The 110,204-nt window shown below is 43.7% G+C and overlaps 2 protein-coding genes across 2 annotated transcripts; one reads left to right on the top strand and one right to left on the bottom strand.

The window, feature by feature from the left end:
• The first annotated feature begins 12,365 nt into the window (after nucleotides 1-12,365).
• LOC139416934 (RNA binding motif protein 15) lies at nucleotides 12,366-17,773 on the top strand. Its single transcript, XM_071166118.1, has one exon. The coding sequence runs from the start codon at nucleotides 12,513-12,515 to the stop codon at nucleotides 15,120-15,122; it is 2,610 nt and encodes an 869-aa protein (XP_071022219.1). The 5' UTR covers nucleotides 12,366-12,512; the 3' UTR covers nucleotides 15,123-17,773.
• Nucleotides 17,774-31,257: 13,484 nt separating this feature from the next.
• Nucleotides 31,258-99,995, bottom strand: LOC139417402 (solute carrier family 16 member 4). The gene is made up of 9 exons (XM_071166675.1): nucleotides 99,912-99,995; nucleotides 77,057-77,201; nucleotides 76,574-76,706; nucleotides 76,102-76,245; nucleotides 75,400-75,561; nucleotides 74,536-75,231; nucleotides 51,280-51,491; nucleotides 45,490-45,583; nucleotides 31,258-31,559 (listed from the first exon to the last, which is right to left on the bottom strand). The coding sequence occupies exons 1-9, from the start codon at nucleotides 99,932-99,934 to the stop codon at nucleotides 31,333-31,335; spliced, it is 1,836 nt and encodes a 611-aa protein (XP_071022776.1). The 5' UTR covers nucleotides 99,935-99,995; the 3' UTR covers nucleotides 31,258-31,332.
• Nucleotides 99,996-110,204: the final 10,209 nt, after the last annotated feature.

Here is a 110,204-nt window from a genome sequence, read left to right as displayed (position 1 = left end):
CATTGCTCATCTTCACAGTGGGAATCCAGTCCACATGGGTGCCTTGATTGAGGTCAGCTGGTGAACCTACTGTACCTTAACAAATGAAAAGCTCACCTGGTGCTAGAAAATCACTTCTTCAGGTCACCTATACCACCAGGGCTCTTAATGTTTTGGTTGTGTTAAATTCAGGTGTTTTCGTGTCATATAAAGATGAAATCTATTCATGGGCTGGAACAACCATTAGTCACAGTATTTTGTCCTATCCCAGTGAGACATTTCTCCTATGCTGTAATATCCACACATTTTCTCCTCTCGTGAATCATGTTCTCTACAAATTATATTTTTTTGACAATGTCCACCTCCTGGCTATATGGACCTCATATTGTACAATTTGTGTCTCTCCTTTTCTATAGTCATGGATAGAAGGGATCATATTTTTGTCAAATTTTAACATCTATTTGACTTTTTGTAGCAGATTAGGAGAATTTACAGTAAAGGCTTGGAGAATTAACGTAACAGGTTAGGAAAATTAGGTTAACGTATTGCTTCACATACCAACCTTGTTTAACATTATTTAGTATATATATGGAATGATTCCACCAATTTGTAACCGTCTACTTTCAAATATGTACTTTTATTTTGAAGGCAAACCGCAAATTCCCCTATTGTGCCTAATCCTTATTGTGGCTAGCTTCACACCACGGTCCAGGCGAGCCTCACTGGTCAGATGAAGCTATCTGGCTGCTTATAAGGTTAGCTTTGGGCGACAGGGTTGCATGTGCTTTCACCCATGGAATAAACTGTTAGGGGGTCAAAGGTTAGGGGGGTTGGATGACCTGAAATATTCTGCTTTAACAAAATGTGATGCTGTTTTCAAATGAAACACAATACCTTGCTCTTGTTAAAGCTTTTAGAATTTATTGGTTTTATTCTGAATTGATTTAGCTATTTATTTTCATGTACTGAAGTCCAGTTTCAATAGACGAACAACAAGTGGCAACCTAGCTAATACTTACAAGGTTTCCTAAATCATTGCTAAGAATAATGAAAATGACTGCAGTTTCTACTGGTTATTGTTTTCAGGCTGGTTGTATTGGTGCTAGCTAGGTACCAAGCTAAATATAGTTAGCTACCCCAGAAGTAGCGGTCTAACAAATAATGCCTTAATAATGCCTTATTACCAACGTGGTATTTTAAATACAACGTTCGTGGCCTGTGTGTGTGCTTGTTTGCAGACTTTGTTGTTGTACAACTTTGACAGTGCTGCTTATAGTAGTGGTGGCGCTGGGCTTGCACGATCAAATTCAGCACACACAACATTATATAGTAGACTTGTGTTATTTGACGTGTCAAAATTAAAAGCTTATTTAACGCTTAAAATAGTGTTGTTTGACGTGTATCTTTTTTGACATGCAAAGACCTATACGGCAAACGCCGTTCCATAGCTGAGTCACGGAGACAGCAGCACGTCCGCAAGTCGTGACAACTTTTTAACAGTTGGAGGTAGACTATTAAGATGAGTCATTATTTCCCATAAAACATGTTAATAGAACTGATATAATGGCAACAACGTACTGGAAGACGAATTTAGGCGCACTAGAGCTCTAGATAAATTCGCTCAGGGGTGGTTTAAAGTAAACTACATTCTAATGTCGACTTTTCTTCTGGAAAAGTATCAACAGTATCAAAGCGAAGGGTTTTACTCATGCTCAGTTCTAGGGTCTGGAGCGCTTGTGGAAATTTGAAATGAAATGAAATCCCTCGCATGCTTGTGTTTTATGGTAAAAAGTCCACAATGAAAATGACATTAAATGTGGAGAATGATAGTCTACATTTGCATCAGTTGGTCATCAAGTAGTAAAATGTCTATGCCATTACAGGCTAATGTAGCCTACCATTTGATACAATAAATATATTGAAATTGCGATATCACTTCAGCCATTGCAAATCAATTTGTGCCACTTGTGTAGACTACCTGGAGCTGACAAACGGATTTAATAAATAGCCTATAACTCAGTTTGTTATGCAATTATTAATGGCCATGTTTAGTTATTTCAATTGGAAGTTATTAATTGTGATCATGGTCACAGCTCTATCGTAAATGTATCGTTCTCCACATTTAATGTCAGTTTCATTGTGGACTTCTCCCTGAAATGAGAGGTTGGCCTATCAGGGCCTATAGATGCAGGTAGCCTATCTCAGCAAATCACGGCAAAGTTGAATTACAATTATGAACCCAGATTTTAGTCAGTGCCACTGTACAAAAGGCTGTGAATTATTTGTAGTTAAACAATTCAGTAATGTCAGTTCATCATATCAGAGCTGTAGCTCCGCCCACCTTACCAGCACACAGGCGCTAACACAAAGTAAAACCTTAAGTCCTCATTTACAAGCCTATGCCTATTGGAATAACAAGTCAATCTCGCAAATAGGCCATTTACAACGGTTTGTAGTCTCAACACCAGGCACATAATAATGGCACAATTGCCAGAAAATAGCCTAACATTCATTTTTTTTTAAGTCTATCCAAGTGTTTCTTCACAGAGATTGAGATCATCTGTCAATTTCATCACTCAAACTCTCCTATCGAATGTTCCTATAGTTACGCACATGCGCAAACTGGATTTATTTACAATAATACATCTGGGTGGTTTGAGCCCTGAATGCTAATTTGTTGAAAGCCATGGAATATCAGACATGTACCAGGGGAATGACAAAAACATACTTTTTACTATTCTAATTACGTTGGTAGCCAGTTTATAAAGCAATAAGTGCTATATGGATTCCACGACTAAGGCCAATGTCCTAAGAACAGCGCTTAGCCGTGGTATATTGGCCATATACCACACCTCCTCGGGCCTTATTGCTTAATCATAGCAGTTAAAACAATTTAAATCTACATCCATTGATGGAAAATGATCTGGACAGTTTAATAAAGGGGATTTATTTTTTCTCTAGAGACATATTCTTAAAACTCGCAATAATTATTATTTTGATGGAAAACCGAATTTTGCTTCTTAGCCTACTTTGTTAAAAATGTTGATATTCCTTAATTCGCTCAATAGCGTTATAGAAAAAGGGGTTTATTGGATAAATGTGGCAACTCCTCTCTTGCTGCGAAAACTTTTTGGGGGGATAGTTTTCAGGCCTTGTGGGTGGGTTTTCAGAGTTCATTGTCTAGAATTTTGAGCGAGATCTGGCAACCCTGCTGTCAGCTGCGCTTCAACAGCGCAATTGGACCTTTGTGCCCAATCTATAATGTACATCCCCTTTCTGTTTTAGCTAGCCACAGTTGAATTCGGAATTTACATACATTTAGGTTTGAGTCATTAAAACTCGTTTTTCAACCACTCCACAAATGTCTTGTTAACAAACTATAGTTTTGGCAAGTCGGTTAGGACATTTTAGGACACACTACTTTGTGCATGACACAAGTCATTTTTCCAACAATTGTTTACAGACAGATTATTTAACTTATAATTTATTGTATCACAATTCCAGTGGGTCAGAAGTTTACATACACTAAGTTGATTGTGCCTTTAAACAGCTTTGAAAATTCCAGAAATTATATCATGGCTTTAGAAGCTTCTGATAGGCACTTTGGTGCGAAAAGTGCAAATCAATCCCAGAACAACAGCAAAGGACCTTGTGAAGATGCTGGAGGAAACCGGTACAAAAGTATGTATATCTACAGTAAAATGAGTCCTATATCAACATAAACTGAAAGGCAACTCAGCAAGGAAGAAGCCACTGCTCCAAAACCTCCACAAAAAAGACAGACTAAGGTTTGCAACTGCACATGGGGACAAAGATCGTACTTTTTGGAGAAATGTCCTCTGGTCTGATGAAACAAAAATATAACTGTTTGGCCATAATGACCATTATCATGTTTGGTGGAAAAAAGGGGAGGCTATAAAATAAATTGATGATCCTAACTGATTTTTACTAGTATTAAATGTCAGGAATTGTAAAAAATGTATTTGGCTAAGGTGTATGTAAACTTCCGACTTCACCTGTGTGTATGTTTCAAAAAATATACTTATATTGTTTTACTTAGACTTGTCACGACTTCCGCCAAAATCGGTCCCTCTCCTTCTTCGGGCGGCGTTCGGCGGTCGACGTCACCGGTCTTCTAGCCATCGCCACTCCACCTTTCATTTTCCAATTGTTTTGTCTTGTTTTCCTGCACACCTGCTTCACATTCCCTCATCAGACTAAATGTTTATTACCTTTTGTTTCCCCCATGTCTGTGTGTGGAATTGTTCTTTGTGTAGGGTGTTACGCTACAGGCTGGCTTGCGCTAGGTTTTCTTTCAAACCTAGGTTTGTTTAGTTTTATCCGGTTCATGTTACCGTGGCTGCCTCGCCTGTGCCTTTGGGCCAGGGTGTATATTAAAGCTCTCCTGTTATCACCCATCTCTGCTCTCCTGCGCCTCACTTCCCGGCAACCAGTCACTCACCCGTTACAAGCCTAGATAATTGTTTGTTCACTATGTCGACTTTGGTGTCTATTTCAGACCTTAAGGCATTTTTAAGGATGAGCATAAGAGGAGACCACTAGAAGTCTGGCCATGTGGAGGAGACCACTAGAAGTCTGGCCATGTGGAGGAGACCACTAGAAGTCTGGCCATGTGGAGAAGTGCAGCTATAGTGAGGAGCAACTTACCGGTTTGGTCAGGCCCAGCATGAGGGATAAAGTTTATCCTGTGTCGGTGAGTGTAGCTATTAAGTACATTTTTAGCATCTTAGCAGTACAATGTGTTGTATACAGCTGTCAACATTCTGCAAGGAAAGAGCCGCTTAATAAATTATATAATCATTGGCGATATTAACCCTTATACAAGAATTCCAAGAGTGATAACTCTGTTCTAGAATGTTGTCATTGATGAGAATGAATGTAATAATCTATTGACATTCAGAATTTACTTAGTTTAGCCATCCAGCTTGTAGTTTCATGACCAGAGACAAATCTTCTAAAGGACAGTATTGATTTATTTTGGAGTGGTACTTGCATTCACACAATCTTTGATATCTAGGATCCTTTCCACAATATAATTGATATGTCAAGTGATTTAAAATCCTAAATGATCAATTAAAAGTTTATGGAAAAACTGCACATAAATATTATACAGCTGTAATGTCATTAATCAAATCTTATTTATATAGCGCAATTCCTACAATGAATGCATTTCAAGGTGTTTAGTTGTTGGATGGGGTGTTGTCTGTGAAATGGGCCTAAGATTACAAAGAGGAGGACTGCTGGCCAGTGCCCAAAATCCTTATGTTCCATCCCTGCATGTTAGTATCTTTCAGACGATCCCTCTATCACTGTTAGTCCTCTACGGTGACCTCCCGGCTGAGGGTTGGAACGTTTTCTCTTGAGAATTAGAATCAGTAGTACAGTTGGATAGCTCATTGCAATACTTCACCATTTCGGGCAAATTGTACCCTAGACTGTCCTGATCTATTTGATCATTCCAGATAATTTCTCCATCCCGGTAGAAACGTCCCATCCACATAGTAGGATTTTTAGATGTGCAGGTATTTTCACTGTTACTATAGTCAAATCTGTAGGTTTATGGTAGTTGAATATAGCTGTTACCATTTTAGTAATCAACTTAGCTAGCTTGTAAAAGTATTTTATTTTTTGTCTTTCAGAAGGCTAGATCGGAAACCCAGTGACAACATTCGGGTCTGTAGCTGCCATTTTGCTGACAGGAAAGAGAAAGGGCCCTGTATTTACCAGTAGGAGAGAAAGATCCAGAACTGTTGATTGGCGAAACGAGAACAAACAATGAGGCATAGACGATTGGGTGTTCAGGGATACAACTTGTCACATTGTCCGTGGTGGGTTTGAGTTATGATAAACAAGGCATTTTCTGTCCAGATAAAGATGTTGATACAGCATTTTAAAAAAGACACACCACTGACCAAATGTCTCTTTTGTTTTCCAGTCCCAACAGGAGTGGATCCTTCAGACCATCCGGGACATGGACATCCTGTTCCAGTGGGATGTGAGCGTCCAGTTGCAGAGACTACAGCACATCGAGCCTGTGGACGGACAGCTCAGTAACACGTCAAATATGAGACAATATTGTGTTAAACATTGAATTTGTAGATGCATCGACATTTTGATTGTATGTCCCCTTTCTCCCCCCTCCCCCCCCCTGTGTTTTAGATATGAGGCGTGACAAGTCAGAACATCAGGCTCACCCCATAACAAATATAAATTCCCACTGTGCCCATGATTAAATGCAATGTGAATTGTGTCGTACTACTGAATGAATCTCCATCCTTTGTGATTTAACTTATGTTAACTACATTACTTTAGTTGGCTGCTTTTGAGCAAAACTTGTATGTAATATAACCTATCCTGGAAGGTGTGTGTGTGTGCGCACTACGTGGAATATTTTTGGACCGTTGTCTTCCCTGAAAACAGGTACTGACAGGAGGAACAATATGTGTCTGTCAAAGGTCGTCACGCTGGATGGGGATGGAGGCTTTGGTGGTCCACACAACGAAGCAGCAGGAATCTCTTCCAGTGGTGTGGACCTGATCCTGGATCGGTTGCCAGTACGGATGGTCTTCACAAAGGCTGTAAGACCCTACTTCCCTACGACCCTAAGAGGACTGGCCACCCCACATAGCCTGGTTCCTCTCTAGGTTTCTTCCTAGGTTTTGGCCTTTTCTAGGGAGTTTTTCCTAGCCACCGTGCTTCTACACCTGCATTGCTTGCTGTTTGGGGTTTTAGGCTGGGTTTCTGTACAGCACTTTGAGATATCAGCTGATGTACGAAGGGCTATATAAATACATTTGATTTGATTTGATTTACTTCCTAGATATAGAAATCCTTTGACTTCACTGCCTCTTCAATGGTACAGTAAGGGCCCGTGCACCATATGGACCCTTGACCTCCAGCACTGCTGTGGAGCCCACCAGACCATCCAGTGAGGCACCTAGGATCCCAGACCTTATGACCCCAAAGCCCTGACTCCTGCACATCCATTCTTGTAGACATTTTGAATGCCTTGATGCACTCCTCTATGTTAACTGTGGCCCACTTTACAGACATCACCCCATCCAACAACTGTGATCTGAGGACTCTTTTTATTTATTTTATTTTTTAATCAGCGACGGAGTATCGCACTTAGCCCTAACCACTGTCCCATAATTGCTGGCCGTCAACTTTCCTCTCCTCATGATGTGCCAGTTGAGGTTGGTGTGCTGTCCAACTGTTGCCTGCCGTTTAACCTCCTGCTGCTCCACCGACAAGAGTCATGCCAGCCAGGATGACTGCATGCCCCAGAGAGGGCAGCGGTTGTTCTGGCTCAGGTTTAAGGAGACATGCCATTCCACTGAACCGGTTCCTTAGTCACTGAAGAACCTCCTCTGTGGGCTCTCGGGACAGTGGGTTTTAGTCTTCAGCCAGGTACAGATCCTCCACTGACTGCACCTGGTTGGGCACGGCTGGCTTCCTTCACTCGCATTCCATATCCGTACGGACAATATCGGTAAACACCAAAATAGGCTTCATGGTTACACTGATGAGCTCGATGGAGGCATTCCCATGTGGTAGAGAGAATCCCCTGGTCACCTATAGAGACCTGACAACAGGAAGTGGTCAACTATAGAGACCTGTCAACAGGAAGTGGTCACCTCTAGAGACCTGCCAACAGGAAGGAGGTTAAGAGCTACATGTGGTAGAAAGAATCCCCTGTTCACCTATAGAGACCTGACAACAGGAAGTGGTCAACTATAGAGACCTGTCAACAGGAAGTGGTCACCTCTAGAGACCTGCCTACAGGAAGGATGTTAAGTGCTACATGCCTTTCAGTGCACGACTTTAAACAACTTTAAATTAATTTGTTGTAAAAAATGTGCTACATAAATAAAGTTTCATTTGATTGATGACATTACATCTGTAGAATGTGTCCACTGTGGCGGACTACAGACAACATAGACAGTATATGAATAGAAAAGGTGTGTACAGCAGTAGAATAATGTACAAATATTTTACAATCCAGGTGTGCAAAGCTCAGACTTACCCAGAAAGACTCACAGCTGTGATTCTAACATGTATTGACTCAGGGTTGTGAATCCTTATGTAAATGAGTTATTTCTGTATTTCATTTTCAATACATTTGTAAAAAATTCTACAAAAACATGCTTTCACTTTGTCATTATGGAGTATTGTGGTAGATGGGTTACCAGTGTTCAATGACTATGTACATAGGGAAAAGCAGTCTCTAAGGTTCAGGGTAGAGTGCCATGTGGTAGCTGGCTAGTAACAGTAACTAAGGGTGTTTTCACACAGTCCTCTTTAAAATAACCGATCTCAGTCTACTTAAACGTGAACTGGGGTATAAAGAAAAGGAAGAAGGTACATAACTCCATCCTCTTTGTATTCACACTGTGGACCGAGTCCTCTTTGTATTCACACTGTGGACCGAGTCCTCTTTGTATTCACACTGTGGACCGAGTCCTCTTTGTATTCACACTGTGGACCGAGTCCTCTTTGTATTCACACTGTGGACCGAGTCCTCTTTGTATTCACACTGTGGACCGAGTCCTCTTTGTATTCACACTGTGGACCGAGTCCTCTTTGTATTCACACTGTGGACCGAGTCCTCTTTGTATTCACACTGTGGACCGAGTCCTCTTTGTATTCACACTGTGGACCGAGTCCTCTTTGTATTCACACTGTGGACCGAGTCCTCTTTGTATTCACACTGTGGACCGAGTCCTCTTTGTATTCACACTGTGGACCGAGTCCTCTTTGTATTCACACTGTGGACCGAGTCCTCTTTGTATTCACACTGTGGACCGAGTCCTCTTTGTATTCACACTGTGGACCGAGTCCTCTTTGTATTCACACTGTGGACCGAGTCCTCTTTGTATTCACACTGTGGACCGAGTCCTCTTTGTATTCACACTGTGGACTGAGTCCTCTTTGTATTCACACTGTGGACCGAGTCCTCTTTGTATTCACACTGTGGACCGAGTCCTCTTTGTATTCACACTGTGGACCGAGTCCTCTTTGTATTCACACTGTGGACCGAGTCCTCTTTGTATTCACACTGTGGACCGAGTCCTCTCTGTATTCACACTGTGGACCGAGTCCTCTTTGTATTCACACTGTGGACCGAGTCCTCTCTGTATTCACACTGTGGACCGAGTCCTCTTTGTATTCACACTGTGGACCGAGTCCTCTTTGTATTCACACTGCCTTTGCATGAGGACTCAACTCTTTTGCCAGTTCACTTCACCTATCTTGTGGACCGAGTCCTCTTTGTATTCACACTGCCTTTGCATGAGGACTCAACTCTTTTGTCAGTTCACTTCACCTATCTTGTGGACCGAGTCCTCTTTGTATTCACACTGCCTTTGCATGAGGACTCAACTCTTTTGCCAGTTCACTTCACCTATCTTGTGGACCGAGTTCTCTTTGTATTCACACTGCCTTTGCATGAGGACTCAACTCTTTTGCCAGTTCACTTCACCTATCTTGTGGACCGAGTTCTCTTTGTATTCACACTGCCTTTGCATGAGGACTCAACTCTTTTGCCAGTTCACTTCACCTATCTTGTGGACCGAGTTCTCTTTGTATTCACACTGCCTTTGCATGAGGACTCAACTCTTTTGCCAGTTCACTTCACCTATCTTGTGGACCGAGTCCTCTTTGTATTCACACTGTGGACCGAGTCCTCTTTGTATTCACACTGCCTTTGCATGAGGACTCAACTCTTTTGCCAGTTCACTTCACCTATCTTGTGGACCGAGTCCTCTTTGTATTCACACTGCCTTTGCATGAGGACTCAACTCTTTTGTCAGTTCACTTCACCTATCTTGTGGACCGAGTTCTCTTTGTATTCACACTGCCTTTGCATGAGGACTCAACTCTTTTGCCAGTTCACTTCACCTATCTTGTGGACCGAGTCCTCTTTGTATTCACATTGCTATGTTTAGAAAGGACCCAGGATATTTTTCCATCATGCACTCTGGGATTTTTACAAAGTGCAGGGCAAGCCATTCAGTCAGAATGTGTTATTGGACAGCTAGATATACCTACTTACATGTATGAAGCTAATGGATTGCATTTAGTTAAAATACGAGACATAATAATTGCAAATAGAAGATACTATTAACATGTACATCTGATTGGTAACAGAATAAATAGTAATAGAATGACTGCAGAATAAACAATGTTGTAATTGAAAATTGTACACCCAAGGTAGGCTACTGCCCATTTAAGAGCCAGAATAGAATTAGAATTGCTAGAATTAAGTAATAAAGCACGAAGGGGTGTGGTATATGGCCAATATACCACGGCTATGGGATGTTCTTAGGCAAGACGCAACACGGAGTGCCTGGACACAGCCATTAGCCGTGGTCCAAACACACTAAGATAGTCGTGAAGAGGGCACGACGAAGCCTATTCCCCCTCAGGAGACTGAAAAGATGTGTCATGGGTCCTCAGGTCCTCAAAAGGTTCTACAGCTGCACCATCAAGAGCATCCGGACTGGTTGCATCACTGCCTGATATGGCAACTGCTTGGCCTCCAACCGCAAGGCACGACAGAGGGTAGTGCGTACAGCCCAGTACATCACTTGGGCCAAGCTTCCTGCCATCCAGGACCTCTATATCAGGCAGTGTCAGAGGAAGGCCCTAAAAATGGTCAAAGACTCTAACCACCCTAGTCATAGACTGTCCTCTCTGCTAACGCACTGTTCGAGACTGTTCTCTCTGCTAACGCACGGCAAGCGAGACTGTTCTCTCTGCTACTGCACGGCAAGCGAGACTGTTCTCTCTGCTAACGCACGGCAAGAGAGACTGTTCTCTCTGCTAACGCACGGCAAGCGAGACTGTCTTCTCTGCTAACGCACGGCAAGCGAGACTGTCCTCTGCTAACGCACGGCAAGTGAGACTGTCCTCTCTGCTAACGCACTGTTCGAGACTGTTCTCTCTGCTAACGCACGGCAAGCGAGACTGTTCTCTCTGCTACTGCACGGCAAGCGAGACTGTTCTCTCTGCTAACGCACGGCAAGCGAGACTGTTCTCTCTGCTAACGCACGGCAAGCGAGACTGTCCTCTCTGCTAACGCACGGCAAGCGAGACTGTCCTCTCTGCTAACGCACGGAAAGCGGTACCGGAGCACCAAGTCGAGGTCCAAAGGGCTTCTTAACAGCTTCTACCCCCAAGTCATAAGACTCCTGAACAGCTAATCAAAGGGCTACCCAGACCCGAGGACCCCTCTTTGACGCTGCTGCTACTCTCTGTTTATAACTATGCATGGTAACTTTAACTCTACCTACATGTACATACATATTACCTCAATTACCTCAACTAACTGCTGTCCCCGCACATTGACTCTCTACCGGTAACCCCTATATATAGCCTCGCTACTGTTATTTTACTGCTGCTGTTTAATTATTTGTTACTTTTATTTTCTGTTTTCTATTTTTTATTTAACACTTATTGTATTTTATTAATTAACTTAAAGCGTTGTTGGTTAAGGGCTTGTAAGTAAGCATTTCACTGTCACCTGTTGTATTCGACGCATGTGACAAACACAATTTGATTTGATTTTTCATAATCCCCTGAGGTGCCTTATTGCTATTACCAATGTAGTTAAAGCAGTAAAAATACATGTTTTGTCATACCAGTGGTATACGTCTGATACACCACGGCTGTCAGCCAATCAGCAGTCAGGGTTCCAACCACCCAGTTTATAATAGATTTTAGATCACATGAACTTAAAACTCCACACATTTTGGAATTTCTTTGTGTACTTGACAATCGCCAACCAATATCCAAAAACAGCACACGTTTCTTTTTCGCGAACCTGGACATCATCATCACCAATGTGAGGGTTTATGGCAGGGAAAACGGTGTAGCAGTAGTCTAGTGTGTGGTGCGGGAATAATGACAAGCGATCCTGGGGTGGTTTCATTCACATTGTCCTATAAAAAGGTAACCCGGAATTTAAGCGAACCGAACACCTCTTGAGATGGTCTCAGTCGGGTTCGCTTCGGGGGCTCTTTTGAGGGGTCTGAGTTCCTTTGGAATGTTCGCACTGCACAAAAAAATAAGCGATTAGCACTGAGTTCACAGAAACTGGCTGAAAGCGACCAAGTGTGAAAACACCCAAAGGTTCAGGGCAAATAATTTGTTGTTCATTTCATATGAGCAACTAGCTATTTGAATAAAGTGAATAACAAAATATAAAACGTAAGGCTCTATGCAACATTGTATATAACCCAAAATAAATAATGCCCCAGTTTCTGTAATTTACGATTTGACTGACATACACTGTAAATTTGTAGTTGTTTCTTCCACCCACTATTTCCTCCAATCAGCTCGAAGGGGCGGGCTCTGACAGTATTCCAGACAAAATGGCGGATGTTGTTGTTTTGCCGCAGGGTCAGTGCTAATCGGAGTTCGCCTTTTCACTGATTTACTGCAAGAAAATACATACATAATATCGTTGGCGACAACCTTCATCATTGTAAGGGTTTGCGAGGTGGACTGTAATGAAAGGCAAAGAAAGGTCGCCGATTAAAAAGCGCTCTCGGGCTTTGGATGATATCCGAGACAGGGGAGGAGGCCATCCGCCCAGCAAGAAAATGGGGGCTATCTCAGTTTCCAGTGGGAGCAATAATGGAAATAGCTCGACTAAAAGTGACGCAGGATCTACAAGAAGGAGTTTGTTGGGCGAAAAGAGAGACAGGGATTTTGACGGGCATGTTTCCAGTCGATCCGGCGTGAGTAACCATAGTTATCCCGGTGCTGTTGCTAGCGCTATCGGTAAGAACCACAACTTGGGCTTGACTCTCGATTTAGCCACTGCAAGGACTAGTAATTCTCGTGGCGAGCGTGCTCTGCCTCCCCCCAACAACAACGAAAGTGAGTACAAAACTCTTAAAATCAGTGAATTGGGAACTCAGTTGAGCGATGAAGACATCGAAGACGGACTTTTCCACGAATTCAAAAAATTTGGGGACGTGAGTGTCAAAATAAGCCGCAGCAACGACGAGAGAATCGCGTTTGTCAACTTCAGAAAGCCCGAGGATGCCAGAGCAGCTAAACACGCCCGGGGTAGGTTAGTACTTTACGACCGTCCTCTGAAAATCGACGCAGTGTACATAAACAGACGGAGAAGTCGCTCTCCAGTTGAGAGAGTTGACAGAGACCCTTATGTTGGAGCCCCAGGGCACAGACACCTTCACACCCAGAGACCCCTCTCCCCATCAGGGCTTGGATACAGAGACTACAGACTACAGCAGCTGGCACTTGGGCGCCTCCCTCCTCCCCCACTTCCCCCTTTGCCCAGAGACCTAGAACGGGAGAGGGAGTTTGCCCTGTTTGAAGCCAGGTCACGCCCAGGTCCTGCTTTCATTGCAGAGAGAGCTGCTGCTTTCCGCGAGGAGGATTTTATCTCTCCCGAGGATGACCAAAGAGCTAACAGAACGCTGTTTCTGGGCAACTTGGACATTACAGTCACAGAGACGGACCTGAGGAGGGCGTTTGACAGGTTTGGGGTGATAACAGAGGTGGATATAAAGCCCACACGGGGACAGACCAGCACATACGGATTTCTGAAGTTTGAGAACCTAGACATGGCCCATCGCGCCAAACTCACCATGTCTGGGAAGATAGTGGGCCGTAACCCCATAAAGATTGGCTATGGTAAGGCCACCCCCACCACACGCCTATGGGTGGGTGGGCTCGGACCCTGGGTCCCCCTAGCAGCATTGGCCAGAGAGTTTGACCGCTTTGGTACAATAAGGACCATTGACTACAGAAAGGGGGACACCTGGGCTTATATACAGTACGAGAGCCTTGACGCTGCTCAGGCTGCGTGCACTCACATGCGTGGCTTCCCTCTGGGGGGGCCCGAGAGGAGACTCAGGGTGGACTTTGCAGACACAGAGCACCACTACCAGCAGCAGTTCCTTCAGCCTCTTCCTCTACCCCCCTTCGACATGGTGGCAGAGGCTTTCATCCACCGAGCCACAGCTGAGCCCCTGAGGGACAGAGAAAGGACTCCACCGCCGCTCCACTTCAGAGAGAGAGATCTGGGCTTCCCCGGGGCTGATTGGCCCCCTAACCCGGCTATGCGTGAACGAGTACGTCCCGGGGTCTTTGAGCTGCCAGATCACCTGCAGCGGGACCGGCGGCCGGGGGGGAGGGAGCCCTGGTCTCTGGAGCGTGAGCTGGTGGGGCGCGGCGGTGACCCGGGACGGAAACGACGCCTCATGGACGACGGTCGCCATCTTGATATCTCTCCTGACAGCACTGACCGCACGGCACGCCGGCGCAGAGGTGGCCCATCCCCAGACGGTAGCCCCGACGGAGGCCGCTTCAGTGACTCAGAGCGCCCCCCTCGCGGCGACGACAGACCCTCCCCTGGACGAGACCGCCGCCCCAGTCTGGAGCGTCCTGGCGGAGGAGACAGGAGATTGAAGAACCAGGGGAATCTCGCTGAGAGAGGGGCCTCCAGCAGTGGCCTCACATCTTCAACAGGGGAACGGAAACGTAAAGCCGGCGACAGCAGCAGCAGAGGACCCGGAGCTAAGAGGGATCGCTCCTCAGACCAGGGCGGCTCTAAAGGCAGTCAGTCATCCAAGCTGAGCCTGGCCTGGCACGGCATGCTCCTCCTGAAGAACAGCAACTTCCCCGCCAACATGCACCTCCTGGAGGGTCACCAGGGCGTGGCCAAGGACCTCCTCGTCGACGGCCCCACGGGGAGACAGGTGGGCGAACTCAAGATCACCCAGCGCCTCCGCCTCGACCAGCCCAAGCTGGACGAGGTCTCCAGACGCATCAAAGCGGCCGGCCCCGGTGGCTACGCCGTCCTCCTGGCGGTTCCCGGTCCCGGCGGCGAGGAGGTGTCGTCGACGGACCCTGCAGCTTCTACCCAGCGTCCTCTCCGCAATCTGGTGTCCTACCTGAAACAGAAGCAGGCAGCCGGAGTCATCAGCCTGCCCGTTGGAGGCAGCCGGGATAAGGACCACCAGGGTGTACTCCATGCGTTCCCTCCCTGTGAGTTCTCACAGCAGTTCATTGATGCCTCGGCTAAAGCTCTGGCCAAAACCGACGAGGACTATCTGGTGATGGTAGTGGTGCGAGGGCCATCATAACTACAATCAGAGAGGAAGCAGGACATCAGTGATATTGTACAAAAGAAAAAAAGATGTCAGTAACTACTATTGCATGCTGTGTGTTGAGTTCAGCTCCATGGGGTACTAGAGTAGGGGTATGATGGGGTACTACTAGAGTAGGGGTATGATGGGGTACTACTATAGAGTAGGGGTATGATGGGGTACCACTAGATGGGGTACTACTAGAGTAGGGGTAGGATGGGGGCGTAGGCTATGTCAATATTTGTTCCACCAAAATAAATATGAAATGCCCTCTTGAAAGTCAACAAATGTGTAGGCAAATTGTGCAACCCTGTTTTATTAAATAAGTGTGTGCTCATTTCCAGACAGTATTATAAAAGGGGGACATTCTAGAAATACAATCTAGCTTGAAATGAGGTAAAATGGCACCCTTTTTCAATTAGGAAAACTTGAGAAGGCTCCATTCCAACATTTGGTCCACTGTTAGTGTTCCATTGATCGTATTATATACGGATCCTTCAGAAAGTATTCATACACCTTGATTAATTCCACATTTTTCTTGTGTTTTCCTGAATTTAAAATGGATTTAAAAAACAAATTGTCTCTCACATCTACACACAATACTCAAAGTGAAAACATGTTTTTAGAAATTTTGCCAAATTTAATTGAAAATTAAATACAGAATGATCTCATTTACATGAGTATTCACACCCCGTAGTCAATACTGTTTCTAAGTACCTTTAGCAGCAATTACAGCTGTGATTCTTTCTGGAGTTAGTCTCTAAGAACTTTCCACTCCATTTATTATGCTTCCTTCTTTTCTCGCTGTCAGTTAGGTTAGTAACTACTACGTTGTTGATCCACCCTCTGTCATTAAAACATCATGTTAAACACTATTATTGCACACAGAGTGAGTCCATGCAACTTATTATGTGACTTGTTAAGCACATTTTTTTACTCATGGACGTATTTAGGCTTGCCATAACAAAAGGGTTGAATACTTCTTTTTTTCACGACATTTCCGATTTTCATTTTTTTATTAATTTGTAAAAAATAAAATAAAAAAACATAATTCCACTTTGCCGTTATGTGGTATTGTGTGTAGGCCAGTGACACATCTCAATGGAATCCATTTTAAATTCAGGCTGTAACATAACAAAATGTGGGGAAAGTCAAGGGGTGTGAATACTTTCTAGAAGGCTCTGTAGATTAGGCTGCTTTATGCTTCATTACAATCATTTTGTGTCATTTACAGTTAATTATATATTTTTCACCTCAAGGCCCTTTCTAAAAGTCCTGAATTATGAAGCCACATGTCACATTTTGAGAAGGATACCACCAGATCTGTTTGACGAGGATATAAATCATATTTCCATTTCTCACAAAAAAAGTATTTGGGGACAATTATGTTGGGATATGTCATTACTTGACAACATTGACTTCCTGTCTTTCTGTAATACATGAAAATGGTTCAAACCTAGGAATCGAATGTCCCTATGCACAGTAGGCTATCTGTGGTTAAGGAATGGTTCATGACACTACAAAAATGGGCCGAGACAATGGGGTTTAGTTGCTGAGTGTAAACTCAACCTAACTTGTCTGTGGTGTGAATATAGTGTATTCGATTGGTTTCCAAATGTGTTTTAATGTTTAAGCTACTCACCAGTAATACTTGGGCGTATTGAGAGGCTGAATGAGAAATATAGAGGTGATCTTTGCCCAGCTAATATACTGTAGGATGGGCCCATCAATGCAATGACGCAACAAACACACAGCCCACTAAGAGAGATGCTAAGGGTAGATTTTATTGTGTGCATTTTCTTTAGCACCACCTGACCCTTGGTAGTAACTTGTGACCTATAACCTTTGACCTATAATGTGTGGTAAAATTACACTAGAGATAAAAAAACAAACTTAAGCTTTTGTTGTTGTTGACATTTGTTGGTCCGGTTTCATTCAATTAATATACCAATGTTTGTTGCCAAGTTTGTCTGAATATGACAGTATTTTATTGGTAATCATTGCTAACAAATGATTTACGGTAATCCTAATAATCAATCAGTTAAAAGGCTATTCAACATTTGGAGAAACTGATCATTTTATTTTTATTTTTTTTGAGGAAAACTTAAATTGTAAGTTTGATAAGTTTTAGTGCTATTATTTTTTAGTATTTTTAAACCACAATGCGGCCAGCAGAAAACAGCTAGATTTGTCAGATTTAAAAGCCTACTGTTGGTAACATTTTATGGCAGTTTTTTATTTTAAAACTGAGTTGTAGTTTTAGGATGTTTTAAGAGGAGGTTGCTCTGGTTTATCTGTTTGAAAAACTGTATGAGAAAAAAAATCTGTATTTGTCTCACCGCCTCAACTGTGGACTTCCTATGGCTCAAACCTCACAGGAAACTCTGAAGAGAAGGAAACTACTTAGTATTTGTGTGTTTTCACTGAGAAAGCAGCTTTTAAGTTGTCTTCTTTTGTGTTCTGTTTTAAATGGAGTAATATGACCCTCTGGCTTTGTGCTGTGTACCTGGTTTCATTGGGAAGACGTGAAAAGGGGAAATCCTCTTCCCACACTGCGCTTACTGCCAAGCTGTTTAACACACACAGAGACAAAGTGCATTTATGCACTTATTTGTCCTCCGAATATCAATAAATGTTCATTTGTTGGAAACTTGTTTCTGCCGTGGAAATGAATTGAAGAGCGAGAACTGTTGTGACTATCTCGTCTGTTGTGTTTCCAAAAAAAGGAATTGTGTTTATCACTTTGAATTGTGGCACAAGAAAAGGGAACCAAACATCTTTTTGCCGATTGTTAGCGCCGAGGAGACTAGGAGAGACGTCTGCGTGATGATCACCTGTGTGTGTGTTTTCTCTCACACACACACACACACACACACACATAAACACACACACACACACACACTTTTCAGGAGCTGTTGATGACCCGTTGAGCTAACATGAGCTGTTGATGACCTGACAGGAGCTGTTGATGACCTGTTGAGCTAACATGAGCTGTTGATGACCTGACAGCAGCTGTTGATGACCTGTTGAGCTAACATGAGCTGTTGATGACCTGACAGGAGCTGTTCAGAAGTTGTTGCTGATTAATAGCATACCCTTTGACCCCAGTAACGTTTACCCCTCGCCTCCAGGGCTGGCCCCCTGTGTTAGTCCTACTGCTCTAGCAGGTGAATCACAGGATCCAAGGATCCAAGGAGTCCCGGCTGTGACCAAACCCCACTGTGTATGCTATGGCTCCTGTTTGTCTGCAACCTCCAGCACATGTCCTGCTCTGCAGTGTGAAACACACAGTAGGAGGCTGACACGCTAGTGCAGAATGTGGGAGAACAGGGCTGGATTTGCAGTGCCCCCCTTGCTCTCACTGTTGTCTTCAATAAGGGTTTTTCTCTGTTTGAGTTGACCACAGCCTGGGGTGTGGCTGTGTCCACAGTTCCCTACACAAGCAGAGGTCCTGTCACCGGCTGCCACGCGTGATGCACACCTCTTTTGGGTTTTCAGTTTCTTAACTCGCGTAGCAACTCTACTTTACCACTACAAGCTGTTGCGCTGCTGAGGGAGTCACCTTGACCTGTGACCTTTTCAAAGTGACCGTACAACATTACAACGGTTCTCCCAGAAGAATGATTATTTGTTCCCATCATAATTTTGATTTCTTCCGTTTATGATTTGACTCCCATGTATGCAGTGAATGGATGGAGGATCGCCCCCCTTTTCATGAATAGGAATATTGATTATTGTTGCTGCTTTTTATTGATTGAATCTTTTTCCTGAAAGAAAGGATCAGGAGTATGTTGTTCTGCTCAGGTTTCCCCTGACAACCGCAGAACAACATCATCTACGTCACGTTTCACTTGAACAAGGGGAACGTAAGCAAGAAAAGGCTAAATGAGCCGTTTGAAACTCAATTTCCCTCAACATTTTCACAGGTTGTGAAAGGATCCGTATTGTTTCATTTTGTGACAGTTCAACTAAGAGCCCCCTTCGTTTTAAAGTCCCCTTATCTAATGAAGAAATACTTCCTTATATTTATCACATATAGCTCCTCTCAGTACAAATCAGTAATAGCAGAGCTTAAATCCCGCCAGCTCCTGGTGCTGAAAAAAGAAACCGCCACTGGAGAAATGCTGCCCTCTAGAGGATCACGAAGGATCTGCATTCTGCACGCCCCCATGTTTTGCACCTGCTGACAGACAGGACCAAGGGAGCTGCTATCACTACTGTAGTGCCATAGGGAGTCACTACACTACACTGATGGCATAGAGAGACAGCTTGTTGCTGTCACTGCAGAGCCCGTTCGTGAGTTAGGAGGAGGGAGGCTGCTGCTGTCTGACCTTTAGAAGTGTGGAGGAAGCAGAGGTACGTATATTACCAATATTATGCTACAGTAAGTATGGTACCATATAAGGGGTTCTCCTTTTACCTAGCACCTACAGTCCATTCAGTCTAGCTTGGTAGTCCACTCAAAATACAACCTAACATGATTTTCTACCTCCCTTAGCTGTAACCCATTCACTAGAAAGTTTTTTTTTGTTGTTGTAAATAATGTGCTTACTCATTACAGCCATAGGTCGACAGTAGTGTCAGGAAAACACTGGGTCTATTCTCCAACTCTACATAGTCGTTAATATAAACGTTTGTGAAGTAAGTGACTAGCAACACAGCTCAGACACCCATGTATACCCCACAAGACAGTCCACCAGGCGTCTCTTCACGGTCCCCAAGTCCAGAGCAGACTGGGAAACGCAGAGTATTACACAGAGCCACGACTACATGGAACTCTATTCCACAGTCAAGTAACTCAAGCAAGCAGTAGAATCAGATTTATGAAACGAATAAAACTATACCTTATGGAACAGCGTGGACTGAAGAGATACACACACACACACTACACGTACATTGTAATGTTGTAATATTGTTGTGTTATAAATCTTGTATTGTTGATATGTAGTGGTATAGAGTAGTGGTGTAATAATGTGTTGTATGATGTACTGTTTTATTTAGATTTTTAAAATGTATTTAATTGCCTTAATCCTGTTTGGACCCGAGGAAGAGTAGCTGCTGCCTTGGCAGGGACTAATGGGGATCCATAATACATGCACATACAAATGTGCTTACAGTGTCTCCAAAAACATGTCCACCGTATCCAAGCAGCACCATGTGACCTGACCAGGCATTAATCTTCACTTTCTGGAAACACTTAGCCTGGGCATCGGGAGGGAAGGACAATGTCCCCTAGTTACCACCTTCACTACCACTGTAAACAGAGGCTGTAGTGAAAATGGCTCATTACCGTACAACCATAGTCTGGAGAAATTCAGTCTGAACCTAAGCCTACCACCTGTTAACAGTAAGTAACTGTGTTGTAGTACCACCTGCTAACAGTAAGTAACTGTGTTGTAGTACCACCTGCTAACAGTAAGTAACTGTGTTGTAGTACCACCTGCTAACAGTAAGTAACTCTGTTGTAGTACCACCTGCTAACAGTAAGTAACTCTGTTGTTGCACCACCTGCTAACAGTAAGTAACTGTGTTGTAGTACCACCTGCTAACAGTAAGTAACTGTGTTGTAGTACCACCTGCTAACAGTAACAGTTGTAGTACCACCTGCTAACAGTAACTGTGTTGTATTACCACCTGCTAGTAGTAACTGTGTTGTATTACCACCTGCTAACAGTAACTGTGTTGTAGTACCACCAGCTAGTAGTAACTGTGTTGTATTACCACCTGCTAACAGTAACTGTGTTGTAGTACCCCCTGCTAATAGTAACTGTGTTGTAGTACCACCTGCTAATAGTAACTGTGTTGTAGTACCACCTGCTAGTAGTAACTGTGTTGTAGTACCACCTGCTAACAGTAACTGTGTTGTAGTACCACCTGCTAACAGTAACTGTGTTGTAGTACCACCTGCTAATAGTAACTGTGTTGTAGTACCACCTGCTAACAGTAACTGTGTTGTATTACCACCTGCTAGTAGTAACTGTGTTGTAGGACCACCTGCTAGTAGTAACTGTGTTGTATTACCACCTGCTAACAGTAACTGTTGTAGTACCACCTGCTAACAGTAACTGTGTTGTAGTACCACCTGCTAATAGTAAGTAACTGTGTTGTATTACCACCTGCTAACAGTAACTGTGTTGTAGTACCACCTGCTAACAGTAACTGTGTTGTAGTACCACCTGCTAACAGTAAGTAACTGTGTTGTAGTACCACCTGCTAACAGTAACTGTGTTGTATTACCACCTGCTAACAGTAAGTAACTCTGTTGTAGTACCACCTGCTAACAGTAAGTAACTCTGTTGTAGTACCACCTGCTAACAGTAAGTAACTCTGTTGTAGCACCACCTGCTAACAGTAACTGTGTTGTATTACCACCTGCTAACAGTAAGTAACTGTGTTGTAGTACCACCTGCTAACAGTAAGTAACTGTGTTGTAGTACCACCTGCTGACAGTAAGTAACTGTGTTGTAGTACCATCTACTAAAAGTAACTGTGTTGTAGTACCACCTGCTGACAGTAAGTAACTGTGTTGTAGTACCACCTGCTAACAGTAAGTAACTGTGTTGTAGTACCACCTGCTAACCGTAAGTAACTGTGTTGTAGTACCACCTGCTAATAGTAAGTAACTGTGTTGTAGTACCACCTGCTAACAGTAAGTAACTCTGTTGTAGCACCACCTGCTAACAGTAACTGTGTTGTATTACCACCTGCTAACAGTAAGTAACTGTGTTGTAGTACCACCTGCTAACAGTAAGTAACTGTGTTGTAGTACCACCTGCTAACAGTAAGTAACTCTGTTGTAGTACCACCTGCTAACAGTAAGTAACTCTGTTGTAGCACCACCTGCTAACAGTAACTGTGTTGTAGTACCACCTGCTAACAGTAAGTAACTGTGTTGTAGTACCACCTGCTAACAGTAAGTAACTGTGTTGTAGTACCACCTGCTAACAGTAAGTAACTGTGTTGTAGTACCACCTGCTAACAGTAAGTAACTGTGTTGTAGTACCATCTACTAAAAGTAACTGTGTTGTAGTACCACCTGCTAACAGTAAGTAACTGTGTTGTAGTACCACCTGCTAACAGTAAGTAACTGTGTTGTAGTACCACCTGCTAACAGTAAGTAACTGTGTTGTAGTACCACCTGCTGACAGTAAGTAACTGTGTTGTAGTACCATCTACTAAAAGTAACCGTGTTGTAGCACCACCTGCTGACAGTAACTGTGTTGTAGTACCACCTGCTAACAGTAACTGTGTTGTAGTACCACCTGCTAACAGTAACTGTGTTGTAGCACCACCTGCTGACAGTAACTGTGTTGTAGTACCACCTGCTAACAGTAACTGTGTTGTAGCACCACCTGCTGACAGTAACTGTGTTGTAGTACCATCTGCTAACAGTAACTGTGTTGTAGCACCACCTGCTAACAGTAAGTAACTGTGTTGTAGCACCACCTGCTAACAGTAAGTAACTGTGTTGTAGCACCACCTGCTGACAGTAACTGTGTTGTAGTACCACCTGCTAATAGTAACTGTGTTGTAGTAACACCTGCTAACAGTAAGTAACTGTGTTGTAGTACCATCTGCTAACAGTAACTGTGTTGTAGCACCACCTGCTAACAGTAACTGTGTTGTGTTGTAGCACCACCTGCTAACAGTAAGTAACTGTGTTGTAGTACCATCTGCTAACAGTAACTGTGTTGTAGCACCACTTGCTAACAGTAAGTAACTGTGTTATAGCACCACCTGCTGACAGTAACTGTGTTGTAGTACCATCTGCTAATAGTAACTGTGTTGTAGTACCACCTGCTAACAGTAACTGTGTTGTAGTACCATCTGCTAATAGTAACTGTGTTGTAGCACCACCTGCTAACAGTAACTGTGTTGTAGTACCATCTGCTAACAGTAAGTAACTGTGTTGTAGCATCACCTGCTAACAGTAACTGTGTTGTAGTACCATCTGCTAACAGTAAGTAACTGTGTTGTATTACCACCTGCTAACAGTAAGTAACTGTGTTGTAGTACCATCTGCTAACAGTAACTGTGTTGTATTACCACCTGCTAATAGTAACTGTGTTGTATTACCACCTGCTAACAGTAACTGTGTTGTAGTACCACCTGCTAACAGTAACTGTGTTGTAGTACCACCTGCTAACAGTAAGTAACTGTGTTGTAGTACCACCTGCTAACAGTAAGTAACTGTGTTGTAGTACCATCTGCTAACAGTAACTGTGTTGTATTACCACCTGCTAATAGTAACTGTGTTGTATTACCACCTGCTAACAGTAACTGTGTTGTAGTACCACCTGCTAACAGTAACTGTGTTGTAGTACCACCTGCTAACAGTAAGTAACTGTGTTGTAGTACCACCTGCTAACAGTAAGTAACTGTGTTATAGTACCATCTGCTAACAGTAACTGTGTTGTAGTACCATCTGCTAACAGTAAGTAACTGTGTTGTAGCATCACCTGCTAACAGTAACTGTGTTGTAGTACCATCTGCTAACAGTAAGTAACTGTGTTGTATTACCACCTGCTAACAGTAAGTAACTGTGTTGTAGTACCATCTGCTAACAGTAACTGTGTTGTATTACCACCTGCTAATAGTAACTGTGTTGTATTACCACCTGCTAACAGTAACTGTGTTGTAGTACCACCTGCTAACAGTAACTGTGTTGTAGTACCACCTGCTAACAGTAAGTAACTGTGTTGTATTACCACCTGCTAACAGTAAGTAACTGTGTTGTAGTACCATCTGCTAACAGTAACTGTGTTGTATTACCACCTGCTAATAGTAACTGTGTTGTATTACCACCTGCTAACAGTAACTGTGTTGTAGTACCACCTGCTAACAGTAACTGTGTTGTAGTACCACCTGCTAACAGTAAGTAACTGTGTTGTAGTACCACCTGCTAACAGTAAGTAACTGTGTTATAGTACCATCTGCTAACAGTAACTGTGTTGTAGTACCACCTGCTAACAGTAAGTAACTGTGTTGTAGTACCACCTGCTAATAGTAACTGTGTTGTCGTACCACCTGCTAACAGTAAGTAACTGTGTTATAGTACCATCTACTAACAGTAACTGTGTTGTAGTACCACCTGCTAGTAGTAGTAACTGTTGTATTACCGCCTGCTAACAGTAACTGTGTTGTATTACCACCTGCTAACAGTAACTGTGTTGTAGTACCATCTGCTAACAATAACTGTGTTGTCGTACCATCTGCTAACAATAACTGTGTTGTAGTACTCTGTGGCTGAAAGGACATCCTATTATGTAATACTTAAGGTGCACATTATTTAGCCTGGCACAATGGAACCAATGTAATAGTCCCCAAAGTTCAAACCCCACCCATCTGACACTCCAGACAGGCTCCATCAAACTGTCCTCCAGTTGTAGCAGTATATTGTACTTGGAGATGACCACCACGGTAGTATCACTCACTAGCGTCTGACAGTGTTTCCAGTTAAGTTTTAGATCAAAACAGATGTGACAACAGATTGCCCCAAGGCTGAGATGGTAAATTCCGGATATAGATACATCGCATATCAATAAGGCAGATGGACGGTGGCTGGCAACAAAATGGCTCTTGGTGAAGACCCCAGACCATCACCTGCCGTTGTTCTCTTGTGCAAGGCCCTGCACTGTGACTGAACTTGTGCCTTGCTTACGTGTCTGTCTGGGAGGGATCTGAATGTCAGAAGATTAATTTCTGTTTCTCACAAAATGGATAACAAAATATCTATTCTGTTCTAGTGGATTTCTCTGTTCCCTATAGAGTATCGTCGCTTCTAGAGGATATACTGAACTCTGGAACATCCAAGACACTGTCAGACACCTCAGAATGTAAGTACTATCCATTCATACAATATGTTACTCTCTATATAATGGCATCTATACTATTACAAACTCAGTGCTGTTGAAATGAACAATCCACATTCTGTTCACCTCTTTACTTCTCATAACATTTTCCAAATATATTTTCCGTGTTTGTATTTTGAAGCGATTTAATTTGCTTACGAGATGATTTGTTTAATTTTGACTCATCATATCTGGTCTGATATACATTGTTTTTTTTTGTATTGTTCATTCTCTTAATAAAAAAAGTGATTTTGGTGCAATTTCTTTGTGTGTGTGTGAGAGTGATTTTCTCCAGGTGTCTGAATAGGAGCAAAAATGACCCTAACAAACCTCACCATCCATGTCACATGTCTCTTTATTGCAATAGTAAACTGTCATGAATATGATTGGTTAAGCATGTTCTCTAGTATGTAAAATGTCAAGTCATCATCTTGTCCGACAAGAAATGATTGCAATCTGAATACAACATCAAATACATTTCTAGGCGTTACCAATATACATTGACTTAAGGGTTGCTTTTTGTTCTTGTTTTCTTGAAAAACAATTGTTGGGACAAAATACATTTTTCAGGATATTGCTTAAACCATGGTTTCTTTATAATACACCCCACTGGGTTTAGACAGTAAATAATATAATAAACACATCTACTTTTAAAGCATCAAAACGTCCTTTTTACACACGATTTAACATGAACATTCAGTGGGCCCACAATCACTTCTTGGAAATCACACTGGAAGTGAACAAACAGTTAAGTCCCAAATGGCACTCCATTCCCTATATAGGAGCACTACCTTTTAACCAGAACCTATCAGGGCACTGGTTAAAAATGCATTATATAAAGAACAGGGTGGTATTTCGGACTTACAACACTGAGCTCTCTTGGCATCCATTTTAGGAGCGAACAGAGCTGCTGCATGTGCATCACGGTTGGTTAATGGGAGAATGTGTTAAAACAATACAAAGAGCTGTGCAGGCAGGACGCTGATGAGCTTTGTGAGAGTGAGCTGAGGGGGAAAGAGAGATTTGGTACTAGTTAATGATGCAGTGTTCTTTCAGTTGAAGCTTTTTAGCGCCACTAGAGGGCGGTAGAAAACAAAAGTGAAATGTTCCATCACTTAATTTTGAACCAAACTGGTCAGTGCTCCTCAAACTTTTTTGTACCAAGGACCGGGGACTGGTCAGCAGTATCTCACGAACCGGCACATGTCCACGGGTTGAAAAATACTGAACTATGTACATGCAGTATACAGTACTTAGGAACATTTAGGGAATAATGGGAAATCATTATGGTAACTGTCAAACAATTTGATCTAATATTGCGCTAGTATTAAACATGTTGAGCTAATATTACTTGTTTTGAGCTAGTATTAAACATGTTGAGCTAGTATTACTAGTATTCATCATGCTGAGATAGTGTTACTAGTATTCAACATGTTGAGCTAGTTTTAAACATGCTGAGCTAGTATTACTAGTATTAAACATGTTGAGCTAATATTACTTGTTTTGAGCTAGTATTAAACATGTTGAGCTAGTTTTAAACATGCTGAGCTAGTATTACTAGTATTAAACATGTTGAGCTAATATTACTTGTTTTGAGTTAGTATTACTAGTATTCAACATATTGAGCTAGTATTACTGGTATTCATCATGCTGAGACAGTGTTACTAGTATTCAACATGTTGAGCTAGTATTACTAGTATTCATCATGCTGAGATAGTGTTACTAGTATTCAACATGTTGAGCTAGTTTTAAACATGCTGAGCTAGTATTGCTAGTATTCAACACGTTGAGCTAGTATTACTAGTATTCAACACGTTGAGCTAGTATTACTAGTATTAAACATGTTGAGCTAGTATTCAACACGTTGAGCTAGTATTCAACATGCTGAGCTAGTATTAAACATTTTGAGCTAGTATTGCTAGTATTCAACACGTTGAGCTAGTATTCAACATGTTGAGCTAGTATTCAACATGTTGAGCTAGTATTGCTAGTATTCAACACGTTGAGCTAGTATTCATCATGTTGAGCTAGTATTAAACATGTTGAGCTAGTATTCAACATGTTGAGCTAGTATTAAACATGTTGAGCTAGTATTGCTAGTATTCATCATGTTGAGCTAGTATTAAACATGTTGAGCTAGTATTAAACATGTTGAGCTAGTATTGCTAGTATTCAACACGTTGAGCTAGTATTAAACATGTTGAGCTAGTATTCAACACGTTAAGCTAGTATTCAACACGTTAAGCTAGTATTCAACACGTTGAGCTAGTATTGCTAGTATTCAACATGTTGAGCTAGTATTGCTAGTATTCAACACGTTGAGCTAGTATTAAACATGTTGAGCTAGTATTAAACATGTTGAGCTAGTATTAAACATGTTGAGCTAGTATTCAACACGTTAAGCTAGTATTAAACAGGTTGAGATAGTATTCAACACGTTAAGCTAGTATTAAACAGGTTGAGATAGTATTCAACACGTTAAGCTAGTAGTAAACATGCTGAGCTAGTATTCAACACGTTGAGCTAGTATTGCTAGTATTCAACATGTTGAGCTAGTATTGCTAGTATTCAACACGTTGAGCTAGTATTCAACATGTTAAGCTAGTATTAAACATGCTGAGCTAGTATTCAACAGGTTGAGATAGTATTCAACATGTTGAGCTAGTAGTAAACATGCTGAGCTAGTATTCAACATGTTGAGCTAGTATTCAACATGTTAAGCTAGTATTAAACATGCTGAGCTAGTATTCAACAGGTTGAGCTAATATTGAGCTAGCTATTACTGCATTACTACGTTTGAACCTAGTGTTTCTGAGAGAGTTTGAGGTGTAGACTATGGATGTGTCTTTGGCTCACAGTATACAGAAGGGTTAGTAAACATACCGTTATTTATAATAAAGGCAAATAGTGGTGATAAACAGTGAACCAGTAGACTGACAAAACATTGAAAAAAATGACAACATAAAAAAACCAAAACACCCGATAGACTAGACTCCCATATATAATGGCATTATACATTGATTGCATTGTCATTCTGTCTGCCTGGAGTTGTGACACTGAAGTAGCTAGCCTACAACAGCATTTCATTTCCTCATTTTACCAGTTCTGCTACAGTACATTGGGGTAGTAACATCTAAAGAATATATATTATCTGGGCTATAATAAGTCAATAATAGCCTGAGTGCCAATCTGTTTGTTCTCTATTGCCAACTCCTTGTCGCTCCATTATTGTCAATACAGCACAAGCAGACTGGCACGCAGGCTAAGCAAATAAAGTGTCTGTAAAGGCACTTGGTCAGTAGTTTACACAGTAAAGCAGCACCAACCCAATGTACCCTGCCCACCGAGTACATACGAAGTAAAGCCAGGTATTTTCATCCAATTTAAGTTACCTACATGTATGTAGCTTGGTCCTTGCCAACGTCTATGGTGTGGTTGGCACGCCAAACAGGCAAGACAGCACAAACCGATCTGGGGTCAGACTAACCTAAATTAGGGTCTGTGTACAAAGTCATCTCCCCTCAGTTGTATACCGTACATACTAAAATCCCACTGGGCAAAAACTGGTTGAATCAACGTTGTTTCCACAACATTTCAATCCAGTATGTGTTATTTCATAGTTTTGATGTCTTCACTATTATTTAGTGAAGAAAATATTTATTTATATACTATTACTTGAATGAGTAGGTGTGTCCAAACTTTTGACTGGTACAGTATACCACACAGTATATACACTGAGTGGACAAACATTAGGAACACCTTCCTAATATGGAGTTGCACCTCCCCCTTTTGCCCACAGAACAGCCTCAATTCGTCGGGGCATGGACTCTACAAGGTGTCAAAAGCATTTCACAGGGATGCTGGCCCATGTTGATGCCAATGCTTCCCACCGTGTGAAGTTGGCTGGATGTCCTTTGGGTGGTGGACCATTCTCGATACCAGTGGAGGCTGCTGACGGGAGGACGGCTCATAATAATGTCTGGAACGGAGCAAATGGAACGGCATCAAAACCATGTGTTTGATACCATTCCACTGATTCCACTCCAGCCATTACCACAAACCAGTCCTCCCCAATTAAGGTGCCACCAACCTCCTGTGCTTGACACACATGGGACAGTGTTGAGCGTGAAAAACCCAGCAGCGTTGTAGTTCTTGACAAAAACCGGTGCGCCTGGCACCTACCATACCTTGTTCAAAGGCACTTCAATATTTTGTCTTGCCCATTCACCCTCTGAATGGCACACACACACAATCCATGACTCAAGGCTTAAAAATCCTTCCTTAACATGTCTCCTCCCCTTCACCTACACTGATTACAATGGATTTCACAAGTGACATCAGTAAGGGATCATAGCTTTCACCTGGATTCACCTGGTCAGTCTATGTCATGAAAAGAGCAAGTGTTGATCATGTTTTGTACTCTCAGTGTAATCTACAGAATATGGTATATAATCTATATGGTATGTAACCTATACCATAAACAAACAACAATCTCAAAATGCCTCAAAATGCTAAATGTTTCCGTGTACAGGTATAAATATAGAGGTATACCAAGACATTTGTTGAATAGGACTGCGTGCTATATTCCCTATTCAGTGCACTACTTTTGACTGGAGCCTTATGGGATCCCTATGGAAGCTGTATGGGAGCCCTATGGGAACTGTATGGGAGGTGTATGGGAGCCCTATGGGAGCCATATGGGAGCCCTATGAGAGCTGTATGGGTGCCATATGGAAGCTGTATGGGAGCCCTATGGGAGCTGTATGGGAGCCCTATGGGAGCCCTATGGAAGCTGTATGGGAGCCCTATGGAAGCTGTATGGGAGCCCTATGGGAGCCTTATGGGAGCCCTATGGGAGCTGTATGGGAGACCTATGGAAGCTGTATGGGAGGTGTATGAGAGACCTATGGAAGCTGTATGAGAGCCCTATGGGAGCTGTATGGGAGCCCTATGGAAGCTGTATGTGAGCTATATGGGAGCCCTATGGAAGCTGTATGGAAGCTGTATGGGAGCCCTATGGAAGCTGTATGGGAGGTGTATGTGAGACCTATGGGAGCTGTATGGGAGCCTTATGGGAGCCCTATGGGAGCTGTATGGGAGCCCTATGGGAGCTGTATGGGAGCTGTATGGGAGCCCTATGGAAGCTGTATGGAAGCTGTATGGGAGCCCTATGGAAGCTGTATGGGAGACCTATGGAAGCTGTATGGGGGCCGTATGGGAGCCCTATGGGAGCCCTGCTCAAAAGTAGTAAACTATATAGGGAATATGGTACCAATTGGGACGCATCCCAAGACTCCTCCATGGTGTACTTCATATTCATGGTGTACTGTATGACACACAGGGGTGTATGGTTTCTGATTCATATGGATGCGATTGTAGAGACTACAGTGACTGTTTTGTGTCAGGTTGTTGCCTTGTTCAATTCCTCCTCATACCGAAAGAAAAGTGTTCCAGCCACATTAGTCGACACTACAATGAGATTTGTGTCGCAGGCGTCAGGCGATTCCATGAGAACATGAGGGATAACATATATGGCCTAGCAGAATAAGTGTAAATTTGGTTTATTTTCAAAGTTACAAAACAGGATTATCTGTTTTCTGTCTCTCTTTATGGACTGAATGTCAACCAATCCACAACCATTTTTAGACTATTCATATAGCTGTGGTCATCATCTCCTCAGTCCGTCAGTCAGCTAGCCAGTCAGCCTGTTAGCAAACCATCCAGACAGTCAGCCATTCAGTCAGTCTGTTAGCCAGCCATCCAGCCAGTCAGCCAGTCAGTCAGTTGGGTCAGTCAGTATTCCTTGGCTTTCTCCAAAGGGGCACGGTCATTTCACCCCATCCAAAAGCTGGGTAACTTAGGTCCAACTGGCACAGTCGGCACATGGAGGTCCAACTGGCACAGTCAGTCGGAGGTCCATGCTTGTTTTATTAAGGAGAGTGAGAGAAAGGGTGGAAGCAGCCAACTCTGCCCTTCTTCCCTCTTACACAGTTCTGTGTGGCTCAGTTAATAAGAGCAATGGCTCTAGCACAGGTCGCGGGTTCGATTGCAGCTAGGATCCCAAATATTAAAAATGTCTGTACTCACTGTACTATAAGTCACTTTGGATAATCGTCAAGCGTCTAGCATTTATTAAGAGCAGGAAGCCAACCCTGCCCTCCCTCCATCTAGATAGCCTTGATTCCAGGCTTGATGAAGTAGAGTTGGGGAGTCCGATAATGTCCCAGCTAGATCAAAAGGTTCTAAGGACCATAGTGATTGTTAAGGCATGGTGATTGCCCTATGGTTATTTTTGCATACAATATTCTCAGAACATTCCAAGGAACCAAATGTGAAAGCTGTGGTGAAACCACCATCTAGACAACGCCGTTGTTGTTCTTCAGGACAGGGAGCTCTGGTTCGGGGCAGAAGCAACCGTTGGTTTTCCAGCTGGTGTCTGCGTTCCGGGCCTCGCGTCTCTTCCTCCTGCTCTGCCACCTCCTCGCCACGGGCTCCAGGAAGAGAGACAAAGAGGACAGCAGGTAACACCCCCCCGCCAGGTAGAAGGAGCAGTCGTAGGTCTGGGTGTAGTCATACAGGAAACCTAGAGGATGGAAGACAAAGGGAAGCCAAAAAAGGGAGACAGTCAAGTCATTCAATGCTAAGAGAGAGAAACGGACATCTCCCCCCCTGAAAACACAAATGACAGAAGACACCACCACAAAAAGAAACCATTAATAACGTCATTCAAACTGAAAGAAACTGACATCCCCGTTCACCACACATTATGACAGGAGACACCACTGCAAAGGGAGGAGACCGTTATCAAATCAAATCAAATCAAATTTTATTTGTCACATACACATGGTTAGCAGATGTTAATGCGAGTGTAGCGAAATGCTTGTGCTTCTAGTTCCGACAATGCAGTAATAACAAGTAATCTAACTAACAATTCCAAAACTACTGTCTTGTACACAGTGTAAGGGGATAAAGAATATGTACATAAGGATATATGAATGAGTGATGGTACAGAGCAGCATAGGCAAGATACAGTAGATGGTATCGGGTACAGTATGTACAAATGAGATGAGTATGTAAACAAAGTGGCATAGTATAGTATAAAGTGGCTAGTGATACATGTATTACATAAGGATACCGTCGATGATATAGAGTACAGTATATACGTATGCGTATGAGATGAATAATGTAGGGTAAGTAACATTTATATAAGGTAGCATTGTTTAAAGTGGCTAGTGATATATTTACATCATTTCCCATCAATTCCCATTATTAAAGTGGCTGGAGTTGAGTCAGTGTCAGTGTGTTGGCAGCAGCCACTCAGTGTTAGTGGTGGCTGTTTAACAGTCTGATGGCCTTGAGATAGAAGCTGTTTTTCAGTCTCTCGGTCCCAGCTTTGATGCACCTGTACTGACCTCGCCTTCTGGATGATAGCGGGGTGAACAGGCAGTGGCTCGGGTGGTTGATGTCCTTGATGATCTTTATGGCCTTCCTGTGACATCGGGTGGTGTAGGTGTCCTGGAGGGCAGGTAGTTTGCCCCCGGTGATGCGTTGTGCAGACCTCACTACCCTCTGGAGAGCCTTACGGTTGAGGGCGGTGCAGTTGCCATACCAGGCGGTGATACAGCCCGCCAGGATGCTCTCGATTGTGCATCTGTAGAAGTTTGTGAGTGCTTTTGGTGACAAGCCGAATTTCTTCAGCCTCCTGAGGTTGAAGAGGCGCTGCTGCGCCTTCTTCACGATGCTGTCTGTGTGAGTGGACCAATTCAGTTTGTCTGTGATGTGTATGCCGAGGAACTTAAAACTTGCTACCCTCTCCACTACTGTTCCATCGATGTGGATAGGGGGGTGTTCCCTCTGCTGTTTCCTGAAGTCCACAATCATCTCCTTAGTTTTGTTGACGTTGAGTGTGAGGTTGTTTTCCTGACACCACACTCCGAGGGCCCTCACCTCCTCCCTGTAGGCCGTCTCATCGTTGTTGGTAATCAAGCCTACCACTGTTGTGTCGTCCGCAAACTTGATGATTGAGTTGGAGGCGTGCGTGGCCACGCAGTCGTGGGTGAACAGGGAGTACAGGAGAGGGCTCAGAACGCAACCTTGTGGGGCCCCAGTGTTGAGGATCAGCGGGGAGGAGATGTTGTTGCCTACCCTCACCACCTGGGGGCGGCCCGTCAGGAAGTCCAGTACCCAGTTGCACAGGGCGGGGTCGAGACCCAGGGTCTCGAGCTTGATGACGAGCTTGGAGGGTACTATGGTGTTGAATGCCGAGCTGTAGTCGATGAACAGCATTCTCACATAGGTATTCCTCTTGTCCAGATGGGTTAGGGCAGTGTGCAGTGTGGTTGAGATTGCATCGTCTGTGGACCTATTTGGGCGGTAAGCAAATTGGAGTGGGTCTAGGGTGTCAGGTAGGGTGGAGGTGATATGGTCCTTGACTAGTCTCTCAAAGCACTTCATGATGACGGATGTGAGTGCTACGGGGCGGTAGTCATTTAGCTCAGTTACCTTAGCTTTCTTGGGAACAGGAACAATGGTGGCCCTCTTGAAGCATGTGGGAACAGCAGACTGGTATAGGGATTGATTGAATATGTCCGTAAACACACCGGCCAGCTGGTCTGCGCATGCTCTGAGGGCGCGGCTGGGGATGCCATCTGGGCCTGCAGCCTTGCGAGGGTTAACACGTTTAAATGTCTTACTCACCTCGGCTGCAGTGAAGGAGAGACCGCATGTTTTCGTTGCAGGCCGTGTCAGTGGCACTGTATTGTCCTCAAAGCGGGCAAAAAAGTTATTTAGTCTGCCTGGGAGCAGGACATCCTGGTCCGTGACTGGGCTGGGTTTCTTCCTGTAGTCCGTGATTGACTGTAGACCCTGCCACATGCCTCTTGTGTCTGAGCCGTTGAATTGAGATTCTACTTTGTCTCTGTACTGGCGCTTAGCTTGTTTGATAGCCTTGCGGAGGGAATAGCTGCACTGTTTGTATTCGGTCATGTTACCAGACACCTTGCCCTGATTAAAAGCAGTGGTTCGCGCTTTCAGTTTCACACGAATGCTGCCATCAATCCACGGTTTCTGGTTAGGGAATGTTTTAATCGTTGCTATGGGAACGACATCTTCAACGCACGTTCTAATGAACTCGCACACCGAATCAGCGTATTCGTCAATGTTGTTATCTGACGCAATACGAAACATCTCCCAGTCCACGTGATGGAAGCAGTCTTGGAGTGTGGAGTCAGCTTGGTCGGACCAGCGTTGGACAGACCTCAGCGTGGGAGCCTCTTGTTTTAGTTTCTGTCTGTAGGCAGGGATCAACAAAATGGAGTCGTGGTCAGCTTTCCGAAAGGGGGGCGGGGCAGGGCCTTATATGCGTCGCGGAAGTTAGAGTAACAATGGTCCAAGGTCTTTCCTCCCCTGGTTGCGCAATCGATATGCTGATAAAATTTGGGGAGTCTTGTTTTCAGATTAGCCTTGTTAAAATCCCCAGCTACAATGAATGCAGCCTCCGGATAAATTGTTTCCAGTTTGCAGAGAGTTAAATAAAGTTCGTTCAGAGCCATCGATGTGTCTGCTTGGGGGGGGATATATACGGCTGTGATTATAATCGAAGAGAATTCTCTTGGTAGATAATGCGGTCTACATTTGATTGTGAGGAATTCTAAATCAGGTGAACAGAAGGATTTGAGTTCCTGTATGTTTCTTTCATCGCACCATGTCACGTTAGTCATAAGGCATACGCCCCCGCCCCTCTTTTTACCAGAAAGATGTTTTTTCCTGTCTGCGCGATGCGTGGAGAAACCTGTTGGCTGCACCGCTTCGGATTGCGTCTCTCCAGTAAGCCACGTTTCCGTGAAGCAAAGAACGTTACAGTCTCTGATGTCCCTCTGGAATGCTACCCTTGCTCGGATTTCATCAACCTTGTTGTCAAGAGACTGGACATTGGCAAGAAGAATGCTAGGGAGTGGTGCGCGCCGTGCCCGTCTCCGGAGTCTGACCAGAAGACCGCCTCGTTTCCCTCTCTTTCGGAGTCGTTTTTTTGGGTCGCTGCATAGGATCCACTCCGTTGTCCTGTTTGTAAGGCAGAACACAGGATCCGCGTCGCGAAAAACATATTCTTGGTCGTACTGATGGTGAGTTGATGCTGATCTTATATTCAGTAGTTCTTCTCGACTGTATGTAATGAAACCTAAGATGACCTGGGGTACTAATGTAAGAAATAACACGTAAAAAAACAAAAAACTGCATAGTTTCCTAGGAACGCGAAGCGAGGCGGCCATCTCTGTCGGCGCCGGAAGTACAATTTAGCAATGCCATTCAGGCTAATAATGTCACTTGTTGACTCAATGAGAGAAGCAATGGATACACACTGTAGATATAGAATTACTGGCAATTTTAGATTATATTTTTATTTGTTATGAAGACACACACACACACACAGAGAAACCGAATCTGACATCCCCCTGGACACCACACGTTATAGTGACAAATGACACCACAGCAAAGGGAGACCGTTAGTAACGTCAATGGACGGGGGGGGGACGTGGGGGGTAAACATAACTAACAATAACATCTGGTGTACATACTTACAGACAGAACATCATACAACTACGAGAATTGTCTGGCCTAGAACTGAAAAACAGTCTGCACAAGGCTACTCTCTGGGTGGCATGCTAACACACAGCCTCTATAGCTAGCTGGTTGTGCAGGTGGGAGTCAGGGTGGAATGCTAACACACAGACTCTATAGCTAGCTGGGAGTCAGGGTGGAATGCTAACACACAGCCTGTATATCTAGCTGGGAGTCAGGGTGGAATGCTAACACAAAGCCTCTATAGCTAGCTGGTTGTGCAGGTGGGAGTCAGGGTGGAATGCTAACACACAGCCTCTATAGCTAGCTGGTTGTGCAGGTGGGAGTCAGGGTGGAAGGCTAACACACAGACTCTATAGCTAGCTGGTTGTGCAGGTGGGAGTCAGGGTGGAATGCTAACACACAGCCTCTATAGCTAGCTGGTTGTGCAGGTGGGAGTCAGGGTGGAATGCTAACACACAGCCTCTATAGCTAGCTGGTTGTGCAGGTGGGAGTCAGGGTGGAATGCTAACACACAGACTCTATAGCTAGCTGGTTGTGCAGGTGGGAGTCAGGGTGGAATGCTAACACACAGACTCTATAGCTAGCTGGTTGTGCAGGTGGGAGTCAGGGTGGAATGCTAACACACAGCCTCTATAGCTAGCTGGTTGTGCAGGTGGGAGTCAGGGTGGAATGCTAACACACAGACTCTATAGCTTGCTGGGAGTCAGGGTGGAATGCTAACACACAGCCTGTATAGCTAGCTGGGAGTCAGGGTGGAATGCTAACACACAGCCTCTATAGCTAGCTGGTTGTGCAGGTGGGAGTCAGGGTGGTATGCTAACACACAGCCTGTATATCTAGCTGGGAGTCAGGGTTGAATGCTAACACACAGACTCTATAGCTAGCTGGGAGTCAGGGTGGAATGCTAACACACAGCCTGTATATCTAGCTGGGAGTCAGGGTGGAATGCTAACACACAGCCTCTATAGTTAGCTGGTTGTGCAGTTGGGAGTCAGGGTGGAATGCTAACACACAGCCTCTATAGCTAGCTGGTTGTGCAGGTGGGAGTCAGGGTGGAATGCTAACACACAGACTCTATAGCTAGCTGGTTGTGCAGGTGGGAGTCAGGGTGGAATGCTAACACACAGACTCTATAGCTAGCTGGTTGTGCAGGTGGGAGTCAGGGTGGAATGCTAACACACAGACTATATAGCTAGCTGGTTGTGCAGGTGGGAGTCAGGGTGGAATGCTAACACACAGACTCTATAGCTAGCTGGGAGTCAGAGTGGAATGCTAACACACAGCCTGTATAGCTAGCTGGGAGTCAGGGTGGAATGCTAACACACAGCCTCTATAGCTAGCTGGTTGTGCAGTTGGGAGTCAGGGTGGTATGCTAACACACAGACTGTATATCTAGCTGGGAGTCAGGGTTGAATGCTAACACACAGACTCTATAGCTAGCTGGGAGTCAGGGTGGAATGCTAACACACAGCCTGTATATCTAGCTGGGAGTCAGGGTGGAATGCTAACACACAGCCTCTATAGTTAGCTGGTTGTGCAGTTGGGAGTCAGGGTGGAATGCTAACACACAGCCTCTATAGCTAGCTGGTTGTGCAGGTGGGAGTCAGGGTGGAATGCTAACACACAGACTCTATAGCTAGCTGGTTGTGCAGGTGGGAGTCAGGGTGGAATGCTAACACACAGACTCTATAGCTAGCTGGGAGTCAGGGTGGAATGCTAACACACAGCCTGTATATCTAGCTGGGAGTCAGGGTGGAATGCTAACACACAGCCTCTATAGTTAGCTGGTTGTGCAGTTGGGAGTCAGGGTGGAATGCTAACACACAGCCTCTATAGCTAGCTGGTTGTGCAGGTGGGAGTCAGGGTGGAATGCTAACACACAGACTCTATAGCTAGCTGGTTGTGCAGGTGGGAGTCAGGGTGGAATGCTAACACACAGACTCTATAGCTAGCTGGTTGTGCAGGTGGGAGTCAGGGTGGAATGCTAACACACAGACTATATAGCTAGCTGGTTGTGCAGGTGGGAGTCAGGGTGGAATGCTAACACACAGACTCTATAGCTAGCTGGGAGTCAGAGTGGAATGCTAACACACAGCCTGTATAGCTAGCTGGGAGTCAGGGTGGAATGCTAACACACAGCCTCTATAGCTAGCTGGTTGTGCAGTTGGGAGTCAGGGTGGTATGCTAACACACAGACTGTATATCTAGCTGGGAGTCAGGGTTGAATGCTAACACACAGACTCTATAGCTAGCTGGGAGTCAGGGTGGAATGCTAACACACAGCCTGTATATCTAGCTGGGAGTCAGGGTGGAATGCTAACACACAGCCTCTATAGTTAGCTGGTTGTGCAGTTGGGAGTCAGGGTGGAATGCTAACACACAGCCTCTATAGCTAGCTGGTTGTGCAGGTGGGAGTCAGGGTGGAATGCTAACACACAGACTCTATAGCTAGCTGGTTGTGCAGGTGGGAGTCAGGGTGGAATGCTAACACACAGACTCTATAGCTAGCTGGTTGTGCAGGTGGGAGTCAGGGTGGAATGCTAACACACAGACTATATAGCTAGCTGGTTGTGCAGGTGGGAGTCAGGGTGGAATGCTAACACACAGACTCTATAGCTAGCTGGGAGTCAGAGTGGAATGCTAACACACAGCCTGTATAGCTAGCTGGGAGTCAGGGTGGAATGCTAACACACAGCCTCTATAGCTAGCTGGTTGTGCAGTTGGGAGTCAGGGTGGTATGCTAACACACAGACTGTATATCTAGCTGGGAGTCAGGGTGAAATGCTAACGCACAGCCTCTATAGTTAGCTGGTTGTGCAGGTGGGAGTCAGGGTGGAATGCTAACACACAGCCTCTATAGCTAGCTGGTTGTGCAGGTGGGAGTCAGGGTGGAATGCTAACACACAGCCTCTATAGCTAGCTGGTTGTGCAGGTGGGAGTCAGGGTGGTATGCTAACACACAGACTGTATATCTAGCTGGGAGTCAGGGTGAAATGCTAACGCACAGCCTCTATAGTTAGCTGGTTGTGCAGGTGGGAGTCAGGGTGGAATGCTAACACACAGCCTCTATAGCTAGCTGGTTGTGCAGGTGGGAGTCAAGGTGGAATGCTAACACACAGCCTCTATAGCTAGCTGGTTGTGCAGGTGGGAGTCAGGGTGGAATGCTAACACACAGCCTCTATAGCTAGCTGGTTGTGCAGGTGGGAGTCAGGGTGGAATGCTAACACACAGCCTGTATAGCTAGCTGGTTGTTGAGGGGTCTGGGTGGAACGCTAACACACAGCCTGTATAGCTAGCTGGTTGTTGGGGGGATCTGGGTGGAACGCTAACACACAGCCTGTATAGCTAGCTGGTTGTGGGGGGTCTGGGTGGAACGCTAACACACAGCCTGTATAGCTAGCTGGTTGTTGGGGGGATCTGGGTGGAACGCTAACACACAGCCTGTATAGTTAGCTGGTTGTGGGAGTGTCGGTGTCATGGTGGACTGCAATGAGTTAAGTTCATCCTGCAGGACTAGCAGCATGGACGGTAAACATAGCAGCACGCTATTTCCTGACCGCAAACCCCGTAAGGGGTCACCAATAGTCACGTTTTGACCCTGGAATGTAGATCCCCTCTCAGCTCTCAGGACGGCCTGACCAATAGGAAGACCCCCCCCCCCCCCCTCTCTGTGTCAATAAGTTCAAGGGTACCTCTTCTACAGGTTTTGAAGTCAAAAGTCACTTGTAAGAGGAATGTAGCGTTATTTTTCCTGGAAATAGGCTTACATCAGTGTTCGTAGACAGTTCCAAGATGGGAAAGTATTTACAAGATGTTTCAGTTTGTCATTTATATCTAGTAGACACCTGGATATAGCTAGGGGTCTGCAGAGTTACATTTGGACTGGTTTATATTTATTTACACTAGGTGATAAAATACCAGTTTATCCAATGTAGATGCCCTCTCAGCTCTCAAGACTCTCCTACCCCTCTCTAATCCCCCTCTCTACAGTAGGTCATTGAGTTCAGCTCAGCCCCCTCTCTACAGTAGGTCATTGAGTTCAAGGAGGTTTAAGTTTTGACGGAAGGGGAATGCAGCGTTTCTTCCTGGAAATAGGCTTACATCGGTTCATAGACCACAGTTCCCAAGATGTGGTGTTTACAACATGTGGAGGTGTTTACAACATGTGGAGGTGTTTACAACATGTGGAGGTGTTTACAACATGTGGACGTGTTTACAACATGTGGAGGTGTTTACAACATGTGGAGGTGTTTACAACATGTGGACGTGTTTACAACATGTGGAGGTGTTTACAAGATGTGAGGGATGTGGAGGTGTTTACAACATGTGGAGGTGTTTACAAGATGTGAGGGATGTGGAGGTGTTTACAACATGTGGAGGTGTTTACAAGATGTGAGGGATGTGGAGGTGTTTACAACATGTGGAGGTGTTTACAACATGTGGAGGTGTTTACAACATGTGGAGGTGTTTACAAGATGTGAGGGATGTGGAGGTGTTTACAACATGTGGAGGTGTTTACAAGATGTGAGGGATGTGGAGGTGTTTACAACATGTGGAGGTGTTTACAAGATGTGAGGGATGTGGAGGTGTTTACAACATGTGGAGGTGTTTACAAGATGTGAGGGATGTGGAGGTGTTTACAACATGTGGAGGTGTTTACAACATGTGGAGGTGTTTACAACATGTGGACGTGTTTACAACGTGTGGAAGTGTTTACAACATGTGGAGGTGTTTACAACATGTGGAGGTGCTTACAACATGTGGACGTGTTTACAACATGTGGAGGTGTTTACAACATGTGGAGGTGTTTACAACATGTGGACGTGTTTACAAAATGTGGACGTGTTTACAACATATGGAGGTGTTTACAAGATGTGAAGGATGTGGAGGTGTTTACAACATGTGGACGTGTTTACAACATGTGGATGTGTTTACAACATGTGGACGTGTTTACAACATATGGAGGTGTTTACAACATGTGGAGGTGTTTACAACATGTGGAGGTGTTTACAACATGTGGAGGTGTTTACAACATGTGGACGTGTTTACAACATGTGGACGTGTTTACAACATGTGGACGTGTTTACAACATGTGGACGTGTTTACAACATGTGGATGTGTTTACAACATGTGGACGTGTTTACAACATGTGGATGTGTTTACAACATGTGGACGTGTTTACAACATGTGGAGGTGTTTACAACATGTGGAGGTTTTTACAACATGTGGAGGTGTTTACAACATGTGGAGGTGTTTACAACATGTGGACGTGTTTACAACATGTGGACGTGTTTACAACATGTGAAGGATGTGGAGGTGTTTACAACATGTGGAGGTGTTTACAAGATGTGAGGGATGTGGAGGTGTTTACAACATGTGGAGGTGTTTACAAGATGTGAGGGATGTGGAGGTGTTTACAACATGTGGAGGTGTTTACAAGATGTGGAGGTGTTTACAAGATGTGAGGGATGTGGAGGTGTTTACAACATGTGGAGGTGTTTACAAGATGTGAGGGATGTGGAGGTGTTTACAACATGTGGAGGTGTTTACAACATGTGGAGGTGTTTACAAGATGTGAGGGATGTGGAGGTGTTTACAACATGTGGAGGTGTTTACAAGATGTGAGGGATGTGGAGGTGTTTACAACATGTGGAGGTGTTTACAACATGTGGAGGTGTTTACAAGATGTGAGGGATGTGGAGGTGTTTACAACATGTGGAGGTGTTTACAACATGTGGAGGTGTTTACAACATGTGGACGTGTTTACAACATGTGGAGGTGTTTACAACATGTGGAGGTGTTTACAACATGTGGACGTGTTTACAACATGTGGATGTGTTTACAACATGTGGAGGTGTTTACAACATGTGGACGTGTTTACAACATGTGAAGGATGTGGAGGTGTTTACAACATGTGGAGGTGTTTACAAGATGTGAGGGATGTGGAGGTGTTTACAACATGTGGACGTGTTTACAACATGTGGACGTGTTTACAACATGTGGATGTGTTTACAACATGTGGACGTGTTTACAACATGTGGATGTGTTTACAACATGTGGACGTGTTTACAACATGTGGAGGTGTTTACAACATGTGGAGGTGTTTACAACATGTGGAGGTGTTTACAACATGTGGAGGTGTTTACAACATGTGGACGTGTTTACAACATGTGGACGTGTTTACAACATGTGGACGTGTTTACAACATGTGAAGGATGTGGAGGTGTTTACAACATGTGGAGGTGTTTACAAGATGAGAGGGATGTGGAGGTGTTTATAAGATGTGGAGGTGTTTACAAGATGTGAGGGATGTGGAGGTGTTTACAACATGTGGAGGTGTTTACAACATGTGGAGGTGTTTACAACATGTGAGGGATGTGGAGGTGTTTACAACATGTGGAGGTGTTTACAAGATGTGAGGGATGTGGAGGTGTTTACAACATGTGGAGGTGTTTACAAGATGTGAGGGATGTGGAGGTGTTTACAACATGTGGAGGTGTTTACAACATGTGGAGGTGTTTACAACATGTGGAGGTGTTTACAACATGTGGACGTGTTTACAACATGTGGAGGTGTTTACAACATGTGGAGGTGTTTACAACATGTGGAGGTGTTTACAACATGTGGACGTGTTTACAACATGTGGAGGTGCTTACAACATGTGGACGTGTTTACAACATGTGGAGGTGTTTACAACATGTGGACGTGTTTACAACATGTGGACGTGTTTACAAAATGTGGACGTGTTTACAACATATGGAGGTGTTTACAAGATGTGAAGGATGTGGAGGTGTTTACAACATGTGGAGGTGTTTACAACATGTGGAGGTGTTTACAACATGTGGAGGTGTTTACAACATGTGGAGGTGTTTACAACATGTGGAGGTGTTTACAACATGTGGAGGTGTTTACAACATGTGGAGGTGTTTACAACATGTGGAGGTGTTTACAACATGTGGAGGTGTTTACAACATTTGGACGTGTTTACAACATGTGGACGTGTTTACAACATGTGAAGGATGTGGAGGTGTTTACAACATGTGGAGGTGTTTACAACATGTGGAGGTGTTTACAACATGTGAAGGATGTGGAGGTGTTTACAACATGTGGAGGTGTTTACAAGATGTGAGGGATGTGGAGGTGTTTACAACATGTGGAGGTGTTTACAACATGTGAACATGTGGAGGTGTTTACAACATGTGGAGGTGTTTACAACATGTGGAGGTGTTTACAAGATGTGAGGGATGTGGAGGTGTTTACAACATGTGGAGGTGTTTACAAGATGTGAAGGATGTGGAGGTGTTTACAACATGTGGAGGTGTTTACAACATGTGGAGGTGTTTACAACATGTGGAAGTGTTTACAACATGTGGAAGTGTTTACAACATGTGGAGGTGTTTACAACATGTGTAGGTGTTTACAACATATGGAGGTGTTTACAACATATGGAGGTGTTTACAAGATGTGAAGGATGTGGAGGTGTTTACAACATGTGGAGGTGTTTACAACATATGGAGGTGTTTACAAGATGTGAAGGATGTGGAGGTGTTTACAACATGTGGAGGTGTTTACAACATGTGGAGGTGTTTACAAGACGTGAAGGATGTGGAGGTGTTTACAACATGTGGAGATGTTTAAAACACGTGGAGGTGTTTACAACATGTGGAGGTGCTTACAAGATCTGAAGGTATTTATAAGATGTGAAGGTGTTTACTATATACAGTATATCTATTATAGTAGATGCATTGTAAAAAAAACATGTTTTTTTTACATAGCTAGGTCTGTATTTAGATCAAATGTAGATTTGTTTATGCTAGTTTATACTACACTGAAGAAAAATATAAACGCAACATGTAACAATTTCTAAGATTTTACTGAGTTACAGTTCATATAAGGAAATCAGAAATTAGGAAATAAATAAATTAGGCCCTAATCTATGGATTTCACGACTGGGAATACAGACATGTATCAGAGACACCTTAAAAAAAAAAGTAGGGGCGTGGATCAGAAAACCAGTCAGTATCTGGTGTGACCACCATTTGCCTCATGCAGCGCAACACATCTCCATAGAGTTGATCAGGCTGTTGATTGTGGCCTTTGGAATGTTGTCCCACTCCTCTTCAATGGCTGCGCAAAGTTACTGGATGTTGGCTGGAACACGCTGTCGTACACGTCGATCCAGAGCATCCCAAACATGCTCAATGGGTTACATGTCTGGTGAGTATGCAGGCCATGTAAGAACTAGGACATTTCCAGCTTCCAGGAACTGTGTACAGGTCCTTGGGGCTATGTAATATCATGTTGAAACATGAGGCGTTGGCGGTGGATGAATGGCACGACAACGGGCCTCAGGATCTCATCACAGTATCTCTGTGCATTCAAATTGCCATTGATAAAGGCAATTGTATTTGTTGTCCGTAACTTATGCCTGCCCATACCATAACCCCACCGCCACCATGGAGCACTCTGTTCACAACGTTAGCAATAGCAAACCATTCACCCACACGACACCATACATGCTGTCTGCCATCTGCCCGGTACAGTTGAAACCCAGGTTCATCCATGAAGAGCACACTTCTACAGCGTTACCTGTGGCCATCTAAGGTCGAGCATTTGCCCACTGAAGTCGGTTACGATGCGGAACTGCAGTCAAGTCAAGACCCTGGTGAGAACGAGGGAGCACGCAGATGAGCTTCCCTCGGTTTCTGACAGTTTGTGGAGAAATTATTCAGCTGTGCAAACCCACAGTTTCATCAGCTGTCCGAGTGGCTGGTCTCAGATGATCCCGCAGGGGAAGAAGCCCGGATGTAGAGGTCCTGGGCTGGAGTGGTTAAACATGGTCTGTGGTTGTGACGCCGGTTGGAAACCCTTCAAAATGCTCTAAAACAACGTTGGAGGCGGCTTATGGTAGAGATATTAACATTCAATTATCTGGCAACAACTTTGGTAGACATTCCTGCAGTCAGTATGCCAATTGCACGCTCCTTCAAAACTTGAGACATCTGTGGCATTGTGTTGTGCGAGAAAACTGCACATTTAGGAGTGGCCTTTTATTGTCCTGAGGACAAGGTGCACCTATGTAAAGATCATGCTCTTTAATCAGCCTGGGATCTTTTATATCAGCTAATGAAACATGGGACCAGCACTTTACATGTTGCGTTTATATTTTTGTTCAGTATAGTTTATGATAATGAAATACTAGTTTATCAATGGGAGAGAAAAGAGGGAAGTCCTCTGAAAATACCTTGGCTGGTGTTGGCATTGAGAAACCCATAATCACCTACAGTAACCTGGCAACATCTTAGAGGAGGAGTTCTGATCTAGGATCAGTTTTTTTTTTTTTTTTTTTATCATAATGAATAAGATTACATGGACAAGGGGGGACCTGATCCTAGACCAGCACTCCTACCCAGGGATACAGACTTTTGGACATAAACATGACCTTATATAAGACTCAAAGCACAAACCTGTTCTGTTGATTTTTTTTATATATATTTTTTTACACCTGTTCGGTTGATAAAAAAAAAAATTACACCCCCCCCCTCCTAATTTTTTTTACATTTAAAAAGTCTGGACTGGAACCAAATTATGAATGAACACAACAGTTTTTCTAAGGCTATGCTGGCCTAGAAGGTTGGATGCTTCTACACCTGCATTGCTTGCTGTTTGGGGTTTTAGGCTGGGTTTCTGTACAGCACTTTGTGACATCAGCTGATGTAAGAAGGGCTTTATAAATAAATTTGATTGATTGATAAAACGTGAGCATGCATTTATTCCAATCAACCTCCAAAGAGCTAAACTATAGGTTATTTTTCACCTGGCTGTTTCTGTGTGTGTGTGTGTGTGTGTGCGTGCGTGTGTGAGTATATGCGTTTGAGTATGTGCGTGTGCGTGTGTGCGTGTGCGTGTGAGTGTGTGTAAGATTCCCTCACCTGCGAGAGGCGGTCCTGTCAGACAGCCGAGGCCTACGAAGAACATAGAGAATCCCATGGAGTTGTTGAGTTTTTCTTGTCCTACCAGGTCCACCTGAGAAGGAAATGAACCCAGAAACATTAGTCCTGACTAACTAGTCTGTGTTACTAAACTAACTATGTAGGAACATAACATAGAACATGCACATCAAAACAGGCACACAAATTTGCATTATGAATCGAACATATATATATTTTTTTACTTGTATCTACACCACTTGACTTTTTCAACATTTTGTTGTGTTACTGCCTGAATTTAGACCCCCGGCGATAAGCAACTTTTCAGGGAAGTCAGGAACCAATATACTCAGTCAGTTAGCTTTCCTACGGTTAGCTTTTCAAACAGAAATTTGCATCCTGTAGCACTAACTCCAAAAAGCTTTGGGACACTGTAAAGTTCATGGAGAATAAGACCACCACCTCCCAGCTGCCCACTGCACTGAGGTTAGGAAACACCCCCCCAAAAAATACAAAATCAACCCACAGCAGGGTAGCTCTCCAAACAGGGTTGGAGTAAAAACCTACAGCTACAACAGGGTAGCTCTCCAGGAACAGACACTGTAAAGTTCATGGAGAATAAGACCACCACCTCCCAGCTGCCCACTGCACTGAGGTTAGGAAACACCCCCCCAAAAAATACAAAATCAACCCACAGCAGGGTAGCTCTCCAGGAACAGGGTTGGAGTAAAAACCCACAACAGGGTAGCTCTCCAGGAACAGGGTTGGAGTAAAAACCTACAACAGGGTAGCTCTCCAGGAACAGGGTTGGAGTAAAAACCTACAACAGGGTAGCTCTCCAGGAACAGGGTTGGAGTAAAAACCTACAACAGGGTAGCTCTCCAGGAACAGGGTTGGAGTAAAAACCTACAACAGGGTAGCTCTCCAGGAACAGGGTTGGAGTAAAAACCTACAACAGGGTAGCTCTCCAGGAACAGGGTTGGAGTAAAAACCTACAACAGGGTAGCTCTCCAGGAACAGGGTTGGAGTAAAAACCTACAACAGGGTAGCTCTCCAGGAACAGGGTTGGAGTAAAAACCCACAGCAGGGTAGCTCTCCAGGAACAGGGTTGGAGTAAAAACCTACAAACAGGGTTGGAGCAGGAACAGGGTTGGAGTAAAAACCTACAACAGGGTAGCTCTCCAGGAACAGGGTTGGAGTAAAAACCAACAGGGTAGCTCTCCAGGAACAGGGTTGGAGTAAAAACCCACAGCAGGGGTAGCTCTCCAGGAACAGGGTTGGAGTAAAAACCTACAACAGGGTAGCTCTCCAGGAACAGGGTTGGAGTAAAAACCTACAGGAGGGTTTCTCTCCAGGAACAGGGTTGGAGTAAAAACCTACAACAGGGTAGCTCTCCAGGAACAGGGTTGGAGTTAAAACCTACAGGAGGGTTTCTCTCCAGGAACAGGGTTGGAGTAAAAACCTACAACAGGGTAGCTCTCCAGGAACAGGGTTGGAGTAAAAACCTACAACAGGGTAGCTCTCCAGGAACAGGGTTGGAGTAAAAACCTACAACAGGGTAGCTCTCCAGGAACAGGGTTGGAGTAAAAACCCACAGCAGGGTAGCTCTCCAGGAACAGGGTTGGAGTAAAAACCCACAGCAGGGTAGCTCTCCAGGAACAGGGTTGGAGTAAAAACCTACAACAGGGTAGCTCTCCAGGAACAGGGTTGGAGTAAAAACCCACAGCAGGGTAGCTCTCCAGGAACAGGGTTGGAGTAAAAACCCACAGCAGGGTAGCTCTCCAGGAACAGGGTTGGAGTAAAAACCTACAACAGGGTAGCTCTCCAGGAACAGGGTTGGAGTAAAAACCCACAGCAGGGTAGCTCTCCAGGAACAGGGTTGGAGTAAAAACCCACAGCAGGGTAGCTCTCCAGGAACAGGGTTGGAGTAAAAACCTACAACAGGGTAGCTCTCCAGGAACAGGGTTGGAGTAAAAACCTACAACAGGGTAGCTCTCCAGGAACAGGGTTGGAGTAAAAACCTACAACAGGGTAGCTATCCAGGAAAAGGGTTGGAGTAAAAACCTACAACAGGGTAGCTATCCAGGAAAAGGGTTGGAGTAAAAACCTACAACAGGGTAGCTATCCAGGAAAAGGGTTGGAGTAAAAACCTAAAATAGGGTAGCTCTCCAGGAACAGGGTTGGAGAGCCCTGGTATGTGGTGTACTGTCAAAGCGATAAGAAGAGTGGGTCCATGCATTTATATTTTAGTAATTTAGCATTTATCCAGTGCGACTTACAGTAGTGAGTGCATACATTTTGAGACTGAACCACAAGGGACCATGCCACTGCTTGAGGAGAGTACCCATGGTAGCTAACCTCCTCCCACTACATCACTTAGTTAACACACACACACACACACCTCGGACGCTTTTATCGCAAACAACTTACAGTCCTCTAGTCTCAATATTTCCCATCATATACTACCTACAATCATCTATTAAATCACACAATATGACTAGAGGAATTAAAGACTAGAGACATTAAAAACGAGAGGCATTAAAGACTAGAGACATTGAAGACTAGAGACATTAAAGACTAGAGACATTAAAAACTAGAAGCATTAAAGACTAGAGACATTAAAGACTATACATTAAAAAGACTAGAGACATTAAAGACTAGAGACATTGAAGACTAGAGACATTAAAAACTAGAGGCATTAAAGACTAGAGACATTAAAAACTAGAGACATTAAAAACTAGAGGCATTAAAGACTAGAGACATTAAAGACTAGAGACATTAAAGACTAGAGACATTAAAGACTAGAGACTGTCACGATCGTCGTAAAGATAAGACCAAGGCTCAGAGTAGAGTTCCACATGTTTTTAATCAAACCGAAACTCAGCAAAACAAACAAGCACAAACTAAACGTGAAGCTATACGAATAGTGCAGACAGGCAACTAAACATAGAACAAGATCCCACAAACACCAAAAAGTAAATGGCTACCTAAATATGATCCCCAATCAGAGACAACGATAAACAGCTGTCTCTGATTGGGAACCATATCAGGCCAACATAGATTTACAAAACCCCCTAGACCTACAAAACCCTAGACATACAAAAACCCTAGACAATACAAAATCCCTAGACAATACAAAACTAGCGTACCCACCCTAGTCACACCCTGACCTAACCAAAATATAAAGAAAACAGAGATATCTCAGGTCAGGGCGTGACAGAGACATTAAAAACTAGAGGAATCAAATACTAGAGGCATCAAAGACTAGAGACATTAAAGACTAGAGACATTAAAGACTAGAGACATTAAAAACTATAGGAATCAAAGACTAGAGGAATCAAAGACTAGAGGAATCAAAGACTAGAGACATTAAAGACTAGAGACATTAAAGACTAGAGACATCAAAGACTAGAGACATTAAATACTAGAGGAATCAAAGACTAGAGACATTAAAGACTAGAGACATTAAAGACTAGAGACATTAAAGACTAGAGACAACACAGACTAGAGACATTAAAGACTAGACATTAAAGACTAGAGGTATTAAAGACTAGAGACAATAAAGACTAGAGACATTATAGACTAGAGACATTAAAGACTAGAGGCATTAAAGACTAGAGGCATTAAAGACTAGAGGCATTAAAGACTAGAGACATTAAAGACTAGAGACATTAAAGACTAGAGACATTAAAGACTAGAGACAATAAAGACTAGAGACAATAAAGACTAGAGACAATAAAGACTAGAAGCAGCAAAGACTAGAGGCATTAAAGACTAGAGGCATTAAAGGCTAGAGACAATAAAGACCAGAGACATTAAAGACTAGAGGCATTAAAGACTAGAGACATTAAAGACTAGAGGCATTAAAGACTAGAGGCATTAAAGACTAGCGACATTAAAGACTAGAGACATTAAAGACTAGCGACATTAAAGACTAGAGACATTAAAGACTAGAGACATTAAAGACTAGAGGCATTAAAGACTAGAGGAATCAAATACTAGAGGCATTAAAGACTAGAGACATTAAAGACTAGAGACATTAAAGACTAGATACATTAAAGACTAGAGGCATTAAAGACTAGAGGAATCAAATACTAGAGGCATTAAAGACTAGAGACATTAAAGACTAGAGACATTAAAGACTAGAGACATCAAAGACTAGAGACATTAAAGACTAGAGGAATCAAAGACTAGAGGAATCAAAGACTAGAGACATCAACGACTAGAGACATTAAAGACTAGAGGAATTAAAGACTAGAGACAATAAAGACTAGAGACATTATAGACTAGAGACATTAAAGACTAGAGACATTAAAGACTAGAGGCATCAAAGACTAGAGGCATCAAAGACTAGAGGCATTAAAGACTAGAGGCATTAAAGACTAGAGACATTAAAGACTAGAGACATTAAAGACTAGAGACAATAAAGACTAGAGACAATAAAGACTAGAGACAATAAAGACTAGAGACAATAAAGACTAGAAGCATCAAAGACTAGAGGCATTAAAGACTAGAGACAATAAAGACTAGAGACAATAAAGACTAGAGACAATAAAGACTAGAGACATTAAAGACTAGAGGCATTAAAGACTAGAGACATTAAAGACTAGAGGCATTAAAGACAAGAGACATTAAAGACTACCGACATTAAAGACTAGAGAAATTAAAGACTAGCGACATTAAAGACTAGAGACATTAAAGACTAGAGACATTAAAGACTAGAGGCATTAAAGACTAGATGAATTAAAGACTAGAGGCATTAAAGACTAGAGGAATTAAAGACTAGAGACAATAAAGACTAGAGACATTAAAGACTAGAGACATTAAAGACTAGAGACAATAAAGACTAGAGACAATAAAGTGTCATGACTTCCATTCTGAAGTGGTTTGAAGGACGTAGTTAAGACGTACAAGAGCATGATGGCTGTTGGCTGACTTGTGTGTTTCATACACTTGCTTTTTTGCTTTGTCTGAGTGTGTTTGACTGGGAGTGAGGTGAGGTAACAGACCCCATCTACAGATGTCCTAGACTGGTATCAGTCCACACACACATTCTCCCTCTCATATCACTCCACATGTCCAAGGCCACACACACACACACACACACACACACACACACACACACACACACACACACACACACACACACACACACACACACACACACACACACACACACACACACACACACAAAATCCGCTCAATGGCTGGATTGTGTGAAACGGCATAGATCAGCAAAACAGTGATCAGATCCCTCAAAGACCCTGTTCCGAATGGTTGGTCAGCTATTTTAAAGATAATTATCTCTATCAATAGATATCACTAGTGCTGCATTCTAATCAAAAAACTTTATTACCATGGAACAAATTTTACTAGCAATTTCTCTCAAAAAATCTCTCTTATCTCCCCTAAATGGTTATTTTAGGTATCTTCATTGATTGGTGAGTGGTATCTAAGTTACCTTGAAAGAAAATAAGAATTTGCACGCTTTTGCCAGTATCACTAGATTATTAAGTATGGCCTTTCGGCTGCTCACACGTAGTCTTCTTTTCTTAAAATAAATGAATCATCGAATTACTCAACTAGAAATAGAAAATCGATACCCTTTTTTTTTCTCCTTCCAATTATTGAATTGGAATTTCAGTTAACTTCCTGAATTGACTGACTGAAATTCTTCAACCAGATCCCAACCTAGGACCCGCAGTAGCCATGTAACCGCCGCAGAAGATGGCTTAATAGACAAAACACTGGTATATGTTCAGGCTTGTGCCTTGTGTGGTGTGTGATTCTTACCAGGACAGGCAGTAGCAGTGCCATGTAGCCGCCACAGAAGATGGCAAAGAAGACAGCGTAAACCATGAGCAGGATGTAGGTGTTAGCCAGCGGGGCAAACAGGTTGACCACTCCACACAGGATCAGGTAGGCCTTGTGGTAGTGGTACTTATGGAACAGGTTCTTATCCGCTAGCCAACCAGAGCCTAGCTGGGCTATAGTCTCTGTGATACCTGGAGGGAGAAGGAGAAGGAGAGGGAGAAGGAGAAGGAGGAGAAGGAAAGGGAGAAGGAGAAGGAGAGGATAGGTAAAAGGAGGGGGAGAAGAAGAGGGAGAAGGAGAGGATAGGTAAAAGGAGGGGGAGAAGAAGAGGGAGAAGGAGAGGGAGAGGGAAAAGAGGAGGTAGAGAGAGAAAGAAAGAGGGAGGGAGAAGGAGAGCGGGAGAGGGGGAAGGAGAGGTGGGAGAAGGAGAGGGAGAAGGAGAGGTGGGAGAGCGGGAGAGGCACAGACATAACAAGTCGCTTTAGCAAAATGCAGAGTTGGGGAAGCTACTCTGAAAATAGAGTTTACCAAGCTACCAAATACTTCTCACTGGAAGAAGTTACGCTACACCAAAGCTACCTTTAAGAAGCATATAGTTTACTGAGCTAAAGCTACTTTGAAAAAGTAGTTCACTACATCCAAACTACAGTGAACAAAAATATAAACGCAACACGCAACAATTTCAAAGATGTTACTTCCAGTTCATAGTTCAGGAAATCAGTCAATTGAAATAAATTCCTTCATCATTAAGCTCCCGAGTGGCACAGCCATCTAAGGCACTGCATCTCAGTGCTAGAGGCGTCACTACAGACACCCTGGTTCGAATCCAGGCTTTATCATAGCCGGCCGTGATTGGGAGTCCCATAGGGCGGCACACAATTGGCCCAGCGACGTTAGGGTTTGGCTGGTGTAGGCTGTCATTGTAAATAAGAATTTGTTCTGACTTGCCTGGTTAAATAAATAATGTATGGATTTCACATGACTGGGAATACAGATATGTATCTGTTGGTCACAGATACTTTTAAAAAAAAGGCAGGGGCGTGGCTTAAAACACCAGTCGGTATCTAGTGTGACACATCTCATTTGCATAGAGTTAATCAGGCTGTTGATTGTGGGCTGTGGAATGTTGTCCCACTCCTCTTCAATGGCTGTGTGAAGTTGCTGGATATTGACAGGAACCAGAACACGCTGTCGCACACGTCGATCCAGAGCATCCCAAACATGCTCAACGGGTGACATGTCTGGTGAGTATGCAGGCCATGGAAGAACTGGGACATTTTCAGCTTCCAGGAATTGTGTACAGATCCTTGCGACATGGGGCCGTGCGTTATCATGTTGAAACATGAGCTGATGGAGGCGGAAGAATGGCACAACAATGGGCCTCAGGATCTCGTCACGGTATCTTTGTGCATTCAAATTGCCATCGATAAAATGCAATTGTGTTCATTGTCCGTTGCTTATGCCTGTCCATACCATAACCCCATCGCCACCATGGGGCACTCTGTTCACAACGTTAGCATCAGCAAACCGCTCTCCCACACGACGCCATACACGCTGTCTGCCATCTGCCCGGTATAGTTGAAATCAGGATTATTCCGTGAAGAGCTCACTTATCCAGCATGCCAGTGGTCATCAAAAGGTGAGCATTTGCCCACTGAAATCAGCTATGAGGCCGAAGTGTAGTCAGGTCAAGACCCTGGTGAGAACGATGAGCACGCAGATGAGCTTCCCTGAGATTTGTGCATCATCAGCTGTCCAGGTGGCTGGTCTCAGTCTATCCCTTCAGGCGAAGAAGCCAGATGTGAAGGTCCTGGGCTGGTGTGGTTACACGTGGTCTGCGGTTGTGAGGCCGCTTGGACATACTACCAAGTTCTCTAAAATGACATTGAAGGCAGCTTATGGTAGAGAAATTAACATTAAATTCTCTGGACACAGCTCTGGTGGACATTCCTGCAGTCAGCATGCCAATTGCACACTCCCTCAAAACTTGTGACATCTGTGGCATTGTGTTGTGTGACAAAACTACACATTTTAGAGTGGACTTTTAATCTCCCCAGCACAAGGTGCACCTGTGTAGTGATCATTCTGTTTAATCAGCTTATTGATATGCCACACCTGTCAGGTGGATGGATTATCTTGGCAAAAGAGAAATGCTCACTAACAGGGATGTAAACAAATGTGTGCAATTTTGGGGTGAGAAATAAGCTTTTTGCTTGTATGGAACATTCTTTGGATCTTTTATTTCAGCTCATGAAACATGAAACAAAACTTTACATGTTACGTTTATATTCTTGTTCATTGAAAAATTATATGTAAATCTGAAATGTAATCCACTACAAATTGCAAGAACAGATCACTCTGAAGTCAGATGTTAACAGAATGTGTAATCTAGCATACTAAACACTAAAAATGTGTTTCAAGTGAGAGATATTCTTTATAAATACTTCTCAAATATTTTATTTTGGCAAAAAAGTAGTGTGCAGTTCCAGTAGTTAGCTACACCGCTTCATGGTAAAACAGTAGTGTGTAGTTAGCTACACCTCTACATGGTAAAACAGTAGTGTGTAGTTCCAGTAGTTAGCTACACCGCTACATGGTAAAACAGTAGTGTGTAGTTCCAGTAGTTAGCTACACCTCTACATGGTAAAACAGTAGTGTATAGTTCCAGTAGTTAGCTACACCGCTACATGGTAAAACAATAGTGTGTAGTTCCAGTAGTTAGCTACATCGCTACATGGTAAAACAGTAGTGTGTAGTTAGCTACACCGCTACGTGGTAAAACAGTAGTGTGTAGTTCCAGTAGTTAGCTACATCGCTACATGGTAAAACAGTAGTGTGTAGTTAGCTACACCGCTACATGGTAAAACAGTAGTGTGTAGTTCCAGTAGTTAGCTACACCGCTACATGGTAAAACAGTAGTGTGTAGTTCCAGTAGTTAGCTACATCGCTACATGGTAAAACAGTAGTGTGTAGTTAGCTACACCGCTACATGGTAAAACAGTAGTGTGTAGTTCCAGTAGTTAGCTACATCGCTACATGGTAAAACAGTAGTGTGTAGTTAGCTACAGCGCTACATGGTAAAACAGTAGTGTGTAGTTCCAGTAGTTAGCTACACCGCTACATGGTAAAACAGTAGTGTGTAGTTCCAGTAGTTAGCTACACCGCTACATGATAAAACAGTAGTGTGTAGTTAGCTACAGCGCTACATGGTAAAACAGTAGTGTGTAGTTCCAGTAGTTAGCTACACCGCTACATGGTAAAACAGTAGTGTGTAGTTCCAGTAGTTAGCTACACCGCTACATGGTAAAAAAAAGGGAACGAGGTATAACATACTATGCAGCCCTACCAAGCAAAAAGGCAGTAACTGCTCACCGATACTTTTAACATGAACCCCATTTTCTCCAAAACAAAATACAATGGAGGCAGGATACTTGTCGACATGATTAAGCATGTATTTAATTAATGTAGTAAAAATGACATTAACTCATTTTTGATCAAATTAGCAGTTACTGCCTTTTTGCTTGGTAGGGCAGTATGTGGGAGTCAACGACCAATCCTAATCACCCGAAGCATAATGAAATCACACCCAATGGGCCAATGGATGCCAAGCCCATCCTCAGAAGCCCCGCCTTCCTGGCTATAATACCAGGGCTCGCATCCATTTCCTAATTTCAGTACCACTCTTCAGTGAGCTCAAACCCCCTTACGGCACAAGGCCATAATAGGGAACAGTAGTCGGTCATTCTGTAAAACATATTATGGGGACATACAATATCACCTAAGGCAGGAAACTGTGGTAACCCTGATAACATGCACTCTGTGCTGCCGCCCATCAAGGCAATCCAATTCTCAAACCCACAGGAAACTGTGGTAACCTGGACAAAAAGCTGCCTAACATAAACCATGGTGGCCCAAGTCCATAGACCACACGGTTCCAAGAACAATACTTACCTTGTGAGCTTGAAAAGTCATAACTCGTACAAGGAACCACAAGTCCAAAACCACAGGGCACCTACTGTGACTTGATAATGCACATTAGCACACCGCATCATCGATGAACCACGGCAGCCCAAGGCTCAAACTCACAGGGAAACTGTGGTAACCCGGATAAATACACAACCTGCTCTTGTACTGAGATGCAGTGCCTTAGACCGCTGCGCCACTCGGGAGCCTCCAAAATCCAACAAGAAAAGTGCCCTAACACAAGCTGGATTAGCGAAACAGACAGCTGGTCACAACGCGGATATCCTTGTTCCTATCCACATACGTGTGTAAAGTCTACACGGGACACAGGCCATGCAACCTCCGTTGTTCACTGGAAGGAAACAGAGGAGGTGAGAAAGGGAACAGTTGGAAAGCCCTAAAAGCTGTAAGACATAGGCTTAACCTTGGACACCCACACAGAGCGTCCAGGATCAACGCCAGGTCCCAGGTCAGTGCCATAGGTATAGACCCTGGTCCGAGCCGATGCACACATTTCACGAACCGCGCCACAAGAGGATTGAGACCCTGGGGTAGAGCCGTCCATACCTACATGACACGGCAAAATGGCTACCATAAAAAGAAGGACCGTGCTCAAAAAAACTCTTGTAAGAACATCAAAATGTCCACAAAAGAGTTCTGAAAAGGAGGAACTCCCTCAAGCTGATTGACACCAACCCTCAATATGCCATTTACAGCACATGTATACAACCCTCTGGTAGAGGGCGCACGCATCGACTGTATAGGCGTAAACCCCTAGCCTTCAAATTCAACCTTTCAGGGGTCAAACCCACAGATCCCATATCTGCGGTCATTGGTGCCAAAGCCTCCCGTGCGCCTGGGATCACGTCCACCGGAGGAATGCATAGAGCCTGAGGCCTGAGGCCGAGGCCACTGAGGCCACTGATATGCTGACGCATCCGTTCCCAATGGAGCGCCAAGAATCCTTACTGAGAAGAACGCACGATAATTCACAATGCGTCGGCCCTGCCGCACCGTTCCCGTATCTGGGCCACCACCGAGGAGTGTCAGTTTCCAGGTGCCAAAGCCACCCATGGAGATGGGGAGGATGTATAGCACATGAATATACGCATCTTTCAGATATATGTGAACCAATCGCTGGGACGTACCGACTGCAATAGCCGGCAAAGTGTGAGCCTTTAAAACTTGCAACCTTGAGGTGCTTGTCCAGGATGGGACGCAACGTTCCATTGCTCTTGGGAACTAAGAAGTACCGGCTATACCAACCGCTCTGTACTTCTGACACAGAGACCACCCAAATAGCCTGCTTTTAAAGGTGAGAGGAAATCTCCTCTCTCAAGACAGGTGCTAGGACGTCGGGGACAAATGACACAGATGCCACAAAAAGGAGGAGGATGCACAGCGAACTGCAGACTATAAAATTATCTCTGAATGTGCTACAGCAACGAAACCACTCTCTCCTGCTGCGTTACGTTAGGTTATATGGACTCCAGGCATACGCATTGTTAGTGGCTTGAGTTGATGGACAGTCGGACGAGCGAATGAAATAGTAGGAGGGACATCCCGGCTTCAAGTGGTGTCAGAGTTCACATCCTGCTTCACACAGGCATAAGATAAATACTCCTGTATCCGTGAGAAATCAGAGCTACCGCTCATTGCAAGCCATTTCCATCTACGGTGTCCACAGATTGATTTAGAAGTGAAAATGTTGGTCGGAACCGGTACCAGAACCACACAGTTCCCCTAAACAGAGGACTTACATAACGCGAATGTCTAGCAACTCAAATATTGCGTGTTCAAATCTCATCACGGACAACTTTAGCATTTTAGCTACTTAGCATGTTAGCTAACCCTTCCCATAAAGGCGTCCACATTATTCCCAGCCGAAACAGTTCTTCAATTCTTCAAAAGTGTTTTTACTCATTTAACGAGAGACATAATTTTCATGTAAATTTTTTCACTTGAGAAATACTGCACCAAACATCTTAGTTAGATCTAAAATTGCACGACTAAGATCTCCTCAGTAAAAACTTCCAAATTAATTACAGGTATTTTGAGTTATCTTCGATTAAGTCAGACTATTTTGAGGAAATGTATACTGGCTACGGCATCTCAAAACAGACAAACAGTACTATTGACACTTTGTTTTCTTGTTTTTCAACCAAAGGTCTTTTAAGGGGGCCACCCGTTTGTTTTGTCTCGCTGAGTTAAAATCTAATTTTACTTATCACATGCGCCGGATACAACAGGTGTAGACTTTACAGTGAATTGCTTGCTTACGAACCTTTCCCAACAATCGAGAGTTTAAAAATAATAATAAAGAATTCAATAAAATACACAAGAATAGAGCAAAATACAGGGAGTACCAGTACCAGATCAGTGTGGAGCTATATACAGGGAATACCAGTACCAGATCAATGTGGAGCTATATACAGGGAGTACAAGTACCAGATCAATATGGAGCTATATACAGGGAGTACAAGTACCAGATCAATATGGAGCTATATACAGGGAGTACAAGTACCAGATCAATATGGAGCTATATATAGGGAGTACAAGTACCAGATCAATATGGAGCTATATACAGGGGGTACAAGTACCATATCAATGTGGAGCTATGTACAGGGAGTACCAGTACCAGATCAATATGGAGCTATATATTGGGAGTACCAGATCAATGTGGAGCTATATACAGGGAGTACCAGATCAATGTGGAGCTATATACAGGGAGTAATGGATAGATAATAAGTAGCAGCAGCAAAGTAGCAGCAGCAAATTATGAGTGTAAAATTATGTGTGTGTGAGTGTACAGTTGAAGTTGGAAGTTTACATACACCTTAGCCAAATACATTTAAACTACATTTTTAACAATTCCTGACATTTAATCCAAGTAAAAATTCCCTGTTTTAGGTCAGTTAGGATCACCACTTTATTTTAAGAATGTGAAATGTCAAAATGATAGTTGAGAGAATGATTTATTTCAGCTTTTGTTTCTTTCATCACATTCCCAGTGGGTCAGAAGTTTACATACACTCAATTAGTATTTGGTAACATTGCCTTTAAATTCTTTAACTTGGGTCAAACGTCACGGGTAGCCTTCCACAAGCTTCCCACAATAAATTGGGTGAATTTTGGCCCATTCCTCCTGACAGAGCTGGTGTAGTCAGGTTTGTAGTTCTGCCCACACATTTTCTATAGGTGTGAGGTCAGGGCTTTATGATGGCCACTCCAATACCTTGACTTTGTTGTCCTTAAGCCATTTTGCCACAACTTTGGAAGTATGCTTGGGGTCATTGTCAATTTGGAAGACCCATTTGCGACCAAGCTTTAACTTCCTGACTGATGTCTTGAGATGTTGCTTCGATATATCCACATCATTTTCCTGCTTCATGATGCCATCTATTTTCTGAAGTGCACCAGTCCCTCCTGCACAAAGCACCCCCACAACATGATGCTGTCACCCACGTGCTCCACGGTTGGGATGGTATTCTTCGGCTTGCAAGCCTTCCCCTTTATCCTTCAAACATAACGATGGTCATTATGGCCAAACAGTTCTATTTTTGTTTCATCAGACCAGAGGGCATTTCTCCAAAAAGTACGATATTTGTCCTCAAGAGCAGTTGAAAACCGAAGTCTGGCTTTTTTATGGCGGTTTTGGAGCAGTGGCTTCTTCCTTGCTGAGCGGCCTTTGAGGTAATGTCAATATAGGACTCGTTTTACTGTGGATACAGATAATTTTGTACCTGTATCCTCCAGCATCTTCACAAGGTCCTTTGCTGTTGTTCTGGGATTGATTTGCACTTATCGCACTACAGTACGTTCATCTCTAGGAGACGGAACGCGTCTTCTTCCTGAGCGGTATGACGGCTGCGTGGTCCCATGGTGTTTATACTTGCGTACTATTGTTTGTACAGATGAACGTGGTACCTTCAGGCATCTGAACCAGACAGATTTTTTTCTGAGGTCTTGGCTGATTTCTTTTGATTTTCCAATGATGTCAAGCAAAAAGGCACTGAGTTTGAAGGTAGGCCTTGAAATACATCCACAGGTACACCTCCAATTGACTCAAAATATGTCAAATAGCCTATCAGAAGGTTCTAAAGCCATGACATAATTTTCTGGAATTTTCCAAACTGTTTAAAGGCACAGTCAACTTAGTGTATGTAAACTTCTGACACTAGAATTGTGATACAGTGAATTATAAGTGAAATAATCTGTCTGTAAACAAATTGTTGATGAAAATAGTCCGGTGGCGATTTGATTAATTGTTCTGCAGTTTCATGGCTTAGGGGTACAAGCCGTTGAGGAGCCTTTTGGTCCTAGATTTGGCACTCCGGTACTGCTTGCCATGCGGTAGCAGAGAGAACAGTCTTTGACTTGGGTGACTGGAGTCTCTGACCATTTTATGGGCTTTCCTCTGACACCGCCTGTTATATAAGCCCTGGATGGCCGGAAGCTTGCGGTCAGATGTCGAGCAGTTGCCATGCCAGGCGGTGATGCAACAGGTCAGGATGCTCTCGATGGTGCAGCTGTAGAACTTTTTGAGGATCTGGGGAACCATGCCAAATCTTTTCAGTCTCCTGTGGGGAAAAGGTGTTGTCGTGCCCTCTTCACGACTGTCTTGGTATGTTTGGACCATGCTAGTGCATTGGTAATGTGGACACCAAGGAACTTGAAACTCTCGACCCGCTCCACTAAAGCCCCGTTGATGTTAATGGGGACCTGTTCGGCCCGCTTTTTCCTGTAGTCCACAATCAGCTCCTTTGTCTTGCTCACATTGAGGGAAAGGTTGCTCTCCTGGCACCACACTGCCAGTTCTCTGACCTCCTCCCTATAGGCCGTATCATTTTTTTGTCGGTGACCAGGCCTACCGCTGTTGTGTCATCAGCAAACTTAATGATGGTGTTGGAAGTCGTATTTGGTCACACAGTCGTCGGTGAACAGGGAGTACAGGACGGTACAAAGTAAACACCCCTGAGGGGCCCCAGTGTTAAGGATCAGCGTGGCAGATGTGTTGTTGCCTACTCTTACCACCTGGGGGCAGCCCAGCGGCTTTGTGAATGTTTAACTTTTCTAAAAGGTTTTGTTCACATCGGCAGCTCGTGTCTAAGTTTCCCTTTGATGTCCGACGAGCGTCGGAGCCGGTGTAGAAGAATTCAATCTTAATCCTGCATTGACGCTTTGCTTGTTTAATGGGTTGTCTGAGGGCATAGCGGGATTTCTTATACGCGTCCGGATTAGTCTCCCACTCCTTGAAAGTGGCAGCTCTAGCATTTAGCTCGATGCGGATGTTGCCTGTAATCCATGGAGAATAGAATCAGGAGGATAGAATTATGGTCAGATTTGCCAAATGGAGGGTGGGGGAGAGCTTTGTATGCATCTCTATGTAAATGTGGTTTAGGATTTTCTTTCCTCTGGTTGCACATGTGACATGCTGGTAAAAATTTGGTAAAAATTTGGTAAAACTGATTTAAGTCTGCCTGCATTAAAGTCCCCGGCAACTAGGAGAGCCGCTTCTGGATGAGCATTTTTTTGTTTGCTTAAGGCCTTATACAACTCGTTGAGTGCGGTATTAGTGACAGCATTGGTTTGTGGTAAAAATATAGATGAAAATTCTCGGGTAGATAGTGTAATCTACAGTTTATCATGAGGTACTCTACCTCAGGCAAGCAATACCTCAAGACCTTAATATTGACAAATAGACACACAACACCACCCCTCGTCTTACCAGACGTAGCTGTTCTGTCCTGCCAAAACACAGAGAATCCAGGCAGCTGAACATTATCCTTATCGTCGCTCAACCACGACTCTGTGAAACAAAATATATTTTTTTAATGTCCTGTTAGGATATTCTCGAGCGGAGATTCCAGTTTATTTTCCAGTGATTGCACGTTGGCCAATAGAACGGATGGTAGAAGCAGGTTACCCACTCCCTGACGAATTCTCACAAGACACCCCGATCTCCCTGTATTTCTGTCTTCTCTTCACGCAAATGACGGGGATTTGGGCCTGGTCTCGGAGGATCAGTATATCATTCACGTCGGACTCATTAAAGAAAAAAATCTTTGTTAAGTTTGAGTTTAGTAACCGCTTTTCTGATATCCATACGCTCTTTTCGGTCATAAGAGACGGTAGCAGCAACATTATGTACAAAATAAGTTACAAACAATGTGAAAAAACACACAAAATAGCTAAATTGGTTAAGAGCCTGTAAAACGGTGCTATTATCCCCTCCGGCACCATTATTGTAGATGATTCTGTGCCTCTAACTTTATGGAAACAGTTTGGGAAAGACCCTTTACTGTTTCCGCATGACAATTCCCTGTGCACAAAGCGAGGTCCATACAGAAATGGTTTGTAGAAATCGGTGTGGAAGAACTTGACTGGCCTGCACAGAGCCCTGACCTCAACCCCATCGAACACCTTTGGGATGAATTGGAACGTCGACTGAGAGCCAGACCTAAATCACCCACCATCAGTGCCCGACCTCACTAATGCTCTTGTGGCTGAATGGAAGCAAGTCCCCGCAGCAATTTTCCAACATCTAGTGGAAAGCCTTCCCAGAAGAGTGAAGGCAGTTATAGCAGCAAAAGGGGGGAACAACTCCATATTAAAACCCATGATTTTGGAATAAGATGTCCAATGAGCAGGTGTCCACATACTGTTGGTCATGTAGTGTACATACAGACTAATATGAAATGCTCTGAGAACACGTTTTATAGCCAGGAAGGTCGAAGCTTCCGAGGGCGGACCGTTGGGCATGATTTCAGTTTGCTTCAAGTGAATAGGACTGGTCTTTCACTACTCATAATATGTTATAACCAGTGACGGACTGAAAGGGAAATCTACCAAGGTTTGAATTTAGTTCAACTACCAGCAAGGTACTGCAAAATGTAGTTTAATTAGCTACTAGTTGAACTACATGCAGTTTTCTACTCCCCAATACTAGAAAAAGTCAAACCAAGGTGCATTTTTGTCAACGTTTTGGCAGACCTCTTTGGAATGCAAGGTAGGTGTGCTGGCATCTGTCCAGAAGTGCAGTCAGTTCGCTTGAACGTTTGCTACGTTGCTTAACACCTTGTACTGAAAAACACGTTTCCCCAAAAAGTTATTGTTAGGGGGGCTGAGTCACAGATGTGGTCTTCCTGCCTGGTTCTGTGTCCCCCTCCAGCTTGTGCGGTGGAGGAGATCTTCGTGGGCTATACTTAGCCTTGTCTCAGGGTAGTAAGTTGGTGATCTGTTGATATCCCTCTAGTGGTGTGGGGGCTGTGCTTTGGCACAGTGGTGGGGTTATAATCTGCCTAGTTGGCCCTGTCTGGGGGTATCGTCAGATGGGGTCACAGTGTCTCCCGACCCCCCTATGTCTCAGCCTCCAGTATCTATGATGCAATAGTCTATGTGCGGGGGGCTAGGGTCAGTCTGTTCTATCTGATGTAATTCTCCTGTCTTATCTGGTGTCCTGTGAATTTAAGTATGCTCCCTCTAATTCTCTCTCTCCCACTCTCCCTCCCGTCCCGGAGGATCTGTTCCCTAGGACCATGCCTCAGGACTACCTGGCCTGATGACTCCTGGCTGTCCCCAGTCCACCTGGTCATGCTGCTGCTCCAATTTCAACTGTTCTGCCTGCGGCTATAGAACCCTGACCTGTTCACCGGACGCGCTACCTTATCCTGGACCTGCTGTTTTTGACTCTCTCTCTCTACCGCACCTGCTGTCTCAACCTCTGTATGACCCTGCTGGTCATCTATAAACGTTTGAACGTCTTGAAGAACAATCTGGCTTTAATGGTAATGTAACCGGCACAGCTAGAAGAGGTCTGGCCTCCCCGCAGAGCCTGGTTCCTCTCTAGGTTTCTTTCTAGGGAGATTCTCCTAGCCACCGTGCTTCTACATCAGCATTTCTTGCTGTTTGGGGTTTTAGGCTGGATTTCTGTATAGCACTTTGTGACATCTGCTGATGTAAAAAGGGCTTTATAAATACATTTGATTGATTGTACGTTCTTGAACAGACTTTGATGTACATTCTCTCCCATTTGATGGGTGTGGCTTAATGCAATGAGTGATGTATTTTAAAGTGAGTGGCCAACCCACAACCAACCCCTCCCCATTTTTCAAACGGTTTGTTCAGTAATTGAACCCTTTCCGTTCAATTGAATGTTCCAGAACCAAAAATAAATGTACTGAATTCAGACCTTGTTTCAATCAATCAGTAAATCAATCGTCATGCCTTAATCTTTCCGAAGTATAGAATAACCCATGCATGCCTGAGTGGGCGAGCGAGAGCCAGACTGAGAGAGATAGACCAACCTTTATCTGAGAGAGAGAGAGAGAGAGAGAGAGAGAAAGACAGAGACATGGCAGCAGCAGTCTTCACACTGTGCTAAAACATGATGTGTGACATCTGGTGAATGATGAGGATGTATTAGTCTCCTCCCACTCAGTCTCCTCCCACTCAGTCTCCTCCCACTCAGTCTCCCACAGAGTTCCCATCTGGAGTCCTGTGTTCCCTGTCACGTTGAAGAGAACGTCCAGTGTTGTGGCTGCGTTCAGCAGGGCACCACGTTGTGGAACACTATCATGCCTGAGTGCCAGTCTGTTTCTGCTATCATCCGAACTCCTTGTCACTCATTGTAATGTTTGGCTTGACAATGAAAGCGATGGAGTTGGCATGAGCACAAAGATCTGTGAACAGGCTACACAAACAAACGTTGGTAGAATTCGGGAATCACAATCAGTTCTATTTGTGATGAATTGTAATCTGCAGGGTTCCACAACGTTTGCCGACTCGATGGGACACAGAGGTTGATTAGTGCAGTGGCTTATCATAAGCAACAGTGTGTTCATTCATAATGCCCTGACTGACAACAGCTTACTCCAACAGCTGAACATGATAGAGACAATCAGTAGATAACGGCAACATCTAAATGAGGAGATAAGATCTGCATCGAGTACTGTATTCACGGTCATCTGTCACACCACAATCTATTGATTACGTTTTTAATTGATTGGTTCTAGTGGCCGATGATGAAGGTACATCAAAAAACGCCAGCCTATTTCCTACAAAGTGCACTCCTTTCGAACACAGCTCTATGGGCCCTGGGCAAGAGTAGTCCACTATATAGGGAAAAGGGTGCCATTTTTTGACGTGACCTCCCTTATCTTTCTGAGGTCAATGTGAATGTGATAGCCCCTGCCGCTGCTGTGGCTGTATTGATCCTGGGTTCAGGAATAGCTCAGGGCAGACAGACGGGCAGCATCATCATCCCATTGATCAACGAAATGCAGTCAGATCATTACTCCTCTGCATTTCAAATGGCAGCCTGTTATCTTTATATTTCACTACTTTTGACCAGGGCACACATGGGGTGACCTATGGGATACAGACTCTGTAAATTCAGTACTGCAGTGATAAAGGTGCACACTACATTTAGTGACTTCAATCTACTATGGACTTCAGTTCAGATACTCTGCAGCATTATAGGTTATCATTTTGTTAGAGTTGTGAGAGTCTAGAAAAGTAGTGGAGTAGAATGATAGATTTTAAAAGCTGGTAGTCTTTTCTAGTCTCATTGGTTGAAAATGGTCAACATCTTTTATCAGGATGTGATTTGCAGCTGTGTGATGGTCAATTTTTCTTGCTAAATTAAGACCATCATAAAAACGTGACTAAAACTAGAGAGCAATAGTAATGGCGTCTTTTTGACGGTACCAACTGAGGCTAGCTCCGCCATGGTTTGTTGGTCAAAGCCTACGGGGGAAAAAATATATATTTTGGAGAAGTTTTGGATAAATGCCAGAAAATAATGTCTGTGGTAAACACAGGCTCAGGAGATCTTATTCGTTTTGTTCTATGAGATAATCTTCATCAGTTAACGTCACTTTTTGTGCATTTTGAAGAATTGATGTAATAAAAAGCAAGCACATAAAGGGTTCATAATTCATGAAGGGCATGTTAAATGACAGATATTATCTCATACAACATCTCCTAAACCTGTGTTTACCACAGACCTTACTTTCAGAGTTTATCCAAAAACCTAACAAAACCCCTATTCATTTCCCCGTAAGCTTTGACCAACGAGCCACGGCCAACTCATTTACATTTTTTTAGGAATACAAGCTAGCGAGCTCTATGTCTTGTAACAGAACATTACTATCTCTACTGTGGAATATTCCACAGCAATGAGTCCAGACAGCTGTCTTTCCCCTGTTCCTGTTTATCTGTCCTCTCCTAGTGACCAGAGAGCGTCCCCCTCCCCCCCCACGGTCCCCCCCCATGGTCCGCCTCCGGAGAACAAACTAGCCCTGAGGTTGTTTGTGTGTTTTACTCGCAGCAGGTTGGTGGAAGTTGTTCAACAGCTGTTTCTGTAGAAACGCAGCACAACGGCTTTCAATAAAGCTGCCTCGTTCTATTTAGCCTGGTCCCAGATCTGTTTTTGCTGTCTTGCCAACCCGGAACAGACTTGCCAACTCATGACAACTCAAGACAGCACAAACAGATCCTCTCCACTCCACTCTTCCTGGAAGCCAAATGCTTGGGAATGGGAAGTCACAAGGCTTTGTCTGTGGCCTTGATGTTTGTGGGGCTCTCACCTCTGACAGATAAGACAGGCAGGTGTTAGTGCACCATGCAACTCAACGATAAACCTTAAAGGGGAAGTTCATCCAAAAACACTTCTGGGCTCTTTATAACACTTGCCTGGAAGTTTGTCAGTACCCCCAGACAGTTTCTAGGTACATTGCTTGAGTACGTAGATTTCTGTATGTTTATATAAACATGCCACATTTCCAAAATTACCTAAATATGCATTAAAAACCATGTGTATTTATCGTTACATAAACAACATTTGGTGACTTGGCATTGACTTATATGTAAAAAGTATTTTATTTTATTTTAAATAAGACCTACTTTATGCTAACACGAAGGTCTTTCATATCGTCTGTAATCCGTTGATTTTCTTCTTCGTAGTTCTAAGATTGACAATTGCACGAGGCAGGATGAAGGAGCATGAATACTATTGGTCTTCAATCTCTGAAGTAAGGACGACAGGAAGCAAACAAAGAGAAGTGCACAAAGTAGCTAGGCAAGTGGTTAGTAGTGGTTTCCAATCTCTGAAGTAAAGTTGTAGGCGAATCATACTCGGGTAGCTGAGTAACTTCAGGGAAGTAAGTAGGCAGAATATCTGCCCAGAAGTGGGGGGCATTGTACCCCTCCCCCCCGGGCGCAATAATGTCCCTGTCAGATACAAATATACTGCACATTTTCACTCTTTTCCTGTCCACGATATAACTATGTGTCGGGCACGGCTGCAGGCCATCCGACATCCTGATTTATGGTGTCGATACAAAGCCTGAAGGGATTCACCAGCGCCGGTTGTCCGTTTGCAGTGGTCACTTTGATCACTTTGATCACTTTGGGATTAGAGTGATCACTTCGATCACTTTGATGACTTTGATCACTTTGGGATTAGAGTGATGACTTTAATCACTTTGGGATTAGAGTGATCACTTTGATCACTTTGGGATTAGAGTGATGACTTTGATCACTTTGGGATTAGAGTGATCACTTTGGGATTAGAGTGATCACTTTGATGACTTTGATGACTTTGATCACTTTGGGACCGGTTGAAACCGGCTTCTATTCCCACCGTTTTTTCCACCATAGACGGGAAAGCTCCAACCATTCGAGGTAGATTGCAAAAATAAATAGCTAAAACCTGTAGTCATTACAAAGTCATTTGTAATGTTATTTGTTTGCTCGTGTTGTATTTGGCTTTACTACTGTACATGTAACATAATCCTACGGACTATTGTGTTTTGATTTTATTTGGTGATTCAATTTCCTTTTCCATGACTCATAATACTAATAAGCTGTCCAGACCCAGGTCCCGAATCATGGCGCACATTAATCTTCTTCCTGAATTTCAATATTACATTATAAAAAAATACATGGGTAAATATTAGCCTAATGAAATAAATTAGCAGACAAAAAATGTGCCGAGAAAGTTATTACAAGGATTCTTGGGGTCTTGGGAGGCCAGAGCAGTGTGTTTGGAAGGTATTTATGATGGACTTTGACGTCGAATGTGATTTCTTTGCGGAAGTGGGGGGGGGGGGGGTAGAATCAGATTACTTAGCTACATGAACACTACATGACCATAAGTATGTGGACACAGGCTCATCGAACATCTCATTCCAAAATCATGGGTATTAATATGGAGTTGTTAACCCCTTTTGCTGCTATAACAGCCTCCACTCTTCTGGGAAGGATTTCCACTAGATGTTGGAACATTGCTGCAATAACAGCCTCCACTCTTCTGGGAAGGCTTTCCACTAGATGATGGAACATTGCTGCAGGGACTTGCTTCCATTCAGCCACAAGAGCATTAGTGAAGTCGGGCACCGATGTTGGGCAATTAGGTCCGTCTTGCAGTCGGCTTTCCAATTCATACCAAAGGTGTTCGATGGGGTTGAGGTCAGGGCCAGTCAAGTTCTTCCACACTGATCTCTGTATGGAGCTCGTTTTGTGCACAGTGACATTTTCAATCTGAAACAGGAATGGGCCTTCCCCAAACATTTGCCACAAAATTGGAAGCACAGAATCGTCTAGAATGTCATTGTATGCTGTAGCGTTAAGATTTCCCTTCACTGGAACTAAGGGGCCCGAACCATCATTTCTCCATCACTAAACTTCACAGTTGGCACTATGCATTGGGGCAGGTAGCGTTCCCAGATTTGTCCTTCGGACTGCCAGATGGTGAAGCGTGATTCATCACTCCAGAGAATGCGTTTCCACTGCTCCAGAGTCCAATGGTGGTAAGCTATATACCACTATGGCTGATGCTTGGCATTGCGCATGGTGATCTTGGGCTTGTGTGCTGCGGCTCGGCCATGGAAAGCCATTTCATGAAGCTCCTGACAAACAGTTATTGTGCTGACGTTGCTTCCAGAAGCAGATTGGAACTCGGAAGTGAGTGTTGCAATTGAGGGCCGACGATTTTTAGGCGCTTCAAAAAGTATTTAGTCAGCCACCAATTGTGCAAGTTCTCCCACTTAAAAAGATGAGAGAGGCCTGTAATTTTCATCATAGGTACACTTCAACTATGACAGACAAAATGAGAAAAAAAATCCAGAAAATCATATTGTAGGATTTTTTATGAATTTATTAGCAAATTAAAATAAGTATTTGGTCACCTACAAACAAGCAAGATTTCTGGCTCTCACAGACCTATAACTTCTTCTTTAAGAGGCTCCTCTGTCCTCCACTCGTTACCTGTATTAATGGCACCTGTTTGAACTTGTTATCAGTATAAAAGACACCTGTCCACAACCTCAAACAGTCACACTCCAAACTTCACTATGGCCAAGACCAAAGAGCTGTCAAAGGACACCAGAAACAAAATTGTAGACCTGCACCAGGCTGGGAAGACTGAATCTGCAATAGGTAAGCAGCTTGGTTTGAAGAAATCAGCTGTGGGAGCAATTATTAGGAAATGGAAGACATACAAGACCACTGACAATTTTCCTCGATCTGGGGCTCCACGCAAGATCTCACCCCGTGGGGTCAAAATGATCACAAGAACGGTGAGCAAGCCGGAATTCTTACTGGTTGGTAGGTGATCAAATACTTATGTTATGCAATAAAATGCAGATTAATTACTTAAAAATCATACAATGTGATTTTCTGGATTTTTGTTTTAGATTCCGTCTCTCACAGTTGAAGTGTACCTATGATAAAAATGACAGACCTCTACATGCTTTGTAAGTAGGAAACACTGCCGATTTTGCAGGTTATCAATTACTTGTTCTCCCCACTGTATATATATATATTGTATGTGATATATATATATATATATATATATATATATATATATATATATATATATATATATAGTGTAAATCAGGTCATCAATCATCAATCATCAACAGGTCGAATTCTGAAACTACATGTTCACGTGTTCCACCGTAAACTGTCATAAACAAAAAGTATCAGACTGAGCAAGCTCCCACAGTGATGAGGAGAAGTGGAGGGACTACGCTCCTCATGGAGTTAAAGGGTTTAAAACCACATGATTCCCTTAGTGAGGTCACTGTTAAAGCAGGGGTTTAAACCACATGATTCCCTAGTGAAGTCCCCCTGTTAAAGCAGGGGTTTAAACCACATGATTCCCTAGTGAGGTCCCCCTGTTAAATCAGGGGTTTAAACCACATGATTCCCTAGTGAGGTCCCCCTGTTAAAGCAGGGGTTTAAACCACATGATTCCCTAGTGAGGTCCCCCTGTTAAATCAGGGGTTTAAACCACATGATTCCCTAGTGAGGTCCCCCTGTTAAAGCAGGGGTTTAAACCACATGATTCCCTAGTGAGGTCCCCCTGTTAAAGCAGGGGTTTAAACCACATGATTCCCTAGTGAGGTCCCCCTGTTAAAGCAGGGGTTTAAACCACATGATTCCCTAGTGAGGTCCCCCTGTTAAATCAGGGGTTTAAACCACATGATTCCCTAGTGAGGTCCCCCTGTTAAAGCAGGGGTTTAAACCACATGATTCCCTAGTGAGGTCCCCCTGTTAAAGCAGGGGTTTAAAACGCATGTTAGTCATTCCTCTTTCCCCCAGTCCTTCTCATTACTAAACAAGCTCTGTTGGCTCATCTCGCCTCTCCATTTGTACACATCTCCGCCTCAGCGATTCTGAGGGAACAATATCAACCAGCCACTTCAACATTGGACAAAAAAATGATAATCGGGATGCCCTCCTGTCGCCACGGCAGCCACTTTTACTCAGTAAGCCGTTGCCTAGCAATGCCAGTGGAGCAGCGACGATGGCCTGACATGAGGCCTTGTCTGGAGCATAGAAATATAAATAATAGAATGAATGAACATGGACTGGAATGGGAATGTGCGTTCTAGTAATTCAATTTCTATGGTCTGGACTATGGTGGCCCTCCTCTCTGTCTGAGCTCAGCTAGCTGAAAGGGCCTCTTTCAATTGATGTGGGGAGGAGAGGGAGGGAGGGAGAAGGCTGGGGGACATTGGGGATATGTTGGGTTTGTTGTGGCAGGAGTGGGTGGCAGTCTCTCTCTGTCTCTCTCTGTCTCTGTTCACTTTCTGGGAATGACATGACAGCAGAATGTGAGACAGAACAAATGTGTGCTGAGAATACCCCAATGCCATCATCCCCCCTAATCACAGACCTACTTATGAAAACCTTTTAACTCCATGAGAAGCATAGACCATCCCTTATAATGTTCTCCACCTCACTGTGTTAAACCCTTTAACACGCTTGCGTGTTTTGTACGTCTAACCCCCTTTAAAAGGTGCGTTTGAGCTACATACTTCTGGGTTGTACCATTATATACTGCATCCATAGATATCACTAGTCTAGTCTGTGTGATTAACAGGGGCTGAGCTACAGCTGTGTTTCTGAGACAAGGGCGGTTCCTGAAGGGATACAGGTATTTTCACAAAAACTTCTGGCGAGTCTGAACGGTTTGAGCTATAAACTGTATCTATTAAAAGCTGAGACTCATGAACACATTCACAAACTACACAAGAGTCATTAGAAGGTAAGGGGTTCTTCTACATAGAAGATCATAGTAAATCCCAGGGCATAGTGTCTATAATACTTTAAGGGGTTCTTCTACATAGAAGATCATAGTAAATCCCAGGTCATAGTGTCTATAATACTGTAAGGGGTTCTTCTACATAGAAGATCATAGTAAATCCCAGGACATAGTGTCTATAATACTGTAAGGGGTTCTTCTACATAGAAGATCATAGTAAATCCCAGGTCATAGTGTCTATAATACTGTAAGGGGTTCTTCTACATAGAAGATCATAGTAAATCCCAGGTCATAGTGTCTATAATACTGTAAGGGGTTCTTACACCTAGAAGATCATAGGAAATCCCAGGACATAGTGTCTATAATACTGTAAGGGGTTCTTCTACATAGAAGATCATAGTAAATCCCAGGACATAGTGTCTATAATACTGTAAGGGGTTCTTCTACATAGATCATGGGAAATCCCAGGACATAATGTCTATAATACTGTAATTTGCTCACATAGCTGCTGTCACAAACTCCACACAGTTATCTCTTACTAGTTGGAAATGTATTTCCCACCAAGCAAACAAGTTCTGTACTTACAGCGTTCATATGAGTTCATATGGACCTTATTTTCTAACTTGACATTTGTCCATAAAACTCATGAATGCAACTGTTCATGTTAAATAGTTTTTTTGCCCTGGTTGTCCTGACCAGAACATAGGAAAACCCTTCATTGTGAGGATAAATATGAGGGCTGGACATGCAGATCAATGAAAAGCCCATTTTAGAAGTGATCTAAGGACTGATAGGGTTAACTCAAGAGGACAGGCCATCCACTAATGTTCTCTGCGGCACCCGGATCGTCAGCCCTCTGCTTTTTTTAGGGGTACTCAGGGGTCAAGATGTAAATAGAGACATCCATACCCACTGCTGGCTTTGTCTGGCAGGCATTCACTGACTCTACTGGACCCCGGCACATAAACCTCTGTGTTAGGCCTACATTAATACACGTACCAGCACCCATCCTAACACTCCCAGTCCTAATCTCAGAACTCAAAGCTTGTGCACTAGCTAGCTAGCTACTCGACGTGACAGTCTGTCACAACACACTACACATCTCCTATCATTACATTCCCTCCATTACTACACACAGAGCAGATCTTGGAAACCATTTGGCAGAACTAGTTACTGACAACCAAAACTAGTTACAGACAACCCCATTCACCACTCCATAACACTATACCACATTCACCACTCCATCACTCAGTACCACATTCACCACTCCATCACTCAGTACCACATTCACCACTCCATAACACAGTACCACATTCACCACTCAGTACCACATTCACCACTCCATCACTCAGTACCACATTCACCACTCCATAACACAGTACCACATTCACCACTCCATCACTCAGTACCACATTCACCACTCAGTACCCCATTCACCACTCCATAACTCAGTACCCCATTCACCACTCCATAACACTATACCATATTCACCACTCCATCACTCAGTACCAAATTCACCACTCCATAACACTCAGTAGAGCATTCACCACTCAGTAGAGCATTTACCACTCAGTAGAGCATTCACCACTCAGTAGAGCACTCACCACTCAGTAGAGCACTCACCACTCAGTAGAGCACTCACCACTCAGTACCGCATTCACCACTCAGTAGAGCATTCACCACTCAGTAGAGCACTCACCACTCAGTAAAGCACTCACCACTCAGTACCGCATTCACCACTCATTAGAGCATTCACCACTCAGTACCGCACTCACCACTCAGTACCGCATTCACCACTCAGTAGAGCATTCACCACTCAGTAGAGCATTCACCACTCAGTAGAGCATTCACCACTCAGTAGAGCATTCACCACTCAGTACCGCATTCACCACTCAGTACCGCATTCACCACTCAGTACCATATTCACCACTCCACAACTCAGTACCACATTCACCACCGGTGTGATTCGATAATTCATGAAGTACGTTTAACCACCCGGTTTTAACTACAGTATGCATGTGTGTAGAAGCGTACGGACTGGGCTGGCCGAGAGATATGTTATTATTGGAGTGCTCCCTAAATGGAACACTATTACCTATTTAGTGCACTAGTTTTTTACCAGGGCCGTATATAGGAACTAGGGTGCTATTTGGGATGCATGCCTGGTTTTCATACAGAGTGGCCTCAGCCTCATCAATGGGAATACTACTGAGCTGAACCCCATGGCTCGGGCCACTGGGCCAAAGTTCAGGTTTTATATAAGGGCATGTGTTACGTAAGACCACTGCAGCTAGGGTCTGAGTCTGAGCTGTCAAACTACTGCGGGGTCTGAGTCTGAGCTGTAAAACTACTGCAGGGTCTGGGTCTGAGATGTAAAACTACTGCGGGGTCTGAGTCTGAGCTGTAAAACTACTGCGGGGTCTGGGTCTGAGCTGTAAAACTACTGCGGGGTCTGAGTCTGAGCTGTAAAACTACTGCGGGGTCTGAGTCTGAGCTGTAAAACTACTGCAGGGTCTGAGTCTGAGCTGTAAAACTACTGCGGGGTCTGAGTCTGAGCTGTAAAACTACTGCGGGTCTGAGTCTGAGCTGTAAAACTACTGCGGGGTCTGAGTCTGAGCTGTAAAACTACTGCAGGGTCTGAGTCTGAGCTGTAAAACTACTGCGGGGTCTGAGTCTGAGCTGTAAAACTACTGCAGGGTCTGAGTCTGAGCTGTAAAACTACTGCGGGGTCTGAGTCTGAGCTGTAAAACTACTGCGGGGTCTGAGTCTGAGCTGTAAAACTACTGCGGGGTCTGAGTCTGAGCTGTAAAACTACTGCGGGGTCTGAGTCTGAGCTGTAAAACTACTGCGGGGTCTGAGTCTGAGCTGTAAAACTACTGCAGGGTCTGAGTCTGAGCTGTAAAACTACTGCAGGTTCTGAGCTTCTACAGTACTCATACATAATTCATACCCTAGCTAAAGCTAAATTAGGACTTTTTTTCATCACTTCTAAAACAAAATCTGCCCTACCACAGCACTGCAAAGAAAAGTAAGTTGCCTGGTTCTACCTCTGACTAAGTAGACTGAAAAAAATAGATGTTAAGCTACAGAAGGTTACATTCAGAAGAGGAATAGTCGAACCCCCTGCCCATGATTCTATTACTGCACTCTTGGAAAAAAGGAGTTAACTATAACCTAAAAGGGTTCTTTGGCTGTCGCCCTAGGAAAAGCATTTGAATAACACTTGTTGGTGGTTCCAAGTAGAACCCTTTTGGTTCCAGGTAGAACCCGTTTGGTTCCAGGTAGAACCCGTTTGGTTCCAGGTAGAACCCTTTTGGTTCCAGGTAGAACCTGTTTGGTTCCAGGTAGAACCCTTTTGGTTCCAGGTAGAAGCCTTTTGGTTCCAGGTAGAACCCTTTAGACAAGAGGGAAACAAAAAGGGTTCTCCTAAGTGGACAACCAAACCTTTTTTTCTAAGAGTTTAGCTTTCCAGACTGATTGTCAATTGATAGTGTTCATTTGGATGTATATATTTTATTGACAAATGAGGGTCTGGTTCAAATAAAATACATTATTCCTGTCTCATCTACTAAAACTCAACACCTATGTTGAACTCTCAAAATACAATATTCCTGTCTCATCTACTAAAACTCAATACCTATGTTGGACTCTCAAAATACAAGTGTCACACAAAATTCTGCCTGTAGGTTGATGTATACATTTGACCAGGTGAAACTAACCTGCCATAGAGATGATGAAGGAAGCGTCCATGGCGTCGATGCCCAGGTTCCTGGCCCGGGCAGACAGGTGGAAGTAAGGGATGAAGTAAGCCAGCTGGCTAAACACCAGCGACCAGGTATAGATGCAGAAGAAGGGGTTCTTTAACAGGGAGAAGTCCAGGACTCGGTTTTTCACGAACGGTGGGATAGGGTCGTCCACGGTGGTGGTGCCGTTCGGCGAGGAGAACCCAACCACAGCGGAACCGTTTATGCTAATGGTACCGTTCTGTTCCACAGGACTGGGGGTGTCTGTGAGTGGCGTGGTGGGGGACTGCTCCTGAACGTTCCCGTTCACCTGCCTGTTCTGGACACGTTTGGTCAGTTCAGGGTTTGGTGGAGGTGGGTGGCTGTGGTTGCTCTGACCCAGCCCATGGGTCGTGGCCTTCTCTTGGGTCTCAGCGTCCCAGTGGAGGGGTGGAGGAATGGAAAAGGAAGAGTCTGATTTGGCGATGCCATTGGTTAACGGCGTGGAACCGTTAAGGCAGCATCCATTCTGAGGGCAGTTCTTTTCCTTCTCTGGACCTATCAGAGGGCTTTTTTGGATGAATGACGATGAGGATGAGGAAGGGGGTGGTGCGGGCTTCACGTGGATGGGTCTTAGCAGCATCCCAGAGGCCACCAGGTTCAACATCAGGCCTCCCAGGATCAGCAGAGCTCCTGTGGAAATAACAAAGGCTCTTTACAGGGTCAATCTAAAATAAGCATACAGTAGACGTGTGACAGACAGAGAAATATACATGATTTTCACATCATTAAATGATGAATCATTAAATACTTCCCACACACCAACAGACATAGTGTGTGTGCCTGTCTGTGTGTCAGTACCTTGCCAGGCATACTTTTCCAGCAGCAGCTGAGTGAAGGGGGCGAGGGCGAAGGTCAAGCCCATCCCAGACCTTCCGATGGAGTATGCCGTCGCTAACCTCTTACGGAAATATGTTGCCGTGACAACTGAGGTGGCTTGGTACAGGAGCGCAAAACCAAGGCCTGAGAGGGGATACATTATATGTTTATGATCATAAACTGGGTGGTTCAAGCCCTGAATGCTGATTGGCTGAAAGCCGTGGAATATCAGACTGTATACCCACGGGTATGACAAAACATTTACTGCTCTAATTACGTTGGTAACCAGTTTATAATAGCAATAAGGCACCTCGGGAGTTTGTGACATGGTCATTATACCACGGCTAAGGGCTGTGTCCAGATACTTTGCGTTGCGTCCTGCCTAAGAACAGCCCTTAGCCGTGGTATATTGGCCATATATCACACCCCTCTGTGCCTTATTGCGTAATCATATACTTATGATTCATAATTCTTCATTAGAAACCTGTGATTTCTCAACAAAATACAAACGCTAGACAGATAAACCCCTCAGTTCTAGTATATCAAATACCTCAAGACAAATACTTGCAAGTATACAAATTAAGACTTAGGACCCAGGGCTACTTTGCTTTGTAGCACGGCTAGCGGCTGCACTTTAACCTTTAACCTCTTTTAACTGTTTGAGCTTTTAACTTGTTAGCTTACCTACAATCAGCCCCATGCTGATATAGAGGAATACCACGCTGGTGGCAAAGATACTCATGAGGAAGCCAACACTGACCAGCACAGCCCCGGCTATAGAGGTCACTCTGTTACCCAACTTCGCACAAGCTACAGAGGCCAAGGGACCTACACAGGAACAAACAGATAAACTTGAAAATGTGTCCCATAATTTGTTCATTCATCCATCCATCCACTAAGTTCTTAGTTAGAAAGACAGGTGTCAGATCTTGTCAGTGGTTAAGGCGATGCAACACAAGAGCCAGACCCCAGACCGCAGACCCAGACCCCCAGACCCAGACCGCAGACCCCTGAGGGACGAGTGATGTGGTCAGACTTTGGTTTCATGTGAACTCTGACCTTGAGCGAGACACATACACACACGCAAACAAATATGACTTCCACACACACACACACAGTTGTAGTCTGAATGTTTTCCTGTCATGTGAACTCTGACCTCCTGAGAGCCGCAGGCTAGACATGATGGAGCCGATCCAGCTGATACTCTCTGCTGACCCTCCGAACTCATCCTGGAACGCCACGAAGAAGATCCCAAAGCTTTTTAGGGTCCCCATCACCAGCACATTCACCTGGAGGCATAGACCGACGTAGGGAGGTACACAGATAGGCAGGCAGACAGACGCATGCAGGCACAAACACACACACACAAACCAACATGTGAGCACATGGTCTGCCACACTACAACCATGCAGGGTTGGGGTCAATTCCTTTTCAATTAAGGAAGTACAGTACACTACAATTCAAATTCACTTCAATGCTGGAATTGGAATTTGGTTTATTTTCCAAATGGACCACAACCTTGTGTAATTGCATAACATATCAACAATTATTTCAAGAAATGCTAGAAACGTGTCTAATAGATAAACATTTCGTAAACCTCCCAAAAAACACCCAAAGATGAGGAAAGAAGAAGCCGTACCAGGAAGCAGTGAAGTACGACCATCCAGCCCCAGCCACCGTCCGGGGGGTCTTCATATTGGATCTCCTTCCCTTTCTTCTCATCCTCGGTCTTCATACAGGTATTACTTCTCCTGAACAGGTTAACCTTGGCAGCCTTGGGCTCGCTGCAAACAAACCACAACAATGCAACACTTTCAAAGTACACCATATCCATATATAATACTTTCATATCCATATATAATACTTTCATATCCATATATACTCATTTGAAAGTACACCATATCCATATATAATACATTCATATCCATATATAATACTTTCATATCCATATGTAGTACTTTCATATCCATATGTAGTACTTTCATATCCATATGTAGTACTTTCAAAGTACACCATATCCATATATAATAGTTTCAAAGTACACCATATCCAAATATAATACTTTCATATCCATATATAATACTTTCAAAGTACACCATATCCATATATAATACTTTCATATCCATATATAATACTTTCAAAGTACACCATATCCAAATATAATACTTTCATATTCATATATAATACTTTCAATGTACACCATATCCATATATAATACTTTCATATCCATATATAATACTTTCAAAGTACACCATATCCATATATAATACTTTCAAAGTACACCATATCCAAATATAATACTTTCATATCCATATATAATACTTTCAATGTACACCATATCCATATATAATACTTTCATATCCATATATAATACTTTCAAAGTACACCATATCCATAAATAATACTTTCAAAGTACACCATATCCAAATATAATACTTTCATATCCATATATAATACTTTCAATGTACACCATATCCATATATAATACTTTCATATCCATATATAATACTTTCAAAGTACACCATATCCAAATATAATACTTTCATATCCATATATAATACTTTCAATGTACACCATATCCATATATAATACTTTCATATCCATATATAATACTTTCAAAGTACACCATATCCATATATAATACTTTCAAAGTACACCATATCCATATATAATACTTTCAAAGTACACCATATCCAAATATAATACTTTCATATCCATATATAATACTTTCAAAGTACACCATATCCAAATATAATACTTTCATATCCATATATAATACTTTCAATGTACACCATATCCAAATATAATACTTTCATATCCATATATAATACTTTCAAAGTACACCATATCCAAATATAATACTTTCAAAGTAAACTGTAACATGTTTTTTATTTATATTTTTATTTCACCTTTATTTAACCAGGTAGACTAGTTGAGAACACCTTTATTTAACCTGGTAGGCTTGTTGAGAACACCTTTATTTAACCAGGTAGGCTTGTTGAGAACACCTTTATTTAACCAGGTAGGCTAGTTGAGAACACCTTTATTTAACCAGGTAGGCCAGTTGAGAACACCTTTATTTAACCAGGTAGGCCAGTTGAGAACAAGTTCTCATTTACAACTGAGACCTGGCCAAGATAAAGCAAAGTAGTGCGACAAAAACAACAACACAGAGTTACACATAAACAAACGTACAGTCAATAACACAATAGAAAAATCTATGTACAGTGTGTGCAAATGCAGAAGAGTAGGGATGTAAGGCAATAAATAGGCCATAGAGGCAAAATAATTACAATTTAGCATTAACACTGGAGTGATAGATGTGCAGATGATGATGTGCAAGTAGAGATACTGGGGTTGCAAAAGAGCAAGAAGATAAATAACAATATGGGATGAGGTAGTTGGGTGTGCTATTTACAGATTGGCTGTGTACATGTTAGGCAACACTGTCAGGGTAAACCGTAACATGGCAACACTGTCAGGGTAAACCATAACATGGCAACACTGTCAAAGTAAACGGTAACATGGCAACACTGTCAAAGTAAACCGTAACATGGCAACACTGTCAAAGTAAACCGTAACATGGCAACACTGTCAAAGTAAACCGTAACATGGCAACACTGTCAAAGTAAACCGTAACATGGCAACACTGTCAAAGTAAACCGTATCATGACAACACTGTCAGGGTAAACCGTAACATGGCAACACTGTCAAAGTAAACCGTAACATGGCAACACTGTCAAAGTAAAACGTAACATGGCAACACTGTCAAAGTAAACCGTAACATGGCAACACTGTCAAAGTAAACCGTAACATGGCAACACTGTCAAAGTAAACCGTATCCATATGTTATATTTTAGGCCACACAAGCTCACAGAACAGGACCGCTGAGTAATGAAGCGCATAGCGCATAAAAATTATTCCAAACGGCCTCTGGAAGAAACGTCAGCACAATAACTATTAGACAGGAGCTTCATGAAATGGGTTTCCATGGCCGACCAGCCGCACACAAGCCTAAGATCACCATGCGCGATGCCAAGCGTCAGCTCGAGTGGTATAAAGCTCGACGCCATTGGACTCTGGAGCAGTGGAGTGATGAATCACGCTTCACCATCTGGCAGTCCAATGGACAAATCTAGGTTTGGCGGATGCCAGGAGAGCGCTACCTGCCTGAATGCACAGTGCCAACTGTAAAGTGATGGAGGAGGAATAATGGTCTGGGGCTGGTTTTCATGGTTCAGGCCCCTTAGTTCCAGTGAAGGGAAATCTTAACACTACAGCATACAATGACTTTCTAGATGATTCTGTGCTTCCAACTTTGTGGCAACAGTTTGGGGAAGGCCCTTTCCTGTTTCAGTATTACAATGACCCGTGCACTAAGCAAGGTCCACACAGAAATTATTTGTTGAGATCGTTGTGGAAGAACTTGACTGGTCTGCACAGAACCCTGACCTCAACCCCATTGAACACCTTTAGGATGAATTGGAACACCGGCTGTAAGCCAGACCTAATCGCCCACCATCAGTGGCCAACCTCACTAATGCTTGTGGCTGAATGGAAGCCCCGCAACAATGTTCCAACATGCAACAACGTGACCACCATTTCCTCAAACCGCGCGACATGGAGTTGATGGATGGAGTTGATCAGATATTGCTTGTGGTCTGTGGAATGTTGTCCCACTCCTCTTCAATGGCTGTGTGAAGTTGCTGGATATTGGCAGGAACCAGAACACGCTGTCGAACACGTCAATCCAGAGCATCCCAAACATGCTTAATGGGTGACATGTCTGGTGAGTTTGCAGGCCATGGAAGAACTGGGACATTTTCAGCTTACAGATCCTTGCGACATGGGGCAGTGCATTACCATGCTGAAACATGAGGTGATGGTGGCGGATGAATGGCACAAAAATGGGCCTCAGGATCTCATCACGGTATCTTTGTGAATTCAAAATGCAATTGTGTTCATTGTCTGCAACAGCGCCTCTTCAACCTCAGGAGGCTGAAGAAATGTGTCTTGTCACCTAAAACCCTCACAAACTTTTATAGATGCACAATTGAGAGCGTCCTGTCGGGCTGTATCACCGCCTGGTACGGCAACTGCACCGCCCACAACCGCAGGGCTCTCCAGAGGGTGGTGCGGTCTGCACAACGCATCACCGGGGGCAAACTACCTGCCCTCCAGGCCACAGCACCCGTTGTCACAGGAAGGCCAAAAAGATCATCAAGGACAACAACCACCCGAGCCATTGCCTGTTCACCCCACTACCATCCAGAAGGTGAGGTCAGTACAGGTGCATAAAGCTGGGACCGAGAGACTGAAAAACAGCTTTGTGTGTATTAGGTAGTTGTTGGGGAATTGTTAGATTACTTGTTAGGTATTATTGCACTGTCGGAACTAGAAGCACAAGCATTTCGCTACACTCGCAATAACATCTGCTAACCATGTATATGTGACCAATAATATTTAATTTGATTTGATATCGGTTACGACGTCAAACTGCAGTCAGGTCAAGGACAACCAGCACGCAGATGAGCTTCCCCGAGACGGTTTCTGACAGTATGTGCAGAAATTATTCGGTTGTGCAAACTCACAGTTTCATCAGCTCTCCGGGTGGCTGGTCTCAGACAATCCTAAAGGGGAAGAAGCCGGATTTGGAGGTCCTGGGCTGGAGTGGTTGCACATGGTCTGTGGTTGTGAGGCCAGATGGATGTGAGGCCAGATGGATGTGGGGCCAGATGGATGTACTGGAGGAATGGATATTCAGTTCTCTTGCAACAGCTTTGGTGGAGATTCCTGGGGTCAGCATACCAATTGCACGCTCCCTCAAACACTTGAGACATCTGAGGCATTGTGTTGTGTGACAAAACTGCACATTTTAGAGTGGCCTTTTATTGTCCCCAGCAGAAGGTGCACCTGTGTATTGATCATGCTGTTTAATCATCTTCTTGATATGCCACACCTGTCAGGTGGATGGATTATGCTCACTAACAAGGATGTAAACAAATTTGTGTACTACATTTGAGAGAAATAAGCTTTTTGTGCATTGGGGGTATTTTATTTCAGCTCATGAAACATGGGACCAACACTTTACATGTTGAGTTTATATTTTATTTCCGTGTAAAAACGCCTTCACATGGAAACAGACTTGGAAGGAACTGGTTCCAGGTGTCAGAGAAAGGCCCTAAAAATTGTCAAAGAATCCAGCCACCCCAGTCATAGACTGTTCTCTCTGCTACCGCATGGCAAGCGGTACCAGAGCGCCAAGTCTAGGTCAAAGAGGCTTCTAAAACAGATTCTACCCCCAAGCTATAAGACTCCTTAACATCTAATCAAATGGCTACCCAGACTATTTGCATTGCCCCCACACACACACTCTTTTACGCTGCTGCTGCTACTCTCTGTTTATAGTCTATGCATAGTCACTTTAATAACTCTACCTACGTGTACATATTACCTCAATTACCTTGACTAACCGGTGCCCCCGCACATTGACTCTGTACCGGTACCCCCTGTATATAGCCTCCACATTGACTCTGTACCGGTACCCCCTGTATATAGCCTCCACATTGACTCTGTACCGGTACCCCCTGTATATAGCCTCCACATTGACTCTGTACCGGTACCCCCTGTATATAGCCTCCACATTGACTCTGTACCGGTACCCCCTGTATATAGCCTCCACATTGACTCTGTACCGGTACCCCCTGTATATAGCCTCCACATTGACTCTGTACCAGTACCCCCTGTATATAGCCTCCACATTGACTCTGTACAGGTACCACCTGTATATAGCCTCCACACTGACTCTGTACAGGTACCCCCTGTATATAGCCTCCACATTGACTCTGTACCGGTACCCCCTGTATATAGCCTCCACATTGACTCTGTACCAGTACCCCCTGTATACAGCCTCCACATTGACTCTGTACCAGTACCCCCTGTATACAGCCTCCACATTGACTCTGTACAGGTACCACCTGTATATAGCCTCCACACTGACTCTGTACAGGTACCCCCTGTATATAGCCTCCACATTGACTCTGTACAGGTACCCCCTGTATATAGCCTCCACATTGACTCTGTACCGTAATACCCTGTATATAGCCTCCACATTGACTCTGTACCGGTACCCCCTGTATATCGCCTCCACATTGACTCTGTACCGGTACCCCCTGTATATAGCCTCCACATTGACTCTGTACCAGTACCCCCTGTATATAGCCTCCACATTGACTCTGTACCGTAATACCCTGTATATAGCCTCCACATTGACTCTGTACCGGTACCCCCTGTATATAGCCTCCACATTGACTCTGTACCAGTACCCCCTGTATATAGCCTCCACATTGACTCTGTACCGTAATACCCTGTATATAGCCTCCACATTGACTCTGTACAGGTACCCCCTGTATATAGCCTCCACATTGACTCTGTACCGGTACCCCCTGTATATAGCCTCCACATTGACTCTGTACCGGTACCCCCTGTATATAGCCTCACTATTGTTATTTTACTACTTTATTTGTTACTTTTATTTTTTGTTATCTTTCTTAAAACTGCATTGTTGGTTAAGGGCTTGTACGTTAGCATTTCGTTGTTGTATACGGCGTATGTGACAAACACAATTTGATTTGATTTGAAAGCATTTGAAGAACAAACACAATTTCCAAGAATACTGCCAGCCTATCCTAGTTCCCAGCAACTACATTGACTGGTAGCTTTTTTTCTTTCTTCTTCTGTTAGACATCTCTGTTAGACATCTCCGTTAAACATCTCTGTTAGACATCTCTGTTAGACATCTCCGTTAGACATCTCCGTTAGACATCTCCGTTAGACATCTCCGACATCTCCGTTAGACATCTCCGTTAGACATCTCCGTTAGACATCTCCGTTAGACATCTCCGTTAGACATCTCCGTTAGACATCTCCGTTAGACATCTCCGTTAGACATCTCCGTTAGACATCTCCGTTAGACATCTCCGTTAGACATCTCCGTTAGACATCTCCGTTAGACATCTCTGTTAGACATCTCTGTTAGACATCTCTGTTAGACATCTCTGTTAAACATCTCCGTTAGACATCTCCGTTAGACATCTCCGTTAGACATCTCCGTTAGACATCTCCGTTAAACATCTCCGTTAGACATCTCCGTTAGACATCTCCGTTAGACATCTCCGTTAGACATCTCCGTTAGACATCTCCGTTAAACATCTCCGTTAGACATCTCCGTTAGACATCTCCGTTAGACATCTCCGTTAGACATCTCCGTTAGACATCTCCGTTAAACATCTCCGTTAGACATCTCCGTTAGACATCTCCGTTAGACATCTCCGTTAGACATCTCCGTTAAACATCTCCGTTAGACATCTCCGTTAGGCATCTCCGTTAGACATCTCCGTTAGACATCTCCGTTAAACATCTCCGTTAGACATCTCCGTTAGACATCTCCGTTAGACATCTCCGTTAGACATCTCCGTTAGACATCTCCGTTAGACATCTCCGTTAAACATCTCCGTTAGACATCTCTGTTAGACATCTCTGTTAGACATCTCTGTTAGACATTGCTTGCAGATCCCGTATCATCAATAAACAATTCTCTCTGTAAGTGCTGAGTCTGCATGTCTTCAAGTAAAATATATATCCTCTTCTACAACCACCAACACATTGCAACATATTCCACACTTCATTGATTGCTGATACAGCGAAGGACTAAGGACAGAGGTCAAAGAGGGACATTCAAATCAGTACACTGATAGGTGGAAGAGTCCCGGAATGTCCCGGAATCACAAGGGAATGTACAGGAACTCCAGAATCCTTTTTCGCCAGAAGGTATACTGGAAAACATGAGCATTTTCGGGCAGTTACCCAAGTTTTTGCTCCCCTATCTATGACTCACCACAATTCCTCTGCTGTCCTCGGATGATACTTTGCATCGTGCAACACTGAAATATATTCCACACGAATGGACAGCCAGACATACAAGGCCATACATGACAATAGGATCTAAATGCATTGAATGGTATTGCAGGGTAAAGATTGTGCTAAAGATCAATGGTTTATCTCAGATGTATTCAAATATTACCCTAGGAGTTCCAGACGGTGCTGGTTTTCTGTTTTACCTAATAATGAATTTGCACACACCTGGTGTCCCAGGTCTAAATCAGTCCCTGATTAGAGGGGAACAGTGAAAACACGCAGTGGAACTGGCTTCCAGGACAAAAGTTGAGTTAGAGTGGATTATCTGTTCATCTGTGAGGACATTCAGTGAGAGTTGGACGTGAGTCTCAGTGGAAAGGTGCACGACCTCTGTCTATCTATTGTAGTTGACAGTGTAGTGATGTTTATACTGTATATGGTGTACTGATGTGTATATAGTGTACTGATGCATATAGTGTATATAGTGTACTGATGTGTATAGTGTACTGATGTATATAGTGTACTGATGTGTATAGTGTATAAAGTGTATTGATGTATACAGTGTATATAGTGTACTGATGTATATAGTGTACTGATGTGTATAGTGCACTGATGTGTATAGTGTACTGATGTGTATAGTGTACTAATGTATATAGTGTACTGATGTGTGTAGTGTATATAACTTACTGATGTGTGTGGTGTACTGATGTGTGTAGTGTACAGATGTGTATAGTGTAAATATGTGTATAGTGTACTGATGTGTATAGTGTACAGATGTGTATAGTGTAGTGATCTGTATAGTGTATATATTGTACTGATGTGTGTAGTAGAAGGGACGATTTCAAGTTTTCATAACAATCGGTAATCTGCATTTTTGGACAGCGATCATGGCCGATTACATTGCACTCAGCACTGCGTGGCAGGCTGACTACCTGTTATGCGATTGTAGCAAGGAGCCAAGGTAAGGTGCTAGCTAGCATTAAACATATCTTATAAAAAACAATCAATCTTTACATAATCACTAGTTAACTACACAAGGTTGATGATATTACTCTAGTTTGTCCTGTGTAATCGATGCGGTGCCTGTTAATTTATCATTGAATCACAGCCTACTTCGCCAAACGGGTGATTTAACAAGCGCATTCGCGAAAAAAAGCAGTCGTTGCCCCAATGTCTACCTAACCATAAACATCAACGCCTTTCTTAAAATCAATACACAATTATATATTTTTAAACCTGCATATTTAGTTAATATTGCCTGATAACATTCATTTATTTTAACTAGGGAAATTGTGTTACTTCTCTTGCGTTCTGTGCAACAGAGTCAGGGTATATGCAGCAGTTTGGGCCGCCTGGCTCGTTGCGAACTGTGTGAAGACCGTTTCTTCCTAACAAAAACAGCCAACTTCGCAAAAAGGGAGATAATTTAACAAAAGCGCATTTGCGAAAAAAGCACAATCGTTGCACGAATGTACCTAACCATAAACATCAATGCCTTTCTTAAAATCAATACACAGAAGTATATATTTTTAAACCTGCATATTTAGTTAAAAGAAATTCATGTTAGCAGGCAATATTAAACTAGGGGAATTGTGTCACTTCTCTTGTGTTCATTGCACGCAGAGTCAGGGTATATGCAACAGTTTGGGTCCCCTGGCTCGTTGAGAACTAATTTGCCAAAATGTTTACGTAATTATGACATAACATTGAAGGTTGTGCAATGTAACAGCAATATTTAGACTTATGGATGCCACCCGTTAGATAAAATACGGAATGGTTCCGTATTTCACTGAAAGAATAAATGTTTTGTTTTCTAAATGATAGTTTCCGGATTTGACCATATTAATGACCTAAGACTCGTATTTCTGTGTGTTATTATAATTAAGTCTATGATTTGATAGAGCAGTCTGACTGAGCGGTGGTAGGCAGCAGCAGGCTCTTAAGCATTCATTCAAACAGCACTTTACTGCGTTTGCCAGCAGCTCTTTGCAATGCTTCAAGCAGTGTGCTGTTTATGACCAAGCCTATTAACGCCCGAGATTAGGCTGGCAATACTATTGTACCTCTTAGAACATCCAATAGTCAAAGGTATATTAAATACAAATGGTATAGAGGGAAATAGTCCTATAATAACTAGAACCTAAAACTTCTTACCTGGGAATATTGAAGACTCATGTTAAAAGGAACCACCAGCTTTCATATGTTCTCATGTTCTGAGCAAGGAACCTAAACGTTAGCTATTTTACATGGCACATTTTGCACTTTTACTTTCTTCCTCAACACTTTGTTTTTGCATTACTTAAACCAAATTTAACATGTTTCATGATTTATTTGAGACTAAATTGATTTTATTTATGTATTATATTAAGTTAAAATAAAAGTGTTCATTCGGTATTGTTGTAATTGTCATTATTACAAATATATATATAAAAATCGTCCGATTAATCGGTATCGGCTTTTTTGTTCGATCATCCAATAATCGGTATCGGTATTGAAAAATCATAATCGGTCGACCTCTAGTGTATAGTGTATATAGTTTACTGATTTGCATAATGTAATGATGTGTATTGTGTACCGATGTGTGTGGTGTTTATAGTATACTGATGTGAATAGTGTACAAATATTATTGGGATAATTAAGACCAACTTTTCGGCCTAAATTAAAAAATACAGGTTTGGGGCGGCAGGGTAGCCGAGTGGTTAGAGCATTGGACTAGTAACCGAAAGGTTGCAAGTTCGAATCCCTGAGCTGACAAAGTACAAATCTGTCGTTCTGCCCCTGAACAGGCAGTTAACCCACTGTTCCTAGGCCGTCATTGAAAATAAGAATTTGTTCTTAACTGACTTGCCTAGTTAAATAAAGGTAAAATAAAAAAATATCTGTGAAACCCTCTGCATTTTCAATTATTATGGTGGCAGCATCATGTCATGGGTATGCTTGTCATCTGCAGGGACTGGGGAGATTGTCGGGATCAAAATAAATATGAAAGGAGTGAAACCCAGGTAAAAATGTAAAGTAAAACACGTCTCAGTCTTTTGAAAACATAACTCTGGAATAGTTGTATTTTTTCAGCGAGACAATTACACAAATGCTTATGCCAAAGACACAACAGAATAGCTTTCCAATAGGTGTTGAGTGGTCGACTTTGACTAGGCACTGTATCTCTCAATATGAAAATACGTATATTCTATATTCATGAAAATACATATCCTGGATATTATACCTAAACATACACTACCATTCAAAAGTTTAGGATCACTTAGAAATGTCCTTGTTTATGAAAGAAAAGCACATCTTTTGTCCATTTAAAATAACATAAAATTGATCAGAAATACAGTGTAGACATTGTTAATGATATAAATGACTATTGTAGCTGGAAATTGAAGATTTCCGTTGGTAGATTAGTGGGGTTCCGTGTGGTAGAGGGGACCAATCCAATTGACAAAATAGTTATAGTTATAGTGGCCCAAGAAAATTGTCCGATTGACCTATTCAGCTAGCAGCCGATATGCTCTAGACAGCTAACGATTAGCGGTCCGCAGTTAGCAGATGGGCGTTCAGGTTACGTCGCGACGGAGGGGCCAGTTGAATAACCCCCTCGGGCAGATAACGTCGGTAGACCAGTCGTGAAGGCCTGGTGGGGCTCCACACCGGCAGTAAAACGGGTCCAGATAGGTGATTGTAGCCCAGGAGTGGCTGATGGAACTCTTCAGCTAGCCGGAAGATGGCAAGCAAGCAACACTGAGCCATGCATGAAAGCACCAGCTGTTCCGGATGACTGTATGGTCACGCTCTCTGTAGCCGATGTAAGACCTTTAAACAGGTTAATGTTCATACTGATTACCAGGATGTGTACTCAGAGCATGCGCTGACCAGCTGGCTAGTGTCTTCACTGACATTTTCAACCTTTCCCTGACCCAGTCTGTAATACCAACATGTTTCAAGCTGACCACCATAGTCCCTGTGCCCAAGAACGCCAAGGTAACCTGTCTAAATAACTACTGTGAGTAGTAGCACTCACATCTGTAGTCATGCAATGCTTTGAAAGGCTGGTCATGACTCACATCAACACCCTCATCCCGGAAACTCTAGACCCACGCCAATTCCCATACCGCCCCAACAGATCTACAGATGACACATTCTCAATCACACTCCACACGGCCCTTTCCCACCTGGACAAAAGGAACACATATGTGAGAATGATGTTCATTGACTACAGCTCAGTGTTCAACAAAGCATACCTGGTAGTTTTTTAAACAGTACCCTACCCCCAAGACCAATTTGTGTGTTAATTTGACAATTGAAAAAAGAAATACTGCTTAAATACTGTATCACGTTTCAGGTAAGACCCACGTGCAGACTGTGTTGAAGTAACAATGTTGATTACAACAACAGGGGTAGGCAAACGACAGGTCAAGGCAGGCAGAGGTCGTAATCCAGAGTAGGGGCAAAGGTACCAGATGGCAGGTAGGCTCAGGCTCAGGGGCAGGGGCAGGCAGAGTGGTCAGGCAGGTGGGCATAGAGTCAGGACAGGAAAGGGTCTAAACCAGGAGGGCGAGAAAAGAGAGACTGGGGAAAAGCAGGAGCTGAGAAACACAACGCTGATTGACTTGACAAACAAGACGAACTGGCAACAGACAAACAGAGAACACAGTTATAAGTACCTAGGGGATAATGGGGAAGATGGGCGACACCTGGAGGGGGTGGATACAAGCACAAGGACAGGTGAAACAGATCAGGGCGTGACACACTGTGATGCAGGTTGGATTGAATTGAGCCCTAATCAAAAATTTTCAAGGTGATGATTACACTTTTCTTCCCAACACAATACTGCAATAAATGCACATTACAAAAATGTGTTTTGTGCTACATGTGGGATTCGAGTTTACACTGCAAGTTGGCAAAAGATGTCAGCAACTGCGTTAACACTGTGGGCTAACTGTCCAGAGCCTTACCACTGTGGGCTAACTGTCCAGCCTTACCACTGCGGGCTAACTGCCCAGAGCCTTACCACTGAGCTAACTGTCCAGAGCCTTACCACTGTGAGCTAACTGTCCAGAGCCTTACCACTGTGGGCTAACTGTCCAGAGCCTTACCACTGTGAGCTAACTGTCCGGAGCCTTACCACTGTGAGCTAACTGTCTGGAGCTTTACCACTGTGAGCTAACTGTCTGGAGCCTTACCACTGTGAGCTAACTGTCTGGAGCCTTACCACTGTGAGCTAACTCTCCAGAGCCATACAACTGTGAGCTAACTGTCCAGAGCCTTACCACTGTGAGCTAACTGTCCAGAGCCTTACCACTGTGAGCTAACTGTCCGGAGCCTTACCACTGTGAGCTAACTGCCTAAAGCCGTATATATGGTTACGATGCGCATCATCATTTTATTATCACAAATAAAGTGACTAAGTGGGCAGTTGAAGTCAGCGAGGAGGCAAATATTTGTGGGGTTCTTGCATTGAAATTGCATTAAATTCTGCTTATATCACGCTACGCCATCATAAACACAAAGTTCAAATGCTCAAATTTCCGAGATTGTGCGTGCTTTTGAAGTGACAGGTTGCCACGAAATCTGTCGCCTATCTCTGTCACCTATCTCTGTAGCCTTCTAGTAGTCGTGAGGACAAGGATTCAGCAGGAGGCAGGCAGGTAGAGGTGGAAATGAGTGTTTACACAGTGCTGGTGTTTCAAAGATTATGTTACAAGTGCATATACGAAGTTCTGTCTTTAAAATGTCAACATTCAAAATAAAAAGTCTCATCAGGCAAAACCTGTTTGAACCAATAAAGCACAAGTGGGGTCTACCAGGCTCAGATACAGCCTCTCCATGAGTTACCCAACCTTGAACTAAAGTAACCGCAAACAGGCACTTGGCCACACCTATTCTTGGCGCACAGGCCAGGTACTGTATATCTATGCATGCTAAAGCATGTGTTCAGACAACATTAAACAGACACATACTCCCCAAAGAAACACAATGAAGAAATTCACAGTAAACTGACAGTAATTTGACAGTAAACTGACAGCAAACAGACAGTAAACTGACGGTAAATTGACAGTAAATTGACAGTAAACCGACAGTAATTTGACAGTAAACTGACGGTAAATTGACAGTAAATTGACAGTAAACCGACAGTAATTTGACAGTAAACTGACGGTAAATTGACAGTAAATTGACAGTAAACCGACAGTAATTTGACAGTAAACTGACAGTAATTTGACAGTAAACAGACAGTAAACTGACAGTAAATTGACATTAAACTGGTAAATGCAATTAAATAAACCAAAAGTTGTGCTGTTTGTGAGCTCTCCAAACAACATTCCCACTTGGAGAATGAGAATGGTATGAATGTATATTATATTTAATGAATTATAAACATTTCCGTAACTAAACATTATAAATGAATGGGGGAATATGTTGCAAGAGGACAAGTACATTAGAGTGTCTAGTTTGAGAAACAGACGCCTCACAAGTCCTCAACTGGCAGCTTCATTAAATAGTACCCGCAAAACACCAGTCTCAACGTCAACAGTGAAGAGGCGACTCCGTGATGTTGGCCTTTTACGCAGAATTCCTCTGTCCAGTGTCTGTGTTATTTTGCCCATCTTAATCTTTTCTTTTTATTGGCCAGTCTGAGATATGGCTTTTTCTTTGCAACTCTGCCTTAATCTTAAATAAGCATGCCCCATTCAAGAAATTTAGAACCAGGAGCAGATATAGCCCTTGGTTCTCTCCAGACCTGACTACCCTTGACCAGCACAAAAACATCCTGTGGTTGTTCTGCATTAGCACCGAACAGCCCCCGTGATATGCAACTTTTCAGGGAAGTTAGGAAAGCCAAGGCTAGCTTTTTCAAGCAGAAATTTGCTTCCTGCAACACAAACTCACAAAAGTTCTGGGACAAGGGCCTCCCGGGTGGCGCAGTGGTTAAGGGTGCTGTACTGCAGCGCCAGCTGTGCCATCAGAGACTCTGGGTTCGCGCCCAGGCTCTGTCGTAACCGGCCGCGACCGGGAGGTCCGTGGGGCGACGCAGAATTGGCCTAGCGTCGTCCGGGTTAGGGAGGGCTTGGTCAGTAGGGATGTCCTTGTCTCATCGCGCACCAGCGACTCCTGTGGCGGTGGACAGTGTTTCCTCCGACACATTGGTGCGGCTGGCTTCCGGGTTGGATGCGCGCTGTGTTAAGAAGCAGTGCGGCTTGGTTGGGTTGTATATCGGAGGACGCATGACTTTCAACCTTCGTCTCTCCCGAGCCCGTACGGGAGTTGTAGCGATGAGACAAGATCTACTATCAACAATTGGATACCACGAAATTGGGGAGAAAAAGGGGTAAAAAATAAATAAAATATTAAATTTAAAAAAGTTCTGGGACACTGTAAAGTCCATGGAGAATAAGAGCACCTCCTCTCAGCTGCCCACTGCACCGAGGATAGGAAACTCTGTCACCACCGATAAATCCACCATAATTGAGAATTTCACTAAGCATTTTTCTACGGCTGGCCATGCTTTCCACGTGGCTACCCCTACCCCGGTCAACAGCCCTGTCCTCCCACAGCAACTCGCCCAATCGTCCCCCACTTCTCCTTCACCCAAATCCAGATAGCTGATGTTCTGAAAGAGCTGCAAAATCTGGACCCCTACAAACCAGCCGGGCTAGACAATCTGGACCATCTCTTTCTAAAATTATCTGCCGAAATTGTTGCAACCCCTATTACTAGCCTGTTCAACCTCCCCATATACTACCCACCACTGCGACCTGTATGCTCTCGTTGGCTGGCCCTCGCTTCATACTTGTCACCAAACCCACTGGTTCCAGGTCATCTACAAGACCTTGCTAAGTAAAGCCCCGCCTTATCTCAGCTTGCTGGTCACCATAGCAGCACCTACCCGTAGCACGCGCTCCAGCAGGTATATCTCTCTGGTCACCCCCAAAGCCAATTCCTCCTTTGGCCGCCTCTCCTTCCAGTTCTCTGCTGCCAATGACTGGAACGAATTACAAAAATGACTGAAACTGGAGACACTCATCTCCCTCACTAGCTTTAAGCAGCAGCTGTCAGAGCAGCTCACAGATCACTGCACATAGCCCATCTGTAAATAGCCCAAACAACTACCTCATCCCCTACTGTATTTATTTATTTATCTTGCTCCTTTGCACCCCAGTACTTCTACTTTGCACATTCATCTACTGCACATCTACCTTTCCAGTGTTTATTTTTGTATTTACATCGCCACCATGTCCTTTTTGCCTTTACCTCCCTTATCTTACCTCATTTGCACACATTGTATATAGACTTGTTTTTCTACTGTATTGTTGACTGTATGTTTGTTTTACTCCATGTGTAACTCTGTGTTGTTGTATGTGTCGAACTGCTTTGCTTTATCTTGGCCAGGTCGCAGTTGTAAATTAGAACTTGTTCTCAACTCAGCCTACCTGGTTAAATAAATGTGAAATAAATCAATGTTAAAAATAAATTGCCTTGAAGCGAGCATAGAAGGCATTTAGCTCGTCTGGTAGGCTCCCGTCACTGTGCAGCTCACGGCTGGGTTTCCCTTTGCTCTCTGTGATAGTTTGCAAGTCCTGCCACATCTGTGTCAGAGTTGGTGTAGTAGGATTCGATCATAGTCCTGAATTGACACTGCCTGTTTGATGGTTCGGAGGAGGATGTAGCGGGATTTCTTATAAGCGGCCGGATTAGTGTCCCGCCCTTTGGAAGCTGCAGCTCTAGCCTTTAGCTTAGTGCAGATGTTGCCTTTACTCCATGGCTTCTGGGATATGTACATACGGTCACCGTAGGGACGATGTTGTCGATGCACTTATTAATGAAGCCGGAAACTAAAGTCCTCAAAGCCATCGGATGAATCCCGAAACATATTACAGACTGTGCTAGCGAAACAGTCCTGTAGCTGGTTCACCAAGCAAAAACCTGATACAAATGAATCTAAAGAATGCTATAAGTACATAAATTGTTTGCTCAGTGGGAAATTAATATCCAACTAGTCAGTGAGTTTGTAATTTGTGACAGCAACTATGTGAGCTAATTACAGTATTATAGACACTATATCCTGGGATTCCCTATGATCTATGTAGAATAACCCCTTACAGTATTATTATGTCCTGGGATTTCCTATGATCTTCTATGTAGAAGAACCCCTTACAGTATTATAGACACTATGTCCTGGGATTTTCTATGATCTTCTAGTTAGAAAATGGCGCCACACCAAACTGGAACTCTTCCGACTAGCTTGGAAAGACAGTACCGTGCAGTATCGAAGAGTCCTCACTGATGCTCGATCATCCTATTTTTCCAACTTCCAATTGAGAAAAATAAGAACAATCCAAAATGTATTTTTGATACTGTCGCAAAGCTAACTCAAAAGCATTCCCCAAGAGAGGATGGCTTTCACTTCAGCAGTAATAAATTCATGAACTTCTTTGAGAAAAAGATCATGATCATTAGAAAGCAAATTATGGACTCCTCTTTAAAACTGCGTATTCCTCCAAAGCTCAGTTGTCTTGAGTCTGCACAACTCTGCCAGGACCTAGGATCAAGGGAGACACTCAAGTGTTTTAGTACTATATCTCTTGACACAATGATGAAAACAATCATGGCCTCTAAACCAAGCTGCATACTATTCCAACTATTCCCTATTCCAACTAAACTACTGAAAGAGCTGCTTCCTGTGCTTGGCCCTCCTATGTTGAACATAATAAACGTCTCTCTATCCATCAGATGTATACCAAACTCACTAAAAGTGGCAGTAATAAAGCCTCTCTTGAAAAAGCCAAACCTTGACCCAGAAAATCTAAAAAACTAATCGGCCTATATCGAATCTCCCATTCCTCTCAAAGAAAATTGAAAAAGCTGTTGCGCAGCAACTCACTGCCTTCCTGAAGACAAACAATGTATACGAAATGCTTCAGTCTGGTTTCAGACCCCATCATAGCACTGAGACTGCACTTGTGAAGGTGGAAAATTACCTTTTAATGGCGTCAGACCGAGGCTCTGCATCTGTCCTCAGGCTCCTAGACCTTAGTGCTGCTTTTGATACCATCAATCACCACATTCTTTTGGAGATATTGAAAACCCAAATTGGTCTACACGGACAAGTTCTGGACTGATTCTTCTGTTGAATCTGACAATTAATCTTGATGGTTGTACAGTCGTCTCAAACAAAACTGTGAAGGACCTCGGCGTTACTCTGGACCCTGATCTCTCTTTTGACAAACAACAAACATATCAAGACTGTTTCAAGGACAGCTTTTTTCCATCTACGTAACATTGCAAAAATGTTCTGTCCAAAAATGATGCAGAAAAATTCATCCATGCTTTCGTCACTTCTAGGTTAGACTACTGCAATGCTCTACTTTCCGGCTACCCGGATAAAGCACTAAATAAACTTCAGTTAGTGCTAAATACGGCTGCTAGAATCCTGACTAGAACCAAAAGATTTGATCATATTACTCCAGTGCTAGCCTCTCTACACTGGCTTCCTGTAAGGCAAGGGCTGATTTCAAGGTTTTACTGTTAACCTACAAAGCATTACATGGGCTTGCTCCTACCTATCTTTCCGATTTGGTCCTGCCGTACATACCTACACGTACGCTACGGTCACAAGCCGCAGGCCTGCTAATTGTCCCTAGAATTTCTAATCAAATAGCTGGAGGCAGGGCTTTCTCCTATAGAGCTACATTTTTATGGAATGGTCTGCCTACCCATGTGAGAGACGCAGACTCGGTCTCAACCTTTAATTCTTTATTGAAGACTCATCTCTTCAGTAGGTCCTATGATTGAGTGTAGTCTGGCCCAGGAGTGTGAAGGTGAACGGAAAAGGCACTGGAGCAACGAACCGCCCTTGCTGTCTCTGCCTGGCCGGTTCTCCTCTCTCCACTGGGATTCTCTGCCTCTAACCCAATTACAGGGACTGAGTCACTGGCTTACTGGTGCTCGTTCATGCCGTCCCTAGGAGGGGTGAGCCACTTGAGTGGGTTGAGTCACTGACGTGGTCTTCCTGTCTGGGTTGGCGCCCCCTCTTGGGTTGTGCCGTGGCGGAGATCTTTGTGGGCTATACTCGGCCTTGTCTCAGGATGGTAAGTTGGTGGTTGAAGATATCCCTCTAGTAGTGTGGGGGCTGTGGGTGTGGTTATATCCTGCCTGTTTGGCTCTGTCCGGGGGTATCATCGGACGGGGCCACAGTGTCTCCTGACCCCTCCTTTCTCAGCCTCCAGTATTTATGCTGCAGTAGTTTATGTGTCGGGGGCTAGGGTCAATCTATTATATCTGGAGTACTTCTCCTGTCTTATCCGGTGTCCTGTGTGAATTTAAGTATGCTCTCTTTAATTCTCTCTTTCTTTCTTTCTTTCTCTCTCTCTCTCTCTCTCGGAGGACCTGAGCCCTAGGAACATGCCTCAGGACTACCTGGCATGATGACTCCTTGCTGTCCCCAGTTCACCTGGCCGTGCTGCTGCTCCAGTTTCAGCTGTTCTGCCTGCGGCTATGGAACCCTGACCTGTTCACCGGACGTGCTACCTGTCCCAGACCTGCTGTTTTCAACTCTCTAGAGACAGCAGGAGCGGTAGAGATACTCATAATGATCAGCTATGAAAAGCCAACTGACATGTACTCCTGAGGTGCTGACCTGTTGCACCCTCGACAACTACTGTGATTATTATTATTTGACCATGCTGGTTATTTATGAACATTTGAACATCTTGGCCATGTTCTGTTATAATCTCCATTCGGCACAGCCAGAAGAGGACTGGCCACCCCCCTCAGAGCCTGGTTCCTGTCTAGGTTTCTTCCTAGATTTTGTTTTTTCCTAGCCACTGTGCTTCTACACCTGCATTGCTTGCTGTTTGGGGTTTTAGGCTGGGTTTCTGTACAGCACTTTGAGATATCAGCTGATGTAAGAAGGGCTTTATAAATACATTTGATTTAATTTGATTTTGAAGACCCTCTTACAGTATTATAGACACTATGTCCTGGGATGTAGAAGAACCCCTTACAGTATTATAGACACTATGTCCTGGGATGTAGAAGAACCCCTTACAGAATTATAGACACTATGTCCTGGGATGTAGAAGAACCCCTTACAGTATTATAGACACTATGTCCTGGGATTTCCTTTGATCTTCTATGTAGAAGAACACCTTACAGTATTATAGACACTATGTCCTGGGATTTCCTTTGATCTTCTATGTAGAAGAACCCCTTACAGTATTATAGACACTATGACCTAGGATTTCCTATGATCTTCTATGTAGAAAAAACCCTTACAGCATTATAGGCACTATGTCCTGGGATGTAGAAGAACCCTTTACCTTCTAAAGACTCTTGTGTAGCTTGTGAGCATCACAGGGCAAAACAGTGCGTGTTCGCGAGAGTCTCAGATCTTCACAGGTGGGCCATAATAGTTTGTAGCTCAAACTGTTCGGACTATACAGCCGTTTTTGTGGAGAAAAACAGTTTTTGGGATGCGCCCTTGTCTCACAGACACCGCTCTAAGTCAGCGCCTGTTAATCACAGACGACCGTCTGGTATCTATGCAGAAGAAATAGACTAATCTAATGCAACAACCCAGCAGTCTGTAGCTCAAACACACAATGTTTAAAAGGGGTTAGAAGCCATAAATCACGCCGATGATGGGACACAAAGTGTTTCAGACCACCTACTAGAGTGATTCTGCATTAACAATTGTAGCCTACAGATGTCGGATCTTGATTTGATCACTCTTGTGTTGCTGACAATGTATTTGAGTTTTCAAAAGGCTTCTAACGTTTGGAATTTCCACTCTGAAATGTCAGGCATGATTTTCCCCTATACACCCTTAAAAAAAAATGTAAATTTAATTATAATCCACATAATAATTAACATTTCCTTTTGCTGCAGGATTATTTTCCCGCTGTAGCAAACTGGCTCAAATTAAGATCCTACATGTGTGCCTACAGCACAATAACCGAGGCTACTGCTCACACTGGAGTGAGATTATTTTCAGCTCCACTTATACCAGATTGCATCAGCGTTGCAAACCGCAACTCGGTTTGGATGAATTCCATCACTCAAACGTTGAGAAGGGGGCGAGCAGGCGATATCGTCATCAGTGAGTCAATAGCTCAGTTGGAGCACAAGCAAGCCCAGGCATTTAATGAACGATGATCAGGAAACCCGTAGAATAAAATAGTAACATAATAATCTATATGGGAATACATTGGTGAATGGAGAGAGAGAGAGAGAGAGAGAGAGAGAGAGAGAGAGAGAGAGAGAGAGAGAGAGAGAGAGAGAGAGAGAGACAGAGAGACAGAGACAGAGAGAGAGAGAGAAAGAGAGACAGAGAGAGAGAGAGAGAGACAGAGAGACAGAGAGACAGAGAGAAACACACCCCACAGAGCCCCAGGACAACAGCACAATTAGACCGAACCAAATCATGAGAAAACAAAAAGCAGAAAATAAAAAAAAATAAAAAAGATAATTACTTGACACATTGGAAATAATTAACAGAAAAACAGAGCAAACTAGAATGCTATTTGGCCCTAAACAGAGAGTACACCGTGGCAGAATACCTGTCCACTGTGACTGACCCAAACTTAAGGAAAGCTTTGACTATGTACAGACTCAGTGAGCATAGCCTTGCTATTGAGAAAGGCCGCCGTAGGCAGACATGGCTCTGAAGAGAAGACGGGCTATGTGCTCACTGCCCACAAAATGAGGTGGAAACTGAGCTGTACTTCCTAACCTCCTGTCCAATGTATGACCATATTAGAGAGACATATTTCCCTCAGATTACACAGATCCACAAAGAATTTTTTTTTTAAATCTAATTTTGATAAACTCCCATATCTACTGGGTGAAACTCCACAGTGTGCCATCACAGTAGCAAGATTTTTGACCTGTTTCCACAAGAAAAGGGCAACCAGTGAAGAACAAACAACATTGTAAATACAACCCATATTTATGCTTATTTATTTTCCATTGTGTACTAATAATTTGTACATTGTTACAACACTGTATTCTAATGTTTGGAATTTCCACTCTGAAATGTCATATATATATATATATATATATATATATATATACACACACACAGTATATAATATGACATTTGTAATGTCTTTATTGTTTTGAAATTTCTGTATGTGTAATGTTTACTGTTAATTTTGATTGTTTATTTCACTTTGTATATTATCTACCTCACTAGCTTTGGCAATGTTACCACATGTTTCCCATGTCAATAAAGCCCCTTGAATTGAATTTAATTGAGAGAGAGAGAGAGAGAGAGAGACACACACACAGAGAGACAGAGAGACACACAGAGAGACAGAGAGACAGAGAGAGAGAGAGACAGAGAGAGAGAGAGACAGACAGAGACAGACAGAGAGACAGACAGAGAGACAGACAGAGACAGACAGAGAGACAGACAGAGACAGACAGAGAGACAGAGAGAGAGAGACACACAGAGAGAGACACACAGAGACAGAGAGAGAGAGAGAGAGAGAGAGAGAGAGAGAGAGAGAGAGAGAGAGAGACAGAGAGAGACAGAGAGAGAGAGAGAGAGAGAGACACAGAGAGAGAGAGAGAGAGACACAGAGAGAGAGAGAGAGAGAGAGAGACAGAGAGACACACATAGAGACAGAAAGACAGACAGAGAGAGAGAGACACACAGAGAGAGAGACAGAGAGAGAGAGACAGAGAGACACACATAGAGACAGAAAGACAGACAGAGAGAGACAGAGACTTTTCCTCTTTAGGAAATTTTCCCATCTACCACCGCTGTAGACAAAGCACTAAAGCCACACTCCTTCATTTGTGCATACCTTCAAAGAGTGGGCCACCAACAAAAAGCATTATTTCAGGTCTATCGTCGCCGTGCTACTACTATCCACATAAACATTAGATCTGGGAATGTTTGGAACAGACTCGTTAGAACATGACGCTGGTTAGTTCAATGGTAGGGAATGTGTATGAGTGTGAGTTATGACGCTGGTTAGTTCAATGGTAGGGAATGTGTATGAGTGCGAGTTATGACGCTGGTTAGTTCAATGGTAGGGAATGTGTATGAGTGCGAGTTAGGATTGAGACAGAACATATACAGCTTCTAAAGGTTCAAGTGCTGAAGGAATATGAATCATGTTCACTATGAGTGGACACAGAGACACTAAGTACTGGGATGATGAGAAAACACTACAGAGAACATTACCATAAACACATCATCAGACTTGACAGATTTACACTAGTTAGCCAGTAGTAATTTCTTCAAAAAAGTAGCTAAAGGCACAAGGGTGAAGGACAGGAGGGTGAAGGACAAGAGAAGGACAGGAGAAGTACAGGAGGGTGAAGGACAGGATGGTGAAGGACAGGATGGTGAAGGACAGGGGGGAGGACAGGTAATATGATAGATAGAAGGGCTGGGGGAAGGACAGGAGGAGTACAGGTAGAAAGACAGGTGGGATGGTGAAGGACAGGATGGTGAAGGACAGGATGGTGAAGGACAGGGGAAAGGATAGGTGAAAGGATAGGTAGAAGGACAGGGGGAAAGACAGGGTGAAAGACAGGGGAAAGACAGGTGTGGGTGTACGGTGCTATACCTGTTGTGCTCTTTAGATAGCATGGTGAAAGGTGGGCTGTGAAGCAGCAGCAGAGATTTGAAAAGTGTCTACTGTGTATTGTAGCGTCTTCCTCTGGTGTGTGGATAGGGAGATAAATCTTCAGCTGTCTCAAGGTTAACCTGCAACAACAAACAGGCACACACAAGTTAGAAATAACATGAAAATCTCCCTTTGCATAAGAGGTTTTTAACCTCAAGGGACTTTTCTGGATCGACAATTTATTTATATTTTTTACTTAACCTTTATTTAACTAGGCAAGTTAGATAAAGGTTAGGTAAAATTGAAAATCATGGCAACAGTGTGACTTGTCTCTGTAGAAAATTTTCCCTGACTGAAGACATAGTTTCATACTAAAATAACAACACATCAAAACATGAGCACGAAGAGAAGTGAGTTGTCATCATGACAGGATGGGTAGACGTTCTTAATGTCTTCCCAGAGTTATCATAGGCCTAAAAGGTCACTCAGGATGAACTATATACAGTGGGGCAAAAAAGTATTTAGTCAGCCACCAATTGTGCAAGTTCTCCCACTTAAAAAGATGAGAGAGGCCTGTAATTCATCATTTCATCATAGGTACACTTCAACTATGACAGACAAAATGAGAAGAAAACATCCAGAAAATCACATTGTAGGATTTTTTATGAATTTATTTGCAAATTATTCATATAAGGAAATTGTCAATTGAAATACATTCAATAGGCCCTAATCTATGGATTTCACATGAGTGGGAATACAGATATGCATCGATTGGTCACAGAAACCTTAAAACAAAGGTGCGGCCGTGGATCATAAAACCAGTCAGTATCTGGTGTGACCAACATTTGTCTCATTCAGCGCAACACATCTCCTTCAGTATCTGGTGTGACCAACATTTGTCTCATTCAGCGCAACACATCTCCTTCAGTATCTGGTGTGACCACCATTTGTCTCATTCAGCGCAACACATCTCCTTCAGTATCTGGTGTGACCAACATTTGTCTCATTCAGCGCAACACATCTCCTTCAGTATCTGGTGTGACCAACATTTGTCTCATTCAGCGCAACACATCTCCTTCAGTATCTGGTGTGACCAACATTTGTCTCATTCAGCGCAACACATCTCCTTCAGTATCTGGTGTGACCAACATTTGTCTCATTCAGCGCAACACATCTCCTTCAGTATCTGGTGTGACCACCATTTGTCTCATTCAGCGCAACACATCTCCTTCAGTATCTGGTGTGACCAACATTTGTCTCATTCAGCGCAACACATCTCCTTCAGTATCTGGTGTGACCAACATTTGTCTCATTCAGCGCAACACATCTCCTTCAGTATCTGGTGTGACCAACATTTGTCTCATTCAGCGCAACACATCTCCTTCAGTATCTGGTGTGACCACCATTTGTCTCATTCAGCGCAACACATCTCCTTCAGTATCTGGTGTGACCACCATTTGTCTCATTCAGCGCAACACATCTCCTTCAGTATCTGGTGTGACCAACATTTGTCTCATTCAGCGCAACACATCTCCTTCAGTATCTGGTGTGACCACCATTTGTCTCATTCAGCGCAACACATCTCCTTCAGTATCTGGTGTGACCAACATTTGTCTCATTCAGCGCAACACATCTCCTTCAGTATCTGGTGTGACCAACATTTGTCTCATTCAGCGCAACACATCTCCTTCAGTATCTGGTGTGACCAACATTTGTCTCATTCAGCGCAACACATCTCCTTCAGTATCTGGTGTGACCAACATTTGTCTCATTCAGCGCAACACATCTCCTTCAGTATCTGGTGTGACCAACATTTGTCTCATTCAGCGCAACACATCTCCTTCAGTATCTGGTGTGACCAACATTTGTCTCATTCAGCGCAACACATCTCCTTCAGTATCTGGTGTGACCAACATTTGTCTCATTCAGCGCAACACATCTCCTTCAGTATCTGGTGTGACCAACATTTGTCTCATTCAGCGCAACACATCTCCTTCAGTATCTGGTGTGACCAACATTTGTCTCATTCAGCGCAACACATCTCCTTCAGTATCTGGTGTGACCAACATTTGTCTCATTCAGCGCAACACATCTCCTTCAGTATCTGGTGTGACCAACATTTGTCTCATTCAGCGCAACACATCTCCTTCAGTATCTGGTGTGACCAACATTTGTCTCATTCAGCGCAACACATCTCCTTCAGTATCTGGTGTGACCAACATTTGTCTCATTCAGCGCAACACATCTCCTTCAGTATCTGGTGTGACCAACATTTGTCTCATTCAGCGCAACACATCTCCTTCAGTATCTGGTGTGACCAACATTTGTCTCATTCAGCGCAACACATCTCCTTCAGTATCTGGTGTGACCAACATTTGTCTCATTCAGCGCAACACATCTCCTTCAGTATCTGGTGTGACCAACATTTGTCTCATTCAGCGCAACACATCTCCTTCAGTATCTGGTGTGACCAACATTTGTCTCATTCAGCGCAACACATCTCCTTCAGTATCTGGTGTGACCACCATTTGTCTCATTCAGCGCAACACATCTCCTTCAGTATCTGGTGTGACCACCATTTGTCTCATTCAGCGCAACACATCTCCTTCAGTATCTGGTGTGACCAACATTTGTCTCATTCAGCGCAACACATCTCCTTCAGTATCTGGTGTGACCACCATTTGTCTCATTCAGCGCAACACATCTCCTTCAGTATCTGTTGTGACCAACATTTGTCTCATTCAGCGCAACACATCTCCTTCAGTATCTGGTGTGACCAACATTTGTCTCATTCAGCGCAACACATCTCCTTCAGTATCTGGTGTGACCAACATTTGTCTCATTCAGCGCAACACATCTCCTTCAGTATCTGGTGTGACCAACATTTGTCTCATTCAGCGCAACACATCTCCTTCAGTATCTGGTGTGACCAACATTTGTCTCATTCAGCGCAACACATCTCCTTCAGTATCTGGTGTGACCAACATTTGTCTCATTCAGCGCAACACATCTCCTTCAGTATCTGGTGTGACCAACATTTGTCTCATTCAGCGCAACACATCTCCTTCAGTATCTGGTGTGACCAACATTTGTCTCATTCAGCGCAACACATCTCCTTCAGTATCTGGTGTGACCAACATTTGTCTCATTCAGCGCAACACATCTCCTTCAGTATCTGGTGTGACCAACATTTGTCTCATTCAGCGCAACACATCTCCTTCAGTATCTGGTGTGACCAACATTTGTCTCATTCAGCGCAACACATCTCCTTCAGTATCTGGTGTGACCAACATTTGTCTCATTCAGCGCAACACATCTCCTTCAGTATCTGGTGTGACCAACATTTGTCTCATTCAGCGCAACACATCTCCTTCAGTATCTGGTGTGACCAACATTTGTCTCATTCAGCGCAACACATCTCCTTCAGTATCTGGTGTGACCAACATTTGTCTCATTCAGCGCAACACATCTCCTTCAGTATCTGGTGTGACCAACATTTGTCTCATTCAGCGCAACACATCTCCTTCAGTATCTGGTGTGACCAACATTTGTCTCATTCAGCGCAACACATCTCCTTCAGTATCTGGTGTGACCAACATTTGTCTCATTCAGCGCAACACATCTCCTTCAGTATCTGGTGTGACCAACATTTGTCTCATTCAGCGCAACACATCTCCTTCAGTATCTGGTGTGACCAACATTTGTCTCATTCAGCGCAACACATCTCCTTCAGTATCTGGTGTGACCAACATTTGTCTCATTCAGCGCAACACATCTCCTTCAGTATCTGGTGTGACTAACATTTGTCTCATTCAGCGCAACACATCTCCTTCAGTATCTGGTGTGACCAACATTTGTCTCATTCAGCGCAACACATCTCCTTCAGTATCTGGTGTGACCAACATTTGTCTCATTCAGCGCAACACATCTCCTTCACATAGAGTTGATCAGGCTGTTGATTGTTTCCTTTGGAATGTTGTCCCACTCCTCTTCAATGGCTGTGCGAAGTTTCTGGATATTAGCGGGAACTGGAACACACTGTCGTACATGTTGATCCAGAGCATCCCAAACATGCTCAATGGGTGACATGTCTGAGTATGCAGGCCATGGAAGAACTGGGACATTTTCAGCTTCCAGGAATTGTGTACAGATCCTTGCGACATGGGGCCGTGCATTATCATGCTGAAACATGAGATGATGGCGGCGAATGAATGGTACGACAACAGGCCTCAGGATCTCGTCTCAGTATCTTTGTATATTCAAATTGCCATTGCTAAAATGCCATTGTATTCGCTGTCCGTAGCTTATGCCTGCCCATATCATTCACCGCCACCACGGGGCACTCTGTTTACGAACAGCAAACCGCTCACCCACACAACGCCACACACGCTGTCTGTCATCTGTCAGGTACAGGTGAAACCGGTGAGCATTTGCCCACTGAAGTCGGTTACGACGCCAAATTGCAGTCGGGTCAAGACCCTGGTGAGGACAACGAGCACGCAGATGAGTTTCCCCGATACGTTTTCTGACATTTGGGCAGAAATTCTTCAGCTGTGCAAACCCACAGTTTCATCAGCTGTCCAAGTGGCTGGTCTCAGATAATCTCGCAGGTGAAGGAACTGGATGTGGAGGTCCTGGGCTGGCGTGGTTACACGTGGTCTGCAGTTGTGAGGCTGGTTGAACATACTGCAAAATTCTTTAAAACAAAGTTGGAGGCGGCTTATGGTAGAAAAAAATTTATATATATAAATATATTTTTCGTAGCCATCTATTTACCACCACAAACCGACGCTGGCACGAAGACCACACTCAACGAGCTGTATAAGGCCATAAGCAAACAAGAAAATGGGCATCCAGAAGCAGCACTCCTAGTGGCCGGGGACTTTAATGCAGGCTAATGAAAATCTGTTTTACCTCCTTTGTACCAGCATGTCACGTGCAACCAGAGGGAAAAAAACTGTAGACCATCTTTACTACACATACAGAGACGCGTACAAAGCTCTCCCTAGCCCTCCATCTGGCAAGTCTGACCATAATTCTATCCTCCTGGTTACATTACTGATTACATTACTCCTGATTCCTGCTTACAAGTAATAACTAAAGTAGAAAGTACCAGTGACTCGCTCAATACAGATGTGGTCGGACTGTTTTGCATTTTGGAAAATGTTCCGGGATTCATTGAATGGCATTGAGGAGTATATCACCTCAGGCTTCATCGATAAGTGCATCGACGACATCCCCACAGTGACCGTACATATCCCAACCAGAAGCCATGGATTACAGGCAACATCCACACCAGGACTAAGATTGAATCCTGCTACACCGGCTCCGACAATCATCAGATGTGGCAGGGCTTGCAAACTATTACAGAGTACAAAGGGATACCCAGCCATGAGCTGCCCAGTGACGCGAGCCTACCAGATGAGCTAAATGCCTTTTATGCTCGCTTCGAGGCAAGCAACACTGAAGCATACATGAGAGAACCAGCTGTTCCGGATGACTATGTGATCACGCTCTCAGTAGCCGATGTGAGCAAGACCTTTAAACAGGTCAACATTCATAAGGCCACGGGGCCAGACGGATTACCAGGACGTGTACTCAGAGAATGCGTGGACCAACTGGCAAGTGTCTTCACTGACATTTGCGACCACTCCCTGCCCGAGTCTGTAATACCTACATGTTTCAAGCAGACCACCATAGTTCCTGTGCCCAAGAAAGCGAAGGTAACCTGTCTAAATGACTACCACCCCGTAGCACTCACGTCGGTAGCCATGAAGTGCTTTGAAAGGCTAGTCATGGCTCACATCTACACCATCAACCCGGAAACACTAAATTGCCCAACAGATCCACAGATGATGCAATCTCAATCACACTCCACACTGACCTTTCCCACCTGAACAAAAATAACACCTATGTGAGAATGCTGTTCATTGACTACAGCTCAGCGTTCAACACCAGACTACCCACAAAGCTCATCACTAAGCTAAGGACTCTGGGACTAAACACCTTCCTCTGCAACTGGACCCTGGACTTCTTGACGGGCCACCCCCAGGTGGTAAGGTTAGTTAGCTACACATCTGCCACGCTGATCCTTAACAGGGGGGCCCCTCAGGGGTGCATGCTCAGTCCCCTCCTGTACTCACTGATCACCCACGACCCTGTGGCCAAGCACGACTCCAACACCATCATTAAGTATGCTGATGACACAACGGTGGTAGGCCTGATCACCAACAACGATGAGACAGCCTATAGGAAGAAGGTCAGAGACACTGCCAGGACAACAACCTCTCCCTCAACGTGAGCAAGACAAAGGAGATGATCGTGGACTACAGGAAAAGGAGGGCAGAACATGCCCCCATTCACATTGAATGGGGCTGTAATGGTGCGGGTTGAGAGTTTCAAGTTCCTTGGTACAGCTGCAACATCGAGAGCATCCTGACCAGTTGCATCATCGCCTGGTATGGCAAATGTGACTGTAAGGGTAGTGGGTACGGCCCAGTACATCACTGGGGCCAAGCTTCCTGACATCCAGGACCTATATACTAGGCGGTGTCAGAGGAAGGCCCTAAAATTGTCAAAGACTCTAGTCATCCAAGTGCAGGAACACGAGGTAATAACTTGGCGATACACAGGGGGTACCAGTACCAAGTCAATGTGCAAGGACACAAGGTAATAACTTGGCGATACACAGGCGGTACCAGTACCAAGTCAATGTGCAGGGACACAAGGTAATAACTTGGCGATACACAGGCGGTACCAGTACTGAGTCAATGTGCAGGGACACGAGGTAATAACTTGGCTATACACAGGCGGTACCAGTACCAAGTCAATGTGCAAGGACACGAGGTAATAACTTGGCGATACACAGGCGGTACCAGTACCAAGTCAATGTGCAGGGACACGAGGTAATAACTTGGCGATACACAGGCGGTACCAGTACTGAGTCAATGTGCAGGGATATGAGGTAATAACTTGGCTATACACAGGGGGTACCAGTACTGAGTCAATGTGCAGGGATATGAGGTAATAACTTGGCTATACACAGGGGGTACCAGTACCAAGTCAATGTGCAGGGATATGAGGTAATAACTTGGCTATACACAGGCAGTACCAGTACTGAGTCAATGTGCAGGGATATGAGGTAATAACTTGGCTATACACAGGCGGTACCAGTACTGAGTCAATGTGCAGGGATATGAGGTAATAACTTGGCTATACACAGGGGGTACCAGTACCAAGTCAATGTGCAGGGACACGAGGTAATAACTTGGCGATACACAGGCGGTACCAGTACCAAGTCAATGTGCAGGGACACGAGGTAATAACTTGGCGATACACAGGCGGTACCAGTACTGAGTCAATGTGCAGGGATATGAGGTAATAACTTGGCTATACACAGGGGTTACCAGTACTGAGTCAATGTGCAGGGATGTGAGGTAATAACTTGGCTATACACAGGCGGTACCAGTACTGAGTCAATGTGCAGGGATATGAGGTAATAACTTGGCTATACACAGGCAGTACCAGTACTGAGTCAATGTGCAGGGATATGAGGTAATAACTTGGCTATACACAGGCGGTACCAGTACTGAGTCAATGTGCAGGGATATGAGGTAATAACTTGGCTATACACAGGGGGTACCAGTACCAAGTCAATGTGCAGGGACACGAGGTAATAACTTGGCGATACACAGGCGGTACCAGTACCAAGTCAATGTGCAGGGACACGAGGTAATAACTTGGCGATACACAGGCGGTACCAGTACTGAGTCAATGTGCAGGGATATGAGGTAATAACTTGGCTATACACAGGGGTTACCAGTACTGAGTCAATGTGCAGGGATGTGAGGTAATAACTTGGCTATACACAGGCGGTACCAGTACTGAGTCAATGTGCAGGGATATGAGGTAATAACTTGGCTATACACAGGGGGTGCCAGTACCAAGTCAATGTGCAGGGACACGAGGTAATAACTTGGCAATACACAGGGGGTACCAGTACTGAGTCAATGTGCAGGGATATGAGGTAATAACTTGGCTATACACAGGGGGTACCAGTACTGAGTCAATGTGCAGGGATATGAGGTAATAACTTGGCTATACACAGGCGGTACCAGTACTGAGTCAATGTGCAGGGATATGAGGTAATAACTTGGCGATACCAGTACTGAGTCAATGTGCAGGGATATGAGGTAATAACTTGGCTATACACAGGCGGTACCAGTACCAAGTCAATGTGCAGGGACACGAGGTAATAACTTGGCGATACACAGGCGGTACCAGTATTGAGTCAATGTGCAGGGACACGAGGTAATAACTTGGCGATACACAGACGGTACCAGTACTGAGTCAATGTGCAGGGACACGAGGTAATAACTTGGCGATACACAGGCGGTACCAGTACTGAGTCAATGTGCAGGGACACAAGGTAATAACTTGGCTATACACAGGGGGTACCAGTACTGAGTCAATGTGCAGGGACACGAGGTAATAACTTGGCTATACACAGGGGGTACCAGTACTGAGTCAATGTGCAGGGACACGAGGTAATAACTTGGCGATACACAGGCGGTACCAGTACTGAGTCAATGTGCAGGGACACGAGGTAATAACTTGGCGATACACAGGGGGTACCAGTACTGAGTCAATGTGCAGGGATATGAGGTCATTGAGGTAGATATGTACATATAGGTAGGGTTAAAGTGACTAGGTGACAGGATATATAATAAACTGTAGCAGCAGCGTACAGGGCCTTCAGAAAGTATTCACACCCCTTGACTTTTTACACATTTAGTTGTTACAGGAAAACCTGGTTCAGTCTGCTTTCCACCAGACACTGGGAGATGAATTCACCTTTCAGCAGGACAATGACCTAAAACACAAGGCCAAATCTACACTGGAGATGCTTACCAGGAAGACAGTGAAGGTTCCTGAATGTCCGAGTTATAGTTTTGACTTAAATCTGCTTGAAAATATACGGCATGACTTAAAAATAGCAATGATCAACAACCAATTTGACAGAGCTTGAAGAATTTTGAAAATAATCATGTGCAAATGTTGCACAATCCAGGTGTGGAAAGATCTTAGAGACTTACCCAGAAAGACTCACAGCTGTAATCGCTGCCAAAGGTGATTCTACAAAGTATTGACTCAGGGGTTTGAATAGTTACATTTTCAATAAATGTGTAGAAATCCTAAAAACATGTTGTTTTCACTTTGCCATTATGGGGTATTGTCTGTAGACAGGTGGGGAAAATATATATTTAATTCAGTTTGAATTCAGGCTGTAACACAACAAAAAGTCTGGGGTATGAAGGGGTATGAATACTTTCTGAAGGCACTGTACTGTATGTGATGAATCAAAAGAGTTAGGTGTAAAAAGGGTCAATGCACATAGTTAATTAGTTAACCAATAGCTATCCGGACAAACTATTAGCAGTCTTATGGCTTGTGGGTAGAAGCTGCTCAGGGTCCTGTTGGTTCCAGACTGCCAGGTCACTGACCTCGTCCCTATAGGCTGTATTGACCAATCAGATTAATAGAAATCGCAGTATTGAACTGCGACAGATACAAGCAAAAAAACTCTTTACATAAATGTTGTAGCGACCTGACATGCTGTACTGCATGGAAACGAGACGATTCTTCATTCGGCTACTAACAACAGCAGCTGCATACAGTCTACTATCCGAAGTGCTAATTTCAGGCAGCGCTGATAGAGATATTTTAGACCAACCCAAAATCTAGTTTTAGCAGTAACACAGTTTGTTATGGTATGAAGTTTGACAGCGGAAACGCAGCCCATCCAGCCGTGATGCACACTGACCATATAACATGGAACAAGAGTAGACTCATGTGATTTTGGTGCCTGTATACTTCGTATTTGCTTAAAAACCAAGCATAGCCTCCCTCCTCTCAAATATATATATTTTTTTTGCCCAATGCAATCGCAAAGTAGTCAAGAATGTCGACAAAGGGTTTGGCTCCTGAGACTGATTGGAAATAAATCTTAATCACCAAAGCTTTATTAAAACATCAAGTTTGAGAGGAGTTGACAGTTGCGCCATACAGATTTTTGATGTACTGATTCCATTGCACATGGTTGATAATTCAACAGCTGAAACATAAACGGAACAAGTTCCACAGACATGTGACTAACAGAAATTGAATAATGTATCCCAGAACAAAGGGGGGTGGGGGGGGGGTAATCTGGTGTGGCCACCAGCTGCATGAAGTACTGTACATCTCCTCCTCATGGACTGCACCAGATTTGCCAGTTCTTGCTGTAAGATGTTA

The sequence above is a fragment of the Oncorhynchus clarkii genome, chromosome 9, assembly GCF_045791955.1.
Source record: "Oncorhynchus clarkii lewisi isolate Uvic-CL-2024 chromosome 9, UVic_Ocla_1.0, whole genome shotgun sequence".
NCBI classification, from domain to species: domain Eukaryota; kingdom Metazoa; phylum Chordata; class Actinopteri; order Salmoniformes; family Salmonidae; genus Oncorhynchus; species Oncorhynchus clarkii.
Note: the sequence above shows the minus strand (reverse complement) of the source record. Positions and strands in the feature narration are given on the sequence as shown.

Bases quoted from the DNA above. Each gene is read 5' to 3' on its own strand.
- LOC139417402 (XM_071166675.1), bottom strand. From the start codon at position 99,934: ATGCTATCTAAAGAGCACAACAG. The intron at 77,202-99,911 runs GTATAGCACCGT...GTTTGTTTGCAG, and splicing joins CTATCTAAAGAGCACAACAG to CGAGCCCAAGGCTGCCAAGG. The intron at 75,232-75,399 runs GTACTGACACAC...TTATTTCCACAG, and splicing joins GGAAAAGTATGCCTGGCAAG to GAGCTCTGCTGATCCTGGGA.
- LOC139416934 (XM_071166118.1), top strand. From the start codon at position 12,513: ATGAAAGGCAAAGAAAGGTCGCCGATTAAAAAGCGCTCTCGGGCTTTG.